This window comes from Cervus canadensis, chromosome 24 (genome assembly GCF_019320065.1).
Source record: "Cervus canadensis isolate Bull #8, Minnesota chromosome 24, ASM1932006v1, whole genome shotgun sequence".
NCBI classification, from domain to species: domain Eukaryota; kingdom Metazoa; phylum Chordata; class Mammalia; order Artiodactyla; family Cervidae; genus Cervus; species Cervus canadensis.
Window position 1 is genome coordinate 45,205,617 of NC_057409.1, and position 144,179 is coordinate 45,349,795.

General features: G+C 41.2%; 2 long non-coding RNA genes across 7 annotated transcripts; one reads left to right on the top strand and one right to left on the bottom strand.

The window, feature by feature from the left end:
- Positions 1-584: 584 nt before the first annotated feature.
- Positions 585-15,007, bottom strand: LOC122426723. 6 transcript variants are annotated; one of them, XR_006265225.1, is made up of 5 exons: positions 14,851-15,007; positions 7,879-10,696; positions 3,969-4,036; positions 3,178-3,326; positions 585-1,362 (listed from the first exon to the last, which is right to left on the bottom strand). It is a non-coding gene; the product is annotated as an uncharacterized LOC122426723 (long non-coding RNA). The 6 variants fall into 6 exon arrangements; XR_006265227.1 differs by having other exon boundaries at positions 7,879-8,081; positions 14,851-15,001; XR_006265223.1 differs by having other exon boundaries at positions 7,879-8,140; positions 14,851-15,001.
- On the top strand, positions 8,103-87,405 carry LOC122426724. The gene is made up of 4 exons (XR_006265228.1): positions 8,103-8,197; positions 10,795-10,855; positions 42,877-43,000; positions 84,647-87,405. It is a non-coding gene; the product is annotated as an uncharacterized LOC122426724 (long non-coding RNA).
- Positions 87,406-144,179: the final 56,774 nt, after the last annotated feature.

Consider the following 144,179-nt stretch of genomic DNA (forward strand, 5'->3'; position numbering starts at 1 on the left):
ACTTAAAAACAAAAACAAAAACCAAGCAAGATCCCATTATCTTAAAGACACTGAAAATATATCTTCTAATTTAGGCGTGAATCACAGTCCAGATGAAATCCCAGTGTTGTTCTGAAAATTTTAACCCAATTGTTTTGTAAATATAACTAAGCTGATGGTCACCATCAGCTGCAAGACAAAATTTTAAGTATGCAGTGTTTTGTCCATTCTACACTCCTCTTTTCTTTATCCGTTATTACCTTGTTTTCTATAAGTCTTTCTAGCTATTAAAAATTGAGTTCAGGAAAAACTTTCACGATGAGATGATAACGAGTGGGTAGTTAGACTTCCACATAGTATGTACACTTTGTTGCTGTTCAGTTGCCAAGACGTGTCCAACTCTTTGTGACCCCATAGACTGCAGCACGCCAGGCTTCCCTGTCCCTCACCATCTCCTGGAATTTGCCCAAGTTCATGTCGATTGAATTGGTGATGCCATCCAACCACTTCATCCTCTGTTGCTCTCTTCTCCGTCTGCCTTCAATCTTTCCCAGCATCAGGGTCTTTTCCAATGAACCAGCTGTTCACATCAGGTGGCCAAAGTATTGGAGCTTCTGCTTCAGCATCAGTCCTTCCGAATAGTATTCAGAGTTTATTTCATTTAAGATTGTTAACTGGTTTGATCTCCTTGCTGTCCAAGGGACTCTTAAGAGTCTTTAGCTGGATGCAAAGAAGTAAATCTCCATCAAGGATATACAATGTCAGGAAAGCAGGAGGAGGGAAGTAGGGGGACAGTGATCCTTTCTCACCATCTGGCTGACTCAAGGGACTGACAGATACCCAGCCAGCACTGTCCACATGTGTGGGTGGGGATGACGATGGTGGTAAGGGTGGGGTGAAGCTGCAATCATCATATAAGCCAGTCTTTAAAGAGGAGTCTCCCAGTCCTTCTGGGATGGAACACCAAGTCATCCGCCACAGGTATTTTAGATAAAGAAAAGTGGAGTTGAGAACTTCCCAACTCCGCTTCCTATTTCCAGGCTAGATCTGCCTTTATTTATTTATTTATTTTTGGTCATACATTGATATGAATCAGCCATAGAGTTACACATATTCCCCATCCCGATCCTAGATCTGCCTTTATACCTACCATAATGTAGCACAATTTGGCTCATTTGTTTTTTCCTTAGAGTAGAAAAGAATGTGTCTGTCCATGGATGTCAGAGAAAAAGATGCTGAGAGACAGAGGATGAAGACAGATGGCATATAGTTATAAACATGGACTCTACAATCAGTCGTCTGGGTTCAAATCTTAACTCTTCAGTTATTAGTTGTGTGAGTTTGAGCAACTTATTTAACTTTTCTGTGCTTTAGGTTCTTCATCTGTAAAACGGAAAAAAAAACCACTAGTACTGGTGTCATATTGCTGTGAATTTTTTATGTAAAGTAGTTAGAACATTGCCTGGCACTTATGAAGCCTTGTATAAGCAATAATAATAATAGTTTTAAAATTATAATATTAGTAGGGACATCTTAGATTCCAGACCTCAACATTTCAGTCACTCTTTCTCTTAGATGCCCCATGCCCCCAGCCCCAGTCTCCTTCTGCTGTATTCCCCTGGTGGAACCCCAACACCGGGGGACCCCAGCCGCCCCACCACTGACACTGCAGCCAGGGGTGCTGCTTAGATGCATGCTTAGATGTCTCTCTGATGCCGTAAATTTAACAAGCCAAAGAAGAACAGATCAACTTTTCTCCAAAACCCGCTTTCTTTCTTTCTCTCTACACACCCTCCCTACTTTTCTCTCTCTCTTTTTCTCCAGATCAGAATTTACTATCTCAAGAAATAACACCACCATTCACCCACTGCCCAATTCAGAAATTTGGGGAGTTTACCTTTAAATCCTCCATCTCCTTCTTTCTTTGCTTATTGATTACCTTTTATCTTCCTCCCGTCTCGTAGAGGTTTCTTGAATCCATTCACTTCTCTCCACGTCTTTCTGTTCTACCTGGCCTTTCTTTCTCACCTGAACTATGGTGCTGCCTTATCCTTGGGCGTCCCTTCTATGTGCTATACTCTGACCTTGAGGTCTTTGAATGGTCAAACTTAATCATGGGACTCTTGCTTAAAATCATTCATTAACTTTTCATTGCCTTTAGAATGAGTATAAACTCCCCTGCAAGGCCTTCCAGGCCCCGGCCCCTCACAGCCTCTCTAGCCTCCTGTCACCACTTTCCCCTTGACCCCTGTTATTCAAGTGTGTAGACTCTCTTGGACTCTGCAGAGATGCCTTGTTCATGCTCATCTCTGGGCTTCCCTGGATGCTGTTCCTTCTGCCTTGACCACTTTCCTTTACCCTATTTTTTCTGACAGATAATTTTTTATCCTTGAAGAGTCTAACCACTAGACCATCTCCCACCCCCCTCACGTCTATACCAACTTTTAGAACAGGGTCTGCTATATGAGAAGTACTCAAAAACCATTGATTGCATAAGAAATGAATAAACAAACAAAAATTCTGGTACTACATCTTTTCAATTGTCTCTGCTGTCTCACAGCTTATCAGAAACTCCGTCTATTCCCTTATCTCAAAATTCAGCTTCTCTATCAACTCCCCACAATTTTCTACACTTTTAAATTTAATTGACTAGTTGGAGTTGGGTAACAGTCACTCTAAAAGGCATAGTTTCCAATTTATCTTAACCACACCAGACCCACTTCATCACTAGATTCCTTTGTGGTGCCTACAGTACCTGTAAGCATCTAGTTCGCAACACCTGGAATGGATTTGCTCCCCAGCAATAGATTCTCCAAGCAAGAAGAAACTCAATCTCAGTCATGCCTGTAGAGTTTCCCAAAGCGTGCCGGAAGGCATAGGATGTCTGTGCTGGACATCCAGCAGAGACCAGAGAATGTTGTCAGCACCACCATCATTGCTTTGCCCAGTGTGGGTCCCCTGCTGTCTGGGCGTGTGCTGCCATGCTGGGGGGTGGGCAGGCTAGGCTCAGAGATGTTGCCTCACAGGGTTTCTTTCCATGGAACTGAAGACTTGGTGATAGAGACCCTAAGTCATAGCACTTAAATTTCCAGTTTCCATAAGCAGCCCATAGCCATCCCGCCATCCAGCCATCACTCTGTTCTGGGTCCTACATATAAGTAGGGTGCATCTCTGCCTCTTAAGGAGCTCTCAACTTACCATCTTCTTTCAGTTCTAAGTTGCCTCCTGGGGTTGCTCCAGGCCAGCATTCCAAACCCGAACACCAGCCCAAACTCTGGCATCATCTGGTTTCACCCCTTTCATTCCTGCCAGGAACACAAAGGATGCTTACTGCCCCCTTGGAAGGTCTGTAAGGGAAACCCAAGACTTTCAGAGACACAGTAACGGCATTGTGCTAGCTTGTATTTTACTTTTTCCTGATGAACCCATCATAGCAAAACAGTAACAAAATAATACACCCATCAGCATTTTTCTCAACATCTCACCCTGTTATATCAGTTATTTCCATTTCCTTGTATTATCTTCCCCACAGAACTGCCAGTTGCTCAAGGATTAGATTTCTTTTATTCATCATTTTTATCTCTAATCCTTAGCACAGGTTCTGCCATATAATATTTGCTCAAGAAATATTATTTCAATAAATGAATGAATTATAGGTCAGTCTTCTGAGTCTCTGAGTCATGTAAGTGGTCAATATTTAGGGGACTACAAACCCTAAAGCAGTTATCTTCAAAGACCACTTTTTCAAGAATAGACCAGCTCTGTAGAAATCTGAGAATCTATGGAGACAAGCAGTTCAATTTATCCCATTCAAAGTAAATCCCCCCTTCAAACATTTATTGGTGATAACTAGAGATTCCATTTCTGAGTAATTATTTCTCTTTCAGTGAGTCAAGGTCGGGATATTTTCAAAGCTATAATCCGGACTTAGCCACACCGATTTCTGTCATTTAAGATTATCCTTGAAATAGTGAATGCACGTTTCTTACCCTGGGGTTGAAATTCATTTGAAAGTCTAGACATTCTTTGTTTGCTCCGGATGAAAGTTCACATTTCTCTGTAACACAAGTTACATGAACAGGTAAATTAAAACAAGTTTTGCACTGTGATTTCCCATTAATCATGGTTATCAATTCATGAATTCCTGATAAGCCTGTTTGGTTAAATCTGATCTTTCACCTCCATGTTTAGAAGTTGAATTAAGGATAATTGCATGCATTATGCCACTTGTGACAGTATTTGAGCTGATTAGCTCCTGGAGGGCTGATTAGGTGAAGCTATAGTAGTATAAAAGTGTGCATTATAATAGGCTATGTAGATGAGCTCGTAGTGATATTGTATATGACACGAAACTAAAAGAACATATTTTTATTCAGATTAGAGACACTCTTAATTGTGCTCCATAAGCATCAAGGTGCATGACAGTCTCTGAGTGACTATGTAAATTCAGCCCCACATTTTTATCAACTGCCCATCATGACTCCTTTGCTCTCTGCTAAAGAAAAAAGAAAGCATAAACAGAAAGTTTTGGCAGGTGGGATAAAATGCACAACAAAGAACATAGCCCAAATTGCTTTCCCTGCGAATCCCCACAACTAGAGATACACTTCTAATGCTGAGCCTGTTTATTTTAATAAAGATCTTAAGAGAACCCCTAGACCATCCCACATCATGTAAAGCTTCTTGTCTCATTTTCTGGCAACACCTCCCACTCCCACACACTTTCCTTCTTATTAGCTTTTGAAGCACAATGAGATCTCACTCAGCTCTGGTGTTGCAGTTTGCTTCATGCTTTTCCTTTTGACCTGTTCATCATTGATAATTTAATCATGGTTGCTTCTGGCAGCCTCCGTGTGTGTATCCTCCTTCATTTCTGCATGTGGCAATTACCTGATGTAATCTGGGCTTCTAATTTTCCTAGAGAGCATAAAGCGTCAGGAGTAGCTACTCTGAAAAGTAATAAAACAAACACAAATATTCCCCACCCCACCTGCTCTTGACAAGCCTTCCATTTGAACGCATATTTAAAAATGTCTCATCTTCAGCTGAGGAAATAAAGCAAAAATGTGATGTTTGGGTGTAGTGGTGGCTGAGGCCTTTTGAGTTATCTCAACCTAGCCAACTCAGGCCATTTAGAGAGGATAAGATTTTCTTGGAAAACCACTGGGAACTTTCAACAAAAAATTACCAAATCTGTCAGAAAGGTGACCTGTTAGAAATATTAACTGAGCTTTCTCTTTTTGACCACATTTACTTATTTTTAAAGTTTTTTCCCCCCTAAATATATATATTTTATAACTTGTATATTTTCTTATACTATAAGTGAAAACATTCTAAAAATAGTAAAACACTCACTTGGGAAGCAGTTTTTAAAATGTAGTTGCCAGGTGACTCTCAAAAGTGGCTATTTGATTTTTCTGCGAGGATCACTCATGGGCTGAGGGTATGATGAAGGTCGAGAGATGTGTAACGCAGGCTAGCCTGACCCTTGGTTTGGCTCATATTAATAGTGGGACATCCAGTTCATTGCAGTACCCTTGTGACCTCAGCTTTTCCATCAATAAAACAACAATGACATATACCACCTATATAAAATAGAATAATGGCCCTTCCAAAGTTGTTCATGCTCTAATCCCAGAAACCTGTGTACTTACTCTTGGAGACAATGGGGAATTTACCGATGTGGCTAAGGATATGAACCTGGAGATGGAGAGGATATCCTGGATTAGCTAGGCAGATTCAATCTAATCACAGAAGTCCTTAAAAGCAGAGAATCTTTCCTGGATGGGTTACAGATGAGTTGGAAGAAGAAGGAAGGATTCAGACCATTATTTTGAAGATGGAAGAGAGAGGCCAGGAGCCAAGGAATGTGGGTGGCCCCTTGAAGCAGGGAATGGCCGCTAGCTGACAGCCAGCAGGAAGACAGGGATCTCAATCTCCATTTCTGAGCTTCTGTTGCTGAGTTCTGCCATCACACCAATAAGCAAGGAAATAGTTTCTCCCTGAGAAACTCCAGAAAGAATGCAGCCTGCTGACACCTAGATTCTAACTCAGTAAAACCCTTGTTGGACTTCTGACCCACAGAACTGTAAGTGGAAACATTTGTGTGTTTAAACCACTAAATGTGGGGTATTTGTTACAGCAGCAATTAGAAACTAACACATCATGTGATGGGGGATTAGGAAGGTCTTAATCTTTAAAAAATTTTTTTCTTCTCCAGACTATTTCCCAGAGAGGGAATATCCTGAGGTTGCTCATTTAGCTATCCCCTGCCTTCTGAAGAGCATTCTGGGTCGGTTTGATTTTGGGATCTGGTGAAGGGCTTCCCAGGTGACTCAGAGGTTTCAAAGAACCCGCTTGCCAGAGCAGGAGCTGCAGGAGACTTGGGTTCAATCTCTGAGTTGGGAAGATCCCCTGGAGGAGGAAATGGCAACCCTCCCTAGTATTCTGGCTGGTATAATCCCATGCACAGAGGAGCCTGGCAGGCTACAGTCCATGGGGTCACAAAGAGTCAGACTCAACTGAATGACTGAGCACAAGGAGGAAGTGAGTGAGAGGAGAGGAAAGAGGGAGGCTTAATAGGGACCAAAGTCTCAGAGGAGGTTTTTGATCAAAAGACTGTTAGGAAGAAAAGAAACACTAAGTTCCCTATGGAGTTAGGTAGGCTAAGTCTCAGTAAGTGCCTGGGGCATGTGGGAATGTGCTGGGAGGAAGAGACCTTGTCTAGGGAGTGACAGGCCCAGGTCTATCAGTCTGAAAAAGGAGAGAGGCAGGAGGGAAGAAGAAAGAGGGAGAGAGAGAGAGAGACATAAAGAGAGAGAATTTTCTGGGGTTGACAGCAGAGGCTGCCAGGAGATATAGCACTTTTAAGAGCTGTTAAGGATTTTGGTCATTGTTTAGTTGCTAAGTCATGTCCGACTCTTTTGACACCCCATGGACTGTAGCCCATCACACTTCTATGTCCATGGGATTTTCCAAGCAAGAATACTGGAGTGGGTTGCCATTTCCTCCTCCAGGGGATCTTCCCAACCCAGGTAATGAACCCAGGTCTCCTGCATTGCAGGCAGATTCTTTACCGTCTGAGTCACCAGGTGACCTTGGTACATAGTAATACGCTTTTAATAAATAGCAGTTCCTGTTATGATTAGGGAAACTGGAGGATATTATTGTAATAGCTTAACCCAGGATATGAAAGAGGACAAGTGGATGACAGTTGGTAAGACTTAATAGCAATTTTCTTTGGAATTGTTGACATAAATAAATGCATGAGCCCTTGATTATACATTTTCCAACAAATTCAGTTAATTGTGGTTTCATTTCTCAAACTGTTCTCAACTCCAGGACCTGCACAAGTGAAAAATAATTAGCATAAAATGCAGAGTAAATGAAAGTAATATAGAATCCAAGTGCTAGCTCCTCAGCATGCTACAATCATAAATAATGTCTTTGCTTGGAATCACACTTTCTGTCTTGATTTTTTCCCCCTATTTATGAGAATTCAGATTAAAGCTGGGCTTTAACACAGACCTTGGTCAAAACTGAGAGGTGTTAAAAATTGGTATTTGTCATTTTTTCCCTCTAGTGTGATACTCAATCAACTATCCAAGGCCTGTCTTCAGGCTGTGGTTCCTGCTTGGAGTGTTGACTGCTCCTATGGCACTCTCCCCATCTGTCGCTCCTCTTTTCAGGGCCTGAGAGAATCATCAGTTGAAGTCTGTTTAACAAGACTGTTTCCTCTGAACATTGCCTGCACAGAGACTGTCAGCTTTTGACTGAGTTTTTTTCACTTGTTCACTGCTTACATGATATAGCAGTTAGCTATAGCCACAGTTCTGCTGTGTAACAAACAACTTCAAAACCTCGAGGGCTTACAACAAAAATCATTATTCTTACACTCACATAACTCTGCAGATGACTTGGGGTTCAGATGCTCTAGACGAGGAGGCTCTGCTTCAGGCTGAAAGTCTGTTGGTCTCAGCTCCAGGCTGTGGTTGACTCCATATGTATCTCATCCTCCTTGGACTAGTGACAACCCAGGGAATGTTCTTCTCCTCAGGAACAGTTGGTGTGCAAGCCAAACCACATGTGCAGATTTCAAGTCTCTGCTCACAAACACTCAGTAACCAAAGCAAATCACGGAGCTGTGCCCAGTATCGACAGGCTGAAGAAGAACACACCACTCCCACTGGGTGAACACCGGAAAGTGATGTGGCCAGAGGTAAGTGTGCATTAGGTTAAACCCTGTGAAACTGCTATTTGATCACTTTTCACTTAACCAAAAAAGCCAATTATATATAGTTTGATCTTATACTATTATTATCTAAGGAAGGGAAGAACTGGAACTTTGATCCAGTCTACCACAGATGGCTATTAAATAGACTTTTATGGTTAACTTACTGATCTTCAACAATGAAGCTTTTAGTCTTTCACATTAAGTATGAGGTTAGCTTTAGTTTTTCATAGATGATATCCTTTATCAGTTTGAGGAAGTTCCTGTCCATTTAGTTTGTTGAGTGTTTTGATCATGAAGGGAAGTTTTGGTGTCTTTAAGGTTACTTTATGTATTCTGATAAATGAGTGATGTGTCAGGGTTCAGTTCTTGCCTCTTCAGTAACAATATTGGGAATATGTCTTGCCTAAAATAGCTCTCCTATCTGTTGTAGTTAAACTACTCAATTCTAAAATATACCTATGAACCCTGACACTTTTTAACTTTTAGAAAACATTCAGAGTAGGGTGAATGTACACAGACTAAAAATTTCATTAACTGTAAGCCAGCCTGCTCATGGCAAACTATACTTCTTTCCATCAAAAGCCCCTAACCTGAAACAGGTTTACTATTCTACAATTTCCCCATTTTAATTAATTCTCTTTAAATCTAATGTCAACTGAGGAAATTTTAAATGAGTTCATTAGTCCAAATACTCAACATCTTTTCCTCCCAGCAACTGAAATAAGAACTTAAAAATAAAGTTCTTTTGAAAAAATAGTTTATACAAACAACAGAATCCATGCACTGTGCATTTTAAATGTTTTGACTGAGTCTGAATCACAATAGCGAAATGAGAAAAATGTCCTTATAAACCTAACATCCTTCACCCCATTGTCTTTCATCTTCTAATTTAGCATCTGCTGTCTACTTTACTTATGCTTCTCTGTGGTCTGTTCTTGGGTTAAGTATTTCACAGAATCTGTCTCCTGACTCCTAATCCCCAATGATGGAAAATGAACCTTCTGCAATTGAGAAAATAAACAGAACAGCAGATACCTTATTGTGGTGAATTTTAACTTTGAGGATCAGAGACCCTTTTTTAAAGAAACGTGAGGATTCTATGGATCCTCTCCCGGAAAAAATGCAGACACATGCAAGGAAATAATAAAAAAAAATGGTATGCAATTTCAGTAAGTCTTCAGATGTGTACAGAGAATATAAAAATCCAATAAGTCTTTGAGTCTGTCAGTGCAGTTAAATAAGCAAGTGTACTAGAGAAATTCCAAAGAAGTAGGAAATAAGAGTGTTTTTTCACATTTGACTCATTTTTATATCTGGTTTAGTCTCTGTTCCCAACCACTCATCACTCTGGACGTCCCTGATGCTTCAGAGACCTTAGTCTATTGCAGGCAAATCCTAGACGCGCTTCTGCCTCATAATGCAGCAGGCAAGCGGTTAATGCTCTGGCGGATTGGAGAGAAATACAGACAGGGAAACAATATTTCATTTTGCCTAGGATCTCTTTTTTATTGAATTCCTTGCCCCTTTGTTCCTTTCTCTCCCAGCTAAGAGCTTCCTGTATTGTCTTGAGGATGGGAAAACACAAGTTGGGGGAAGGAGGAGGCTAATTTTTCAGTGAGGCTCTTCAATGCCTGTGACATGACAGATGGATTTGGAGGTTCATATAATCACTTTTTCCTTAATCATGCTGGCTACCACATGGTGCATAGACACAATTGGAAATGAAGGCTCACCCAGGAGGGATGTTTTCAGAGTACCTTATCTGTGCACAAGCTATGGAAAGTACAGACAGTTGCAGAGCTATGGAGCAGCCTTGCATGCTTGGTATAGAGCCCTATTCTAAAACAGTGCATGGATGTGCACACTCACACACACACACACACACACACACACACACAGATCCCCCTTCTAGTCAAGCGATTGTCTTATAAAGATTCACTCTAAGAGAAAACATATCTTGATCTGAAAGATGCTGCAAAGAAAAGAAGACTCATGCCATCCATCAATCTCTGGCAACTGGCATTCAGCTCTCAGATAGACTCCTCTCTTTTAATTTTTAAATCACCTTATCAATCAAAGCACCGTATTGTTCTCAGTCTCATTTGAGCTGTTCTGAGTTGATCCTATCTACTTGTCTCCTACTTGCTTCTTGGATTTGCTCCTATTGTCTGTGTTTTATAGAAATCATTCAGAGGCTTCTGAGACACACGCTTAAAAGAAGGTGTTCATTTTTCCTTAGTTAATAAATACACGAATTTCCTTGGGAAACTGTGTTGGCCCAGTGAAGTTCACACTATCAATCTCTAACTCTGGGTCACTGTAAGAAAAGGGCGAGGCGCTAGCAGTGAACCACGGCAAAAGCGCAGAGTTCACGTTGACGCTGCAACAAACAAAACCTAGAGGCGGTTCGCAGAGCCTTGGTGCGGGTGTTTCAGAGAATGTCCTGGGAAATAAAGCTTTATGGTGGCTCTGCCGTCATAAATCCTAGAGGAAATTAAACAGAGGAATACGCAACTTTTTAGTAAAACATCTCAACCTGGTTCTGATCCCAGGTGATCCACTTCCCATCCCCTTCATTTCAGAGTTTTCCTGAGCTGGGCTGTATAGCTCTGGTCCCAGTCTACTTTGAAGAAAAACAAGGCGGTGAGTATAATTATTCTCTTTTGTGACATTAGACCGTAAACCCTGTACTACTGGTGGAATGGAGCGTTTTTTCCTCTTTTGCTTTTAGAGTAACTGTCTTTCTTTCTGACACTTTTGAGGGCAAGCGAAGAGGGAAAGTTATTGGTGCTTTCTTTTTTCATCTAAAACTGTTTTATTTGAGGTGATATTTTGATTACCTTTTATGGGCTGCATTGTCGTTTCTAATCAGAAGCCAGATATCCACACTGTAGTAAAATCCTTGCCACATTTAGGAAAGCAAGAGAAAGGCAAGGGAAATAAGCAATTCGCAGGAAGAGCGGGGTTGACATACTGGATGCAGCATTGTGAAATTTGGAGCATTCCTGCAAGCCACGAAATGATACTCCAGACACCTGAATCCGTTAACCTGCCACACTGGTTGTCAAACTCACTCTCGGGAAGCAGCTATATAGAAAGATAGTATTTACTGTCTAGAAATTACACTTACTCAGGGACTTCCCTGGTGGTCCACTGGTTGAGACTTCACCTTCCAATGCAAGGGGATGAGGGTTTGATCCCTGGTTGGGGAACTAAGATCCCACATGCCTCGGGGCCAAAAAACCAAAACATAAAACAGAAGCCATATTGTAACAAATTAAAATAAGACTTTAAATAAATAAATAAAAAGAAATGACACTTGTTCAAAAAGGAACTAAGGCATTCCTAATGCCATGTGTGTTATTACATCTTATTTTCTGTTACAGGACTCAGAAAAATATAGAAAACATTATATTTAAAAATTAAATATACTTAATATTTAACTATTAAGTATTATATTGAAAAGGCTATTTAATTTGCTTATGTCAATTCAATATGTATCTAGACTCTATTAGGCCATTGTAGGTAGTTGTTAAGGAGAATGTCATGGTTAAAAAACATAACTCTTGCTCTCAAGGAGCTTAAACTGTACTTTAATGTAAGAATTACAATAACTTGCTATGGAAATGTCACCTAGTCCAGTGGTTTTCTCTCTGTTCACTGTCCAAAATTCCAACGGGGGAAAGACTGAACTATAAATAAGCGGCTATAGAAACTGTTCAGATGGACGGTGACCATTCCTCAGATCTTCCTCTTCTGAGCTGCCGTTCTTGCCCCTCGGTCTGTACAGACAGATCCGGCAGCTGCAGTGACACTTGTAGGTCTTGCCGTTCTTGAATATGTGTACTTGAAGACTGAATGAAAAACGCTGAGTGTCAGGCTGGAATGAATGACTTCTAATATCATGAGGCTACTTGCCAACTGCATAGGCACCACAGGGAAAGACTTGCTTTCCCACCATCCCTACGGCCTGTGTGTGTGTGTATGTGAAAGTCACTCAGTTGTGTTTGACTTTTTGCAACCCCATGGACTGTAGCCTGGCAAGCTAATCTGTCCATAGAATTCTCCAGGCAAGAACACTGGAGTGGGTACCCCTTCCCTTCTCCAGATGATCTTCCGAACCCGGGGATCGAACCCAGGACTCCTGTATTTCAGGCAGACTTTTCACCGTCTGAGCCATGGTTGAGGCCCCATGCCAGTCTCCATGCCTCAGCATGAGGCCTAGAGAAAGTCCTTTGAAATGTTTTTATTTTTTTTTCTCTACTCTTTCCAAGAGTCAATCTTAGCACTTCTGTAATTCAACACTACCAGTCGTCCTGTGTTTACAGGGACAAGCCTCACAAGGGCTCAAACCCAGCAGCATGAAATATGATTTCCCCAGTGTCCTCTGGCAGCTGGGGGTATGGTAACATTACACTCATCATGGGATGACCTGCTGACTACTTTTAAAAACATTCATCAGCGCCTAGTTCAATGCCTGGCATGGAACGGCAGATTTCAGTGCACTTTGTCCCATTTAATTCTCATCTCAACCCAGGGATGTGGGTGAAGCAATACCGCCATTTTATGGATGGGGGTGAGAGTACTGAGTTCCAAGGAAAATGGATGACTTGGCCACATGGACACTTAAATCCAGATCTTCAGAGCCATTTAAAAAATTTATATAAAGCTCAACTTTGTCTACCATTTATAACCCAAGAATAAAATTGAGCCTGAATTATGAAAAATCAATCACACACATTTGAACCCATAACAGGAAGGGAGCCAGGGTTGCACTTTCCCCTCAAGTTTACTAAACAATGTATATGTGTGTGTGTGTGTGTGTGTGTATAAAACTCATCTAGTTTAGCCTGAACATTGTAATATAACATTTCAGCATTTTCCATTAAAACCAAGAAATACCACATATCCAAGTAAACTAAAGAACACTGTAATTGCTCATGTTACAGAAATGTCATTGGATATGTTAGCAAAGAGGCTTGTCATTCTATATGCCATAAATATTATTGTTTGAGAGGGTAAAATGCACAGTTTTAAGATTCCTAATCAGTGTTTTTAAGCACTTCTATTGGCTTTTCATGATTACAGTTTCACTGGGTATTTTGGTTGTTCCTTTCAACTATCAAAGAAACCTCCACATTTGTATTTCTCTAGGGACATCCTGCCAGCTCTCTGAGCTCCAGAGTTCCTGATTTCTGCATGTCCTTCCCTATAATGTGCTCTCCTGGTGGCTCAGATGGTGAAGAATCTGCCTGCAATGCAGGAGACTTGGGTTCGATCCCTAGGTTGGGAAGATCCCCTGGAGGAGGACATGGCAACCCACTCCAGTATTCTTGCCTGGAGAATTCCATGGAGAGATGAGCCTGGTGGGCTACAGTCCATGGGGTCACAAAGAGTCAGACACGACTGAGTGACTAACACTTTCATATTTCCCCTATAATGTACATGTATGTCCCCAGAAAGGAGTTTCCTCTAAATAATGTCCCTGGTCTTTCCCCTAGGCCCCCTTTCACTTTTTCACATGAGAGGAGGGGTAGTCATGTGATTGAGTTTTCAAGGAATTAATATCTATTGGTTACGCTCCCCTAACGTGAACTATTAAAACACTACAAACACTGAAGTATCCTTCTCTCTCTGCCATGAAGGGAGGCAGAAGTTCTAACTAGATGGTTTGCTCTGCAAACCGAAGCTCTCCCTTTGGGAGGGAGTATCTGAAAACCCAACTTGGCCACCAGATTAAAGACATGTTCTCCAGTTGGTTTTACGTATAATAAAACTAACATTGAATCTTAATTTCTTAAGGCTTGGCTCTCAGTTGACTGGAAGAAGAAGATGTTATTTATTATCTCCCAATCCAGCAAAGTATTTTTTAATATACAGAAGTGGGAGCTGCTAGGTTTTCTTAAGGCTTAGACTCAGAACAGCATTTTTGCCACAGGCTATTGGTGAAGCAAACAGATTCAAGATGAGAGGGACTGGAGTTTTCACACAAGGGCATGAAGACTGGGAGGCATGGTTCACTGAAAGTCTCTTTCAGAGAACAGCTACTTCATGCAGACTTTAGTTTCTGTGCAGCATAGGACTAGAGCCTCTTTTTCAAAACTCTTGGAGTCAGATATTTTTCATAATTCAGATTCTCTTAGATTTTCTGTATGTGTGTGTATGTGTTAGTTGCTCAGTCATGTCTGACTCTTTGCGACCCCATGGACTGTAGCCTGCCAAGCTCCTCTGTCCATGGAATTCTCCAGGCAAGAATACTGGAGTGGGTTGCCATGCCCTCCTCCAGGGGATTTTCCCGACCTAGGAATTGAGACTGGGTCTCCTGCATTGCAGGCAGATTCTTTACCATTTGAGCCACCAGGGAAGCCCCTCTTAGATTCTAGAGAACTATGATATATACACTGTGTATTATATCACCTGCCCAACAGAGTTTAGAGTCACACTCCATAATCAAGTACCTTAATAATTCTATATTAAAAAAATATGAGTCAAATGGAGTAACAGCAGAATACAGATAGCCTCATAGAAGGTCAGATCAAGTTTTGGCATTTTTCAGAGATTTCAAATTGTGAGTAAAATATTATGAACTGTATTTTGAGTCAAAACAAGCTTTTAAAGGTAAAATAAATTTCTCCTACCTTGGGCATATACCTGCTGTCAGTTCAGGTCCTCTGGGAAGCAGACATCAGAGCAGAATTAAAAGTGTGAGCCGTCTGGGGAGAAATGTCTGTTGAAAGTTACAGGAGAGAGGGAACCAGAGCAGGCAGGGAGGGCCTTCAGACCAAGAGGCAGGTCTGATCTCCATTTAAGGGGGGTGGGGGGGGAGGCTAAGCAGGAAGATCCTCAGCAGCAGAGCAGCTCCATCCAATGGGGAGCTCTATCCACAGCAAAGGTTGCCTCTTTGAGTCCTCTTGTGTCGGCTGTTATAGCCAGACCTAGTCTCCTTGCCCTGGTCAGTCAGTGGCTGGGAGCTGACTGGGAAGGGAGGCTGGCATCATGCATCCCTGGAGGCAGTCAGTCAGCTCCTGGCCTTGGGCAGTTTCTCTCTAGAAGGGAGAGCTGAACTCCTTCCTCCGTGGCGGCCATCATCCTTCCTCCTTGGCTTCCACAGACTTAGTCCCTCTGGTTCTTAGTTTCCAGCTAACACAGCGCTCTTCAGGGATGCATCCTCCATGTAACTGGGAGTTCAACTCCCATCTCAGGACTATCCCATTAGTCCATCAGCCACACGGTATTGCTTCTACACCCACTGCCAAGCCTATCCAAACAGAAGCAATTGTATAAGGCCTCCTTCCTTGGCTTTCCTTTGATGTGAGTGGACAGTAATTTACAGCACAACTCAAGAAGGGACGTCTCTGAGAGAAGTCCCCCAAGGGCCTAGAAGGACTGTGGGTTTGTGAGTGTCTTGGGGTGGGGTGAAGTGGGGGCCAGGAAGATGACACAGTGCTTGGCAAACATGTGGAGTGACTTTCAGATCAGTGACTCTTTCTTGTGGATTTTAGGGCCCTGTCCCATCTCTCCATCCCTCAGCAACCCCCTGCTGCACACGTAGCAGTGGAGTGAGGAATACGTGAACAGTAACACTAACACCAGTTAATCACCTAGCCCTTCATAGTGCCAATCCCATGACATGCACAACTATGGTCCCCATCCCTGCTATTGTGCTCCCTGGAGACAATCAGCTTGAGGCTAATCCAGTATATCTTACAGAGCAGGGACCCCAGAGGAAACATGCCCTAAATCCCCGGCTAGTGACAGGATCGGGACCAACTTCCAGCCCAGCCCTTTTTCCATGACCCCGCTCTGCCCTTTCCCTCCTCATATTAGCAAATTCACTTCCACTTTAGACCTAAGGTGCTAATGGCAGAGCTGTTATTTTAGCAGCGTGTGAAAGGTCCAAGGGTAACAAAAAATTAAAGTCACACTTCTCTTTAAATAATTATTTCAAAGACCCCTTTAAAAATACATTGGATTTTCCTGCCAGATTAAAGTCCTGGGGAGTCTTCCAAAGATTTCTTGGCTGGCCAGTGAGCATTCTGCACCCTCCCAGCTCCACACTTCTCTCACTAACTGTTATGAAATCTTCTAAGGCACTCATGCAGCACATGGCTAGGAGTTGAGAAGAGTGCAAAAGAGATCTCAGAAATAACACTCACCAGATCTCTGACCAGTTTTTCCTGAGATGTGGGTAGATAAGTAAGCTCTACGAATGGCTGGCCATCCAGAGTGGACAAACTGGCATAACTGCTCTGAGTGTGCTTTTGTAGAGTTTAATGTGATAATCCAATAAAACTTAGAGCAAAGTTAATCTGACACATACAGCGGTGTACATAATAGTTATTGTCCTACATGGTAATTAGGCATAAATGAAAGCAGCTCCCATAAATGCCTATAATTAGATTTGGAATCCCTCCATGGGTGGAGGAAACAGAGAATTTAGAAAATGCTATTGCATGCTTAATATACTACAATGTTTTTTCTTAAAGAAAATTGCCTTCAGCTAGTTGCTCTGATGCCCATTTTGTGACAGAGTTCTGAATCTTTCAGTGCATGATGGTTATTTTTTTTTTTTTCCTCTCTCAGCTGCTTCTCTAGGATTAGAGAGATAAGGAGGAAGGGACTGAAATGCACCATACGGCTCCTTGGAAGCTGAGCATATAGTTCTACTATCACAAGAGAAGGATTTTCAGAATGGGTGAAGGGAAAACGCTTTGAGTATAGAAGAAAATGACTAAAATGAGAATTCTTTTTGAACAGTTGAGTCAAATTTCTAGTTTTCATCTTTGTTTGGTTCGTCTCCTAACAGATGCTGATCAGTGTTAGTGTTGAGTTCTTGATGCTGTGGACCTCTCAGTCCCTACAGCCATGACCACACAGTGGGAGACCGCGGTCCCCCTTTTTAGTTGGTGAGCACCTGCCTCATGCAGCACAGGCTTGGGGCAGGAGGTAAGGGTCGATCAGGCAAGGTCCCTGTTCTCCAGGAGTCTGCATCCTAGGTGAGGAACAAGCCCTGTAAAGAGAAGGCTCTGACATACATATGAAGTCACAGCGGAGTCTGCGGGGGCACAGGACAGAGATTGGAAGACCTCTGCAAACAAGGCGGCACTGCAATGGAACTTGGCGACAGGGTTTTCAGTACAGAAAAGGACAGGAGGGCCTCCCTCCCAGGCTGAGGGGGCGCAGAGAGATGGAGGCTGTGCAGGAAATAATGGGGAGCTGCTGTGGGGGAAGTTGTGGGAAATGAAGCTGGGTAGAAACAGCTCGGAAGGGCCCTGGACATCCGAGAAAGGGCTTGGACTTCCCTGTAAAGGCAACAGGAAACAGGGCATGCATCCCACACTAATGGCCTGGGGCTGGGCTCCCAGAGTTGGGCCCATGGGCTAACATCTTGGAACAGCCCCTTCTGTGGGATCCGTGCAAGAGTCCAGCTGCTCCTCGCTCTCCATCCTCTCCTTTCCACCTGTTCCTCACTCGAACTAGTGTGGCCAGCTGCAGTGGGGAGGAGGAGTCAGTGCAAACAACCTTCCATGCCAGCACCTCATCCTTCACACCACTGGTTCCCAGGCCAGAATCTCCAGCAGCTGCCACTACTTCCCCGGGGAGCCCAGACAGTTGTCGCTTTTGGCATGTGGAGCTGGTAGAGATTTGCTATTCCTCTGACTCAGGCTTACCCAGCTCTCTGGCTTCCTTGGGAAAAACTCAAGCAGACTTAGGGACTGACTTTCTTTATGTCTTTAGTTGTGGATGATATTTTCTGGGAAGATTCTGGTCTTTTTCCACAGATAGTTGTGGTTTTGGCGAGCTCCTGAGAGGAGGAAGACTCATGGTCTTTCTCCTCCACCATCTTGGCTGGTCTCTCAGGAGCTAATTTCGAGCAAGTCTGAGCTCAGAATCAGAGAGACATCCCAGCCTAGCAAGTGAACCCTAATCCCCACCTGCACCCCAGATGCTTGAGATCCTTCTTAGAATAGTCAAAGCCTTCCACAGTCAGGAGCCTGGGGGAAACATTATCCACTATAAATGAGTTTCAGTCTCACCAAATTGTTTCTTTTCATGTAATATGGAGGAACAATGAGAATTTTAAAAGCACAGGGCAGTGAAGTTGAAGGAAGAGACAATTCCCGATAAATGCCAGGCACCGTGATAGGTAACTTACATACATTATGTAAACTGATTCTCACCACAAGCCCAGTGTGATGGGTGTTACTGTTCCATCTTGGAAAAGAAATTAATGCTCAGAAATTTTAGGTAACTTGTTTAAGTGAGGCTTGGGATCCCAGAGTTGTCTACCTAGATGACCCTGGGAGAGAAAAGGAGAGGCTGTATGGGCCAATTTCTATGCTATGTAGGCAGTGAGAGACAGGTTGTCCCAAGGGCTTGGGGGCACTGGTGGCCTGATTTAAAGGAGCTTGCATTTCAGTTGGGCATGAAATCCTAGAAGTTAATGACATCTGGCATTTTAGCTTAAGCACAAAACTGTCAAGGACTAATCACAGAATCTTAGAACTAGAGGATTTGTCTTACAAATGATCTTATCCAATCCTTGTTTCACTGATAGGGAAACCAAGGCCAAAAGAATGGAAACAATTTGCTAGGATTAGCTCATTTGTGAAAGAGCTGTGATGAGAGCCTCAGTCCTTACCAGCTGAGTGGAATATTCACTGCCTCCGCAATAGACAATCTCCCTAATTGTGCCATGCGATTTTTATGCCGTGTTTCTGCTTCCACTGGTAAAGCCACTGATAGACCCAGGTCTGGCTGGGGTGCCTGGTAGGGGAGATGGTGGATTTTGAGTGCCTCTGGCAAGGTCAGGACAGGGCGAAAAACAGGAGCAAGGAATAACAGTTTTTTCCCCCCTAAGTTTTAGTCCTGCCCATAAAATTTATGACAAATTAATGCCCTCTAGAAATAGTGGTAACTCTCCTCTGAAAAGTATTTAACATTAACAGAATAATTTTGACATCAAACCAAGTTCAATAAAAAGGACTTTTGTCTAAATTCGTAATATCTTTGAGGTCTAATGACCAAATTCAGGTATTCCAAGGCAGTCATGGGATATGTGCTGAGACCAATACATTATGTATATCATTAAATTTAATATTCATGTAAATTATCTATAATCGTGGAACAGGGAAAGTTGTTTTCCCGACTGCCAATTGTCCCATGTTGTTTCTCTCTACCCCTGGGGAAATTTCTCAGAATAAGACATAAAACTCACTCATTCTAAAGTGTAAATAGCTAACAATGCTTAAAGTAATTTTCTCCCAGGAGTATTTTCATTTTAACATTTAAGTCAGATAAATTATGCTTTATTGGAGAAACAACAGGCTTTATTTCAAGGTGGAAGAGAACCTTCTAGATTTAGTAGAACGTTCTTGGTGCTTCTGAAATCACACTATACCAGTGATCCTTTAGTCTTTTAGCCAGAAGAGTCCTTTCTGCTTGCAAAAATAGTAGCTTCTGATTAGTTAATGTAAATTAAATGTCTAGAGTTTGCCTAATGCTGTAAATAGATAATAATAATGGGTTAAAACCAGGCATTTAAAGAATCACTTTACATAATGAAATTATTTTCATCCTCCCAAATCCCTGTGAGGTAGGTATTATTATCATCTTGATTTTATAGATAACCGATTCAAGTTTATAGAGGTGAAGTAAGCTGCTAAGGAAGTTTTGGTGTTCCCATTTCACAGCTGAGAAGACTGAGGCTCTTAATTACTCTTTGCTCCCTTGCTCCTAGATTTTCTAACAGAAAAGAGTATCTACTTCCTTTTATTTTATATTGTTTTGAGATTCTGCATTCTTTGTTATGTTTAGTAACAGGCTAAATCATTACAACTGAAATGAATATAAGTAAGTCCAGTTTGGCACACGTTCCAAGACCAAATCAATAAGGGCAGTATTCCATGAGGTTCATTTGTGAACCTATGTGACTACATTTTTTCTTAAACGGACATGGAAATCATGATGATTATAATCTTTTGAAAAATTCACGGTTGAAACAGATCCAACTTAATTGTGAGATTTGCTTTATGAGGTTCTGTGTACAAGTCATCAAATAAAAGAAAGAACAGAAGGTCACAGATTTCACATCCGTGCAAGCATATGGATCAGTGTTTAAAACATACACAGAGAGACATTTCCACACATCTGGTTTGATCCAGAAAAAATCAGGAAACTCAAAGTTAAAATACAAACCCTTTTCATTTGCATACTGTCTAAAGAAATATCACGGAATGTTATGGAAACACAATTCTAAGCATGGTCATGGGACAGACAGTTCAGTTACAAGTTAAATGAATAGCAGGGCCTAAAGGCTGTGAGTGGTAATTAAGACCTAGGGTCTGACTCTCCCTCTACGTCCATGTCGTCCCTCTTTATACAGCACAGATGACTGGAGTGGGGTAATCACAGAGACTCAGGCTGCACACTTGTAAGAGAGACAATAGCTTTTTTGCACAATTTTCAGAAAGAAATGAAAAATTATAATTTAATGTGGTTTTGTGCTAGAATCCTGACATTTTTTACCCTGATGAACCACATGTGAGGATTTCTTTACGGCCACAAGGTGTTGAGAACTCTTAGGAAAAAAGTATCAACAAGGCTTCAATTTAGGCTTATTATCTGGCATATTGTAGGCATTCAATAAAATTTATGGAACCACCCATTTCACAAGCCAGTAACTTCACAAATATATACTGAGTTTCCAACATGTCCCAGGGACTGTTCTAGGCTCATGGGATACAGCAGAAACAAAATGGAAAAATATTTTCTCTGATGTATTGAGGACCACATTCTAGTAAGCAGTACATAAATAAATACATAGACTATTTAGTGTGTTGAATGGTGATGTGTTCTGGTAGGCTGGACAATGGATCCCATAGATGTCCACATCCTAATTTCTGAAACCTATAAATAGCTACCCTATGGGGCTACATGATAGCTCAGCTAGTAAAGAGTCCGCCTGCAATGCTGGAGACTTGGGTTTGATCCCTGGGTTGGGAAGATCCCCTGGTGAAGGGAATGGCAACCCACTCCAATATCCTTGCCTGGAGAATCCCATGGACAGAGGAGCCTGGCAGACTGCAGTCCACGGGGTCCCAAAGAGTCGGACACGACTGAGCAACTTAGCACATGCACAGACCTGTGACTATGGTGAAAGGGAGACTGTGTTACTTCTCAGACTGGATCATAGAAGGTGACACAGCCTCTCTCTGGGATACCCACTCTTGGAACTCAGTCAGCATACAAAAAGGAAGCCCGATCAGCCACATGGCCACACCATTCACAGGTTGTTCTGAATGAGGTACCAGCTAACAGGCAACACTGATTATCAGGCATGTGAGTGGTGAACCTTCAGCTCCCAGCTGTTCTGTCACCCTCAGACTTGAAGACCCCAGTCACCGTGGACAGAGAAAAGCCATCACCACTGTGCTCATTCTGAATTCCTGAATTCAGAATTCCGCAGAATCTTTGAGCATAATTAAACAGTGGCTGTTTTAACCACCAAGTTTTGAGGTTGCTTGTTATGCTATAAAAGTAACTGAAATAGAAGGCCACATTGAGAAAGTAACATTTAAGCAAAAGCCTAAAGGAAGTAAGTGAGCACGGACAACATCAGGTGGAAGATTATTCCAGGCAGGGGAAAAGGTCACTGTAAAGCCCCCTGCGGGAGAATGCCTGAAACAGGAGGGGCTGCTGAGGCTGAAGCAGGGTAGGGAAGGGGGACGTGGGGGAAGATGAGTTCTGATATGTGTTGGAGGAGTGCAGATTGTGTAGGTACTTGGAGGCCATTGAAGCCATTTGGGCCTTTCCTCTGACTGAAACGGGAAGCTGCTAGGAGGTTTTTGAAGAGATTGTAGAATGATGTGACTTACACTGACAAAAGATCATTCCAACTTCTGTGTTCAGCGTTGACTGTAGTGGGACAGGACAGAGGCATGCAGAGCAGTCAGAGGGTATTTTTCTAATTAAGGAGAGAGTCTTGGACCAGGATTTGGATAATAGAAATGGTAAGAAGTGGTTGTATTTGCATATATTTTGATGGAGTCACTTCCCTGTCGCTCAGATGGTAAAGAACCTGCCTACAGTGCAGGAGACCCAGGTTTGATCCCTGGGTCAGGAAGATCCCCTGGAGAAGGGAATGGCAGCTCATTCCACTATTCTTGCCTGGAGAATTTCCTGGACAGAGGAGCCTGGCAGGCTAAAGTCCACGGGGTTGCAAAGAGTTGGACACAATTAAGCAACTAACACACACACTCATGTTTTGACAGTAGAGTCAGTAGATATTTAAAATATATCTTGAAGGTAAAGATACTGTGATAGATCAGATATAATGGGTGAAGAAAAGAGAATGATTGCAAAGATTTACCTAAACAACTAGAAGAATAGAGTTATTTAAGAAATTGGAAAATGCTAAAAAAAAAAAAAAACCCTGAAAGGGAAAATTATGAGTTCAGTTTTGGACGTAATAGGTTGAAATTCCCGCTAGCCATCTAAAGGTGGGCTATTGATGGACAGGTTTGGCATCCAGAGGAGAAGTGTAGGCTAAAGACATTAATCCAAGTGTACCCAGCCTTGAGATTGGCTGAGCCCAGCAAGGTCATGACTGGAGAAAGAAAAGAGGTCCGAGGACTAAACTCTGGGGCACTCTGATTTTAGAGGTCAGAGAGATAAAGAGAGCCAGCATCAGAGACTGAAATAGAGCAGTCCAAGAGATAGGAGGAAGACCAGGAAAGAAGTGTGGTTTCCTGGAAGGCAGTTAAAAACTGTTTCAAGGAGGAGGGAGTAATCAGCAATGCAAATGATGAGATCAAACAAGATGAGATCTGAGAAGGGGCCATAAGCTTTTGCAATGTTGAAGTCACAGGAGACCTTCATGAGCCCTGTTCCAAGAAAGTGGTCATGGTAGAAAATGAATGAATGACTGAACGAATGAATGAGTATTGGTTAACAGGTTTCACATGGGCACTTTTCCTTTGAAAGAATCTGGGATATTTTTCTGCCAGAAAACAAGGGAAAAAAAGACAACACAAAACCCGAAAAGTACTCTGAGGTGGCCAAAAAAGCGTCAGTTGAGTGCATTCAGATGTTGTCAAGCTGAGCTCTAGACTCAATGATAGTCTAAGGGATCACAGTTGCCAGGAGGCTAGGTTATGATGAAAACTACAGTCTTAAGCAAGAACCAGTCATACCCTTTGTTTGTTTCCAGCAGGTCTCAACCTTCCTTCCAAAGTGAAGATAATTTAGTCTCCTGGTTAAGAGCACCCAGCCTCTGGATTCCATCTGCCTCTATTTAAACCTTGATTTCACTAGTTACTAGCTGAGTGGGTAGCTTACTTAAGTCTCAAATTCCTCCTGTGTGAGATGGGGCTATTAACAATATCCACCACATATGGTGATGTAAAGAATGGGTTATATCGAACATGAGCAGCCTGATTCATGGAAAAATTTCAGTGAATGTTAGCTGTTATTCCTGTTAATTAATATACAGGGAGAAGAGGAGGTTGTTGTACTGGCCCAGGGTAAATCAGTGCTACACAAACAAGTGTTTAACAAGCTCATCTTTATGAGAGTAAGATTAGCTGGTTTAGCTCTAATGGGTATTTTCTGTAATTGCAGGATTTTATAGTCTCTGGTAATACCAAACATCCTTTATTATACTAGAATTGAAACGGTAAACGGGGGGGGGCTGCCATTTGTAACCTTTGTATTTTACTCTCAGGATCAAAATACACAATAAGGAGCTTTATAAATGGAAAAGTATTATTCGGATAGGTCAGTGCTGGCTTATTGCCATGACATTGTGACTTTGATGTTGACCATTTGGAGTTCCACTGTCCCAGAATTTGACCACCCGTGCCCTTCCCCAACCCCATCATTAATACACACACCTACTCAGTATGAGATGTTTGACTAGTGAAACTTTTCAGAAAACTTCTATACTCCAAATGGAGTGAATGAAAAATGCTTGGGAAGGCTAGAAAGGAATACCCAGAACTGCAAAAACATTTCTTTAAAAATATACAAAGTCTGAGTTGTTTTCAAATTTAGTATCCCAACATGTCCACATGATGTGATGCTGGCCTTTCTGAAAGTATATATTGCTCTAATGAAAAAATGAAAAGGGAATGACAAATGCAGCAAATAGAGATCACAACTCAACTTCCACACATGGAAACAATTGTCCAAATTATGGCAAAATCTGGCAGTCTCACTTTGGCCTCATTATTCATCTGAGAACAAAATCATAGAGCACAGAAAAGTTATCCTTGTATGTAGGTTTTGCTGCTTTTACATCTCCAAATGACTTTTGCCTGCTATTGTATTTCTGTTAAAAGCTAAGCTCCCCGCTTCCACTCAAATCAGATTTCTGAGACCATAGAAAACCATGAGATCATAATCCCAATGATTCAAATAAACCCTCTGAATTCTTGCCTCAGTTTCTTCACTTTTTACAAGGAAGCCTCTGTAGCTGGGAGCTTCCCCAGTGGCTCAGCTTTAAAGAATCTGCCTGCAATGCAAGAGACACAGGAGATGCCAGTTTGGTCCCTGGGCCAGGGAAGATCCCCTGGAGGAGGACATGGCAACCCACTCCAGTATTCTTGTCTGGAGAATCCCACAGAGCCTGGCAGGCAGCAGGCCATGGAGCTGCGGAGTCAGATATGACTGGAGCGACGGAGCAGACATGCACATACTCTGTAGCTGAGAGAAAAAAAGTCAGAATGAATATGCAAGCAAGAATGAACAGTGTCTGCCAGCATCTCTAGCAGGAAAACTGTACAAACCCCAAGGTTCCAGCCTTGTTTCCGCATGTGGGAAACACTGAGCTCTAAGCCTTTGCAACTCAGTGTAGAAAATGGACTGGAAACCTGAGTATCACCGGGAAGCTTGTTAGAAATGCAGAGTTTCAGGTCCTACCCCAGAGCCTCTGAATCAGAACTTGCATTTTAACCATTTCCCCAAGTGACCTTGTCGTTTTGTTGTGAAGTCATACCCAGCTCTTTTGTGACCCCATGGACTGTAGCTCGCCAGGCTCCTCTGTCCATGTAATTTCCCAGGCAAGAATAATGGAGTGGGTTGCCATTCCCTTCTCCAGGGGATCTTTCTGACCCAGGAATTGAACCTGTGTCTCCTGCATTGGCAGGAGGGTTCATTACCACTGAGCCGCCAGGAAAGTCCCCCAAGTGATCTGCATGCATGTGAAAGTTTTAGAAGCAGTCTCTGAGAAACTCTCACCCCTTGAGGAGCTTCCAAACTGCTTGTTCAGCTTGGTGTGATCCTGCATTTGCAAAACCAACCTCAGAGCCATGCAGGTGACTGACAGCTTTGAGGACAAGGGTACAGCAAGTCCCATATCATTATGCGTAAATGTTCCTCCTTACCCATTAAAAAGGTTCAAAAAATACTGCGCTCCTATATTCTACATAATGACCTTCCAGATTTCATGGCACCAATCATCTTCTGAGAGACTTCTGTGCCTGCACATATTAAATTAAACCTACTCTTTCTGCAAACTGTCAGTCCTTTGCTGCTGACTTTTAAGCCATGCCCCCTAAATGAGGTTATTGGAGAAAATATATCAGGCGTAACATAGACAAACTATAGATAGGTACTTGAGGAAATAAGATTAAAGCACCTTGGAGAAACAGGCCTAATTATTAACTGGTATAGTTTCTGAGTTCATTGAAATTCTGATTTTTGAATGTTCTGACAGTGTAGGGAAGACAGTGAAGCACAAACCTGCCTTGAGACTGGATTCATACGCACACAGCTGTTGCCTTAACTATCGGGTCATGCGTATAGCAGCTTTGTTTTTCTTGCCTTCCAGGTGTTTTCTGAGGATGCATTAAGCAGAATTTCAATGAGGCGGAGGGCTTTACTCAGTGTATAAATTACACTTAAATCTTCTCAAAGCAAGTTCGAGCCAAATTGTCCTCCTCTGCTTATTTGAGTCTGTTACTAAGGATGCAATGGAAATGACACTTTTTAAGCCAGGCTCTCATAAATCAGGTGTTTCCACACTTCTTGAAGTGACAATAGAAAGCCAATTGGAAAACATAATAGCGAAAGACACTGCTCCCAAACTGTCGTCAGACTTTGGAGTGAGTATAATGTTTGACAGGAAAGACTGTGTGTGAACATTATTCATTGCAACCAAGAGCCATTCAAAGGCACCTTCGGAGCAAAGATTAATGAAAGAAAATTCTCAGGAAGTAACATAATATTGGAACCTCTTCCTCTCCCCCACCTGCTTCTCCTTTGGGGAGATCCAGATTTAGCTTGGGACAAGATTTACGATTCTGAAGGTGTGATGAAAGGCAAGTCATAGTTTACAATGCTGTTACCAGGTAAGGGTTTCACCTCTGGACGTATAGTTTGACATTTCTTAGCCCGATCTGGATGTCCCCTTGGTGTTTAGGCCCAAGTAGACAGCACTGATGAGTAAGTATCAGGTGTCCCAGCTACATAGGTAACCAACACCCCAATTTTAATCATCCTCAGTTTGATTTGAGTTTGATGCCCTGTGGGTGCCTATCTCAATCCATCAAACTGTCAAATGTCAGACCTACCTTCTTGACACTTCATTAATATTCTTTATCCAATAGAATTGATCATGGACTCTTTGAAGAGTCAGCCCAGAGTTATTGCTTAAGAAGAAAGCATGGAAGGAAGACTGATTTCATCTGTCAGTCTACACTCATAAGCAGCTTAGATTTTCCTCTGAAAACTGGAGAGCTTAAAAAAATCTTTCTAAATTCTGTGGCTGAGACACCACGTCCCTAGGCATTCGAGGGACCCATCTCCTTAAAAAAGTGGAATGGTGATCTGAGAATGGAAGGCTCCCCACTTTCATAACTGAAGGCTACCAGACTGCTCACTGAGAATGTGGGTCGTTTTCTAATCAAAAATGAAGATGATCAGCTGTTCGGTCACTTTTCAGAATTTAACCATATACTTAACTATGACCCAACCTAAAGAAGGCTGACATTGGGACTAAGTATACTAACTATTCATTCTTTGAAGTTTGTGGTTCCCAACATTTTTGAGCATTAGGATTCAGTCTTTAAAATAGACTATTTTTCAGATCAGTTTTAAGTTCACAGCAATTCTGAGCAGCAGGAACAGAGATTTCTTATATACCTCCACATGTGTATAGGGCTCCTCCATCATCAACATTCCCCACCAGAGTGGCTGCTATTGTTCAGTTGCTCAGTTGTGTCCAACTCTTTGCAACTGCATGGACTGCAGCACTCCAGGCTTCCCTATCCTTCACCATCTCCCAGAGTTTGCTCAAACTCATGTCCATTGAGTTGGTGATGCCATCCAACCATCTCATCCTCTGCAATCCCCTTCTCCTCCCACCTTCAATATTTCCCAGCATCAGGGTCTTCTCCAATGAGTCGGCTCTTCCCATCAGATGACCAAAGTATTGTAACTTCAGCTTCAGCATCCAAGCAGTCCTTCCAATGAATATTTCAGGGTTGATTTCCTTTAGGGTCAACTTTTTCGATCTCTTTGCTGTCCAAGGGACTCTCAAGAGTCTTCTCCAGCACCACAGTTTGAAGGCATCAATTCTTTGTGTACCAGAGTGGCACATTTGTTATATTTGATGAGCTTATATTAATACATCATTATTGTCCAAAGCCCATAGTTTAAATATGGTTCACTCGTGGTATTGTACATTCTGTGGGTTCAAACAAGTTTAAAATGACATATATCCACCACTATACCATCACACAGAGAGGATTCCTTTTTAAAATAATATTTTGTTTTTAAAAAACTTTTATTTAAAAATGTTTTTAAATGCAGAAAATTTACAAGAAGAAAATAAAGAACCAGTTACCCAGATTTGTTTTTATGAATATTTTTGCTCAGTTTGTCATTTGTTCTCTTTCTTGCTATTTCTTAATATTACATTTTTGTGAACCACTTGAAGATAAACTATATATATTACAATCCTTAATCCTTTAATATTTAGTGGCCATTTCATAGTAATAGTGGAGATTCTCTTACATAACCACAATACAATGATGAACTTCAGTAAATTAATGTTAACATGGAACAACAGACTGATTCCAAATAGGAAAAGGAATACGTCAAGGCTGTATATTGTCACCCTGCTTATTTAATTTATATACAGAGTACATCATGAGAAACGCTGGGCTGGAGAAGGCACAAGCTGGAATCAAGATTGCCGGGAGAAATATCAAAAACCTCAGATATGCAGATGACACCACCCTTATGGCAGAAAGTGAAGAGGAACTAAAAAGCCTCTTGATGAAAGTGAAAGAGGAGAGTGAAAAAGTTGGCTTAAAGCTCAACATTCAGAAAACTAAGATCATGGCATCTGGTCCCATCACTTCATGGCAAATAGATGGGGAAACAGTGGAAACAGTGTCAGACTTTATTTTTCTGGGCTCCAAAACCACTGCAGATGGTGATTGCTGCCATGAAATTAAATGTTGCTCCTTGGAAGGAAAAGTTATGACTAACCTAGACAGCATATTAAAAGCAGAGACATTACTTTGCCAACAAAGGTCATCTAGTCAAGGCTATGGTTTTTCCAGTGGTCATGTATGGATGTGAGAGTTGGACTATAAGAAAGCAAGCCGAAGAATTGATGCCTTTTGAACTGTGGTGTTGGAGAAGACTCTTGAGAGTCCCTTGGACTGCAAGGAGATCCAACCAGTCCATCCTAAAGGAGATCAGTCCTGAGTGTTCATTGGAAGGACTGATGCTGAAGCTGAAACTCCAATACTTTGGCCACCTGATGTGAAGAGCTGACTCATTGGAAAAGACCCTGATGATGGGAAAGATTGAAGATGGGAAGAGAAGGGGCCAAAGGAGGATGAGGTGGTTGGATGGCATTATCGACTCGATGGACATGGGTTTGGATAGACTCAGGGAGTTGGTGATGGGCAGGGAGGCCTGGTGTGCTGCAGTCCATGGGTCGCAAAGAGTCAGACACGACTGAGTGACTGAACTGAACTGAATTGAATACAATATTTTTATCTAATCTATATCCATATTCAAGTTTTACCTACATCCATATTCAATTGACCCAGTAATGTCATTTATAGCACATTTCCTCCTTCCTGTAGAGGGTCCAGAGTAGGGTCAGGTATGGCATTTAGTTGTCATGTTCCTTTAGCCTCCTTTGATTTGGGACATTTCACAGCTTTCTATTTTATGATGTTAATATTTTAAAAAAATAGAATATCTCCTCCATTTTTCATAGAATGTTCTTTATTTTGAGTTGCCTAATTAGATTCAGGCTATGCATTCTTGGCTGAATGGGAATACTATGTATATGATATGGTGTTTGGATATTTTTTTTTAAGTAGAAAGATAATTTGCTGACTCCTACATGATCTGAATTTTTCTTTTATTTACTTGACCCACGGACAGGACTTAGTGTGCACTTTGAAATTTCCATGTGTTAGTGGCCCGTTGAGTGTTGAACCCTCTGTACTTTGCTTATTATTAATTCAGAAAAAAAATAGAAAATGATATATCCAGATCATGTTATCTTAGTTCCTAATGTTGGCTTTTTTAGAGGTTGATGCAGGAAATATTTGAGGAACGACTTTGAAAATTTTGCACAGCTATAATTGACAACATTATCCACCATGATGTCAACCCCTCCCCTTAATAGGATCTGCTTCGGCTGCTGCTAAGTCGCTTCAGTTGTGTCCAACCCTGTGCGACCCCATAGACGGCAGCCCACCAGGTTCCCCCATCCCTGGGATTCTCCAGGCAAGAACACTGGAGTGGGGTGCCATTGCCTTCTCTGTAATAGGATCTAGTGATATTTATTTCTGGTGTAAAGCTTACCTTTATAAGATAATTAATTCCTTTTATTGAATAATTAGGAAGTAAAAGTCTCAATGAAATTTTTCTATTCTCTTCAGTTTTTTAGAAAGTTCAGGGCTGAATTTATTAAATATTCTAATTCAACTAGAATATATATAATTTTCCAAAGTGCTTTTGAATTTTTAAAATTTTACATTGAATTGCCCTGCCATCAATATGATTCAGTATCTTAGGACTCGTGTCTTGATAAGAAGACTGTGGGCTGAATTTCAGTCTTGTCGGTGACTCTCCTTTGGCACCTTCTTAGGGTGCAGCCCGAGTCATGACCACATTCCCTTCTGAATCTCTGGGACTGTCTTCCACCTCTCGGGTCCTCAGTCTCAGGATAGTTCTTGGCCTCAGTCTGCAAAGAGTACTCACTCTCACACTTCCTGCCACCAGGCCAGAGACGTGGATTTAGGCTTCTCTTCCCGGAGGCCTGCTCTCCCAACGCCTGTCATAGAGCTGAGCTGCCGCCTTCACCAGTCAGGGCAGGTCTCCTAGGTCACCACCCCTGCCCGGCTCACCTCTGGCTGCCTCTTGTTCCCTTTGTTGTCTGCTCAGTCGCTCAGTCGTGTCTGACTCTTTGCAGCCCCATGGACTGTAGCCCGCCAGGCTCCTCTGTCTATGGAATTTTCCAGGCAAGAATACTAGAGTGGGTTGCCATTTCTTACTCAAGCGCATCTTCCCCATCCAGGGATCGAACCGAGGTCTCTTGAATTGGCAGACAGATCCCTTACCACTAGGGCCACCTGGGAAACCTCTGTTCCCTTTGTTAATTCACACAAACTCATGCACACATTTATGGGTTGTGATTCCTTCCATATTGTGACTTTGTTGATTACAGGGGCCAGAACAACAGGGGCTGAGGCAAAATTCTCCCCTTGTTGCTTGAGCAGCAGGGTAATGTACTAGGGTATTAGCTTGGATTTTGTTTCTGCTTCAAAAATATTCAGCAAGAATGAGGACCGTTTGTGTTTTAGTCTCTCTGTTTTCCTGTCCCTCTCTTTCCTAGAAGGGGTCAAGGCCTTTTGTACTTCTTGCCTCCCGGGTATTTGAAGAGCTGAAAGCAGACAGTGCTTGAAACAACCTTTCTTTCTGGCCTTCCTGAAAGTCTTGAGAATACTAAGCAAGAATGTCCCCTGATGGGGAAGAGACTGGAGAGGAGGAGGTCAGAAAATGTCAGAGAGAGGATGAACATAAAGCCAGAAAGGGTCCACGGTCTCTTTTTTATTTTCCGGGAGGAGGTGGCAAGTTCCTTAAGGGGCATGTCCTCTGTGCTTAAGGAGACTGGACCCCAGGGACTGGAGCTCCAGTTTCTGTAGAATATTTCATCCAAACCTGCCTGGTATGGAGTAGCAAAATCTTTGACTTGATTTTTTTTTTTTACATTGTACTTTTAAAATTATCATAGAGCAAAATTAACTTTTATCTTTTGGTGTATAGTTTTTTTTGTTTCAGGGTTTTTTTTTTTTTTTTTTTAGTTGCAGAGTGTAAACAAACTCTTAGTTGTGGCATGTGGGATCTAGCTCCTTGACCAGGGATCAAACCCAGCCCCCCTGCATTAGGAGCTCAGAGTCTTAGCCACTGGACCAGATAAGGTTTCTGAGCCAGATTTAATATGATTTTTTAAAAAAGTAAAGTGACAGTTCTTGCAAACCCAGTTGTAATGGAAATTCTCACCCACTTTATGTGTCTGATAGGTATCTGAAATCCACATATCCATAATTTTGTGCATCTTGCCTTGTGGTATATCCTGTGCCCAATTGCATTAGTATCTCTTGATTATAAAAACTCAGCAAAGTGCTTCAAAAGGATAATTTGAAGCACATAACCGCTAACACAGCTACACACCTGAGTTCTGACTGGACACAAAAATACTTTGGACTTAGAACAATGGAGAAAAACTGTAAACTAAGCAAATAAAGACACTGGAGTCTAGACCTAGGTGTTAATTAGTCAGTGTTGAGTGAATTAAAGGCTACTTATCAATTGCTGACTGATACAGACAAAAAGTCTCAAAGGTGCTAGAACTGAAAGAATCCAAGTAGTTTCTGTTAGTAAGCCAGATGCCTTTCTTTGCTCGGCCCCCTGACTATAAATGTTCTCTAAAGCTTTAGTTTCAAGGATTAACTCTCACCATCCTCCCTTGGGGCTCTGAGAGGCTTCAGTGTGGGAACACATGTGTCACAATCCCTATTTCCCAATTCAGAAGACTCTTTATCTTATAATAAAGAATTTGTCTGGCCTTTGTCCCAGATTCCTAGTGTGGAGCTTTTAAAACCCTTGGAATTTGCAGCATGTTAGACTGTCTTTGTTTTTCCCGAACCCCTTGGATTACATTTGAGTTTATACCAATGAGGTTACTCATGGTGAGTCCCTAGGTAGCTTCAGGATGGAAGCTGGTCACCTGGAAGACTCATCACATGTTTAGAGGTTGGAACTTTAAACCGGTCCAACCTGGAGGTGGTGAGAGAGGGAAGCTTGTGACTAGGTTAAATCACACGGCCAGTGGTTCAATCAGTCATGGCTATGTAGTGATGTTGAAAACAGTTCTTTTGCCCCTTCCTGTTTGCAATATCTGTTCCCTTCTAACCTTAAAAAAACCTAATTATAGGAATGTGATCACTAAGCAATTGAAACTAACTCCTGATTTGTGCTCTCCTGAATGCACACCACACCATATCTAACCTGTTGATATTTTCCTCAATAAAAAGAAGTAAGAATGAAGAACTAAGCAGTTGAAAATGTGACTAGCTCTCAACCCCCAACAGTCCCCTTAGCGATCCTGCAAGCAGATCACGCAGGCAAGATAACATCTGAAGAGTGTCAGTTAGTCGGCACTCAATGGAGAATAATGCATCATCCAGCCACCTGCCTTGAAGATTCTCTGAGTTTCTCCCCCCATCCATTTTCCCCTTTAAAAACTGTCATGGCTGAGCAGAATCTCAGTTGGTCTCTGGACATGAATCCACTATCTCCCCAGATTGCCAACTTCTCTGATGAAAGCACTTTTCCTTTTTACTGACACTTGCCTCTCGAATTATTGGCTAATGAGCGGCAAACAGGCGAACCTGGGTTTGGTAACAACAGACCAATAAAAACTGTGGACTGGAAGCTTCCTGGAGCTTCTGGCTGGTGAAGACATCAATATGCCAGGAGGGTTACATGTCTTGATTCCATGGAAAGGTGGTACAGACTTCTGCCTTCGGGAGCCTCCCTACCTTGTCCTAGATGTTTTCCTGTGGCTGCTCAGATTTGTGCTCTTTATAATAACACTGTGATCATAACACTTTTCCGAATTTTATCAATCATTTTAGTGAATTATTGAACCCAAAGAGGGTCCTGGGAACCCAGGTGTCCCCACCCCCCCGCCAGATTTGCCGCTGATTGGTCAGAAGTTCTGGGGCCCTGGGGACCCCATTTGTGGCTGGCACCTGAAGTGGGGCAGTCTTGGCGCCTGCGCTAACTCCAGGTGGTTCGTGCAGAAATGAATTGCAATACACCAGTGGGGCTTGAAACAGAGCGCCCTCCATCAGTCCTGTGGGCAGGTCCCTGGCTATCGTCCCCGAATCACAGCCCCTGTCCTTCCTCTCCTGCCACAACAGACCCTGCCAGGCTGTTCTCACAGGGCCTTGCAACACCCTTAAGGTCTGAGCCAGACACTGCTTTCTCTGATGCTCTGGTAAAAGAAGTGCCCCAGCCACTCCATGGGCCCCTCAGGGAAATGCAAATGAGACCTGACCACCCCCGCTTTTCTCCCTTCCCGTGGCCTTTTATTTCAGACGCAGGGGGAGGGCTTCCTCCATCAGGCTCGTGATCTGCTCTTTTGCTGTTAATGCCTCCACAGAATTCGCTGCTGCTTTCCCCTTATTCTTCTGGCCTTTAGAAAAAAAGAAAGAGTGCTGAATGCCAGTGTCTCCAAGTGGATGCTTGCGTGGCTCTTCAGAAAGAACATGCATAGAGCCAGTGAGTCTCGGCTCCGAGTGCTGCCCGGGCGCGTCTGTATTCACCAGAGAAAAGCCAGTGGCTTTGTGAGGGGAGTTCGCTAACCCCGTGTTCCCTCCTCCGCTCCTCAATGGGCGCTTCCCCTCGCCCTTTGGCAGTGTTTCCAAGGCAAAGTGACACAAACACCACATTCTTCAAGAGGAGGAGGCGGGATGATCAATGAAAACTCCCTAATAAGTTGCATGCACTCTGAGAAGTGCTGTCAGGCTTAAAGGTCACATATTTCCGAGGTACGAAAAACACAGATTCCAGTGGAAGCCTCATGCATAAGCAAAGCTTCTCATTGCATTCAAAAGTAATGTAAACGGCTGGAAAACTTATCTCTGTGATAAAGGCTGCACCTCTTTATGTATGTTAAACCTAAGGAAAGTGCTTGAGATCCTTCCTGGCATTTGCCTTGCGGAGCTCTTGTGGCCTAATGGGCCATGACACGCTTTGAGCTCCGAGAAGAGTGTGACGCAAGTGTAAATGTATTTTTATTGCCATTAGGGATGGTGATGGGGGGGGGGGTGTTGAGGGAGGGGGGATTAAATGCTAAAGATAAAAATCTAGAAGGGAAATGTAAAACCAGGTCCATGAAGTTCCATGCTTCGATTAAATTAAAAGACCATATAATGCTACATTCTAATCCTGTGTGCATAAATTAACATAAAAACAAAATGACATAAAACTGCCAGCATCAGCAGGAAATTGAGGAGCTATTAGTCATCAGCCCCTGCAAGCCTCTCTCATTATTATTCAGTGCCTAGGAACTTGACGACTCAACCCACAGTGCTCAGCAGTCTTTGTTGGTAAAAGTGCTTCCTCAAAGCGGATCCTCTCCCAGGCCCTCCTTCTACCCATTGACCCAGGTTCCCCGCTTCCAACTCAGCCTGCACTGGGCCGGGGTCTTCCTGGCCGGTTCCCTGCAGCAGCTGCAGATCCTCTCCAGGCCTTAGAGGTTCTCCAGGATTCTGAGAGCTCTAGTAATTAGCTGATCCTTGACTGATAAAGAGGCCAGTCCTGATCTGTACAAGGCCAAGCGCCTGGCTCCCAATGCCAGGTGTGACAGAGGTTTAACCCTGCAGTTCCTGATGCAACTCTTCACAGGCACAGTCTCTGCTTTGCCTACCAACTCCTAGAAGGGTTTTTCTTTTTTTTCCCCAGAAAACCAGGGCAGCCGCAGTCCCTGGACCCTGTGATGAGTTTGGTAGGCGTGTTTGAGGTTTACTGTTGTCACTGTGGTCTCAATAGCGTAGCTAAGCCCTTCACAAATAGCCAGCCTCCTGAAAGGAAATCCCAGCTCTCCCATTAGACACCTACTAATGCTGGAAGAAAACAACCAATGAGCCCTTTGCTGGAAGTACGAGTAGCCATTGCAGACTAAGGTAGCGATTTTCCAACCAGCACGTAGCTCCATAGCAGGAGTTGCGACCTGAATCAATACTACGTCCACTCCAGGCATGGAGATGCACCCCAGCATGTCTGGCGAGCCACTGGGCAGACCTGAGCAACACCTGTTTTCATGAGGACTGAGCTGCCTCCTGAAGAGATTTCTGCTTAAGGAGTTATCTGAATCCGACTCATAGCGCCTTGCAAAACAGGGGAGGTGTGATTTGAAGATGGCGAGGAAATACTGCTTTGGAACCCCTTGAATGGATTTAATACCAAATGGAGAAAGACACCCCCAGAGACTCTGCTGTCAATTCCAATGCAGTGTGGGGCTCCAGAGCTCTGGTGTGTTGTCGGACGGCAAAGGAGAAGAGCACGTTGGGGCTGAGCTTCCATCTGCACATGTGTGACAGAGCATGGAGGCTCACAGAATTGTTTAAGGAGCATCTTAGGAGACCAAGGAGCCATGTGAGCAGGTGTTCTTATTGTTGTTCAGCAGCTAAGTCGTGCCTGACTCTTTTGCGACCCCATGGACTGGAGCCCGCCAGGCTCCTCTGTCCATGGGATTTCCCAGGCAAGCACACTGGAGTGGGGTGCCATTTCCTTCTCCAGGGGATCTTCCTTTCCCAGGGATCAAACCTGTGTCTCCTGCATTGGCGGGCGCGTTCTTTACCACTGAGCCACCAAGGAAGCCCATGTGAACACTTGTGTGACTCAGGAGATCTGGCTTGTTTGGTGGCCATAGTTTGGTGGCGCATGAGGAGTCTGGAGCTGACAAGGGTGTAATTAACACGCTTGGTTTTACCTGTGAATTCTTTCAACACATCATTATTGAGCACCTGCTATGCCTGGCACTGTAGTAACTTCTGAAATTACATGTCTCCAAATCAAGTGGTAATAAAGAGATATTAATAACTCACTCTAATGATGATTATGATAATAATGAGCAAGAAGACCATGCTGACAACTATTCATTGTGCATTAGTTATGTGCCATGCACTGTGCTAGGTGTTTAATATATATTATCACAATTTTTCAATGGCCCTAAAGAGAGTACTTACTAAATCCATTTTAAAGATGAGGAAAATTGAGGCAGATCATGGGGCTAGTAGATGTCAGAAGTGAAAGCGAAAGTCGCTCAGTCCTGTCTAACTCTTTGGGACCCCATGGACTATACAGTCCATGGGATTCTCCAGGCCAGAATCCTAGAGTGGGTAGCCTTTCCCTTCTCCAGGGGATCTTCCCAACCCAGGGATTGAACCGGGGTCTCCTACATTGCAGGCAGATTCTTTACCAGCTGAGCCACAAGGGAAGTCCGAAGATGTCAGAGGTGGAATTCAAACGTGTATCTTTAGGATTCCATAATCTAAAGTCTTTCTGTCACACGTTGTTGTTGTTTAGTTGCGAAGTCGTGTCAGATTCTTTTGTAATCATGGATTGTGGTCCACCAGGCTCCTATGTCCATGGGATTTTCCAGGCAAGAATACTGGAAGGGATTGCCATTTCTTCCTCCAGGAGATCTTCCTGATCCACAGATGGAATCCACATATCCCGCACTGGTAGGTGAATTCTTTATCACTGAGCCATCAGGGAAGCCTTTCTGTCACATGATAGGAAGTTTAATAGAAAACCATCTAAAGTGCCATGGAAGAAGGAAAGGAGAAATGAATGACTTGATGCTAACAATTGAATAGCATGCTTCAGATCAGATAGGCATTTTCAGTATTCAGTTATCCAATACATGGGGACAAGGAATGAAAGATTTTGCATATGAGTGTGTACCTTATTATAGTCCCTCATAACTTTTCTAGAAAGAAAGGAAGCAGAAACTTAAGGTATCAGAATATTGAGCTTTACTTAGCTGCCCAAAGGAGAGATTCTTCCAGAGTAGTGGTGGTCAAGAAATGCCCGAGACTCCATCTTGTTATTCTGGGGCAGAACAGGGGGCCCTTGACAACTGAGCTGTCACCAGAAGAGTGAACACTGTATTTCAATACACATTCACAGAATTTAATCTTGCCAATAAGAGGTAAACAAGTTTATCACTTATAGGAATGCCCTACTTAAAAAAAAAAAAAAAAAAAAGAAGGCAGTTATTTAGTTGCATAATAGGACCCTCCAAGTTGTGAAGTTCCTTGCATAAGTTTGTGTTTTTAAGATTGCCAAGATTAATATGAAAAACTTTTTCGAAAGGGTGCTAGAGTAAAGAGAAACTGAAAGTTAAAATGTTAGAAGTTAATTAAAGTTCAATCTGGATAGACAATAGAACATCTTTGCCCAGATACTCTAAGCCAATAGGAGAATGACTCAGTTTATACACAACCTTTCAGGAACACATTTATTTTATCATGTGCGGCACATCTGTGCAAGCAACGCACTGACTCAATCCTGTCAGGAGAAAAATAAAATGTTCCTCTACTAATATGCAGTACTTTATTATTTCCCCATAGATAAGATAAACTCAGTCAGTGACCTGAAAGTAAGAGGTATAAAATAGTCCACTTAAAATCCGAGATTGTGAAGAAAATGTGCCATCATACTAAATCAACTACTCAGTAACATCCAATCCTAAAGAAAGACAAGGCGTTCTCTGACACTTGTTTATTGTTACAATGATGTACTGGGGATGAACTAGGCTTCCAAATTATTTGCTCTCCAAGAAACAAAACTCTATCCCTCGAATGCTTATTATCAGAACGCTCTAGACAAATACATGAAATGCATGCAATTTCATGTAATTTTGTGTAGGCAAATCAGCGGAATTTGATGCTGTCATTTTTCCCAGGCAAAGCTGATATCATTACCATATGACTACAGCCAGCAAACGGTTCTACAGTTATCTCATATCCTCACAGAATCTTTTCCCCCAAATGTCAATGTCGTTCAAATGCCTTCCATATGAACAACATTCAAAGGAACAGTTCTGTAATACTGCCACCCACCCACTCCCACTCCAAAAAAAAAAAAATCATGCTTACAAGAGAAGTACGAGGGGTTTTTTGGCAAGAACTTAAAGCTATCTGATTTAAGTGTTTAATTCTAGGATGTTGAGCAGAGCAGAGCACTTGAGCTGTGAGAGGCAGCCATGAGTTTTTATTGTAGACCCGACTCTACCATTAATTCACATTTGATTATACATCATACCTAAAAGTCCCATTTCTCAGCACAACTGCAGTCTCCAACAAAAGCTCAGTGAGGGGTCCATTCTTTCCCCCTCAGTACACATCCTCAGCTCCTATCCATGTTAATGTCACATATGATAGTAGCAATATTCAAAATTCAAAAGATAGCCATTGTCACTTTCAGAGCTTTTCCAATACAAAATATTAATTTTATACAAAATATGGTTTGGGGGCAAAATAGAAAAAAAGATTCACATTAATAATTTTCTTCCTAAACAGATAAACAAAAATGTATTCCATTATAATTTCAGTAACTTCTAAGTCCAGTTCCTCTTATAGGTACATTTGTTTTTTATATCTTTATAAAGTGATAGAATCAACTTATTTAAACACCTCTTGTCTTAGTCACTTTGGGCTGCTATAAAGAAAGACCATAGACTGAGCGGTTTATCCACAACAGAAATTTGTTTCTCACAGTTCTGAGGGCTGAAAGTCCACCATCAGGGTGCCAGCCTGTTTGGGTCTTTGCAAGAGCCCTCTTCTGTATTGCAGCCGGAATCCTGTTGCGTCCTCACCTGGCAGGAAGAGGGTGACAGGGAGCTCTCCTATGTCTTCTTATCAGGGCATGAATTATATTCATCAGATCCACCCCCATGAACTAATTACCTCCCGTGGACCCCATCTCCAACACCATCAAACTGGGGATTACATTTCACCATATAAATTTGGGGGTGGGGGCACAAGCGCACTTCTCTAGAGACAAGCCCCATGGACCCCAATGTGTTATAGGGCAGCTGGGTTCCATACAATCAATCTGCTAGACTGTAAAGTCAGTGGAGGCAGGGCCCACGTCTGTCTCATCTAACACGAGTTATTTAGTAGACCCTCTGAGATTTGTCTGCCTCAGATTCACCCTCTGGACAGGGCATGTGTGCATGCATGTGTATGCATGTGCGCTCATGCACTATTGTAGGGAGGGTGTGAGGTGGGTGTGGAGAAACCAGGGTGTTCTAGCCCTATTTTTCCCTGTCCGGCCAGGGCAATATCTTCTGCAATGATTGAGTCTCCTCCACGGCTCCAGCCCTGTCAACCATGACCCCACTCTGCTTCCAGCTTCCCCAGCACCCTCTGCCCCTGAATTCCTGGGATGCCACCTCCTCCAGCTGCCCCTGAGGTCGAGGAGTGTTAGTGATTGCCCTTGTTATAATTCTCTGGGGCGCCTCACCAATCCCTGTTGGGGTGAGCTCAGGAATTCAAAGTATACTCCAAGAGAACCACTTGAGTTTTCTAAATTTTATAGACAGAAGTCCGGGAAACATGCATGGGAATGGATATTAAGAATGTGAGATAATGGAGGAAGGGACATAAAGTCGGACTGGGCTGGACTTACTGATATTTGCTCACTAAGCCCAAGAAGGCAATGGCACCCCACTCCAGTACTCTTGCCTGGAGAATCCCAAGGATGGAGGAGCCTGGTGGGCTGCAGTCCATGGGGTCGCTAAGAGTCAGACACGACTGAGCGACTTCACTTTCACTTTTCACTTGCATGCACTGGAGAAGGAAACGGCAACCCACTCCAGTGTTCTTGCCTGGAGAATCCCAGGGACGGCAGAGCCTGGGGGGCTGCCGACTATGGGGTCACACAGAGTCGGACGCGACTGAAGTGACTTAGCAGCAGCGGCTCACCAAGCAGGGATTCTGCATTTAATGTGCAGCTTGAAGAGTTAGAATGGACCATAATAGTTTGGTGAAGGTTTGAGTCACCGCACCAGGTAAAGAAGCTTGTCAAGCTGAGGTGCTTGCTGAAGACAGAAAGAATACAGAATGGATAGTGGGGGAAAAGTAGTTATAAATATCAGCTGTAACCACATAACCAACAGAAAAATGAGGACTGTAATTTCATATGATTGTCATGAATATTTCCTCTGTATTTTGTTATGACTGTGTGTGTGTGTATTTGTCTTTCTTTTTCCCTTTAATATAACATAAGATGCACTGACTATAGCATAGTATTTAAATACTGTTAATTTTACATCATCGTATTGGTTTATCAAGGAGAAGAGTAAATATCACTCAAGATTTTTACCTCCTCTTTGGGGAAGGGACCAATGCCCTTTTAGTTATACACAAGACAGTTTTGTGTTAAGTAGAACCTTAACATTGTCCTTATTTGGAGCTTGACTATGATTTAAGAAGATGTTTATCTTTGCCTGCTTCCCTCATAGCTCAGTTGGTAAAGAGTTCACCTACAATGCAGGAGACCCCGGTTCAATTCCTGGGTCCGGAAGATCCCCTAGAGAAGGGATAGGCTACCCACTCCAGTACTCTTGAGCTTCCATTGTGGCTCAGTTGGTAAAGAATCCACCTGCGATGCCAGGAGACCTGGATTTGAGAAGATCCCCTGGGTTGAGAAGATCTCCTGGAGAAGGGAAAGGCTACCCACTCCAATATTCTAGCCTGGAGAATTCCATGCACTGTTTAGTCATGGGGTCGCAAAGAGTCAGACTAGACTGAGTGACTTTCACTTTCACCTATCTTTGCCGGCTCGACAAGGAATACACTTGTAGTGGTTGACTTTATGTGTTAACTGCACTGAGCCACGCAATGCCCAGATATCTGGCTAAACATTATTTCTGGGTATGTGTGTGTTTCGAGAGGGCTTAGCATTTGAGTTGGTCATCTAGGAGAGCAGACTGTTCTCTCCAATGTAGGTGTGCCTCACCTAATCCTTTGAGGACCTGAATGGAACAAAAGAAAAAAAGGGAAATGGAGAATTTTCTCCCTCTCCCCCTCTCTTGAGTTGGGACATGAGTCTCCTGCCCTTGGACTGGGACTTACACTATTAACTGTTCTCAGGCTTTCAGACTTGAAAATTAACCATCCATTCTCCTAAAGATTGGACTTTGCACTTGGACTGGAACTATACCATCCAAGCTTTCCTAGGTCTCCAACTTGCAGACAAATATAATGGGACTTCTCAGCCTCCGTGTATAAATGTACTATTTGTTTTTCTCCACCTGATTTGTATACTTTCTGGTTCAGAAATTCTGGAAAAATCTGAGTTTCAAAACGTCATCCAGGTGACTGATGCAAGCCAAGTTTGAGAACCACTGCCCTATAGGACTCAGGACCCTTATCCCAGGGCTGGAGAACTCTGAGCCCCAGCTCCATCAGTGCATTTGCAGGAGGCTTAAGTGTTCCCTAAATGAGACCATCCAACTTCTTATCTACATCAATTAATAAGGCAAGTAAAACACTATACCATATTGATGGAGCTCATTAAGTAAGAGTTCTCCTTTACTAACGCCAATTAATTCTTCCCAATTATCAGCTGAACTTCAATTGAATAGCTTTTCATTTTGACTTGAAATTATCCTTTTCAGACAAGCTAATTTAACAATGCTGACAATATTCAGAACCTTCACCTAGATTAATGTGTATTCTCACAACTTAAATCCATGATTTAAAGTAGAAATGATGAGGTTGCTTTCCATGCATTTAATATGTATTTATAGAGCCCCTTACGCTACTGTAGACTTTGTGTCTGTAGCAGTGAACAAATAGATGTGATCCCTGTCCTCATGGCATTTATCAAACTCCTGGACTTGTTAGGCTTCATCAGGTTACAAGGAACAGAAATAGGTTTCTTGAGATAAAAATCAGCTTTTTAATTACACTAGGGGTTTATTGTAAAGATGCCGGAAAAGTTTAGGAAATTCAGAAAAAATAAATGGACATGGGGACAGTCTCAATGAGAAATTAAACAACGGTACCTCATCTTTCAGAATCTACTATGCTAGATGCAGAAGTTGTATAAAGGTAACTGAAATAGCAGTTTTCCGGGTTAAAAAACTGAGGTTGTCTTCCCCCGGTACCCATTATTGATGGTGGATTTTACTGAGATGCTGGCCTCCAGCCCAACCATCTTTAGACAGGAAGTCAGTGTCAAATGACACTCATCATGACTCCTCTGGGAGACAGAGCTGCCTTGGAGCTGAGGGCAGAACAAGTTAAAATCTTTTTTAACTGCAAGTGCTAGCCTAGTCCAACATTATCTAAAACCAGGACTTCTCTTGGAACTTTTCATTTGGATTTATCGTCTTGCTTGATATGGAGAATACACCTGTGTATAGTTTGAGATTTAGGTATCAACTCAGAGTGAACAAGAGTGAAGGATGGATAGGATAGAATTTGAGGAGAGAAAATGTTGACATTTTGGAGATTGGCTGGCATGAATAGCTCCGTTAGACAGATTTTTTTTTTTTTTCACATTGTACATCTGGCATATTTTTCTTTCTGTATTTGCAGCACTGACCCAATGTAACACGGTCTTGCAGATCAGCTAAAGGACCGATCAGCGCAGAGAAACATATTACAGATATATCCACTCAAATGAAAGGATGTGGAAATAAACTTGATGTACAGAAAGAAGGTAATTCTGAATACCCTCATTTCAGTGTTTGCTCTAGGGGAGGCTGGGAATCTTCTAGAGACCGAGTAAGCTAGAAGGGCTTTTGGTGAAGAATTTTCTGAGTCACGAGAGGGGTATGCACAAGGCTCACACTGGCTTATTTGGAAGCATCATTGGACAGCTGCTTTTTATTCCATAGCTCCACACAATGCTCTCTTTGCCATGAATTTCATGGAACTTTAGATGAAATCCTACAGCAATTCATAGTCTGTGCACCGCAGGTTACCATGACATGCTTCCTCCCGTACTCAGGCACCACACCCCCGCCCTGAGGGTCTTCTACTCTTGTTACACCAAAGCTCTGTTATTAGGAAAAGGAGTAGCAGCTGTGGAAGTCAGACCTTAATTAAAATGAAGTCATATAAAGCTAGCTAACATGTACTGTCGCCCTCATTCTCGTTTGTTGTGTAAAGCTGTTTTATCTTGAGATCAGTCCTTTATCATAATCATTTCCTGTTTCTGAGATGGAATTTCCACCCTGAGCTGTTTATAATGATGTTTTCCCTCCTCGACCTACCAGTCAACATCACAGTATGATAACCTTTTCAGAAATAAGCATTCAATAGAGGGAAATATTTTACATATTTCCAAAAGTATCTTAAGGGCCCACTAATATCACTGAGTCTATTCTATACAATGCTTAAAACAGGAAGCTGAGTATAGAGTTACTACAATTGCTACAATTTTTGTCCCAGTGGTCAGAGCTTTCTGGTAAACAGAATGTGTGTCATTGTCCCAGTAATCAAGAAAAAAGAATCTAAGTGCCTCAAGATCCAATTTCAGCAAATTCCAATTCTCACTCTCCAAAGTGAAAGAAAACATCGCTATTGATTTCTGACATACGCAACTGGATCAAAAGAGCTTGCCGTTTTTGTTTAAGGTCCTTCTCTGTCTCTTCCTTTTATTATTATGCTCTCCTTCGCTTTACTTGCCTTTGATTGGCTGCTTATTGAATGAACTCACCCAGACATCTTTTGTTCTGGGTGAATTTTTCCCCTGTAGAATTTTCGGGCTGTAAGGAACTGTAATCAGATCATCCGATGATATGTGGGTGAAGTCTGAATTGGCTGTGACACCGTCCAGATGTTCTCATGAGTTCTTGGCACCCAGTGTGACTTTGTGGCCAGAGCCATGGTTTGGACTCATTGCTTCAATTATTGATGGGCTGGAAACTGTCTTCAGTGATACTGCAGCTGGCAACCTCTTCACCAAATGCAGGAAAAACTGTGGGAACTAAATTGTGGTATGTTGCCATTTCATGGTGGATACAGCATTGGGAGAATTCATATTTGTTACAATTTCACAAAGCCTGAGTGATATCTCCTAGGTATTCATTCTTTCATTTAAAAAACATACATAATTCACATACTAAAAAATTCCCTTTTAAAATATACAAGTCAGTGGTCTTAAGTTTATGTGCAAAGTAATATAACCTAAAGTGAAAGTGAACGTCATTCAGTCATGTCAACTCTTTGCAACCCCGTGGACTGTAGCTTGCCAGGCTCCTCTGTCCATGGAATTCTCCAAGCAAGGATACTGGAGTGGGTTGCCGTTCCCTTCTCCAGCGGATCTTCCCAACCTAGGAATCGAACTGGCGTCTCCTGCATTGCAGGTGGATTCTTTACCAGCTGAGCTACCAGAGAAGCCCATATAAGCTAAACCACTATCTAATTTCAGATATTTTCATCACTCCAATAAGAAACACACACCCATTGGCAGTCATTCCCTTCTCCTTACTTCAAAACTCTTTACCACCGTTTATCTACTTTCTGTTTCTATTGATTTGCCTATTCTGAACATATCTTATACATGGAATCATACTGTGTTCCTTTTATTTGTGGATTCTTCCACTTACCATAATTTTTTCAAGGCTCATCCACATTGTAGCATGTATCAGCACTTCATTCATTTTTATGGCTGAATAATATTTGACTCTGTTTATATACCACATTTTCTTTATCCATTCATCAATTGATGGACATGTGAATTGTTAAAGCTTTTTAACTATTGTGAGCATGAATATTCATGTCCAAGTTTTAGGTGGATTTATGTTTATAATTTATACTCAGTTTCCTTGAGTATATGTCTAGGAGTGGAATTGTTTGGTCATATGATAACTCTGTATTTGATGTTTTAGGGAATTACTAAGCTATTTCCTAAAATGACTGCACCAGGTACTTCCCTGGAGGTCCAGTGGTTTTGATTCCATGCTTCCAATGCAGGGGGCATACTCTGATTCCTGGTTGGGGAACTAAGATCCCACATACTGTGTGATGCAGGTAAAAAAAAAAAAGTCAAAATGGCCACACCATTTTACATTTCTACCAGCAATTTATAACACTTTCAATTTCTCCACATCCTTGTCAACACTTGCTATTGTCTGTCTTTTTGATGGTTCAGTTCAGTTCAGCTCAATCGTTCAGTCATGTCTGACTCTTTACAACCTCATGGACTGTAGCACGCCAGGCCTCCCTGTCCATCACCAACTCCTGGAGTTTACTCAAACTCATGTCTTTTGAGTTGGTGATGCCATCCAACATTTCATCCTCTGTCGTCCCCTTCTCCTCCTGCCTTCAATCTTTCCCAGCATCAGGGTCTTTTCAAATGAGTCAGCTCTCCGCATCAGGTGGCCAAAGTATTGGAGTTTCAGCTTCAGCATCAGTCCTTCCAATGAACACCCAGGACTGATCTCCTTGAGGATGGACTGGTTGGATCTCCTTGCAGTCCAAGGGACTCTCAAGAGTCTTCAACACCACAGTTCAAAAGCATCTATTCTTTGGCACTCAGCTTTCTTTATAGTCCAACTCTCACATCCATACATGACTACTGGAAAAACCATAGCTTTGACTAGACTGACCTTTGTTGGCAAAGTGATATCTCTGCTTTTTAATATGCTGTCTAGATTGGTCATAACTTTTCTTCTAAGGAATAAGTGTCTTTTAATTTCATGGCTTCAGTCACCATCTGCGGTGATTTTGGAGCCCCCCAAAATAAAGTCTCTCACTATTTCCATTGTTTCCCCATCTATTTGCCATGAAGTGATGGGACCAGATGCCATAATCTTAGTTTTCTGAATGTTGAGCTTTAAGCCAACTTTTTCACTCTCCTCTTTCACTTTCATCAAGAGGCTCCTTAGTTCTTCTCTGCTTTCTGCCATAAGGGTGATGTCATCTGCATATCTGATGTTATTGATTGTTCTTCCAGCAATCTTGATTCCAGCTTGTGCTTCTTCCAGCCCAGCGTTTCTCATGATGTACTCTGCATATAAGTTAAATAAGCAGGGTGACAACATACAGCCTTGACGTACTCCTTTCCCTATTTTGATGGTAGTCATTCTAAGTGGGAAGTAAGTAGCATTTCATTTGTCTTTGATTTATGTTTCCTTAATAATTAATAACTGTTTAGCATCTTCTCATGTGGTTACTGGCCATTTCTTTTTTGGAGAAATGTCCATTTATATCCTTTGTCTTTTTCCATTGGGACAGTTTTCTTTTTCTTTTTAAGTTGTGCATGATACGTGCTAAGTCACTTCAGTCGTGTCCGACTCCTAGTGGATTCTTTACCCCTAGTGCCAACTGGGAAGCCCCTTTTAAGTCACAGAATTCTTTAAGTATCCTAGATCTGTAGATGAGTTCAAGATACCTTGTGTGTGTGTATACTCAGTCGTGACTAACTCTTTTCTACCCTACAGACTGTAGCTCACCAGGCTCCTCTGTCTATAGAATTTTCCAGGCAAGAATACTGGAGTGGGTTGCTGGGCCCTCTTCCACGGGGTCTGACTGACCCAGGGATGGAACCAGTGCTTCTTTCATCCCCTGCATTGGCAGGCAGATTATTTACCATTGTGCCACCTGGGAAGCCCGTCAAGGTACGTTAGCAGATATGCAATGTTCAACTATTTTTTCCCATTTTGTGAATTATTTTTTCACTTTCCTAATTATCCTTTAAAACACAAAAATTCAAAAGTTTGATAAAGTCAAGTTTACGTATAGTTTCTTTTGTTGCTTGTGACATTTGCTTATTTTTACCAACTTTTTGAAGTCCCTACTGATCCAAAATACAAAGATAAGATACCATTTCTGCCTTCCTATCAATTAGACTCTTGCATGAAAAAAGTTGACATGTGAACAGGCACACTGGGGAGTCTCGTTCTCCAGACTGAAAAGCCCATTTAGATGCCAGCATCGTTCTCAGCAGTGCTTTAAGGAAGTGGAGTGAGGGAGAGGAAATGCCACGGGACACGGTCATCCGCAGTCTTGGGGTCCGGTCCTTCTTGGGTGTTAATTTTTTACTGGCCTTAGGCAAGAGCCTATGGCCTCCATGTATTAGCCTCTAGAGGTGGCTGATCTTACTGTGTCCTCTAACACAGAAGTCTAGAATTCCATATCAGAAAGGAGATTACCTTTTAGTATCTTTATGATGAAGAGTCATTTCTTTCCTTTTTCTTCTTTATTTCTCAGGTGATCTATAACTCATGCAGTCATGAACACATGTTTTAAGTGTGCAACTCAATACATTTTTATACATGCATGGACCCTTGTAATAACCACTCATATCAAAATACAGAGCGTTTCCTTTATCCCTCACGCCTCTGCTCAGTTAATAGCTGCCCAGAGGTAAACCACTATTCTGACTTCTATAAGCATAGAGTAATTTTGTCTGTTTTTGAACTTCATTTAAATGGACCCATATAGGATGTGCTGTGTCTAGATTTATTTTTCATGATAATATCTTGAGATTCATTCATGTTGTGGCATGTATCTGTAGGCTTTGTTTTATACTAAGTAGTATTCCATTATATGAATATATTACAATTCATTATTCTGCTGAAGAACATTTGGGTTGTTGAGCTTTTAGCTGTTATAAGTAAAGTGCATGGCTTCCAGTGAACACATTCTCACATTTTTTCCCCTTGAGCATGCACCTATGAGTGGAATTGTTTATTTGTAGGGTAGACATATGTTTAGCTTTGGACATATGTACTGCCAAATATTTTCCAAAGTGATTCTGTCAATTTACCTTCTTATAAATGATGTATGAGAGTTCCAGTTGCTCCATATCCTTTTCAAAAGCTATTATTGTCAGTGATTTTAATTTCAGCCTTTCTAAAGTACGTGAGATGGCCTCCTCATTGTGTGGATTTGACTTTTAATTCTGTGATACAAATTATAATGAACTTTTCTCATGCTTATTGGCTACTTGGATATTCTTTTGGGACGGGCGACAACATATGCCTGTTCAACCCATTTTAAATTGAATGTTTGGTTTGTTTAATGAATTTGTGGAAGTTTTTTATATATTCAGGATGTGATTCTTGTCATTTATATATATATATATATATTCATTTTTATTAATTGTGTAAAATAAAAGATCCCCTGGAGGAGGAAATGGCAATGCACTCCAATATTGCCTGGAGAATCCCATGGACAGAGGTGCCAAAAGGAGGGTTAGTGTGTGCAATGTAAAGAGTCAGACACTACTGAGTGGCTGAGCACTCATGTAGAATTATATATTATGCAACACTTGTGTACAAATGTATGTAATTAGCTGTTGTTGTTTAGTCACTAAGTTGTATCTGACTCTTTTGTGACCCCATGGACTGTAGCTTGCCAGGCTTCTCTCTCTATGGGATATTTTAGACAAGAATACTGGAATGAGTTGCCTTCTCCTTCTTCAGGGTCTCTTTCCAACACAGGGATTGAACCAGAATCTCCTGCATTGGTAGGCAAATCCTTTTACCACTGAGCCACCAGGGAAGCCCCCGTATAATAATATATGTATATTAATATAACATATATTACTGTTATGTGGTTTTATATATTACAGATATCATGAATAGTAGTTACTAATTTTACTAAAGTGCAGTTTATCATTTCTTGCTTTAATCATTCGTGTTTTTTTTTTGTGTGTGCCCTGTTTGAGAAATCTTTTCCAAAATTCATAGAGATATTTCTCCTATGTTTCTTCCAAAAGCCTGATTATTTTAGTTTACACATTTAGCTTTATAATCCACCTTGAATTAATTTTAGCACAAACTGTGAAGTAGAGGTTCAAGTTTACTTTTTTCCATGTGGATATTCAATTTCTCCAGCACCGTTTACTCAAATGACCTTTGTTTCTTCACAGAATTACCGCATTGCCTTTGTCCTTAATCACGTCACTGTATGTGTGTGAATTTATGTCTGAACTCTCTATTCTGTTCCATTAACCCATTTGTCTATCTTTGTACCAATACCATCATGTCTTAATTACTGTAGCTTTAGAGTAAGTCTTGAAATCTAGGAATATAAGTATTCCAACTTTTTCTTCTTCAAATTGTCTTGTCTTTACTAGGCTTTATGCATTTCCATATATATTTTTGATTCAATTTCTCAGTTTACACTCACATATACATTCACATACATAAACCGATGAGATTTTGGCTGTAACTGCATTGAGTCTATAGATCAGTTCAGAGGAGAACTGATATCTCAACACACTTGAGTTGGCCAAACCATAAACTTGGAATATCTTGCCATTTATTTGTCTTTATTTTTTCTTCTTAATCCTTTGTAGTTCTTTGCAACAACTGGAAAATGAAATAAATATATAATTTACAATAGCATCAGAAGATCCAATACCTGTGATTTATTATATGAGCCAGCTCAGCAGACACTGCTCTCGCAATCCACTTCTATATGGGAGGATTTGTGGACCTCACCTGTCAATACATCATGTGTAAATATGTTAATTTTTGATTACTTTATTGATAAACATTAATTCTGATTCATATTTGACCTTCTTCAAGGGTATTGACACTGTATGTAAATCTGGCTGAAAAGTGCATGTCTTTTCAGAAAAATTCAAGAAAGGTAGGAAATAATGAAACTGTGGCTTTGTTTATGATTTTTTTTCTTCTAGGAATTTGAATCTCTCCCTATTGGATTCTGAGCCCCTTTACTTTTTTAAATAGTTGATTAATATTGACAAACTTCTGGGGTATTGTTGTTTATTATTATTCATGTATTACTTGTTATATTACTTGTAATAATACTACTTTTCAAAGAAGTCTTACAATTATTATTTCATTCAATAGTTAAAACAATGTCTATTTTACAGGTGATGAAACTGAGAGGTTAAGCTCTTGTCCAAGCTCATCCATCTGGTTAGTGAAATATCTAGAACTCACAGCCAGTTCTCCTGGTGGCAGTAGAGCTGTCACTGCTTCTAGCAACACTATTCTTTTTTTTCTGTTCCCAAAATAGAGCACTGAGTAGAGAGATAATTGCCTCAGTACTATGCTTCACTTTAAAATCCAGAGCCTAATTTAGTACTGACTATACAAGTACAGAAAATTAGATCTTGAAAGGAAACTATTCTGTTATGAAGGAGCCCAATTTCTTCTTATTGGTATAAATTAATGAGATAAAACTACTTTAAAACTACTTTAAGATGCAGTGGAAAGCAGAGTAACTTTGACATTCCTTTTTATACTTAAAATGCAACAAAAATCCAGCGCTGACAAAGTCTTAGTGAAACTAGTCCATTCACACCCAGCAGCCTTCATGTCCATTGCTATTGTCTTCATGGAACATGTAATGGCAGTAAAAACCCAAAGAACCCTATATTCATTCACATCTTTTAGTCCAATGAGCTCATCCCAGTGAATTTATCCTAAAGACAGAATGCCCTTGATACTGATTTTTCAAAGTCAAAACAGAGTTCTTTATTAAAATATTATAATTAACTGCAATTGCTGGACATTAACAAATGTGTGTTCACAGAGCAATCCATGTATAGGTTCAAGTGCCTTTCTTCTGCAGACTTTAAAAATGATTTCCTTGTGTAACAGATACTGGCTTTACTTCCTAAACTCAAAACTGAGTGCAGTGGGGCTCCATTTTCAGACTGTGTTCACAGGATGGACCCGTAGGAAGTGGTATAGCTTCATGTGCCTGGAAGCCCTGTGGATGGACATGCTGCTCCTCTCCTTCATCAGTCAAATATGTCTAATTTTCTGCTTCCTCTGTTCTACTGCCCTCTTTAAAGGTGGCTGTTCTATGTTGTACATTTATAAATAAATATAAATATATTTATATAAGTATAAATATATTTATAAATAAATATACAACATAGAACAGCTCTCCAGCGTCTCCTTGTGCAAAGAGAGGAAAGTGAAAGTGAAGGGCTCAGTCGTGTCCAACTCTTTGAGATCCCATGGACTGTAGCCTACCAGGCTCCTCCATCCATGGGATTTTCCAGGCAAGAGAACTGGAGTGGGTTGGCATTTCCTTCTCCAGAGGATCTGCCCAACCCAGGGATCGAACCTGGATCTCCTGCATTGTAGGCAGATGCTTTACCGTCTGCGCCACCAGCGAAGTGCAAAGAGAGGAGGAAAACCTTCACGTGTTATCCAGAGCATGTTGAGAACCCCACTCACTAACCAACCTGTGGAGTTGACTGTGGACTTTCAGCACCGCAGAGAAAAGGCAGAATAACAATGAAAGGCCTTCACTTATTATAGACTTGGCTTGACTTATAGAAATGTCTTACAGAAATGAAAATGACATCAAAGAGTAAGTTGCAAAAAATTAGAGCTGACTCAAGTTTCAGATATTTTCCTGTTATCAGATGAGGTAGCCATGTTAGAATTCCTCCCTGCCCCCCAATCCTGAATACAAGCTGAGTGCATTTACATCCGTTTAAACAAATAACTTGGATTGCCCTAACTCCTCAGGGCTGGACACATGAGTGCAAATAGCTTAAAAGGGGACCATCTGTGGCTTTCAGGTTATTCGTTACTGATATGCATTTTTCATGGTTTTTCAGTCTCAAAGTGGTGTTTTAGTTTTCTCTTCCACAGACTGCTAGTATTTCTCCGCCGTCCACCTCCTTTTTTCAATCCCACTCTTGGAATTTAGTCTTACTGGGAGGATTAAGAAAAGAAAAACATAACTCTGTGCTGAGCTCATTTTACCATATGTTACATTATAGCTAGAAGCCAGAGAGCTTTTGAAAGGCTCAACCTGAATTCTATCCTACTACAGAATAAGGCAAAAAGAGCCAGAGGTGAGAGACCTGAACACCACAGGTTCTAAGCCTTAATCAATCATATTTTGCTCTCTGGAGTAACCAGTTTTTGTTTCATTCCAGTCTAAGTTGACTCTCAAGGGGCACAGTTGTTCCATACACTTTAAGAGAAACCCATTGTTTCCCAAGGGCTTAATAACCACAGTGTGGCAAGAAATCTTTTAAGGTATTATACGGCCCTTTTTAAAGCATTTGCCTCCATTTCTGAGGTAATGAAAGGGATATGAAAAGGATTTTTCTCAAGGAACAAGATCTGAAAGAAGTACGTAGCTTGCTTAAGATTTTGTGCCTCAAGACCTTTCTGTAGGCATAGAATTTTCATGGTATATTCTGAGCCCCAGAATGTTGCTACCATATGTTTATAGTTTGTGGATAACCTATGAGAAGAGACGATGGCTTTAAGGAATTTTTCTGTATCAACTTGGCCTTGAATGGGAAGCAAAAGAGGGAAAAGAATCCAGCACTTTGGAACATGCTTTGTTTGCTATAGAATTATGCAGTAATATGATTTTGCTGTTGCTTAGGGAACCAAGAAAAATCTAGAAGTCTGAAATGGGATACATTTAAATGGGAACTGAATTTGGCAATAAGGAGTTCATGATCTGAGCCACAGTCAGCTCCTTGTCTTGTTTTTGCTGACTGTATAGAGCTTCTCCATCTTTGGCTGCAAAGAATATAATCAATCTGATTTCAGTGTTGACCATCTGGTGACATCCATGTGTTGAGTCTCCTCTTGTGTTGTCGGAAGAGGGTGCTTGCTATGACCAGTGCGTTCTCTTGACAGAACTCTATTAGCCTTTGTCCTGCTTCATTCTGTACTCCAAGGCCAAATTTGCCTGTTACTCCAGGTGTTTCCTGACTTCCTACTTTTGCATTCCAGTTCCCTGTAATGAAAAGGACATCTTTTTTGGGTGTTAGTTCTAGAAGGTCTTGTAGGACTTCATAGAACCATTCAACTTGAGCTTCTTCAGCATTACTGGTTGGGGCATAGACTTGGATTACCGTGATATTGAATGGTTTGCCTTGGAAATGAACAGATCATTCTGTTGTTTTTGAGATTGCATCCAAGTACTGCATTTCAGACTCTTTTGTTGACTATGATGACTACTCCATTTCTTCTAAGGGATTCCTGCCCACAGTAGTAGATATAATGGTCATCTGAGTTAAATTCACCCATTCCAGTGCATCTTAGTTTGCTGATTCCTAGAATGTCGACATTCACTCTTGCCATCTCCTGTTTGACCACTTCCAATTTGCCTTGATTCATGGACCTGACATTCTAGGTTCCTGTGCAATATTGCTCTTTACAGCATCGGACCTTGCTTCTATCACCAGTCACATCCACAACTGGGTATTGTTTTTGCTTTGGCTCCATCCCTTCATTCTTTCTGGATTTATTTCTCCACTGATCTCCAGGTAGCATATTGGGCACCTACCTACCTTGGGTGTAGGTAGTATCCTACCATTTTGCCTTTTCATACTGTTCATGGCGTTGTCAAGGCAAGAATTCTGAAGTGGTTTACCATTCCCTTCTCCAGTGGACCACTTTCTGCCAGACCTCTCCACCATGACTGGCCATCTTGTGTGGCCCCACATGGCATGGCTTAGTTTCATTGAGTTAGACAAGACTGTGATCCTGTGATCCTGTGATCAGATTGGCTAGTTTTCTGTGATTATGGTTACAATGTGTCTGTCCTCTGATGCCCTCTCGCATCAGAGGACACCTACCGTCTTACTTGGATTTCTGTACCTTGGACGTGGGGTGTCTCTTCACGGCTGCTCCAGCAAAGCGCAGCCGCTGCTCCTTACCTTGGACGAGGGGTGTCTCCTCATGGCCGCCCCTCCTGACCTTGAACGTGGAGTAGCTCCTCTCGGCCCTCCTGCGCCCATGCAGCCAAGCTCCAACCAGTCCATCCTAAAGGAGATCACTCCTGGGTGTTCACTGGAAGGACTGATGTTGAAGCTGAAACTCTAATACTTTGGCCACCTCATGTGAAGAGTTGACTCATTGGGAAAGACCCTGATGCTGGGAAGGATTGAGGGTGGGAGGAGAAGGGGACAACAAAGGGTGAGATGGTTGGATGGCATCACCGACTCAATGGGCATGGGTTTGGGTGGACTCCAGGAGTTGGTGATGGACAGGGAGGCCTGGCATGCTGCGATTCGTGGGGTCACAAAGAGTCGGACACGACTGAGCAACTGAACTGAACTAAATAGGAACTTGTTCTGTCACTCTATTTTGTCATCAGTATGACTTAAGTGTGCACAGAGTGCTGAGCACTGAACAAAATACATAAAGCTTGTTCTATCTCTCCTCAAACACTTGTTCAGAGAAAGGTAGTTTAGCAGAAATCTGTATGTATACATAGTTCATGTAGAATAAACACTCAAAGACGTAGTTTCAGGAAATGTATACGTGTGGAGGAAGGTTATACATGAGTTTTGTAGAGATGAAAAATGTGGATTCCAGGGATAATGCCAAAAATCATCAGCCCTTTTCATTGGCCCCCTATGAATCCATCCAGGGTAGATTTAGGAAGAAGACGAACACAGCAAAGAAGAGAAAGAGAACGTGAGAGCTGAAACAATTGCTAAGTATTCCCCAGATGGTGCAATTTGACAACTCATTGTTAGGATTAGGCCTGTATTTGTTTGGTTTGCCAAATTCAAATTTGGAATTTGAATACCTTTCAGCTGGGAAGAACTCCAGGGTTCATGACAGTTTCCAGCCCATATGATGGTCTTACACCTGGAGAACTTCATGTCTATTCCTGATCTCCAAAGGTATTTAGTGACCTCCTAAAGAGCTCCATTTTGCAATGAGGGAGTCAAGGAATATGTGAGTTGAGAGTCAAGCTTACTAAGACCACATAGCTAGCTGTGGCTGAGTTAGTGACAGAACCTATGTTCCCTAACTCCCAGCTCAAAATAACCACAGCTGCCGGCTGTTTTGAGCTGGGCTGTGTGCTAAGAGCTTTCTGCACAGTATTTTATTTAATTCTCACAACAGCCTTAGGAGGTAGGTCTTGATTATTATCTCCATTAGACAGGCAAAGTGAAATTTGGGATCATGAAGGAAGATACCTAGGTCACTCAATAGTGAAGTCTGTTATCAAAGCCTTTAACTTCTATCTCTTCTGCTCCAAATTTCTTCAGCCAGGTGTTCAGGACAAGGCCCTAGGTGGCTTAGTTGCTGGTTTTCAGAGGATGGTTTTGAAGAGGCCAGATTAAGCAAAATAAGCTTATGGACAGAATCATTTCGGCTTTCTTTTCATATAGAAAGAAAGATGAAATATTTGCTCAAATCAGAAAAATCCAGTAACATTGCTATTTTTCTTCAGATCAACCGTAGGAGCTTAAAATACCTGAAATCTGGCTGAAATTTTAAGTAGATTATAAACTTAAATGGATACATTTACTATGACTTAAAACAACAATCCTTTCAATTTGTTAGTATAACCTCTACTCTGATTTGGATTGCAAGTAAGAGTTCTAGGTTGGGTTTTTTTTTGTTTGTTTTTTTTTTTAACTTCTTCACAAATAACAAATGTTGGAGAGGATGTGAGAAAAGGGAACCCTTGTACACTGCCAGTGGGAATGTAAATTTGGGTGCAGACACTGAAAAATGGTATGGAAGTTTCTCAAAAAACAAAGAACTACCATACATGTGTACATGCTAAATCGTTTCAGTCGTGCCCAACTCTTTGTGATCCTATATAAGAATAGCCTGTCAGGCTCCTCTGTCCATGGGACTCTCTAGGCAAGAATACTGGAGTGGGTTGCCATGCCTTCCTCCAGAGGATTTTCCCAACTCAGGGATGGAACTTGTGTCTCTTAAGTCTCCTGTATTGACCGGTGGGTTCTTTACCACTGGTGCTGCTCCGGAAGCCTATAGAACTACCATATGACTCATGGGTATATATCCAAAAATACCCTAAAACCCCTAATTTGAAAAATTTATGCACTTCAATGTTCATAGCAGCACTATTTATAATAATCAAGATATGGAAGCGACTTAAGTGTTCATCAGCAGATAAATGGATAAAGAGATGCAGTGCATATGTACAATGGGATATTAGTCATAAAAAAGAAAGAAAATCTGCCATTTGCAGAAACATGGATGGGAACTTGGAGGGCATTATGTTAAGTGAAAGAAGTCAGACAGAGAAGCACAAATCCTGTATGATATCACTTATACGTGGAATCTAAAAAAAAAATTACAACAAACAAGTGAATTAAAAAAAAGCAGACTCACAGATGTAGAGAACAAACCAGTGGTTACCAGTGGGAGAGGAAAGGGTGGAGGGGTGGGAAATAGAGGGGTAGGGGGAAAAGGGTTATTATGGGATTATATGAAATCAAGTGTGTGAAACTTTTGAAAATTGTAAAGCACCATAGAATTTAAAGAATATTTCATTCAACATAAAAATTTTTAAAAATAAAAACGAATTCTATTTTTTTCCTCTTGAAATGACTTGGGACATTTGCTTGACTGGTGGGTTTGCCATGCTGTTATTTCTTTTTCTTTGATGACAGTATAAGCTTCTTTGGGATTTCAAAGAAAGGAAAGCAATGGAATCATTTCTGGAGTATTTCTTAAAAAGGTTTTTTTTGAATTTGTCATCAAGGGAATATATAAATGGTTCTTACTTTATGTAATTGTCGGGTCATTCCATCTTTTTTAGGGTGGTACTGAAACCATTTTCACAATGCAGTCTGAGACCTATGAGAAAGATGGTGTATAATCAGTGAACCCTTTTGTAAAACAAAGAATCATTTCAAAGCACGTCATCCACCAACATGCCTAGGTTACCCTGTGCAACATTAGCATGGTATATTTTCTTGAAACTCAGCACAACTGCAAAGAAATTTTAAATATTAAAATTTTTCCTAGATGATGGTATAACATATAAAACTTGTCCCAAATCTTGATGTTAGTGTATGATATCTGTAAGCAACTGAAGCAGTCAAAGAAATTGTACATTTAGGATTGTGTTCCCCGGGTTGATAGATGATAGCAAAGAAGTATTGATTTTCACTTGTCCATTCCTTTTTCATTCTTTATCACATGCTTCAAAATGGTCAACTCTGAGCCATTTACTCTTTCATGCTAAAAATTAGATTTTTGAAACACAGGAGAATCTCTCACTTTATCCGCTTTCCTCTGAGATTCAACAATGAAAGGCCAAAACCTTTGGCGAGCCACAAAATCCTTTGTTTCCTCAGTGTTTTGTGCAATGAAGAAAGCCTGTGAGGTTCACATCAGATAGAACAAGCTCGAATGAATTAGTTAGACTCACTCAAAACTTGGGGAGGGGGTTGAAATTTAGGAAGAATCCCACCTTTTTGTCATTTAGCGCTTAATATGTAGGTTAATGGTATTTCCTCCACGGTATCTCTGGGCTTATAGTGTGTATGTTAGTCACTCAGTCACGTCCCATTCTTTGCAACCCCATGGACTGTAGCCCTGTAGGCTCCTCTGTCCATGGAATTCTCCAGGCAAGAAGATGGAAATGGGTTTCCATTTCCTTCTCCAGGGGATCTTCTTGACCCAGGGATTGAATTCAGGTCCCCCACATTGTAGGCAGATTCTTTACCATCTGAGGTCTCACAAATATACAGAGTCACTTAAACTTGGGTCCAAGTTGCCTGACCCTGGACTAGTGCTTTGCATCTGTTTTCCCATGACTATAATAATCCTTCCTCCACCTGTATCTGGAAGCTGCCCGAACCATCAAATGGGAAAACATCACGAAAGGGCTCTTAACAACACAGCAGAAAAGGTGGGGAAGTGTGATTTTAAGTGATATGGATTCCACACACAACATATGGGGGATTCAGTTGCTTCTCTTTCATGACAACACATGGTATTGTCAAACTTAAAATTTTTTGCCAATGTGTTGAGCATGTGAAGCTATTTCCTTGTGCTTCTAGTTTGCATTTTCTGATTTCTAATTTCATTAAATATTACATAGTAATAAAATATTAAATAGCAATTATTCCAAACCTCTTTAGCCTTTCACTTGCTTGTCCTCAACCCCTAGGCTCCAGCCTCTACTCAAAGTTCCCAAACTGTGTACTTCCTCTAACCCTGGAACTTTGCACAAACTCCTCCCCTGAATCTGCCTTCCTCATGTTGGGCTCACTCTCTCTCAATAGGATCTCCTCTGGGCATTGTGTACCTGGCCCTTTGAGTCCCTTCTCTGGTGATTAACCCACATCACATTGTGTGGAATTGTTGATTTAGTTGTTTCTCCCATGCAAGGCTGTGAGCTCTCTGAGGGCAGGGGCCATGCCTCATTCTTCATTTTTCTCCAACTGGTAGCACAGGATCTAGTTTACCATCGGCACAGAATAATTATTTGTTGAATGTCACTACTTGAATGACCCATAGAATACTCAAAGAGTTCAAATTCTGAGTGGAACTGAAGTTGAATTTCAGCTTAAAGGAAAATGTACTATAAATTGTTGAACTGAAGAACCTAAGCTCTAAAATACTAAGTATATCTCCTTATCACTTTCTAGCACCACTGAAACATTAGCTACCTCAACTCCCCATTCACACTGAATTTTGAGCTGGGAGGGAACTTAGAGATCTCATGGTGAGCACATGTCATCTTACAAGTAAGGAACTAGAGGCCCAGAGATGCCAACATGAACACGGCTGCATGGTGAGATAATGCTGAGACTGCCAACGTCAATTCTTAAGTACATCTTTTTCAACTCAGAGTGGTTTATGCTAATGAAGGGAGAAAAGTGGTTTCAATCTGGAATAATGCAATGCACACGCAAAAGAATTCAGAGAGATTTGGCAAACTCTCTACATCTTGGTGTGGATACTACTGGTAAACCATGTGAAAACAGGAACATAAGTTGCCAGACCCTGAATTTCTAAGAGAACCTAGTTCTCTGCTAACAGTAGCCATTGTTCTGAAAACATTTGTCTGAAGGCTGGGCTGGGAGCCCTGGACCAGGCTGTCATAGGTTTTGGGAGTATTTCCGGGAGCCCTGGGCCATCAGAGGTTCCTGCCCATCTCCGGGGTCCACGGCTGTCACTGTCAAGAGCCAGAGAAAGGTACGGTGATGCTGGGGATGGACCATCCTGAACTCCCCTGGCCAAGGGGGGTGCCTGAACTAGGGCATCCTGGTGTCACGCTTCTGTGCGGGGAACCTCATGGCTCACTCTCAAAACACACTCACACACACACAATATTGCGATGACACAAAAGAAAAGACTACCCTGGCAGGATCCCGGGACCAGGGATGGACGACTCAGAATGCTACCTGTCAGCTTCTATGACATATCCATCCTTGTCACACAATTAGAGGATGTCAACCAGAAATAAGAAGTTTTCTAAATTATTTAACTGAGAAACTCAAGCACAGCTGAGCTCCGCAAATATGTTCCTTTATGGCCTTATTGAAATTCATATTGTTTCCAAAGAGATACTGTCCAGCCATTTTAACCTCAGGGAAAATGACTGGCAGTAATATTAGGGGGAAGCCTACCTAGAAAATGCCAGGGGCCCTTTGGTTGTAGTAGTATATCATGTTCCGTGTGCATTTAAACAGTGCAATAATCAAGATGCAGCTCTGGTTACCTGCTGGCACTTCAGCATTAGGTGGACTATTCTGCTAATTACTCCAATTGAGTAGTGCCTACTTGACTTTTTGAGTTCCTTGATTTAGAATGTTTTCATATGGAGTGCTTCCCCTGCAGTCTCTGCCTCTGTCCTGCATCAAGCCAAGAAATGTTGCAATGAGATATATTTTGCCCTGAGGGTACCAAAAAATTGGTATGGATACATTTTTTCCCCAGCAAACACCATTAAACTTGTTCATTCTTTGATTTGAGGTATCCTGTCCTAGGAAATGATCAGTAAAAACTGATAAGAACCAAAGAAATGTAGTAATAATATAATATTAAATAAGAGTAATGTTTTTTTACGATATATAAATAAGGATGGATACCAAAATGGCACTACATGAAGAAACAAAAAAACAAAATAATTGTATCTCCTAGGTTACATTTGGAGGTTTTAGGGTAGATCCAAATGATTAAGAGTTTCTTTTTCTCTTTTTTGGACACTTCACGTGACTTGACAGAAACAGCCCATCATGTAGTCACGGGCATAACACTCCTTGCCAATAGTATCCAATGGCTTTCTTTCCAGAAAAGTAAACAAGGACCTTTCTTTTTCATTTTAAGGCACTCTTTTGATATTACCATGATGGCGAAATCTTTCTTCCCCTGTTGACCTGACCTCAATGCTCTCAGTGTTGTCTTTCAACATGCATGCTCCTCTTCAAGCCCATTGGAATGTGGCCTGGAAAAAAGACATATGGGCCTGCATGAGGTTATAAAATCTGGCTTGAAAATCCACAGCTTCTTATAAAAACACTATTTTTTTAAATAAATGTACCATTTTAAGGAAGATGGTTACTTAGCAACCTGATTTAAATTATTATGAGAAATGGGAGGAAATTCTTCCATTAGGTCTGTTTTTACTTAGGTCAAAAAGTTGTGTGGTGTTTTTTTTTTTTTTTGGCCTGTATTGGTTTTGAATTTATTTTCCCTTCTTTCTTGTTAACACATGTATACCAGGTTCCAATTAAACACTGGGTGTGAGGCTAGGTGGAACTTGTGGGCAAAAAATTGAGGTGAATTATTCTGCAAACCGTGTCCTCGAGGAGCAAAGGTGCGCGTGTGTGTGTGTGTGTGTTTGGGAGCAGTAACCTGTTCAACTGGCTGAATTGGAAAGAGGGAATTTAATAGGAGTTTACAAGTCCAGGGCTGCCAGTGCCCATGAGCCTCAAGAGGGCTGAGGCCAGACTTTGAAGGACAGGGGAAACTTCTCTCTCCTGCACTCAGGTTTCAGGCCTCTCTGTTCAGTTGCTTCATCGTTCACTTTTTGTGGATTGATATTTTCTGATGCTCCATGGATATCATGGAAAAAGCTGCCAAAGTGCTCTCAATGTCTGTTTCTACTATGGTGGCAAAATGCTCATTAGCATAAAATTGCTTCAGTCATGTTAAAGTGTCCAACTTGGAGGCATTAATTACCTTCACAGTGTAATATAGCCACCATTTTTATTACTTAGATCTAAAACTTTGTTATCACCCCAAACAGAACCTCCATACCTATTAAGCAGTCACTGTCCATTCCCCTCTTCCCTGAACCCCTGGCAACCACAAATCTACATTCTGTCTGCATAGATTTGTCTATTCCGGATATTTTTTGCAGATGGAACCATATAATATGTGGCCTTTTGTCTGTGACTTCTTCACTTAGCATAATGTTGTCAGTGTTCATCCTTGCTGTAGTACTTCTTCATTCCTTTTTATAGTTGAATAACATTCCATTGTATGAATACACAGTACCACATTTTGTTTATCAATCTGCTGGTGGGTATTGAGATTATCTCCATTTTGACTATTATTAATATTGTTATAAACATTCTTGAACAAGTTTTTGTTTAAGCATTTGTTTTCGGATCTTTGGGATATGTACCCAGGAGTGGAACTGCTGGTTCATTTTGTCATTCTGTGTTTAAGGTTTTTAGGAACTACCAAACATTTTTTCCACAATAGCTGCATCATTTTATACTCCTATCAGCATTGTATGAGGGTTCCAATTGCTCCACAAATTTGCCATACTTGTTATTTTCTGTGTATTGATTATGGCCATATGAAGTAGTATTTCATTGTGGCTTTGATTTGTATTTCATTAGTGACCAGTGATATTTTAAGCCTCTACTTATATGTTTATTGGCAATTTTTATATTTTCTTTGGAGGAATGTCTATTCAAATCCTTTGCCCATTTAAAAATTGGGTTGCTAGTCTTTCTGTTGTTGTAAAAGTTTCTTATACATTATATATACTAAATCCTTGTAAGATATATGGCTTGCAACTAATTTCTTCCATTCTGTGGGTTGTCTTTTCACTCTCTGGATGATGTCCTTTGATTCTAAATATTTTTTTAAATTCAAGAACCTGCAGACACTTATTTGCTTCCCCAGGTCCCGATTCTGATAGCTGAGTAAAGAATGAATTTTGCCTAACTGGAGGTAGATGTCCAGTTAGTTACGGCTAGGAAGGTGGGTTCATGCCATACAAATAAGGCTGCTGGGTTCACCTCTGTTGCTGGTGGAGCTGGTTCTTATGGAAGGCACAGATACACAAATGCTTAGAGACAAAGGCATGACGACAAATAGCCAAGTTTCAGGGTTCATGGTAGAGATAAGGAAAGGTTCTGCAAAACCTCAAAACAGAGACACAGGGTTTCCAAAGAGGGGATTGAAAGAAAGCTTCCTAGAGGTGGCGTTTAATGGCCTAGATGGATAGAAAAGCTTGTTCACACTGGGATAGGGATAAAATGCATCAGTGCAGGCAAGAATCACAGTACGATTCAAGATATAAGTGGAGACCCACAGATTTGCTGGAGAACCGGGTTCAATGCACATTGTAGTTAAACTGAGCCCATGAGAGTGAGCGGCACTGCAAAGAGGAAACGGAAACAAGAAGTGAAGTGAGTCTAGGCAAGGATGGCGAGGTGTGGAAAGATGGTGATGAGGATAAGGGATGGAGTCGCAGAGGAGGCCTGTGCATCAAGTTCAATTTGGCCATGGGGACTTTTCTCTTGTATGAGGCTCATTTATGCCTTTCCTCCTCCAAGAACTCCTCCCACACCTCCCAAGCTCCATGAGCTCTTTTCCTTCTGAGCTCACAGAATTCCTTTCTTTAAGACTTCATGGGAAATAGATGGGGAAACAGTGGAAACAGTGTCAGACTTTATTTTTTTGGGCTCCAAAATCACTGCAGATGGTGATTGCAGCCATGAAATTAAAAGACGCTTACTCCTTGGAAGGAAAGTTATGACCAACCTAGGCAGCCTATTAAAAAGCAGAGACATTACTTTGCCAACAAAGGTCCATCTCGTCAAGGCTATGGTTTTTCCAGTAGTCATGTATGGATGTGAGAATTGGACTGTGAAGAAAGCTGAGTGTCAAGAAATTGATGCTTTTGAACTGTGGTGTTGGAAAAGACTCTTGAGAGTCCCTTGGACTGCAAGGAGATCCAACCAGTCCATCCTAAAGGCGATCAGTACTGGGTGTTCATTGGAAGGACTGATGCTGAAGCTGAAACTCCAATACTTTGGCCACCTCATGAGAAGAGTTGACTCATTGGAAAAGACCCTGATGCTGGGAGGGATTGGGGGCATGAGGAGAAGGGGACGACAGAGGATAAGATGGCTGGATGGCATCACCAACTCGATGGACATGAGTTTGAGTAAACTCTGGGAGTTGGTGATGGACAGGGAGGCCTGGCGTGCTGCGATTCATGGGGTCACAAAGAGTCAGACATGACTGAGCGACTGAACTGAATTGAATTGAACTGAATTGAACTGAAGAGTCACCTGGCAATTACTCATGTATTACTAATGCAGCTCTTGCTTTTCATTGCTATTCATTCTTCCATATTTATTCTTCTTTCTTGTCTCCACAGCTAGACTCTGGGCTCTTACAGGGTCCAAGGACATTTTTAGTTCCTGACATGCAATAAATGCTTAAAAATATTTGTTGATTCGGTGTGAATATAAAATTCTAATAAGATTGAAATAATTTCATAAGCTACTTACGGGTATGCTTCTTTAAGCTTTTTTGTTCTATGCCATTAATTTTTTCTCTATATAATCTTGCATGAAATAATTCTTGTGTCCGCATAGATGGGGCATGCTACTTATGGCATAATTTTTTCAATAAACCCATTCATTTGTTATCATTAATGATTTCTCCGCTAAGATTATGAAGAGACAGGAGAGACATGACAATACGTGTCAATGCTTTTTCAAAAGGAAAACAACATTTTCAATCTACAAGATCATTAGAGATATAATGATAAAAATAAAGCTTGAAACTTGAGATAATGTATCATCACTGCTCTGAGAGGTCTAAGATAACAAATTGGAAAATTTGTCTAAAAATAATTGCAGGAAAAAGATTGTTATTACCTGCTTTTGTGAGTGAAACAAAGGAAATTACTACTCTTCTTGAGGTAGATATAATTTGTGTGCATCTGGAAATTAATGATATTACAAGATATAATTGCAGAATGTCTTAATTTTACCATGTAATTATCTTCTTTCAGCAATGTAGTATATTCGCATGGTAAAAATTTAATATGTGGGGCTTAAAACAGACAAAAACTTGAGATTTTTTTTTTCACTTTTGGGAATATGAACAATCAAAGAGAGCAAAATAACACACAAAAGTTGTTCTTGTTGCCGAATAAAAAGCTCAAGAAAACAGAAATCAATCATTAAATGCCCCCAAAAAAAAATGCTGTTTTGCTTCAGCATTTATTTCTCCTAGTCATTTGCCATATATATGGCCATTGGGTTCAGTTGCTAGACTCCTTTAGAGAAATGATGAGGGAGGCAGAACACAGGAAATAAGGACAAAAAGAGAATTATGCCAAAGCCACAGCTCACCCACTGTGGTTACCCCTGACTTTAAATCTGTTCAGGAATTGTGAGCTATTACGGGCCTCCATTTCCTCTGTTTTGGGGTAGATGCCATTTCTTAAAGCACCTGAATCTTAAGTGTTAGGGAGCCTCTTAAGTTTCCAAAACATTATTATTGCAAATGAGCATTTTAGGGTTCAGAGGTAGTTACTAGAAAGAGCACCGGGCAAGGAGTCCAAAGATCAAAAGGCTACTTTGAGCACTTCAACTGAATAAAGCATTAAAATTTTAGTAAACCTCACTGAATCTCAGCTTCCTCACCATTGAAACGAGGGGGCTGTCTTCCATTAGGATGCAAGTAAGATTTATCTCAAGTGCTTTGCTTCCTGGAGCACTGTATTGAGAAGTATTCTGATGCTGTTTATGGGATGGATGGAGGAGGCTTGTGCAGGTCAGCATCACTGGCCTCAAGCACACAGGATGGTGAATAGCTGCATTCTTTCCAGGGACATGTCACTGAAACTCGGTGAGTTGGGGGCGTGTCTGAAAAGATTGACTCGTGTATCTGAAAAAGCTTATTTCTGACTCACAAGTCTACAGTTTACAGAGCTGAGGTGTGACTCTGTTTTGTGACCTCTGGGGTCCCTCATCATCTTCTTTTCGGATTGTGAGGTTGAGATGTTGGCTGCTGCTGTTGGCTGGAAGCCTGGAGTCACTGCACCTCATGGGAACATATGCTTCAGGGTATTTTAAATGTAATCCTCCTGCCTGCCCTGCTTTAGTAACTTAGTTCAACAAATTTCCTATGTGACAGGTACCCTGCTAAGAAGCTGTGGCTGCCCCGCAGCTCTCTGGGGATTCGTCCTCCACAAACCAACAGCCCCAAAGGGCTGCAGCATCGGTTCCAATGGCCGGAGGTGAAGGGCTCCCCATGGCGGTTTATCAGTAATCACCTCAGCCAGGCTCATGCGGGGTCACCGTCGGGAGGGGGCAGGGATTAAAAGATGGGCAATAAGCAATTATGCAGAACTCACGGTGGAAACGGAAAGAGAGTTGGGCCCCTCAGAGTCTAGAATTTAAAGGATAACGAAGTATGCTCAGGCTTCCGTCGTAGCTCAGTAGTAAAGAATCTGCCTTTCAAGCAGGGGGACATGGGTTTGATTCCTGGGTCATGAAGATCCCCCTGGAGAAGGAGATGGCAACCCACTCCAAGTAACCTTGCCTGGGAAATCCCATGGATGGAGGAGCCTGGTGGGCTACAGCCCACGGGGTCGCAAACAGTCAGACACAGCCTAGCAACTAAACCCACACAAACACACACACAGTATACCCAGGCTCTTCTGCACTTTTCTTGCTCAAATCTGCATAGGGTGAAGCCTGACAGCTCATCTCCGACTTGTACCCCGGTTGGTCGGCAGTGTTTCAGATGTAGAAAACCACTCAGTCCTTCCCAGCACATGTCTCTCTGTAAAAGATCACCTCCTCTGTACTGTAAAGATGAGTAAAAGATCACCTCCTCTGTACTGAGGCTGCCCTGGAAGCCCTCTTGTCCTTGTTCAGGGTGAGGAAGTTGCTTGCACCACGGGCAGCCGGGTCCTCAGGACTTTTCTGCACTGACCTCTCTCTATGCTCCTGGGGGCTGCTAGGGCTTTGGGTCCTGGGAAACCGGATCCTTACTGTCCCGTTTGACATGCCTGAGTCATACTCATCGCCAGCTGACAGGGCAGGACTGAGGAGGCTGCTTCCATGGAGGACTGGCCCGCATGAGTGGGAGCGGTGAAACTTTGAAGAAAGGGTCAGGTTTTGGAGACATTTTAAAGGAAGAGCCACTTGAGTTTGATGACTGATAATGTACTCCAAGCTTATGGGGTGGAGGGAGTCAAGAGTACCTGAGGACTGAGAAAATGTTGAGAATGGGCATGCGAACAAGACAAGAAAGCAGAAATGAAGGGAGCTAAAAATGAGAAAGGCTTGATTTGCTGTTATTTTTACACCAAATACACACACAGATTATATTTTAAATGGATTTGTGTGTGTGTGTTTTTTAAGCTCTTCATTTGAAAGTCAATTGTTGGAACATCTAAACATGCTCTCCCATCAAAACAGCACTAGAAGAGGTTCCTAGGCTAGCTCAAATACAGCCAGTGTGGAATCATAAAGGTGGAGAGGAACTTAGAGATCGTTCAGTATTAGAGCACTAAGGCAGAGAATACAGTCATTCAGAGACAGACTCAGAAATGACACCATATTTACTGACTAGGTAAGCCTATTTAATTTCACCAGGCTTCATTCTCTTTGTGTATCAGACAGACTAAAACCACCTCCCAGGCTTGTCATGAGGATTAAATGAGATGTTAATACTCAGTGTATAAAGGCTGAGTTGCTTCTTGTTCCCATCACCACATGGTGTTATATCAAGGAAGCCTTGATCTGGCATTGAAAAGGAATTGAGGCTTTCCTTGGTCACCCACAGGGCTAAGGGGTTCCATGCATTGGATTTCTGTAACCCCGGAAAGCCCTAGAGACAAGATTGTGAATATGAATGTGCCACTATTTCCTTTCCACCATCTTACAAATATAGCATAGGGGCTGGCGTGTGATGGATGCTCAACCAGAGGAATTATTATTCAGTCCAACCTCTCCTCTTCCTTTTACATATGTAAGCACTGAGGCCCAGAGAGGCAAAATGATGAGGCCAAAGGCCTCCTGTTAGACTGTGGCAAAACTGGAACTAGAAACCAGGTACTCAGAGTTCACAGAAAGGATTTCTTCCTACTATGTCAGGAAATAACTCACCACTTCTCCACTCTTTGTAGATAGGTGACTGTGAGGAAACTTTGGGAGCTCTAAGAGTCAATGCCAGAGAGAATCCCCTTTAGAGGGTATGGGGCTGCGGCTGGCTCTGGGCAGAGGAGAAGGGGTTGTTCTGGCAATACTGGCTGTCTGGGGGTGCAGACACCTCCAAGAAGGGGCAGTGTGTCTGCAGTGCCCTGGCCTATGGCGCTTAGGTTGGGCCAGGGCCAGGGAGGAGCTGCCCACGGAAGTACCAGCAAGGGGTTTGGTAGCAGAAACAGGAGGGAGGTAAAAAGGCTGTCCGTGTCATTTCTGTTGACTGGTTATTCCTGAGTAGAAGTTTTAGATGCAGGGAAATGCAATAGGGTTTACTGTGAAAAAGAGCATCACAATTTAGTTAATCCATACTATCGGGGCATTCCGGTTACAGAGAGGGTGAGGAGTCACATACTTGGTGGACTTTAACTGTGCAACAGACATGTTCATGGAATGCACATACTTTCTCCCACAGGTTGGTTAGAACAGCTGACGCCTCTGAGATGCAGGAGTTCAGTGGTTGTGTCCACAAAGACAGCAAGTGGCAGAGCCAAGGGATGACAGCAGAGCCAGGCTAAAGCCCCAGCCCCCCCCCCCCCACGCAGGCCCACAGCTGAGCCCCCACACATTTGGCCCTCATTGTGAAAATATGAAATTTATTGTTTGACTTTTCTGCTTCAGAGAGTTGACCATGCTTGCGTTGCTTCTCCATGACATTCTCTGTCATAGAATCACCGTCCCAGAGCGCAGTGGGGCTATATGAGGAGGTCGGTGTAAGACAAGTGTTTCCACAGCTGCCTAACATCTGAGAGTCTCCACTTGGAGAGAGGCCATGTGTCTTTGGGAGATGGGACGACGGTAGGGTGTGGATTGGAAAATATTTGGAATTCATTCTTTTACTTTCTCTCATGTATCAGGTGTCCTCACCAGTGAAGACCAACTGTCCTGGCTCTTAACTCTTACCCTCCCCACAAAAAGCTCCCAGTTTTATTCATTCAGTCAACAAATATTTATTATGCCCTTACGAGTGATGATAACATATGTCAAAGGCACTTAAAACATGCATTACTTTTGAGATGTTATTTTATTTCTATGAATTTTTAATAGGAAACAGTCATGGATTTGGTTATAAGGACATTTAGTTGCAATGTAAAAGATTTTAAAAGTTAAAGTGAAAAAGCACACCAATAAAACAGAATACTATACAATATATAGCATTATTAAATGAAAATGGCATATTGCTCATAATACTATATGAATATATGAGCATTACATTATGAATGTAATACATTTTATTTCTTAGAAGAGTTTTAGGTTCACAGCAAAATTGAGAAGTAAATACAGAGAGCTCCTATACACCCGTCTGCTCCCACACAGCAACCCCAGAGCCAACGTTCAGAACCATAAGGTACGTTTGTAAAAACCTATGAAACTACATGTCATATCACTATCTCCCGAAGTCCATAGTGTTCATTAGGGCTCACTCTTGGTGTTATATGGCCTCTGAATTTTAAACAACACATATTAAAATGACATGTGTCCACCATTGTAGGGTTTCCCTGGTGGCTCAGACGGTAAAGAATCTGCCTGCAATGCTGGATCCCTGGGTCTTCGGTCCTTCTCCTTTGTGATTTGCTGACTATCATTGGTGTTATGTTTGGATTCCTTTCTCTCTTTTGTGTGTGTATCTGTGGTAGAGGCTTTTTTTGTGTGTTTACCATGTGGTTTATATATAGTCATATATATATAAGTATGCATGTATATATATGAATTATTATAAGTTGCTGACTCTTAAGTTCAAATGCATTTTAACAATCCTGAACTTTTACTCCCCTCTTCATATTTACTGTTTTTGGTCTCTTATTTTACATGTATTTGTTGAGTGTATCCTTTAAGTACTTACTGTGGATATAGATGGTTTTACTACTTTTGTCTTTTAACCTTACTATGAGCTTTATAAATGGAGTCATCTCGGGAGCCCTGAGCTCCAGTCTCTACCTCCTGAATTCAGCAAGGCTGAATCTTCCTATGCCACAGTCTTGGAAGTGCCTCCAGGCAGACACCTGGTGACTGTGGGCTAATCTCATTTCACTCTCTTCACTTAGGGACAGTTACTTTTGTCCAACATCTGAAAATAGTAATTAATATATTTCACTTTGTTTGTAATGAAAGAGCTAATTTGATACTAATTACTTCATCATGGCTGAAGTGTTTTTAGTTTTTAATCATAAATGTGTTTCAAATTTTATTGAATGCATTTTTTCTTCTATCAAGACTATCTTGTCCTTTTCTTCAATTTGTTATGGTGGTGAATTACTTTAATAACTTTTCTAATGATATAACGTCTTCATATGCCAAGGACAAACCCAACTTAATAATAATAATTTTTTAATACTTGCTAGGTTTGTTTTGGCAATGGTTTGTTTAGGATGTTTGCACCTAAATTCAAGAATTCGAACAGTCTGTATGTTTTCTTTCTCATGCTGTCTTGGATTTTGTATCAAGATTTTGCTAATCTTTTAAAAGATATAGGCATTGTGTTAGTTTCTTATTGCTGCTTAATAATTTGCTACTATCTCTGTGCCTTAAAATGACATAAATTTATTATCTTACACTTCTGGAGGTGAGAAGTCCAAAATGAGTTTCACTGGGCCAAGATTAAGGTGTCAGTAAGGCCACAATCACTCCAGAGGCTAGGAGAGAATCAGTTTTATTGCCTTTTCCATCTTCTAGAGGCCACCTTCATTCTTTGACTCATGGTTCCCTTCCAGACAGCAATCACAACACTCTGAACTCCTCTGTCATCACAACTTTTCTCACTCTGACTTTTCTGCTTTCTTCTTTGATCTGTAAGGACACTGATGACTGCATGGGATTTACCTATACTATTGAGGAGAATCTCCCTATTGAAGACATTTAATTTACTCACGTCTGCAAATATTCACAAGTTTTGGGGGTTGTGATATGAATATTTGGGGGGGGATTATTCTGTCTAGCAAAATAGGAGAAAGTATTCTCAATTTTCTTTTCTTAGAAATATCTTATATAAGATTGGAATTATCTGTTCTTTGAATATCTGATAAAATTTACCAAATTATATGGTACATTTTTATGAGTGGCTTAAAAAAAATAGCCCAAAGTGTGTGTGTATGTGTGTGTTTTAAAATAACCACAATAATACTGTTACTAAGAGTAAGATTATTACTTTCCAATAGTTTTTGACCTTAGGATATTGCCCTCTACGGTATATGGATATATTCTATACCACCAAAATACTGGGTTTAAAAATCTCTTTAAATAATTTTTTATGTAATAATGCCACCAACAAGAGATATAGTTGGATCTTTTTGCTTTTTATATTTCATAATTTATTTTTCATTTTGATTTAATTTTGCTTTTTAATTATGTAAACATTTGCATGCTTCAAAACTATAAAACAAGGTTTATTCAGAGAAGCTTAGCTTCCAGAATATCCATTTCTTCTTGGCTGTCCAAATTCTCACTTTTTTCTTGCTAACCATATATTCTGGAGATAAGTTCATCACTATATGCAGAGCCCTCCCTAATGACTTTATAACTTCATTGTACTGATTGTTTACATGTACCATGGTTCTTGTTTTTGGACATTTGGGTTGTTTTTAGTCTTTGTCTAGTGCCAACAATGTTTCAATGAATAGCTTTATGCATAAGATAATTCATATTTTGTGAGTGTATTTTTAATATAGCTTTCTAGAACTGGGACTGCTGGTCCAAAGAGTAAATAGTTTCCTTGTGATTCACCATCTCCTCACAGAAAAACCTTTTGGTTTATTGCCAGTATGATAGGTTTGAAATGATACTTTTAATTTGTATCTCTAATATTATGAGTGAAACTGAGTGTCTTTCCCTATGTTTAAAGGCCATTAACATTTCTTTTTTAGTGAATTACCTAAAATAGATAAAATTGTGTTATCTATACTTTTCTAAGGGCTACGGGCATTTCTTCTTATTTTTTAGATGTAGCTATCCATCACTTTTGTGACATAAGTTAAAATATTTTAAAATTTGTTAATTATCTTTGACTTTGCTTAAGATGTGGCTTTTTTTTTGGTAGGTTTCATTTTGTCATGCAAAGTATCTTTGCTTTTTGTTTATATGAAATCAAATTTATTGTTTTTTTCCCCTTTTCCATTCTGATTTTTGTCATGTTTGGGAAAAGTTTTGTTCACTTCCAAGTTATAAAGAAATTTACACATATTTCCTCTAGTACTTTAATGGTTTTATCATTTAGACAAATATCTGATCCATGTGTTATTTATGTTAGCTTTAGTGTGAGAAATGGATCCAATTTTACATTTTTCAATATAGTTATTTAGTTGTCATAACACCTCTTATTAAGAATTCTGTATTTCTTCGCTGATTTTAGATGTTGTCTTTATCATACACTAAGCTTCCATTGTATTCAAGTCTATTGCATTTTCTCTCTGCTCAGTGATGCACTCATGGACTCATGAGCCAGTATTACACAGTTCTAAGCACAGAACCCTGTAGTCTATGTGGTGTTACATGCTTAGTGTTTAGCAGGGACCGCTCTCGGCTGTCATTGCCTTTCTTTCTGAGTGTTTTTCTGGCTCTTCTCTTTTCCTGTTCATCTTAACACATATTATAATCAACTGGCCCAGCTTCAGGAAAAAAATGAAAACCAAATAACCCATGGCATTAGTATTTTTACATGTAGTACATTAAATATAATTAAATGAAAAAATGGCATGTTCATGATGTTGAGTCTCTGTATCCAAGAATATGGTATATGTTGTTATTTTTATATCTACATTTCAATCTCTAAAGAATATTTTATAGATTTCCTCAAATATACTTTGGACACCTCTTGTTATCTATGCTTATAGTTAAAGTGCTGCACACAACATGTCATCAAATTTGGAAAGTTCAGCAGTGGCCACAAGACTGGAAAAGGTCAGTTTTCACTCCAATCCCAAAGAAGGGCAATGCCAAAACATTCAAACTACCGTACAATTGCCTCATTTCACATGCTAGCAAGGTTATGCTCAAAGTCCTCCAAGCTAGTATTCAGCAGTACATGAACCAAAAACTTCCAGATGTACAAATGGGGTTAGAAAATGCAGAATAACCGGAGATCAAATTGCCAACATTTGCTGGATCACAGAGAAAGCAAAGGAATTCCAGAAAAACATCTACTTCTGCTTCACTGACTACGCTAAAGCCTTTGACTGTGTGGATCACAACAAACTGGAAAATTCTTAAGGAGATAGGAATACCATACCACCTTACCTCTCTCCTGTGTAACCTGTATGCAGGTCAAGACAGAACTTTACAAGGAACAATGGACTGGTCAAAATTAGGAAAGGAATATGACAAGGCTGTATATTGTCACCCTGCTTATTTAACTTCTATGCAGGGTACATCATGCAAAATGCTGGGTTGGACGAAGCACAAACTGGAATCAAGATTACAGGTAGAAATATCAACAGCCTCATGTATGCAGATGATAGCACTCTAATAGCAGAAAGTTAAGAGGAATTAAAGAGCCTCTTGATGAGGGTGAAAGAGGAGAGTGGAAAATCTGGATTTAAACTCAACATTCAAAAAATGAAGATCATGGCATCCAGTTTCATCACTTCATGGCAGATAGAAGAGGAAAAATTTGAAATAGTGACAGGTTTTTTTTTCTTGGGCTCCAAAAATCACTGCTGATGGTGACTGAAGCCATGAAATTAAAAGATGCTCCTTGAAAGAAAAGCTATGACCAACCTAGACAGTGTATTCAAAAGCAGAAACATCACTTTGCTAAAAAGGGTCCGTATAGTCAAAGTTATGGTTTTTCCAGTAGTCATGTACAAATGTGAGAGTTGAATCATAAAGAAGGCTGAGCACTGAAGAATTGATGCTTTTGAAGTGTGGTGTTGGAGAAGACTCTTGAGAGTCCCTTGGACAGCAAGGAGATCAAACCAGTCAATCCTAAAGGAAATTAATCCTTAATATTCACTGGAAGGACTGATGCTAAAGATGAAGTTCCAATACTTTGGCCATCTGATGCAAAGAGCCAACTCATTGGAAAAGACTCTGTTGCTGGGAAAGATTGAAGGCAAAAGGGGAAGGGGTGGCAGAGGATGAGATGGTTGGATGGCATCAACAACTCAGTGGACATGAATTTGAGCAAACTCCAGGAGATGGCAAAGGCCAAGGAAGTCTCTCTTGCTGCAGTACATGGGGTGGCAAAGAGTCAAACACAATTTAGCGATTGAACAGCTGTACCAACAATGCTTCTAGTTGTTTTAATTTCATTTTATTTTGTCTTGCTACTATAAAATAGAGTCTTCTCTCTCATTATACTAAGTAGTCATTACTTATATATATATATATGTACATATATATATATATATAAGAGTATTGATTTCTGGATGTTGGTTTTTATAATTTGTGACTTTACTAAATTCTTATTGTTTATAATAGTTTTTCCATTGATTCTTTCAAGTTTTCTAGAGAGATAATCACATTGCCAACAGATAGAGTTTTAGCCTCCTTTCCAATCCTTATGCCATTAATTGTCTGATCACATTGTTTGTACATGTTATTTAATTTTATTCTTTTACATTACCTATGAATGTAGAGTCAAATGGCTTGTTACATAAATTTCCAAATGAGATTACAGATTTTAATTTAAAATATCTATCTTTATCTCACTTCTGTTAGGTAGAATACAGTCCTGCTCTTATCATTAGTATCAACATTTTCATGCCTACATTTTTAAAAAATAATAATTACAAATGTGATAAGCTATTACAGCACTACCTCAATCACTGCTAAGGAGACAATTAGGGCAAATGCCATGAATGTATCAATACTGGGCAGCAATTTTAGGTGCCCAGTATTGGTATATTAGTGGTCTTCTGTTTGATCTTGTGTGCAAAGGTAGATGCTCATGTAGGAAAGGAATTTAAGGATATTAAAAATAATACAGATAAGCGCAAATGATACAATAGTTAAAATTTTCAAAGGTTGAAAACTAGTTGCATCTTTTTTTACACCTGAAAGATTTTGGGGTAGCTCTCTCTTTAAGATGCAAATTTTAACAAACTGATAATGTAGATACCTTATTTTTTTCCCTAATTAAATGCTTCATATTTGGTACATGCTCATCTTGTCTCTTTAAGCCCTCTTTTTTCTCCCCATCCTAGAAGAGATAAGAGAGGGCAGCAAAAATATCTTTTTCTCTCAAAATACCAGTTCTCATTCTTCTACCTAATTTATTTTAATTCTTTAACTGGACTCTCTTATCAAGGTGAGATTTCCCATTAGCCTTCAGTTCTCCTACTTAAACAGAAGCTTTTGAAAATTATTGTTTCATTATAAAGCAAGGTATGCCTATAGTAAAAAACAATACAGATAGACATAATATTCTTCTGCAATTCTGTTATCCAAATAAAAATATTGCACTTTTATTTCTTTTTATAAAATATATTATTTTACAATGGTGAGTGAAAGTGGAAGTGTTAGTCGTTCAGTTGTGTCTGCCTCTTTGAAACCCCATGGACTTTAGCCTGCCAGGCACATTTGTCCATTGAATTCTCCAGAAAAGAATACTGGAGTGGGTAACCATTCCCTTCTCCAGGGGATCTTTCCGACCCATGAATTGAACCCCAAAGAGATGACTCATTGTAAAAGACCCTGATGCTGGGAAAGATTGAAGGCAGGAAGAGAAGGGGGTGACAGAGGATGAGATGGTTTTATGGCATCACTGACTCAACGGACATGAGTTTGAGCAAACTCTGGGAGATGGTGAAAGACAGGAAAGCCTGTTCATGGGGTCACAAAGAGTAGCACATGACTTAGCAACTGAACAACAACAATAAGAAAAAACTGCAAGAAATGAACACGTGAAAGGTAAACAATATGTTACTAAACAACCAATGGGTTACCTCAAAGAAAAAATTAAAAATATCTGGAGACAAATGAAAGCAAAAACACAATGATCTGAAATCTATGGGGGGTAGCAAAAGCAGTTCTGAGGGGGAAGTTTCTAATGATCCAAACCTACCTCACGAAACAAATAAGCAATCTTAAATAAACAATCTAACATTGCACCTACAGGAACCAGAAGAAGAACAAGCAAGTTAGTGGCAGGAAAGAAATCATAAAGATCGGAGTAGAGATAAATGAAATCAGTTCAGTTCAGTCGCTCAGTCGGTTCCAACTCTTTGCGACCCCATGAACTGCAGCACGCCAGGCCTCCCTGTCCATCACCAACTCCCGGAGTCAACTCAAACTCATGTCCATCGAGTCAGTGATGCCATCCAACCATCTCATCCTCTGTTTTCCCCTTCTCCTCCTGCCCCCAATCCCTCCCAGCATCAGGGTCTTTTCAAATGAGTCAGCTCTTCTCATGAGGTGGCCAAAGTATTGGAGTTTCAGCTTCAGCATCAGTCCTTCCAATGAACACCCAGGACTGATCTCCTTTAGGATGGACTGGTTGGATCTCCTTGCAGTCCAAGGGACTCTCAAGAGTCTTCTCCAACACCACAGTTCAAAAGCATCAATTTTTCGGCACTCAGCTTTCTTCACAGTCCAATTCTCACATCCATACATGACCACTGGAAAAACCATAGCCTTGACTAGACAGACCTTTGTTGGCAAAGTAATGTCTCTGCTTTTTAATATGCTGTCTAGGTTGGTCATAGCTTTCCTTCCAAGGAGTAAGTGTCTTTTAATTTCATGGCTGCAATCACCATCTGCAGCGATTTTGGAGCCCAGAAAAATAAAGTCTGACACTGTTTCCACTGTTTCCCCATCTATTTGCCATGAAGTGATGGGACCAGATGCCTTGGTCTTAGTTTTCTGAATGTTGAGCTTTAAAAAATGAAATAGAGACTAAAAAATAATGGAGAAGCTCAATGAAAAGGAAACGATATGAAGTTGAACTAATTAAGATTGTGTGATGTTGTCGAAAAAGCAGCCTAATAGATTGATGGAACCAATAGAGAGATCAGAAATAGACTCATGCTCATATAACTTAACTTTCACCAAGGTGCCAAAGCACCTTAACACCTTTAGGAAAGCAGTATCTTCTCAACAAGCAATGCAGGAATAACTGGGTACATACAAAAAACAGTTTTGACTTATAATTCACCCTATAGACAAAAATTAATTTGAAATGAGTCTTTTAAATTAAACATTAAAGCTAAAAAATTAAAGCTTCTAGAATACAGGGGAGAATTTATACACCTTAGAAATAAGGAAAGATTGCTTAGAACCTCTAGAAATCACTGACCCCTTGCCCCCAAAAAAGGATGAAATAGAGTAACTAAAGTATTCCACATTTCCAAAGACATTGTTAAAAAATGAATAGGCAAGCTACATACTGGGATATAATATACTCTCTCTCTCTCTCTCTCTCTCTATATATATATATATATATACATACATATATATAACAAATAAAAAATGCTCAACATCATAAGGGAGAAGGCAATGGCACCCCACTCCAGTACTCTTGCCTGGAAAATCCCATGGACGGAGGAGCCTGGTGGGCTGCAGTCCATGGGGTCGCGAAGAGTCGGACACGACTGAGAGACTTCCCTTTCACTTTTCACTTTCATGCATTGGAGAAGGAAATGGCAACCCACTCCAGTGTTCCTGCCTGGAGAATCCCAGGACAGGGGAGCCTGGTGGGCTGCCGTCTATGGGGTCGCGCAGAGTCAGACACGACTGAAGCGACTTAGCAGCAGCAGCAGCAACATCATAAATTAGGGAAAATCAAGTGAAAAGTACAATGATATCACTGCACATGTACTAGAAAGTCTGACATAAATAAGACTGATACCAAATGTTGATAAGAATTCAGGACAACTAGTATTTTTATACCTTTCTGGCAGGATTTTACAATATTACAGCCAATCTGGAAATTTGTCTGGAAGTTTCTTACTAAGTTAAACCTAAATCTGCTATGCTGTGCTGTTTCGCTTTTGTGACCCCATGGGCTGTAGCCCACCAGGCTCCTCTGTCCATGGAGATTGCCCAGGCAAGAATACTAGAGTGGGTTGCCACGTCCTCCTCCAGGGGATCTTCTCAACCCAAGGATCAAATCCAGGTCTCCCACATTGCAGGTGGATTCTTTACCATCTGAGCCACCAGGGAATGACCTAGAAATTCTACTTCTTGGTCGTTTTCTATCTTTATTGTATAGTCTTTTTAGCATCCATGTCCATTACATCCATTAAAAGAAACATGGAAAATATTTCTAATAAACATAATGGACACAAGTCATTAGGCAGAATACACAAAGACCTCCTATACATTTTTTAAAAAGACAACTCAAGAGAAAAGTAGTAAACAATAAAAACCGGCAGTGCTCAGAAGACCCTACTGAAAAGACTTTTCTACCTAACTGGTAATCAAGGAAAGGCAAATTAAAATCATAGAATTTTAAAAGCCTAAAATAGCTAATATCCAAGCACCTAGTTTTAAATCAATACCTGGTTTTAGAAATAATGTCAAAAATGGAACCTCACCTGCTGAAGGAGTGTGAGTTAGTACAACACCTTGGAGGATAATCTGGCAATATATAGGATCTCTGAAGTTAAGTATACCCTTTCATCCAACAGTTCTATTCTTAGGCACATACTCTTGAGAAAAACAATGCACGTGTGCCCAGCAACCTTTCACAGGAATGCTTATAATCAATTCAGTCAATTCAGTTCAGTCGCTCGGTGGTGTCTGACTCTTTGAGACCCCATGGACTGCAGCACCCCAGGCTTCCCTGTCCATCACCAGCTCCCAAAGCTTGCACAAATTTATGTCAATCAAGTTGGTGATGACATCCAACCATCTCATCCTCTGACGTCCCCTTCTCCTCCCACCTTCAATCTTTCCCAGCACCAGGGTCTTTTCCAATGAGTCAGTTCTTCATATCAGGTGACCAAAGTATTGGAGCATCTTCAGCATCAGTCCTTTCAATGAATACACAGGACTGATTTCCTTGAGGATTGATTGGTTTGATCTCCTTGCAGTCCAAAGGACTCTCAAGAGTCTTCTTCAACACCACAGTTCAAAAGTAGTAATTCTTCAGCATTCATCTTTCTTTATAGTCCAACTCTCACATCCACACATGACTACTGGAAAAACCACAGCCTTGACTAAACTGATCTTTGTCAGCAAAGTGATGTCTCTGCTTTTTAATATGCTGTCTAGGTTTGTCATAGCTTTTCTTCCAAAGAGAGAGCATCTTTTAATTTCATGGCTTCACTCACCATCTGCAGTGACTTTGAAGCCCAAGAAAATACAGTGTGTCAGTGTTCCCATTGTTTTCCCATCTATTTGCCATGAAGTGACAGGACCAGATGCCATGATCTTAGTTTTCTGAATGCTGAGTTTTAAGCCAACTCTTTCACTCTCTTTCTTCAAGAGGCTCTTTAGGTCTTCTTCTCTTTATGCTATAAGGGTGGTGTCATCTGCATATCTGAGGTTATTGATATTTCTTCCAGCAATCTTGATTCCAGCTTCTGCTTCTTCCAGCCCAGTGTTTCTCATGATGTACTCTGCATATAAGTTAAATAAGCAGGGTGACAATAGACAGCCTTGACGTACTCCTTTCTCTATTTGGAATCAATCTGCTGTTTGATGTCCAATTCTAACTGTTGCTTCTTGACCTGCATACAGATTTCTCAGGAGGCAGGTCAGATGGTATGGTATTCTCATCTCTTGAAGAATTTTCCACAGTTTGTTGTGAGTCACACAGTCAAAGGTTTTGGCATAGTCAATAAAGCAGAAGTAGATTTTTTCTGGAACTCTCTTGTATTTTTGATGATCCAATGATGTTGGCAATTTGGTCTCTGGTTCCTCTGCCTTTTCTAAATCCAGCTTGAACATCTGGAAGTTCACAGTTCACATACTGTTGAAGCCTAGCTTGGAGAATTTTGAACATTACTTTGTTAGTGTGTGAGATGAGTACAATTGTGTGGTAGTTTGAGCATTCTTTGGCATTGCCTTTCTTTGGGATTGGAATGAAAACTGACCTTTTCCAGTCCTGTGGCCACTGCTGAGTTTTCCAAATTTGCTGGCATGTTGAGTGCAGCACTTTCATAGCATCATCTTTTAGGATTTGAAATAGCTCAACTGGAATTCTGTCATCTCCACTAGCTTTGTTCGTAATGATGCTTCCTAAGGCCTACTTGACTTCGCATTCCAGGATGTCTGGTTCTAGGTGAGTGATCACACCATTGTGGCTATCTGGGTCATGAAGATCTTTTTTGTACAGTTCTTCTGTGTATTCTTGCCACCTCTTCTTAATATCTTTTGCTTCTGTTGGGTCCATACCATTTCTGTCCTTTATCGTGCCCATCTTTGCATGAAATAGTTCCTTGGTATCTCTAATTTTCTTGCAGAAATCTCTAGTCTTTCCCATTCTATTGTTTTCCTCTTTTTCTTTGTATTGATCACTGAGGAAGGCTTTCTTATCTCTCCTTGCTATTCTTTGGAACTCTGCATTCAGATGGGTATATCTTTCCTTTTCTCCTTTGCCTTTTGCTTCTCTTCTTTTCACAGCTATTTGTAAGGCCTCCTCATCCCCCCTCCTTGGGGATGGTCTTAATCATTACCTCCTGTACAATTCCATGAACCTCCATCCATAGTTTTTCAGGCACTCTGTCTACCAGATCTAATCCCTTGAATATGTTTGTCACTTCTACTGTGATAAAATGTAAGGGATTTGATTCAGGTCATACCTGAATTGTCTAGTGGTTTTCCCTACTTTCTTCAATTTAAGTTTGAATTTGGCAATAAGGAGTTCATTATCTGAGCCACAGTCAGCTCCTTGTCTTGTTTTTGCTGACTGTATAGAGATTCTCCATCTTTGGCTGCAAAGAATATAATCAGTCTGATTTTGATGTTGACCATCTGGTGATGTTCATGTGTAGACTCTTCTCTTGTGTTGTTGGAAGAGGGTGTTTGCTATGACCAGTGCATTCTCTTGGCAAAACTCTATTAGCCTTTGCCCTGCTTCATTCTGTACTCCAAGGCCAAATTTGCCTGTTACTCCAGGTGTCTCTTGACTTCCTACTTTTGCATTCCAGTTCCCTATAAAGAAAAGAACATCTTTTTTGGGTGTCAATTCTAGAAGGTTTTGTAGGTCTTCATAGAACTGTTCAACTTCATCTTCTTCAGCATTACTGGTTGGGGCATAGACTTGGATTACTGTGATATTGAGTGGTTTGCCTTGGAGACGGACAGAGATCATTCTGTTGTTTTTGAGACTGCACCGAAGTACTGCATTTTGGACTCTTTTGTTGACTATGAGAGCTACTCCATTTCTTTTAAGGGATTCTTGCCCACAGTAGTAGCTATAATGCCCATCTGAGTTAAATTCACCCATTCCAGTCCATTTGAGTTCACTGATTCCTAAAATGTGAATGTTAACTCGTGCCATCTCCAGTTTGACCAGTTCCAATTAACCTTAATTCATGGGCCTAACATTCCAGGTTCCTATGCAACATTGTTCTTTATAGCATCCTACTTTACTTCCATCACCAGTCACATCCACAACTAGGCATTGTTTTTCGTTGGTCTGTCTCTTCATTCTTTCTGGTGTTATTTCCCCCCTCTTCTCCCGTAGGATATTGGGCACCTACCAACCTGGGGAGTCCATCTTTCAGGGTCATATCTTTTTGCTTTTTCATACTGTTCATGGGGTTCTCAAGGCAAGAATACTGAAATGGTTTGCCATTGCCTTCTCCTATGTTTATAACAACAATGTTTACAATAGTAAAATATCCTAGAAACCCCTGAGTGTTCAATGATATTAAAATAAGTAATTCTGTCTGTTTACATCATGATGAAATAACCAGCAATGAAAATGAATGAGCTAAAACTACCTGCAGCAACGTGAATGAATCCTATAAACATAATACTAAGAAGGAACTTTTTTCTCCTTTATCACTGTGTAATGAAAAGCGTACATACTGGATCATGGCATTATGGGCTTCCCCTGTGGCTCAGTGGTAGAGAATCCATCCGCAGCACAGGAGATGCAGGAGACATGGTTCAATCCCTGGGCTGGGAAGATCTCCTGGAGGAAGGCGTGGCAACTCACTCCAGGATTCTTGCCTAGATAATCCCATGGACAGAGGAGCCTGGTGGTTTACAGTCCATAGGGTCACAAAGAATCAGACAGGACTGAAGTGACTGAGCATGAATGGCATTATGATGAGCTGAAACAGTACGTGCTATTTAGGGTGAGATAGGTTGGTATATATATATATAGAGAGAGAGAGAGAGAGATAGCAAGAGGAAGCAGAGCTTAGGAACTGGTAGCACAAGCTTGAGATCCCGGATCTGTGATTTGTGTCCTATCCTACCTATGTGAGTTGGTTGCTGTGTGACCCTGGGTGAGTTACCTGACTTCTCTGTGTCACAGTATTGCCATTTGTTAGATGAGAATAGCTGAGGTATCCAACTCATGGGAAGGTTGCTTGGATTAATGAGTCAATATTTGCAAAGTATTAAAAATTGTGCCTGTCAGACTGTCCATATCTGTTTTAAAACATACAAATCATAAACATTAAATTCTAGAGGGTGGTCAGTGGTGTGGGAGGATAGAGGCATCCGAGGGGCTTCAACTTCACTTTGAATATCTTATTTCTTAAGTTGGATGGCGTTCATACATTATTTTTTGATGGGTCAAAATATTTCAAAATTTTAAAAAGGATGCACAGGCTATTTCAATATATTGTCAAACTTTGAGGAAAAAGACAAGTTATAATGAGAGACTGATATTGTGAAGGATATCTGGAAAGAGAACCTCCCTTAAAATGTCTAAGTTTAATTAGTGCACCTACAATTTTGGTAACATTTTCTGGAAGCATCCCTAAACCTAGGGGAGAAAGCACTGGCCTTGGAGTCAGAAAACCTAAATTTTCTTCAAGCTTCTGCTGTTGATTCATTTTGAGTCTCTGGGCTGGTCTGTCTCCAGTGACATCCTTGTGCTTCATTTTATTTATCTTTAGAACGGATGTGTTGTCTTCCACCTCTTTCAAATGGCCAGAATGGAAGTTTCTTTCCTTATCTTCAGCACAGAAGGGAGAGTTAGAATTTCCTTCCCCACCCTCCCCCACTGCCTTTCACTAACTAGCAAAGAAGTTTATTTTATTTTAATGAAGTCTGTGAAAAATGATTCATGCTTGAAAGCAGCCTTTTCCCTTTACTTAACGACAGCTTCAGCTTCTGAGTGTAAGCTAAAATGGAGAAAAATCCCATGTGGTTTTCAGAATGTACATATGAGCATATGTGCTGTGCTTTCAAAAATTTCTTTGTTGGTGAGTCTATTGTGCACATAAGCAAAAGCAGTCTAGACCCTGAGAAGGGGAGAATCGCAAGAAAGCCATCTTCTAATTTCTCAATAGCTTGTTTCCAGATGGTTCACGTTAGAAAAAGACGGGACAACAACACAATCGTAACAACTGGCGCCCTTGTTACGTGTGGACTGCTGCATTTCTGAGAAGGCATGTGTAGCTGTTTTCTTCCTGCTATGCCCGATTTCAGATTCCCAGACTATCGTTTATCTGAAAGTAAAACAACGGCGAACAAAATGACTACTTACCCTTTCCCATGCCAATGGGAATTATATACTGGTAACCAGGGGGTCTGGCCTTGAAGGCCTATTTTAAAAATAAGAATGGGTCCCCCACCCAGCTGGTGTGCTAATGGATTAACTACTGCTTTTTTCTCTTATTGTAAAGCAGATGAAAATATCTGGCTTCAAAGTTTGTCTCGGCTCATCCCTTTCTCTGGTTCCTTACGCTCAGCAAGGTGGGCCCTAGATGTGTCTCTGGTTGACTGACAGTTCTGAGCTTCCCTCTAAAAAGAGGTTCAATAAAGCTCAGAGCTTATTTTGCCAAGCATGACTGCTCTTTCTTTTTAAGCCCACATACGCTTGAAAGGGGATTTAATCCTTGCATTTCTGATTGTTTACACTAAAGAGTTGTGTTGTGAGAGCGATTTGATGTCTGTGAGACTGTTTGAACATTTTAATAAAGCTTGTTGAGAGAAACATTTTCTCTCAAAACAGGAAGCTAGATTTTTGCCATGTGTAAATAAACATAAAATACCAGCGGGCTCAGGGCTCCAAACCTGGAGATTCTGAATGAAGCTTGCACTTAACCAATCAATGTGCTTTTCATCTTTATTTAAGAGTGAGCATGAAGTCCCTCGATGTGAATGCTCTTTATCCTTTTGCAGACATTTAACGTGTCTTTACATTAAAGTTGGGACCATGCCATTAAAGTCATGGCATCACATGAGACAGCTTTCAGGGTTAACTCCTCCAACATTCATTGAGCATCTCCAGGTGATGGGACACAGTGACACCAACATGAAGAACACTCAGTTTTGTATTCAAGGAGCCCATGGTCCACAGCCTGGTTCCAGAAACAGACTTTCACACAAATTATTGTCAAACAAGATGGTAAGTGTGAAGGCAGTGACGTGTTACAGATATTATGGGAGCCCAGAATTGGGGCTTTTGAGTCAGCTAGAATTAATTCAGGAGAGGCTGATCTTGGGTGCCCTCAGCCTTCAATGCCTTGGAGTGGGGCTTGGGTTCCCAGCCAGAGACTGAGGCTGGGTCACGGTGGTAAAAGCACCAAACCCTAGCCACTAGACCAGTGGTCAGTGACAAGGGTCCTGGCAGAAAAGAATTTCCAGAAAGACAGTAAGTAGTGAAGTAAGTCAAGTGTTTATCAAGAAGAAAAAGAGTACAGTATGTGTGGATAGACACGGGGCAGACTCAGAGGGAGAGTCCCTCCTCCTGGACCTCCAAAACATAGGTACACATGTACACATGTACACACATGCTCAGACACACACATGCACATGTACACACATGCACACATGTACACATCTACACACATACACATGTACGCACAGGCACATTGTGGCATTTCTAGACTGGAGTCCCCCTACCCTCTAGAATGACAAAATTGTTCTCATCTTTTAAGATTAAGGAGTCCAAGAGGAAGAAGGATAAAACATAAGCAGTTCAGCATTGCTAGAAGATTAAAACATAGGACAAATGAGCCCAGAAGGTAAATGGGACTCAGATCAAGTTGGTTAGCCTGGGGAGATTTGATACTGGGATGATAGATAATGTTTGCTTTTTAGATGGATCACTCCAGCTCCATGGATGATGGACTGGGCCCTGCTGGAAGACACAGGAATCATACTGTCCTTGTCCTTTAGGGTCACTTCAATCTTGGTCCTTCTGCAAAGGAACCAGCAGAAGACAGTGGTGTACCCAGAAGTATGGGGACCCTCTCTGGGAATCAAGCAAGATCCAAACACACTGGGAGAAGAGCCTGGAAGGAGACCCGGCCAGAGGAACATCTGCTCGAGCCCATTCCACTCCCTCCCTGAATGCTCCCTAGGTTTCCCACTATCTCCCCACCCCCAACCCCAGCCTCTCTGCTTCTGCACCTTTAACATTCAGAGTCGAGTGGAAAAGAAGCCTTTTTCTCATTCCTTTCAGCACAGCTGAGACAGGCAGTAATTTTCAGAAGGAACTTCATTTGAAATAGCACCACCACAGAAAACACGAAGGGAGAATGAAAGGGAAAACAACAAAGAAAGCAGAGAAAGCTGTAAAACAATTATGCTTACAAAATATAGATTTTGTGTCCAATGACAGCCAACGTTCCTGCCAGACCCACAAACCGTTTCTTCAGCTCTTTGCTCTCTCTTTCTCTCCCCTGCCCCTTGAGATCCTGAGCTCACAGATGTGGGGGAAACTGTGAACAGTCAATACTGCAAATGCACCCCCCCCACCGCCCCCCGCCGTGATGAGGGCTGCAGCCTCTCCAGGGAGTCAACATCTTCCAAAGAAACATTCCTCCCCAGAGACACCCTCTGACTCCTTGTGGGGATCCTGGTCCAATTAAAGCCCCTGGGCAGACTGAATAGAGGTCTGGTGTAAGTCTTGTCCCCACAGGGGGGAACACGAGATCCAGCATTCCAGACGTGTTTCTTGAATGATCCTCCCCTTCAACCTCCCTGTTCCCACCCAAATTCAGACCTTTGCTACCTCTTGTTCAAACAATTGTACTGGTCTGGTCTACAAATGCTCTGACATTTTCTCTTTTTGAAGTTTAGTTTGGACCTGATCATCTTTCTCCCACAGTCTACCAGATTAATTGAGAATTTTTCCAATTGATGATAAATGCCAATCCAACTCCTCAGCCAAATATTCCTTGTAAACATCCTATGCTTCTGTCAAGCCACAAGAACTAGACACAATATTTCTCAAATGTGCCCCTGCCTTTGTTCCCACATGTCCTTCCATGAAGTATTTCTTGTTTCTCCAATTCAATGGGTTGACAATCCAAACTATCCTTATAAAGTCCATCCTGGGGTGATTCACTTGGTGAACTCTTCATGTTTCTCTTGCACTTATGTTACTCTGATTTGTATCAGAAATAATTGGAGAAGGAAATGGCAACCCACTCCAGTACTCATGCCTGGAAAATTCCATGGACAGAGGAGCCTGGTAGGCTACAGCCCATAGGGTTGCAAAGAGTCAGATATGACTGAAGGACTTCCCTTTCCCTTTTCAGAAATAATATTTTACTCTCATTTACCTCACTCTCTTCCCCAGCTTGAACTATAGAGTCATTGAAGAAAGGAATAAAATACCTTAGGGGTCAGTGTGGAGAGCAAAAAAGAGACTCTGTAAATTGCTAGTATGGATACTGGCCCACGGTAAGCTCCCCACAAGTGTCATCAAGATTTGGAGTATGATTCTGGAGTCAAATGGAACTAGATTTGGACCTTGACTCCACCACTGACTTGGTAACCTTGAGAATTACTTACTCTCATGGAACTTCAGTTCTTTCATCTGTAAAAAGGGTTACTTACCATTGTTCCTTCCTCATGGGGTTGTAAGGGTAAATTAGATGACAGATTAAACTTGATCATAGATATAAAAATACTTAGCAATCTCTTAACAAAATTGTGCTATTATTATGGGACTTGAGAAAAGTGCTTTGTCTACAAAGTCCTTAGGGAAAATTTGGGTTGGCACTTCTGTGCCTCAGGTGCAAACACATCGTACACTTGTGAATCTGGATTCTGGGTGGGGGTCCCTGCTCTCCCTCACAGCCCTCCTCCCTCCTTGGGGTAGGCACCTCCTCTTCCCACCCTGTGCTCTGTGACTTTGTCCCAGATGGATCCTGCTGGTTCTCATGCTGGATGGTAGCTGGCCTGCTGGAAGACCCCATCATCATGTAGCCCTTCTCCAATGTGCTCACTATGGTTTTCTGGGGAGGATGAGGTGAAAGAGTATTAAGTTTTTTGGCCATTTTGAAGACACCGCCAGGGAAGCTATACTTCGGAACTTTGCATGTAAGGATGCTTGTGCACTTATCTATTTTAAACTTATTCGTTAGACTTAAATGGAAGACTGGTTAATATTGCTGATATGAGTAAAGGAAGGCTGTTTCCACTGTTAATGTGAGAGTATCCATACAACTGGATGCAACCAGGAAGACTCCAGAAACTGCCCTGCCCAGCTGCTTTGCAGGCTGGTCCTGATTTCCAGTCCTGGAACAGCAGACGCACACTGCTTGTGGATATTAACCAGCCATCCAATTGATAGTCTGAGTTTCCATCTTTATTCTGTGGCAAGTAGACACAATGCATTGCAGGAAGCCAAGCAATTATTTGCAAGTGGGTTATATGATATCATCTCCAGCACTTCAACCAAGCTGAAATCCAATTCCATCAGCTGGCTTGGATTTGGAGGGGAAATGAAAGTCACATTTTGGAAGAATGGGATGGATTCTGCGTGTTACAACTGATACTTCTGCAAAAAATATCCAACCAAACACACAAGAATTCAGTCATAGAGACATTCCCTGATATCCAGTCCTGTTTATCAATCCCCAAAAGTCACAGTTGAATCCATGGGTTTAGTAAACTTTTCATAAATTTGTAGTAAATTTTGATGACTCTTATACAGACTGTTTTCTCATTTGTTAATAGAGGTAATTTTATATCCCATGGTGCTGTTTTGAGATTAAATTAGATAATGCTGAAGTGAATTCCCAGGAAGCCAGTAAAGTTTAAGCTCTTCATTTGCATGGACTTCTTTCAAGATCTTGTACCTGGCTTCATATTTATAATTTGCATCTTTTTTCTTTAAGAAGATGCAAAGTCCCATAAGCCTCAAACTCCACAAACCTGCATCCGCTCCTATGCAGATGTAGGGTAGTTACTAGAATGGCGGGAAGTGGCTGATAACCTCAGGGGCCTGGTAGAAGACTTGGAAAAGGAGATGGGAGTCTCTGGAGATTTGTAACTTTATTAAAAGCTTTACGAAGTGCCAGAGCACCTGACTGTGAGCAAATTGCTAGGACTTGAAAGAGAGCTAGTAAAATATCCTCTAAAAAATTATGACTCGACCACGGCTTCAGCTGTTACCTCATTTAGTGGGAACTGTGTCCTAAGCAACTCGCCTTCTCATGGTGACCGGGGATGGGGGACGATACCCTGGGCCAGGTGCCTCTCAATTCACATCAGGCCAGTAGCCTGCAGGGCCAGTCACAGCTGATTCCACGGAGCCTCTGGGAGGACTGGGACAGACCCCGCTTGGCGTGCAGTGAGGGACGTGCTGCCTTTCAGCCACCAGCCTCCCCTTCAACAGTTTTCTTCAGGCAGACGCAAGGGGAATCACTTTCAATTCCCGGCCCCTCCCTCCTTCCTCCCCACCCCCCTATCCTTCTTATCCTCCTGTTTTTCTTCTTTTCCTTTCTCTCTTCCATTTCATGAATCATGATACAAATTTCAACCCAAGATAAAAACAGTACTTTATTTCACCCTTTCGGCTGTGATTAAGTTCTGTCCACAGCAAGGACATTGCCGTTTCCATGGGAACCAATACACTCTAAAGCCGAGAAGGATGACAGTGTAGAAAAGTAGAAAGAAGGCAAAGAGGTTTGCTCGAGTTGCTTTTCACCCGCCACGGAGGAAACAGAATTACGGAAGCCAGGGGCTGCCGAGGAATTTACGAGGTCACTAAATCATAGGCCCACTTCCAGAAGAGCCAGTGAAACAATTCTGGAGATAAGCGAATATCCTTTATTTAAAAAGAGCCAGAACAGATTCCACAGTCTTCTTTGCAAAGGCATTCAGTTGTTATTTTTTAAGGGCAATTATTCAGCAGCTGATGTGAGCAATGCCTGGGAGCCTGAGATGATTCCCTTGCATTGCCAGCTGCAGAGACCTTGCCTTGTGAACCTTCTTACCCAAAACTGTCGTGCCCCACTTTCCTACCTTCCATCCCTCTAAGCACGCTATCAAAGTACCCAGAACCCATCTGATTAAAGCAAAAATCTCTTCTCTCCCTCTTTACCACTTTTTCTAAAGAAGGAGAAGAGTTTATTATTCCAGTCTTCCTATCATTATTATAGACAACACTTACACTGGTTTTAAGCATATGAAGAATGTTAGAGAGGCATTAACATTCACTGTTGGGAGCGGATGTTAATGCCAGGACTTTAACAGAAAAAAAAATAAACAGAATAATTCTCTGGAAGGTGACAGGAATACGGGAGAGTCTAGTTCAAGGACTCTTCACCCTAATGTCTCAGGAACACTTAGCCCATGTCGGATTGGGCCACAGGAAGTGAAAGAGAGCTGGTGGTCAAGATTCAGTGAGTAACTATTCAGATCACTCAGGGAGGGGAGAGGGGAAAACATTCTGCCCTTGAACAATTCAGAGGGCCTGCTGTACTCAGTTATTGGGCTGTGAGCACAGAATGCTAAGAGGATGCCTGGCTAGCATCATTTTCCTGAATACTGAAGCCTCGCTGATGATAACTTTCAAGCTCTGGTTCTCCTGGTTCGAGGTTGTACCCGGCAGTGCCAAGGAGCTGACTACACACAGGGACCCACCGAGATGACCTCCCTTGGCTTGGCTCTTGGCTTGCCATTTGCCAGCCGTATGGTCTTGGGCAGAAGAAGTGCTTTGGTCCTCAATTTTCTTATTGAAAATAATATCTGCCTCAAACCTGTGATGAGCTGAGAAGTGCATAAACCATTTTGTGTGGTGCCTGACACATAGCCAATGAACGCTGCTCAATAAATAGTAGCTTTATTTATTACTCTGTCATTTTGCCCTCCTTGTGGAAGCTCCTTGAGGGAAGTGGCTCAGCTTCCTTGCTATTGACTCTGTTGCTTAAACTGGAAATTGAGGCACCCCTTCCAACCCACATAAACTGCTGCTGGGAATGAAAATTGGTGTAGCCACATATGCAAAGTATGGAGATTCCTCAAAAAATTAATAGAACTACCCTGTGATCCAGCAATTCCACTTCTGAGTCTTTATCTGAAGAATATGAAAACACTAATTCAAAAAGATAGATGTAGCCTTAGGTTCATCACGGTGTCGTTTGTTCTGTAGCAAAGATATGGAAACAAACTAAGTGCTCATTGGTAGATGAACAGACAAAGAAGATGTGGTGTATATATACAATGGAAGATTACTCAGCCATAAAACAGATGAAATCTTGCCATCCAACAACATGGATGGACCTTGAAGGTTTTAAAATTAAGTAAGTCAGAGAGAGACAAATACTATATGATTTTATTCATATGTGGAATATGAAAAACAAACAACAAAGAAATAAATGAACAAACCAAACTAAACAAAAACAAGTACATACCTATGGAAAACAGAATAGTGGTTACCAGAGGAGAAGGGGTGGGGAGGGTGATGGAGGAAAAGATGTTCATCTGGACGGTGTGAGAGGAAACTAGACTTCTGGTGGGTGGCACCTTGCTGTGTGAATTTGAATATAATGTTGCACACATGAAATGTAAAAATATTATAAACCAGTGCTACCTCAATACATTTAAAAAAAAAACCTCATACATACACACCCCTCATTCTTCCTGCTTTGACTTCTAGGGGAAACAAAGTGCAGCAAAGTGCCAACAGAACAATGCTGTTATTACTCACAATGACATGGCTCTTTAGAGCCAGTTTGTATTGAAACAGTATAGATCTTAGGGGCTCTGCAGTTCTCTAACACCAACTATTTAATGCTTGTCACAGAACTACTCATGATGCTGCAGAATGCAGCCTACAGCCCATGAATCTGCACTTCACTGGCTCTTTCAAAGGCTGTTTCTGTGCTTCATTGATGATGACCAAACATACAAGTCTTACTCAGAAAAATGTGAACAATAATTCATTTTCTAGTCATATAAAGCTTTCCTTTTGGAATTTTATAGCATAAGCATAGTACATCTCTCTCTGGTGATAATCGCTGTGTTTCTAGAATGTGATCTAGAATGCAGCCCTGAACATCATCACCAGACAGGGACAGAGGCATGCAGCTTCTGATCTGAGTGAGAAGAGCAGCCCTCTCCCTTCAAGAAATGCTGGCTACTCATTAAGACTGGTCCTGATGATCGAGGTGTCATCACAGTCATTGAAGGCAAGAGAGTGGATCCCTCAGAAGGGCCCATAAAGGACTCTGGAGCAACAGTCTCCAAAGCTCTTGGAACATAGGTGCAATCACCTGGGGAGGGGAGGGGAGGGGCTGTCTAACAGGCGACAGGGAGCCTGCAGAGAGGCTAAGGTGACTGTCCTAGGTGTCCACGGCAGAAACAGGCATGCAGCGTAAAGGACATCACTGCCACCTCTCCTCCGCGGGGTGCACTGGACCAGGGGGCGCCACGGTCAGAACACAGAGGCACAAGAGATGCAGCCCAAGCCTAAAGCGGAGCAGCAGGCCCTCCAGAGCTCAGAGCCCTAAGTCTCTCCTGTGTCCAACATCTGTAAGAGTCCCCCAAAGCAGCATGCAGGCACTCTTTCTGTGGCCCCACCCTGCACGATCCTGTAAAAGAAATACTTTTCCGTCCAGTGGCTGTGATCTGCTGGCTAAGGGGTCTTCCCAAAATCCCACTGCTCACGGACTGGGACAATTCTAGGGACAAGAATCACAAAACTGCCCAGGGCAGCCGAATGATTGCATTCAATGAGTTGGGAGAACCTGATGGGGATAGCCTCACAGTGCTCCATTGCAATGGTGCTGCCTCCTCCTAGCTGGTCCCCGGAATTAAGGCAGGCCTCTTCTGAGGAAGTGCCTGTTCTTCTGAGGCTTGAAGTGGAGTAGAAAAGACAGAGAAAGACAAGATCCTCTGTAACTCCCATTAGAGAGAACAGGAAGGTTAAAAGAAGCTGCCCCTGTAGTCAGGGGCAATGGTATTAAAGCATAATGGGTTGAATGGAAACTCCCAAAGGATGCCCCATAAGTCTCATCATGAAAGCCCTATAGTTATGAAAGAGAGACCATGATTTCCTTCAAAGATTATGAATTCTGGTTTCTCTACTAAGTCATATTAAAAATCAGTGAGCAATGAATTAAGCATTCAACAGAGCTTAGAGGTGCAAGAGTCATAGAAAGAAAAATCAGTGAGATACAAGGACTCAGTGGTCCAGCGTTTCTCTGGGAAGTAGATGCACAGAAATGGGGGACCAGAGCTGTGGAAACCGGCCTCCTCTCCTGTCTTTGTGGATTTTCCCCAGTTGACTAGGATTAAGGTTGACCAAACTGATCCCACCTACTTCAGCAGAGTAGATCTCAAGCATTTCTTTGCATGCCCACAGACACAGGATTTGCCTTTTAGATAACTCTCCAACAACTAATTAAAATCCTTTAGACAGAGTGATGAATGTTAGTCAAACCGAGGAGGGCACAGGAGCCTGTCTGGACTGATCATTTGATTTCATAACCCCTTGTGCACCAGAGGGGTCTCCATTCTTGAAACATACTCTGACTGGCACACTGGAGGATTTATGACATCTCCTAGAAAATAGAAGAACTCATAAGAAAAAGAAATGGTGCTAAATATTTAAATGGAAAACAAACAAGCAAGCAAAATTCTGGATTTGCTGATATTTAATATCTTCTCCAGGAAAATACTCCTCTAAAAAATTTTTTTTTATTTTGTACTGGAGTATAGCCAACTAATACTGTTTGTGATAGTTTTAGGTAAACAGCAAAGGGACTCAGCCATACATATATGTATCCATTCTACCCCAAACTCCTCTCCCATCCAGGCTGCCTTGGAACATTGAACAGAATTCCATGTGTTAGTAGGTCCTTGTTGGTTATTCATTTTATTTATTTATTTTTCCATTTATTTTTATTAGTTGGAGGCTAATTACTTTACAATATTGCAGTGGTTTTTGCCATACATTGACATTAATCAGCCGTGGATTTACATGTATTCCCCATCCCTATCCCTGGTTATTCATTTTAAATATATCAGGATGTATGAATCCTCTTTATCAATTGTTCAGGAAACATTGACATTAAAATGTGTCTATCGAGAGATTGTCAAAAGTTTTATTCTTGAACGTCTAGATTCTTTTTAAAGATTAAAACCTGCCTCTACTGGGTTAAAATGTAATGTGCTTTGAACTTGCTTTGGCTTTATTTTCTTTTTGAAAGATTCAGCAAATTGCCCATGTAACTCACCAACTGACTTTTTCTGATCCCTGTTGCCTTGTTGAACGTGGGAGGTAGAGGCATTTCATATCCCCGCATAATCGATATTATAAGGATGGAACAAATGTAATTTCTTTTTTATGTACTAACTGAATCATCCAACACATCTGTCTACAAACTGTATGCAAGTTGTATTCTTTGGTTTTTAGGATACTGGAATGAGTGAACATGCTATAAAGATCTGAAGATTTAAAAATTTTAGTACAGAAATAAGAAATAAAAGCTGAGGTTAGTATAAGGTGTGTATATCCTGACTGGTTCACTGCTAACAAGTACAATGCCTTTGTGAGACTCGGGAAAAAAGCTCCCTTCTTCCATTTGGGGGCATTTTCAGACTGGTACAAAGTCACACTGATCCCTTTGCCCAGGCACAACCAGCCCAGCCTTACATGGGCACCCTGACAACTCTCTATGACTCCTGAGCAACACCCCCAGCCCTGGTTCAGTTCTTTCTCTGTCCAAAACATTTGTGTCACATTTGAACATTAGAAAGTCTTTTTATTCTTGGGATCAGCTACCCTACATGACAGTACACTGCTCCACTGGAATTTCAGATTTAGAAGAGAGTATAAAATGACCTTGAAGATAGAGGCAGATTGTTAAGTGTTAATTTCTAAGGGTTTGAAGTGTAGAGGGCCAGAAATCAAGGAGACCAAGACAAGAAGTCTGCCTTGCTGATTTTCTTTTTTCATCTTCTGAGTGGTTAGTATTATGCTTTGAAAGAGTATAATTTAGGCTTGGCAGCAATCAGTTGCAGAACACCATTATGCTAACATTTCTAGAGGAAAAAAAAGTTCTAGGAACTTGCTCTTTAGAATTTCTCAAGAGTCGGTTGGAGCCTACACATGAGATTTAAAGCAAATCTAGTTGGTATGTATCTTTGCCTTCTTTTACTAACTCTATCACCCAAAATCGAGTATCCCAAGATTAACAACAGAAAAAGCTTAGAATAGACACTGACAGGCTGTAAACAGGACTTGGTGGAAAGATAAATCAGATGGCCTTGAGACTCTTGCATGTCTCATTTCTATGACACCACTGGATCCAGTAGCCTGTTCCTGTGTGTAAAAGGGAATTTTTAGTTTTGGTGGAAAAGCAACCAATGCTGTCCATTTCCATGGGCTGGGGTCCAGCCCTGGTCCATTTTAGCAGGACTTTGCCTCTGAGGCCAACCAAAGCACTCCGTGCCAGCCCAAGGCTGGTAGGTGCTCGGAAAGCTGGCCACCTAAGCTAACAGCCTCACAGAACACTCTCCTGGACACAGAACAGTAACCTGACTGAAAGGAGCAAAGTGCTGTCAAACATTTGCAGCCATTAAAACCAAAACATGCAGTTTCTTCACCAATTGACCACAGCTTAATTTTCTGAAACTAAAGATTCATGTTCATTCAACTCCTGGGTCAACGGTCACTCAATGTGTTGAAATAATGACATTACAAAAGCAACCCAGAAATATCCAGATTTAAAAAAAAAAAATCACTTTATTTCTCCTCATGAGATAGAAGGTGCATTTCTACTCCCTTTAAACTGGATACACGTGAAACCAGGCTCCCCAAAGAATGAAATATCATTAACAGGATTTACCCAAGAGCTACCCAAATAGAGAAACGGTGCGCGCAATGATCTGTTTCACGGAACGAAGCTGAATCAAACATCTGTTAGGTTTTCCTCCCCCTCCTTCTCCCCTCCCCGATGGTTAATGACATCTGAAGCACTTAAGCTTTGCACATTCCTTCACTAATTAAATTCCTGCAAAGCTGTCTCATGAATCAGGTGCTTTGTGGAGCAAGAACACAGACCCCGATTTTTTTGTCGCCAGCGCCTGCCACAATACAGGTAGGGGCCGAACACACACTCAGGCCCACTCAGGACCCTTTTCCAAAAGATCTTAAGGGTCCTGTTTTTCCCCAAAATTCTTCCTTTACTTTTTTATTACCTGTTCTGTCAAAGCTAAATGGATGAAAATAAATGAGGGATTAAGTGGCACAAAGATTCAAGAATGTGCAAATACTAATTTTTCAGGGGATAGGGACATTTCAGTAATCCAAGTGAAAGTAAAGAGAAAGGGAACTGCCTTTTTCCAAAGAGAAGGGCTGCTGTCTCAGATGCATCCATTCATTGGACAAATAAACATGCCTTCAGCACCCCCTATATGTCCTTGTCTACAGGTACTGAAGTTAAGGATGGGCTCAGTCCTACCCTCATGGAGCTTCCATTCTACATCTCAGAACTTAGGACCTTTGATCCAAAGCCAGAATGAACAGTAGGATCCTTCCATGATCAGGAGGTGCATGGTCATTATGGAGGCAGGGGCCTGTAGAAAGAAATTTCCAATTGATGATTACCTTGGATCCGGGACCTGGGGGACTGGATATACCTTAATCAAGACGGATTATTAAATATATACTATGTAACAATAACCTCAGATATGCAGATGACACCACCTTTATGGCAGAAAGTGAAGAAGAACTAAAGAGCCTCTTGATGAAAGTGAAAGAGGAGAGTAAAAAAGTTGGCTTAAAACTCAACATTCAGGAAACTAAGATCATGGCATCCAGTCCCATCACTTCATGGCAAATAGATGGGGAAACAATGGAAACAGTGAGAGACTTTATTTTGGGGGCTCCAAAATCACTGCAGATGGTGACTGAAGCCATGAAATTAAAAGATGCTCCTTGGAAGAAAAGCTATGACCAACCTGGACAGCATATTAAAAAGCAGAGACAGTACTTTGCCAACAAAGGTCTGTCTAGTCAAAGTTGTGGTTTTTCCAGTAGTCACATGTGGATGTGAGAGTTGGACTATAAAGCAAGCTGAGTGCTGAAGAATTGTTGTTTTTGAACTGTGGTGTTGGAGAAGACTCTTGAGAGTCCCTTGGACTGCAAGGAAATCCAACCAGTCCATCCTAAGGGGAATCGGTCCTGAATATTCATTGGAAGGACTGATGTTGAAGCTGAAACTCCAATACTTTGGCCACCTGATGTGAAGAACTGACTCATTGGAAAAGACCCTGATGCTGGGAAAGATTGAAGGCAGGAGGAGAAGGGGATGACAGAGAATGAGATGGTTGGATGGCATCACCAACGCGATGGACGTGAGTTTGAGTAGGCTCTGGGAGTTAGTAATGGACAGGGAAGACTGGTGTACTGCAGTTCATGGGGTTGCGAGGAGTTGGACACCACTGAGCAACTGAACGGAACTGAACAGAAGTAATGAAAGCTACGTCTTATTAAACGCCTATTATACACAGGGCACAGTGCTAAGCTCATCATATGAATTCCCTGAATTTTCATATCAGCTCTTTAAGGTAGTGATTTTCCCCTCATATTGCATTTGGGGAAACTAAGCTTTGGAGGGGTATCTCTAAAACTCTTTCTACTTTTATTTTTATTATTATTATTATGCTTGAAGATAGGATTGGCCCCCACAGCGATGAGGCAGTACAAAGCCATGCATGTATGACGACCAGAGAAGACTGTGCCAGCCCTCTGGAAAGTCTCAGCAGCGGAGGTTCAACAGGAGGGAACTGAAGCAAGTTCTGGATTGGGTGGAAAGTAGCCGGAGTGGAACTATGAACTCATTTAAATTAGGGGAAATTAGATAAATGGGGACACAAAGGCCTAATGACCAGAAACTGCTTCAGACTTCCTCCACCCTCCTGAAACCCTTTCTGCCGCAGGCTTGCTCTCTCCTTCTTCACAGAGAAAGCAGACACCATAAACCTCTCCAGAACAGAAGGTCTTGAACACACACCTTTACTGGCATCTGCCCGGTCCTCCTCTTTCTCTCCTATTACTTCACAGGAGCTCTCTTTTCCTCACTGAGACCAAGGCTCCCACCCATGTTCTGGGGCCATTAAGTAAACAACAACCCTCTGGGGTGGCTGCGTATTTATGACTAAAGAACCAGATGTGTTAGAGGAGGTAGCTGGCCTGAAAGGAGGGTGGCTTCTCTACTCTCTCACCTTATTGTTGTGACTTCAGCCGAGCAGAGCTGTCTACAAGTCCCTTCGTGCTCCATGCACCTTTATGCTCCTGTGGCTTTGACAAGGTTTTTCTCTCTGCCTAAAAAATACTTCTGCCTCTTGTCCACCTTGCTGACTTCTACTAATCTGTCAAAACTGAACTCAATGGGCACAATATAAGTTAGCATTAAGAAAACTTAAAATAAGAGTAGCTAAGATATATGGATTTTCATTTTCATATAAAGGGAATCCAGAGATAGGCAGTCCAGAGCTGTACGGTGGGTACTGTAATAATTAGGGACTCAGATTCAGGACTCAGGTTATTTCCATTGTTCTGCTCTTACATCCTTGGTCCTCGGATCCTATTCTCAAGTCTACCTAATGGTACAAAATGGCTGCTGGAGCTCCGGCTCACATGCCCATATTTCAGATGTGAAGGAAGGATGAGGGAAAGCAATGAGGACAAGTTCTAGCTGTCTGTTTTCCCTTTTAAGATCTCTTCTGAAAAACTGATCAAAATGTCCATTTACATCTCACTGGTCAGAATTTAGTTGCATGATCATTAGGGAGAGTAAGAAATGTAATCTCTATGGTGAGCATATTGCCACACTGAATAAAAATAGGCATTGGGTTAATAAGGAAGGGAGTGGATCGAGTAGGCAACCAGCCGTCTTTGCCTAAATTCCACATTCCTCTGTAAGCCTTCCAGAGCCACCTTCTTGTTCCTCCAGCTATGAGGCAAGTGTCTGTGTGCTTTTGCACCTAAGGCGTGCCTCTGCAGTAATACATATTACACCATGTTGTCATCATCTGGTTTGCTTGTTTCTCTCCTCTAGTAACTGTGAACTCTCCAATGACAGGTACCATCTCCATCATATCTGAATTTCCTAGCACAGGGCCTGCGAAATTAGTCCCTAAATAATTGATCACATTGCACCATATCGCTGAGTATCTCTTGGGTATGGATTTTCCATTCTTGTGTTTCTTTTTTGGAACATTGGTATTTTCACAAAGAAAACACTAAAAATATCTGGAAGGTTATTCCAAAGTGCTACAAGCTACCACTGTGACTGGTGCTGGTTTTAGAGCAAGGAGCACATGGTTTTGAAACCAAACTTAAAATAGTATTGAAATGCTGATTTCAGTTTTCACTCAAATAGGTCATTTATTTGGTATCTGTTACTAGGGAACCACCTGGAGTGTAGTGGGGGCGGGCCAGGACAGTCTGGGCAGGCTGCTAACAAGTGAAAAGGGCCAGAACATGAAATTTAAACCAATCTTCTTTTAAATTACACTTGCATTTTTTACAAATGCAAAAGGCTGAGGGATACGAATCAGATGGCTGCTAAGAATAAGATGGAAGCACGGTCTCCTAGCTCAAATGAAGTCACATTTTAATTATACGTCGAGCTCTGTCTTTTTGTGGGAAGAGGAAATAAAGAGAGAACATTTTAAATGAAATATTGAAAGCCAACACACAGGAAGTCATACTAATGTGACATGAAAGCTTTAAGAAGCATGGTATAAGATGCCGTCTAACACCACAGCGTCCTCAGGGACTTTCTATCCTTCTTGATCTTTATGTCCTTCTCGCAAGTCTGTTTCCTTCTTATGATTTTTGCTGTCATCAGCCTGCACAGGCCCTTAAAACAATCATTTGGAGGCATCACTACCCTCCTACCTAATACAGCCCCTGTCTCCTGTCCCTCCCACCTGCCCCACACCTCTCTCTGCCTCGTGTTGCGTCTTGGTCTCTTACTTGTCTATGAGTGAAAGTTCCTCAGTTCATTGTGCATCGCACACTGCATCTTACACTTCTTCCTATTCCTCCAGGTCCTGGCCCAGGCCTCAGCCCACGATCTGGGCTAAATATTTGTTGACTCACTGAACTTGGGAATGATGAATCCATTGGGCACAGCAGGCACAGACATATGACCCGCCCTCCCCCCCAACTTCTAGAGGGCTCTAAAAATGGTTTAATTTTCATTTCTTTTAAAGTAAGAAGAAAAAACTGACTGTAATAATGACTATATAATAATCAATTCAGCCTGGATTATATTCATCTGTTTACTAGCACAGTCATAAAATAGATTTTTTAAAATATATTTTTAAAATTCTGGAATCAGCCCATGAAGATAAAGGTGCTGAAAGTCATAAAGAGACCCTGGACTAATTTTTCAGAGCCCAAGTCAATCAAGGTCAAAGCAGGCACACAAAAAAAATGATTTTTGGTATACTTATTTTAGATGTGAATTTTCCTTGAACACTCTCCATTTCTCAGATTTTTATGCTGGTTCATCGCTGATCACTAGTCCAGAAAGTGTGAAGGCTTCTTCCTGGATTTGATAAATCGATGTATATGGAATGTGACATGTCACTGTGTTATTTTGTTCACACAATTGCCTCTTTGATGGCTCTGTATAAGGTGGAGGAGAGAAACTTCTCATGATATCTCTAAAATATACATACACCATGTTCAGTCTGTGTGTTTAAAGACAGAAAGTTCCCTTTCCAGTTTCTAAAACTCTAATTTCTGTGTGTCAGGGCCAAATGGAACGTGTTTTAGCCAGCTCTTGGATAAACACAGAAACGTAATCTTTCCTCTCTTAAAGCCGAGCCTGCTTCACACACTGCATCTGTGTGTCTAATGTTTATTTAAGCATGCAAGGATTAGGACTTAAAACTGGTTTGAAAGCACTGGTGGGTGTTTTTCTTAAAGCGCCTAACGATTTGAGAATTTACAATATTTTTAATCTTCACAATTAATTTTCCCTTCCAGGTAATTTATATTCAACTTGAGTTGGAAAGGAAATAATAACTGTGCTTTCTTTTCTATTTTTTTTTTTATAGAGGGGGCGGTGCACATGATATTCTGTAAAGCACTGATATTATCTTGCAATTAAGAGTTTCACTTCTTTTTACCTAAACACAATTATCACTAGCCCAAATAAAATCCAGAAGATAAGTTGACCTTTTCCTTTGTGCTATAAATTATAATCAAGGCCATCAGTTGCTGCTTTATTCCATTAATTAATTTGCTTTTTTCTGTCAAAATGTCACCTGTCCCTTTTTAACATTATAGCCAATTTACATAATTTGAAGCTACTTGTGCAGGTACTGAAATGGTCACTTTTGTATCTTCATGGACTCTCTGGGATTTTCTTCTCTATTCTTTGTGTTCTGTGTGTCTTCCTTCCCATGGTCCTAGAACTGCAGCATGAAGATGATGTTGGAATATCACCTGGCCTAGTCTTGTGGTTTTGGGTGAATGCCCTGTGGAAATTCATCTGAAATGAAGGGATGGCCCTTCTCCTTCTGAAGGTCAAGGGCTCCAACTTCACCACTTCCTTCCATGGCACTTTCTCATTTTAACTCCCTTGACCATCAAGATGAGCCCTCCCTTGGCTCAGCCAAGAATCTCTCCTGTCCTCCTCCTTCCCTGGCTTTCTTTGACTTCATCCTTCCAAGTGTGGAGAATAATTTCTCAGCATCTTGCTAAATAAAGACTTCTTAAAGCAGAAGTCCAGGTGAAGTCCTGCTTTAGCTTGCTCTTCTCTAGCCAATTTCTCGTCCTGCTGGACCCACTTTCTACCTTTAAAGAATGTTTAAATGGCATAGCCATACAATGGACTATTATTCAGCCATAAAAAGGAATAAAGTGCTGATGAAGCTATGCTAGGTGAAAAAAGCCACTAAAGGTTATATATTACATGAATCTATTTATGTAAAATGCCCAGAACATGTAAACCCATTGAGACAAGGGCTGGAGGCAAGGGGTAATGGGCAGGACTCCTTAATGGAGTATGAATTTTCCTTGAGGTGATTGAACTGTTGTAGAATTTGATGGTGGTGTTGATTGCATAACAGTATGAACATACTAAATGCCACTTAATGATCAAAATGAGGAATTTTATGTCATGCATATTTTAACACACACTCCACAATGCTTAAGCAGTTCTCTGAGGACCTTCCATTTTTACTTGCAGCTCCTTTTAAACATGGTGTTTAAAATGATAGACTTCTAAAATCCTGACTGGGCATTGCAATAAAAAGATTACATCTCAGGTGACCAGAGATAGAGTTCAATGGACAGAAGACATGGCCAAGAACAAGGCACTGCATTTCATTCATTTGTCAACCAGTATCCGTTCAGCACCTGCTCTGTGACATGTTCTAGATATCATACTGCAGGGGCTAGAGATATGACCATGTGGACATTTCAGATATAGCCCTTGTCCTCAGCAAACTGTGGTCCATCTACTCCCTTCTATGACTCTATGAGAGTAAAGAGTCTATTTATTTTCTGATCTTAATTTGGCAAACAAAAGCAGGGGATAATAATATTTCATCATATTCACCTTTACAATGCACAGGCTTATGCAAGGATTAAATAAGATAATGCACATGAACATAATTTGTATTTTTAAAGCATCACAAAAAATTAAGTATTAATATTATATTATTCTAGCTTAATGTCGACTTATTTCATAACAGTACTGTATTTCACTTAAGAAACTGGTGTGATTGTCTCTTTATAACATTCGTTGGTGTTAGGGGAGCAGGCTTCCCATTACAGATATACTATATGTCAATTGTAGGAAATTAAGCAAATCCAGAAAAGTACACTTTAATTGGCTGTTATCCTCCCCCCAGCTATATCCCCCACTAGCATTCATGGACAGAGGAGCCTGGTGGGCTACAGTCCATGGGGTCACAAAGAGTCAGACAAGACTGAGCACACACACGGCATATTAGCTTGTGTCCTTATTTGGTAATAGATCACTAGGTTAGAGCAAGGATGCTACTGGAGATAAGTTCTATCTCTAATGATTTAATGTTGGGAAGGCATCTCACATCTCCAAGCCTCAATTCCTCATCTGTAAAATGGAGGGAAAAGCTGGCTGAAAACTCAACACTCAAAAAACTAAGATCATGGCATCTGGTCCCATCACTTCATGGCAAATAGACAGGGGAAAAATGGAAACAGTGACAAATTTTATTTTCATGAGCTCCAAAATCATGTTGGACAGTGACTGCAGCCAGGAATTTGGAAGAAAAGCTATGACAAACCTAGACAGCATATTAAAAAGCAGAGACATCACTTTAGCCAACAAAGTTCTGAATAGTCAAAGATATGTTTTTTCCAGTAGTCATGTATGGATGTGAGAGTTGGACCACAAAGAAGACTGAGCACCAAAGAATTGATGCTTTTGAACTGTGGTGTTGGAGAAGACTCTTAAGAGTCCCTCGGACTGCAAGGAGATCAAACCAGTCAATTCTAAAGGAAATCAACCCTGACTATTCATTGGAAGGACCGATGCTGAAGCTGAAGCTATAATACATTTGGCCACCTGATGCGAAAAGCCTACTCATTGGAAAAGACCCTGATGCTGGGAAAGACTGAAGGCAGGAGGAGAAAGATGACAGAGTATGAGATGGGTGGATGACATCACCAACTCAATGGACATGAGTTTGAGCAAACTCTAGGAGATGGTGAAGGACAGGGAAGCCTGGTGTGTTGTAGTCCATGGGGTCGCAGAGAGTCGGACACAACTTCGTGACTAAACAAGACAACAGCTGTGAGGATCAAACGAGATATTCAGTGTACATCACTTGACAGAGTACTTAATGCACCGTACACACATGCACTGCTGTTTTAGTAGTTAGGTCGTGTCCGACTCTTGTGACCCCGTGGACTGTAGCCCGCCAGGTGCCTCTGTCCATGGGATCTCCTGGGCAAGAGTACTGGAGTGGGTTGCCGTTTTCTTCTCCAGGGGATCTTCCCAGTCCAGGGATCGAACTCACATCTCCTGCATTGGCAGGCAGATTCGTTACCACTGAACCACCTGGAAAGCCCACGCACATGCATATGTATATATAAATATATATGTACATATATATATATATATCATATGGATGTCATACACACACATGCACTCATAAATATAAAATTTACTGTTTGCTTATTAGTGAGGCAGGAATAAACACATCTATCTCAATCAGTGCCTTAGCTCATTAAGGAACTACTTAAATGAGACTCCCAAGTGTATTAGAGTGGAACTTTTGTGAAATAAAAATATTCAACCCCTTCAAAGAGCAGAAGATTTTAGAATCTGTGTACAGAGGTTTTCAGATTTTCTGCTGTTTATCATTCTTTTTTTCCCTGTAACAGGGTGAAATAATTCACATTTTAACAGATGACCCTCTGAGCTCCTTTTAGACAGAGCTGTTTGTTTTCAGCAAAATTCCTTGATGTGCATAGAAAATGACCTCTCTGGGGGTAGAGCTTGAAAGGACAGTGAAACACACCATCCAAACAAACTTTGTAAGAAATTAAAAGTTTCTTACAAAAGTTTCTTAAGAAAAAAAAAAAAAAAAAGAATGGGAGGGAGGGGCAGAGGAGAGGAATTTGGAGAGGAAAAGCTAGCAGGCGAGCAGAAAAAAGGAGAAAGGGAACGGGCAACAAGCAAGATTCTGGGTTCTGATAAAAAGTCGTGAATGAGAAACTTCCAGGGGTGGGGTTAAACAGACGGTGTTTAAAAACTTGAACTCCAAATAGTCTAAGCTTATGTGTGTACTGCTGAAAGATGAGCCCTATCCATTACTCTAAAACTTGGATAAAGTCTTCTATGCCTATAAATACCTTGAGTGAATGGATTAAGGGCAGAGGAAAGGGACTGAGCACCACATCCAGGCTGACGTGTAGCAAAGAAAACAATATACCCACAGATAATGAGATGTGAGATTAAGATTTTAAGATGAGCAGAAATTCAGAGCCAGAGCAAATCATGAGACTATGGTTTGGTCCCCCACCCTTGTCCCCCCAATAAATTCATGTCCACTAGGAATCTCAAAATGTACCGAAACAGGGTCTTTGTAGATGTAATTAGGGATTTCCAGATGAAATCCTCCTAGGTTTAGGGTGGGTCCTAAATCCAGTGAATGACTCTTTATAAGAAGAGAGGACAGAGAGGCACAGAAAAAAGAAAGTGACATAAAGATGGAGACCAAGATTGGAGTTATGCCCTTATAAACCAAGGGATGCCTGTGGCCAGAGAAAATCAGAGAGCCAAAAAAGGCTTCTTCCCTGGAGCCTTCAGAGGGAGCACGGCTCTGCCGACACCTTGATTTCAGACTTCTGGGCTCTGGAACTGTGAGATATAAATTTCTGATGTTTTAAGCCACCCAGTTGGTTGGAACTTTGTTACCACAGCCCTTAGAAAAGTAATACAGCTCTTGGAAACTTGCCAGAATCTTGGGGTAAGCATTGAACTTTCCACAGCACATGAACAACCTGAGGATGAAACTGAACTCATTTAATTTTCAAAGGGTAAGATGACTTGGGCTGTCATCTCACTTTATGCAGAAATAAAAGGAGATTTATCTTTTGATTAAAAACCATACCATGATCTTTCCAGTTATCATTCACAAATCTGATCATAACTTTCCCCTATCAAATAGGCTTTTTTATTGTTGTTTTCCATCACCTAGAACATATGCAGCCTAACTGTCTAGCCTCAACTTTTGGGAGTCCTATCTCTCACTTCTTGCATTTTAAGCTGCTAATTTATAAAGTAAAACTAAACTCTGAAAATGCCATGCTTGTTTGCTCCTCTCTGCCTTTCAACCTATGTTTACCCTGTTGGTCAAGAGTACCTGGTAAATGCTCATTTCAAGCCTCTGGGTCACTTAACTCCTCCAGTCTGATTTCTCCAGTGTATTCAAAATGATATACATGAGATATAGATAGATATAGATATGAATATGGATATAGGTGTCCACTGTGATAGATTTCAAATGGTGTTTTGTTTGTCCTTAAAACTGCTTTTCACCTTCTCAGAGGATGAGGATATCCCTCCTTGTGTCCCAGTGCTAGCACAGTACCACTATGTTAGGTGGTTTTATGTAGTAGCAAGAAAAGTGGCATTGAAGTCATAAGACACAGTTTGAATCCAGGCATCTCCATGGTTGCCCATGTGGCTGTGGCAGATGTTGGTAACAGAGTCAGTCCTCTAGCTTTCCTTCTAACAAAGTCCCCATTTTGTTCAGGGGTATGGCAGAGGTTCTTTTATCTCAAGGAAGGTGACCCCAGCTGCTATCCCAGGAGTGGAAATTATAACTCAGTTGTGGACAATGAGATGAAAGAGGAAGTCTGTGGGGTCTCCAGTATAATTTTGATGTTTCTAGTTCTTGCAGTTATATCAGTTTTTGCTTCATATATTGTGAAGCTCTGTTATTAGGTACATAAACACTAGGATTCTGATAGGTCTTCCTGATGAAGTGACAATTTCATCCTTATAAGATGATTCCTCTTTTTTCCTTGGTAATATTTTCTCTCTGAAATCTATTTTATCTGTTATTAATAGAGACCCTCCACTGTCTTTTGATTATTGTTAGCATTGTATATCTTTTCCGCACTTTTACTTTTAACTGTGTTTCTATGAAAGTATGTCTCTTACAGGCAGCATATAGCTGAGTCTTGCTTTTCTACCCAATTTGACTATCTCTGCCTTTTAACTGGAGTGTGTATTAGTAACCAACTGATATGTAACAAAATGCTGTTAAACTAAGCCTGTTAAAACAGCAAACATTTATCACCTCACAGTTTTGTGTGTTGGGAATGCAAGTGTAGCTTAGCTGGATGCCTCTGTCTCAGGGCTTCTAATATGGAAAGAAATTTATGATTCTGGATTTTATTAAAAGAATACTAATCAATCAGTCATTCTGCTTTATATTCTATATACTCTATACATGTCTAGTTTTGATTGTTCAGTAAAGTTAATTAGCTTGCAAGTCTACTATCAACCATATTGCTTTTGTCTTTCTCATAATCCTTACTTTTGACTCATTTTTTCACTCCACCCAAATAATTTTTCTGAAAATTGTAGATACAAGGTGCCCAGTAGCAGAACTCCCCTGCCCCAACCAAATATGTGGAGTTCTGCTCTGTAGAACTCACCCTTCTGCTACGACCCTTGCAACTGAAAAGGCAGATACCGCTTTCCTCTCCTGGTCAGCGGAGGTACGCTCCTGTGAACACGACTCCATCCCGTAGGCGCACCCACTGCTCTCTAACGTTGGACGGTGGAGAATTCTGATTGGGTGGAGGGGGCAGCAACCACGCCCACTATTCAGATACCGGGACGGCAGCGTCCGGGGCCCGGAAGCTGCCGAGCCCTCGGTGACACGTGGCAGCACTGGTCTCCCCTCCCTCGGCTGAGTTTGGCCATGATTCTCGCTGGCTATCCTTTCAGTGTTTCCGCCTAGTACACTGAATTATGGCCGCATCCCTCCCCCCTTTTTGTAACCTTCCTTGTCTGTATCTTCCTTATCCATATCTTCCTTTATATCTCATCTGGTTATAAATTCTTTCATAATAAGGATTCTTTGGTTCCAATCACCAGAAGCCTATTCTGGTTTATTAAGCAGGAAAATAAAGTTAGAAAGGTAGTAGTAACTCACAGAATTGAAGGGAAGGCTGAAAACCCAGATTGGGAAAAAGCAGACTGAGAAGGGCACAGCCATCAAGGTAGTCCTGGAGGCTGGCGGCAGCGATTCGTCTGTAGCCCCTAATTAGAGCTTAACTCACCAGGAGCCCAGTCTGGGGATGGATCAGTGCCAAGCATTTTATTTTCCAATCAGCTAACTCAAAATTGGTCTAACCTAGCTCATGAGCCTGTCCTCTTGCTTGGAGACAGCGACCTGTCTTGATTGATGGTCTTACCACAGGCCCACAGAAGGAGAAAGGGTATTTCACCGAAAGGGCATCAGGCTGCTGTTGTTCACAAAGGAGGAAAGTGATTCTAGGTAGCCAAAAAATATAAATAAACAACACATCATAAATGATTAAATGCACAGATACACAGCACTTTAAAAACATTGTATATATAATCTTGGGTATCTATTCTTTTGTTTCCAAAGAAGAAACTCTCTAAATCAAGTCTATTTTTATATGATTAAGAAATAAAAAAAACTTATTGAATGACCTTTGTAACAAGATGAATGGGCTCGTAAAGGGTGAACCATTACTTTCTCTACCCATGGGCCGGGAGGGACAAAAGTCAATGTCACATATACCTAGGGTCACTGTAAGATGCTGGGCATCCAAACGTGCTTTGTAAGGGCATGACATACTCTGAAGTGTGGGTCAGAGAGAAAAACAGAAACTCAGCAGACAGGTAAATACCATGCATTTATTTTGCTGTTTGCAATCTCAGGTAGCTTAGCAGAAATTAAATTTTGCAGTAACTCACCCGAGGCTGTAAAGGGATGATTAGTTTTTCAAGGATTCAGTAAATTTCCTTAAAGCCCTCTGGTTCATTTGGAAGAGAAAAAAAAAAAAAAGCCACAAGAATATTTTGACCACCGTCCTGAAGCTTGAAATCTGATTTAATACCCAAAGGTCACCTCACTGTTTTATTGGAGGGAACATTTCACTTGGTGTTAAGAAGAAGCTATTGGGTAAAATGAACTGCAATTGGGACAGCCCTGATTGTGATGGTCTGCTATTTGGGCTGTCTGTCCTCCACAATATTGTTTGTACTGTACTAAAGAGTTCTGGAATGAAACCTCATGACAGCTGTTTCCCTTGAGAGTTCTCTGGAAATAAGATAGACATCTCATGTGACTGTCCCAGCAAAATGCATTTAAAATAAATAAATACCCCATCTGTTGCCATCCATCCAAGTTCTCCAATCTCTTGAGCTTTCTCTGTGTCCTTTTCACACATGTGTACCGGCATGTCTGGGGGTTAAGGATATGCCTAGAGCACCCTGGCCCATCTCCCCTGACACAGTAGACCTTTCAAATCTCTTTTGTTGGATGTGAGGGCAATGCATCTCTTTTGTACTATGTTGAGCAAAGTTGTGAAAGATGTTGTTTAAGGGAAGTTACCAGTCCAGGATTTGGAGAGAAAGCTGCTGGGAGGAAGGGGGATTTTAAATTGGAGCATAGGGACCAGCGAGGTTCGCTGGCAAAAGGGCAATGGGGATGGAAAACGGGTGGACTTTATGGGGGCGGGGGTCCAGCTAGTGCTTGAAACTGGACATGAGACAGAACATGGCCCCTTCTGCAGTCTCCAAAGGTTCAGTGTGTGTGTGAACATAGTGAGTAGTATGTGTACGTGTGTGTGTACATGAGTGTATATTCATGAGTGTGTGCATATATGCATGAGTATATGTTTGAAGGTGTGTCTGGGGGTCTGGCAAAACGTCAAGCTAGAGAGATGAAAACCTGATTGGTATGAGTCTGGTAATGACTGTGATTTTAGTTCTTTATCCAGAAATTAATAAAATTTCCCACCCCACAGCACCCCTACTCAGTGGCCAAATGGAAGATTATAGCTTCAAAAAGTCTTCAAAAAGCAAAAGCCTTTTCAGGGAACACTTACCGGTCTCTTGTTAGCCCTTGTTTTAAAAATCAGACTTTAAAATCAGACCACCCACTCACTCATTTGAGTCTAAAATCTTGAGCCTCCTAGCAACTGAGCGCTGTAGTCGTGTGTACCTTCTCTCTGTGACAATGTGTTCCAGCCCCTCGCAGGCCTCACCCTCTTGAATTCTGCTCCCTTAAAAAGAATTATTTGGCTGCCCTGGGTCTTACTTGCAGCATGTGGGACCTAGTTCCCTGATCAGGGATCGAACCCCAGACCCCTGCTTTGGGAGTTCAGAGTCTTAGCCACTGGACCCCCAGGGAAGTCCCTCTGCTCCCTTCCTAACTGACTCCTACAGAACTGGCATAGGTAGTTTCCAACATGTGCTAATTTACCAAATTTTTTTGTAAGGTGGCTGCTCGTAACTTATAAATGTATACAACCATTGTATCTATCACTCTCAAAAAAATGTAGTTGTGACTTGATGTCTTTGATTAAATTTTTGAAGATCAGTGATCCTGAGAAGCAAGAAGATTTCCCACAGTTGTTACAGGCACTCTTACTGGTTGCCTTGCTTACAGGGAGAGTTATGAAATTTTCCTTTCCTACGCCTTATCTGGGTTGACACACAAGTGCAACATTTTCCTGAAGCAAGAGCGCAAGTCTTCAAGGGACACCTGGATGGAGGAGCCATGGTCTGGCCCATTTTATGTCCTCTCTGTGTTTCCTCCTTTTGTTCTTCACATATTTCTAATTTATGCTATCTTGCTATTTTTTATGTATCCTTTCAAAGCCCCTTAAATCCATTCTGAGACGAGCTAGAATATAAATTTTAAAAAATAAGTAGTATGAAAAAACATAAAATAAATCATGTACTATATATTTAAAAACAACACTGTTTTTTCAGCACTCTGAGGGATTTTAGTTCTTTTTATAGTTAAGGGGCTCGAGGCTGAGAAGGGAGGTACATGGCCCAGTCTCCAGAATATCAATCTTGTATTCTTTTGCTACATCACAGATTTGAAAAGATGATTTTCTTCTGGAATTTGGAAAAATATCTACAAGCATCCCTCAAGTAAGATACTATGGAAAAGAAAAGTTAAAGTGTTAGTCGTGTCTGACTCTTTGCGACCCCATGGGCTATAGCCCGCTAGGCTCCTCTGTCCATGGGATTCTCCAGGCAAGAACACTGGAAGAGGTAGCCATTCATTTCTCCAGGGGATCTTCCACACCCAGGCAGTGAGCCTGGGTCTCCTACATTGCAGGCAGATTCTTTATTGTCTGAGCCACCAGGGAAGCCCAATAAAAGAGAACGTTTCCCTTTATTCCAGTTTCACTCCACAAGAACCCAGGAGTTCTTCAGTCAACATCAACCCCAGACAAGAAAGGGGCTGCTATGTGCCAGTGGGCTCCCACGAGAGCAGGACCCCAGACCACAGCTGCAGTGGGGGAGCACCCCAGGCAGCCAACCCTTCTGTCAGGCAGGTTCAAGTTTCAAAAAAGAGACAGAGAGAAGAGTTTGGCTCCAAGTCTGGGAAGTTAAGTAACTCCTTCCAGGATTGCAGGGTGGCCAGGCAAGCAGTCACTGGGAGATGCATGTCCACGTGGATTCTGAAGTGGGGCAGTGCTTAGGGAACGAGGCTGTGACACCTACTAAGTAACTCTACCATGGGACAGGCAGGTTTGGAAATGACAGGGCAATCAGATAAAGAGTTCTATTTCATCCTGTGGGTTTCAGTTCAGTTCGGTCTCAGTCATGTCCAACTCTTTGTGACCCCAGGGACTGCAGCAAGCCAGGCTTCCCTGTCCATCACCTACTCCCGGAGCTTACTCAAACTTATCTCCATCAAGTCGGTAATGTCATCCAACCATCTTATCCTCTGCCATCCCCTTCTCCTCCTGCCTTCAATCTTTCCCAGCATCAAGCTCTTTTCCAATGAGTCAGTTCTTCAAATCAGGTGGCCAAAGTATTGGAGTTTCAGCTTCAGCATCAGTCCTTCCAATGAACACCCAGGACTGACTTCCTTTAGGATTGATTGGTTTGATCTCCTTGCAGTCTAAGGGACTCTCAAGAGTCTTGTCCAACACCACAGCTCAAAAGCATCAATTCTTCAGAGGTCAGCTTTCTTTATAGTCCAACTCTCCCATCCATACGTGACTACTGGGAAAACCATAACTTTGAGTAGATGGACCTTTGTTGGCAAAGTACTGTCTCTGCTTTGCAATATGCTGTCTAGGTTGGTCACAGCTTTTCTTCCAAGGAGCAAGCATCTTTTAATTTCATGGCTTCAGTCACCATCTGCAGTGATTTTGGAGCCCCCAAAATAAAGTCTCTCACTGTTTCCATTGTTTCCCCATCTATTTGCCATGAAGTAATGGGACCGGATGCCATGATCTTAGTTTCCTGAATGTTGAGTTTTAAGCCAACTTTTTCACTCTCCTCTTCCACTTTGATCAAGAGGCTCTTTAGTTCTTCACTTTCTGCCGTAAGGGTGATGTCATCTGCATATCTGACATTATTAATATTTCTCCCAGCATCTTGATTCCAGCTTGTGCTTCATCCAGCCTGGCATTTTGCATGATGTACTCTGCATATAGGTTAAACAAGCAGGGTGACAATATACAGTCTTGATGTACTCCTTTCCCGATTTGGAACCAGTCCGTTGTTCCATGTCCAGTTCTAATTGTTGTTTTTTGAGCTGCATACAGATTTCTCAGGATGCAGGTGAGGTGGTCTGGTATTCCCATCTCTTGAAGAATTTTCCATAGTTTGTTGTGATTCACACAGTCAAAGGTTTTGGCATAGTCAATAAAGCAGAAATAAATGTTTTTCTGGAACTCTCTTTTTTGATGATCCAATGGATGTTGGTAATTTGATCTCTGGTTCTCCTGCCTTTTTTAAATCCAGACTGAACATCTGGAAGTTCACAGTTCACATACTGTTGAAGCCTGGCTTGGAGAATTTTGAGCATGACTTTGCTAGCATGTGAGATGAGTGCAAGTGTGTGGTAGTTTGAACGTTCTTTGGCATTGCCTTTCTTCGGGACTGGAATGAAAACTGACATTTTCCAGTAGTGTGGCCACTGCTGAGTTTTCCAAATTTGCTGGCATATTGAGTGCAGCACTTTAACAGCATCAACTTTTAGGATTTGAAATAGCTCAGCTGGAATTCCATCACCTCCACTAACTTTGTAGTGATGCTTCCTAAGGCCCACTTGACTTCACATTTCAGGATGTCTGGCTCTGGGTGAATGATCACACCTAGGGTTTTTGAACTTCTGTCTTTCATTTTTAAAGGCAAAAAATGTTGTCATGGGCACTTGAGAATAGGTTCATTGATGACAGTTTGAAAACATTGATTTAGGTTGTACTTTCCCTGAGAATCAGTATCCGTCTTTGGGAGAGGGTGTGTGTGTGTGTGTGTGTGTACATGCCTTCATGTCACACCACATTGATTCCCTCCTATGCAGTGATTCCAGGACCAGAAGCTGGCTCATAATGATTCCATGCACTCACAGCCCTCTGCTAAGGATGTCACACGAGACCCAGAAGCACATGGAGATGACTTTGCACAGCCCTGCTTCCAGGGGTAAGAGCAGCAAGGCAGGTGCTATAAAAGAAACACCCCAGGGCTGGAGGAGTAAGGAAGTAGATGACTCCAAAGCAGAGTGCAGACAAAGCTTATTTCTTTCCTGAACATCCTAGAAAGAACTGACCTTAACAGAGAAGAAAACTAATCTTTGAGCCTCAGGAACACATCTCCTTTTAGGGTAAAAAACAAGAGAGGTAAAGACTGCGTGGTGAGTGAAGCAGGTGTACACTTTGGACAGCAGTGAGACAGGTTATGGTTCATCTTGCAGACGGCAGTGAGGGGTTTACTATCCTCATCTGAAGCCTCTTCATTGCTGGGAAGGCCAGTAGTAACCAGCACACAATCAAATGCTGCTCGATTCATTATTATTGATTTTGAAGTCACAGTGAAGAGGGTGCACCATGAACATCAGCTCTAACGGGGAGCAGTGGGCATCATAATGACTCCTCAGGCACCTGTAGAAAACAAAGAAGTCTTGATGCCTCCCCTCTGAATTAATAAAATAGTTGAGCAGTGTGACAAAGTAAACATCCTTTGGAGGAGCCACAAAGATGGATTTGTTTGTGGATTATTTGCCTTTATCATGTAGCTTGGCTTTACCAAACCTGGGGTATAGTGTTCCCACAAAGAGGAAACTGTTTACGATAGTGAAATGTCATTCTAGCACTTTGATGGTTTGAAAGACAAATTTATGTTACCCTGTCCTGCTCACACACTATCATAGTAGAGAAATTAGGCAATTATCCTTAGCACATTACAGTTCATGTCTTATGTTTAGCCAAATAACTGTCATTGGTTCATTCATTCATTCAGCGAATATTTATTAAATGCCTGCAATATGTGCCAGCTGCTACTTGAAGAAGTAGAGATTTAGTCATCAACAAGACAGACAAAGTCCCTGACTATGAAGTATTTGCTACACTGAAAACCAATGAGCTTTTTTAGTCTGATACACAACTGGCTGATTTATTCTCATCTTTACTCATGAAGATTTTTCACTTTTTGTAGTTTTTAAAACTCTTAAATAGAGAACAGTGGGTGAAGAGAAATGATCCTGGGCAAGGCTCAAAATAAATAAATAAATAAATAAAATAAATCCAAACCTAAAACCCGACAATAAAAAACACGATCCTATTGGCCAACTGTAGCTAGGAGCCTAATTCCTTTCATTCAAGACTGTACTCTTTCAAGGGGCAGTTCCCCAGCTAATCAAAATTTCAAAGGACACAGAAGACCATTTAATAGGATTGTACCTAAACCTGTTATAGATTAAATTCTCTGACTGTTTGACACCCTAGTAACTAGCCCAGATTTGTATTTACAAAAAAAGAGATGATAAAATTTCCCTTGTGATAGAAGAGAGAGAACAGAATATCCTGGCCCTCCCCCTTTCTTCAAAAAGAAAGGGGTTGGGAGGGGAACAAGTGCTAAGAAATAGAAATCCCAACACCAGGGTGCTGTTGGCAAAGTTCAAATGCACCAGGAAAGCACACAGAGAAATGTCCCTCTTGATACAAACCCTCTTCCCCCGCCCTTGTTTCCAGAGGCCCATGGCCAAGATCTAACATATCTCCTTGAACTGCAGAAACAATAAATATCCACCTCCAGGTGACACCAGTGTTTAAGCATGACAGAATTTGAAACAGAAAGCACTAAAAACTCTGCCTCCAGGTTGCAACTACTAATCTTACTGCACCTTCTGAGTGTGAGGACAATGGCAACTGACACTAGAAACCCACCAGCAGGAAAATTATGTGAAGAGGAAAAACACTAACACACATTTCCACCTGAAGATGGACGGTACTGGAGCAGAAATAGACTGGATAAAATGAGAAGTAAGCAATATTCTTTAAAACATGATGGATAATCCCTTTACATAAACATGTATTCACTCCCAAGCTAATTAACCATCAGACAAAGTCGTCGTTCTAATATCAAGAGACAAAGAGGTTCATAAATAGAAAACTATGTAAGCAAGAGTTTAAGCAAACAGCTATTCCCGATATCTATGAAAAGTCTTAAACTTGTTTCTGTATTGGACTTTTACCATCTGGGAAGACATTCTATGGCTAATAAAGTGGTTTTCTAAATGATTTTCTAATAAGGACAAGTCTCCTAGAAGGGTAGAGAGAAGTCTTAAGAGTTAATTCACTTTTAGCTGAGGTTGTTGATTCCTTCTAGATGGTTTATATATATACCAGTTTAGTATCTAATTCCCATTTGCAGCACTTTTAAACTTGACTTTATACTTATTATTATGAGACACTTTTAAGTCCATTTATTTACCACTCAATTGATTCTGTGAGCTACTACTAAAAGTATGGATTTTAAAATACAGTAGAACTGCCATTGAAAAGTGAGATGGAAGCTGGTGTTTAGGCATTCTGATGGGGAAAGAGGGCTACTCTCCACTCCGCCCTCGAGGGTACAAGACAACAGAATCCGTCACCTCAGAGGGTGCTCTGTCCCACTTGTACTGGTTAGTGTACGTACATTTCTACAAAGATATCTCTCATAGGAAAAATACTGGCATTTGACAGGTCATGTTTGCAATAGGCATTCATTATTATTTATAAGCATGGCTACATGCTCACACTTGCTTCATTTGACTTTCTCATAATTTTAACAAGACAAGCCCTAAAATATATTACTATGTACTTGGGAAAAATTTCCCCAAATCTGAGGTGTGACAAAAACACCCCTGTCCCAAGAAATTACTGTTGCTTCTTCTTTTATGAAGTGTTAACATCTTAGGTTCTGCTTCACTCAAACATTTTAGTTCTGCCAGTAATTAACCTCTCTAAACCTCAGTTTCATTAGCTGTAAAATGAGGATAATCATAGTCAGTCTATAGAGATTTTTTTAAGAATTACATGAGATTGGGCACATAAAGTGCCTTGGATAGCGCCTTGGAAAAATAGGGCTCAATACAGGTTAGGTGTTTGGTTCAGTTCAGTTGCTCAGTCGTGTCTGACTCTTTGCAACCCCATGGACTGCAGCATACCAGGCTTCCCTGTCCATCACCAACTGCCGAAACTTGCTCAAACTCATGTCCATTGAGTCAGTGATGCCATCCAACCATCTCATCCTCTGTCTTCCCCTTCTCCTTCTGCCTTCAATCTTTCCCAGCATCAGTGTCTTTTCCAATCAGGTTAGGTGTTATTATTACCATAGTTCATCAAATCAAATCTGTCAGTGACTGCAAGATGCACCATTATGGAGTATACCACTATGAAAGAAATAAAAACACTATCAGTTCAACTATAAAATTACAATGCAGTGCTTTTTCATTACTTAGAATTTTTATTTTACATTTATTGAGATAGTCTTTTTAGATGGAGACATAGGTTCTATTATAAGAACACTTATGCATGTGTAAAAAGGGAGATATGAGTTTAAAAATGGTTATTTCTAAGTTTCTTCATATTCTGAGTCTGACTCCCTGAATCTTTTTGTGACTCATGATTGCTGATGGCCATGTTTTCCCCACACAGTATCCTCAGAGCATCAAAGGGGCTACAGATGCTGGATCATCTTTCAAGCCACTGACACTTTTTCTACAAGTTTTCATGCTGGTGCTTCTTGGATCTCACTGAATGACAAGAAGAGGAGGTTTTCATTCATCAGCCAGAATGAATAGTTCTTTCTCAAATGACAATTGAATTGCTTGTTGACTAAAACATCAAGGAATTGCCTTCGTGTTGTCACACCATCAGTAATAACAATCCAGTTGACATATACACAGCAATGACACCCAAAATTGGTAAATCAGAATGGATTAAATACAGAATTTTCTCTGTTACCTCTTCCCTTTTCTCATATGAATAAAATAAGGTGTGTAAATACCTAGAGTCAAAATGACATTGAAACTTAGATATTTTCCTATAAAACTTAAGTATTGATTCTAACAGTGTCCACAAAGATCCAACATTTATTTGTTTATTCACTTACCAAACATTTATGGATTGTCTGCTCTATGGACACATATTAGATAAGGTATCAGAAATTCAGAGCGATTATCTTCATCACTAAGACCTAGCGATGGATGCAGCTCTTGGCAGTGAGAGAAAGCAAGCAGGTAAGCGCACAATGAATACGGTCATAAGAAATCCATGCGCAAGGTATACCGGAGGCACAGGGAGACCTTGATGGATCCTCCTTGGGCCAGAGTTGGGGGAAACACAAATAAGTTTCCAGACCAGCAAGGGAGGAAAGGGCATTGAGGCAAAAAGGGCTTTCCTCAAAGGAAAAGATGTGGCTTAAAATTTTTTCAATTTTATTTTCTATGTCCTGTCTGTGTTCCCTGCACTAAAAGGCTGAAAGCATCCATTTCTCTTTTTTCTCCTAGGCATTTGTAACTTTAGTCTATTCTAGTCTCGGATTATGTTCACTTTTGACCTGTAGGAACTTTTTACATATTATGAGCCTTAAGTTATTATAAATTATATATTTGGCAAGCATATTCTTCCATTCTGTCACTCATCTTTTAATTTTGTTAACAGCAACTTTTATATTCCAACAGTTTAACTATTTCCCCAGTCAGATCTGTCAATACTTTCCTTCACAGTTTTTGGGTTTTAGATTTGCTTGTGAAGGCCTTCTCTACACTAAGACATAGTCTAAAACTTCTCATATATTTTATGCCTTTTCTTTCATCTTAAGGTGTTTTTTTCACAACAAAGTCTAAAGCTAAAACTTATTTTTTAAATATTGCATGTGGTTAGTATAATATTTTCTCTGAAAATGCATATTGAATTTAAACCTACCCTTAGATTTTCTGTTAGCTTTTACCAGATCATTATTAACTTGGAAAATTCTAAGCATGCAGCTATTAATAATCCATGCCAACAAAGAAAAGTAGTGTCACAAATGAAATAAAACTACTCTTTTAGTTTTAAGTGTCAGAAATTTCCATCAAATTAACTTTGGTAAAACAGATTTTTTTTTTTTTTTGGCTTTCATAAAGCAGGAAAAGGCTGGGATGGGTCTGTCCTCCGGAATGGGTGGATCTGGGGGCTTAAAAGTCATAAAGACCACGTCTGCCAGTCGTTTCTGCTGCTCTCTTTGTGCTGATTTGGTTTTCTTCCTCCAATAGCAGACAGGTTTTTCCCATATGGTAGGAGAAATGGGTGCAAAGCATTCCAGACACACATTCCCCCCGTTCAGTAACCAGAGAGGGAAATCTGTTTCCCATCAGCTCTAATAAAAACCACATCTCAGGAAAGGAGTGTCATTATTCTATCCTTTAGACACTGGTTATTTCTTTCCCAGGCAATGACCCATCACCAGAGTCATCCCTGTGGCCAGGAGGAGTGAGTTCTGCGCTTTGAGTGAGCAGACCTGGGTCATGTTCCCAGCCCAGTGGCCAAAGCAGTAGGATCTGGTAGAAGAATGAGGCTGATCATGAACATAACTGCTAAGAGATTACTAACAGTCTGTCCCTCCAATTTGTGATTTGCTACAATACAAGCATCTACATCTCCCTATTCATTACAGTAGATTTTAAGACAAATTGTCTTTTTTTTTTTTTTTGACTATCTTCAGTTCAGTTCAGTCGCTCAGTCGTGTTTGACTCTTTGCGACCCCACGGACTGCAGCACACCAGGCCTCCCTGTCCATCACCAAATCCCAGAGTTTACCCAAACTCATGTCCATAGAGTTGGTGATGCCATGCAACCATCTCATCCTCTGCTGTCCCCTTCTCTTCCCGCCTTCAATCTTTCCCAGCATCAGGGTCTTTTCAAACGAGTCAGTTCTTCGCATCAGGTGGCCAAATCTTAGGCTCATATTAAAATTAATTTCCAGAACCTCAATATACAATAATTGATTTAAAACTTGAGTTTTCACTATTTGATCCTTAAGACAAGTTGTTTAACCTCACCTAGTTGAAGATTTTTTTCATCTGTAAAATGAGGCCTTTGGTTTTATGATGTAGAGAAAAGGAAGGAAGACAATGGAAAAGAGAGAAAGGCATCTGAGGTTCAATATTTGCCACAAATGATTCCTAAATCTACAAATACATAATAAGAGGTAATCGCAGCTCAGGGCATCATCTACTTCTATCCTGTGCACCCTTCTCTAATCTGTATGTGTTACTTAAGGAAAAGATAGAGCTCAGAATCAGAATTCTCTGTATATGAATCAGAAGCTCTTTCAGGAACAAGGAATAGAAATCCAAATCAAATTAGGTTAATGGAGGTAAAAAAAAAAAAAAAAAAAAAAAGAGGATTTGCCAGTTCCTACAACGCAATGGGGATAGCACAGCACCCAAGGAAAAGCTGCAGCAACCAGGGGCTCAGAAGCTGTAACACTGGAACTCAAAGCTACCAGTGTTCTGGGTCTGTTTTGTTCACTGCTTATCTCTGCTTCTCTTTGCATTTTCACTCACATTATTTTGTAATGGCTGCCAGAAACCTCAGGTTAGCAGCCATAGCCAAAGGGTGTCTTTCCATCCCAAGAAATGACTCTGGCGCTAACAGAGTTATGTGTACACAATTTGGGCCAGCCTCTGTTGGAATGGGAATTGGGCACACATTTATTCCTGTAGCCAGAGAGAAGGCAACTATTAACTGAAAAATGGGGTGGATAGGAAAGAGGGTTGCCAGACTTTGCAAATAAAAAGACGTTCTATATTGAATCTGGCAACCTTGGGTGGGAGAGTTTTCTAAAGAGGCAAAATTAATAATCACCACAGCTTTTTCCACTGTTTCCCTAAGAACTTCCCCTTGTGTCCTTTGCCGTTTTGATCATACCAGTGGGCAGATTCACGAGTAGACAGACAACGGCTGTCATTTCAGGAATTTGGTTCACTGCTAAGTGTGACGGCCTTTGCTATATTATTGAATCCTCCTTGAAAAATTCTTTCTTGGCTTTTCTTAAAGCTAAAGTGACTCTTCCAGAAGCATCTTGGTGACTGTGAGCTGTGCACTTGATCCAAGTCCCAGAGGTCCTGGCCGATCCTCTTGCAATCAGTTGGTAAACTACCCAAGAATTCCACGCATGGTCATTTCTAAATGAAGAATCCTTACCAACTATGTTTCTGGAGCATAAAGGAGAAGGAGGAGGAGGAAGAGGAGAAGGAAAAATGAAGAAGGAGAAGATTTGGGGAGCAATGCAAAAGAGCTTTGATTACTGAAGAGCCAGCGACCATCCCCCACAGAGGAGCAGAAAAAGTCAGACTGTGTTTTAGACAAACAACACATGGTTTGCAGACTGTGATGGAAGGACCAGACGGAAGTAGCCTGATGGGGAGCAGTCTCATTGGTCTCAATGAGTGGTTTGGGGAGACTAGTGGAAGCAGACATGGAAAGAACAGAGGGTAGAGGATACCTGTTTACACAGCTCAGAATGAAAAATCAGCGGCAATTAGTGGCTGGTATTTTCCATATTTAAATTCACTCCTGCTTTTAGCTTTAACCAATGACATATGGTCAGTTTCTCCCACTGTCAAGAACCTACAAGCAGCACACACGTCAACTTTGTAAAAGACCACATTCAATATTCACTGAAGATATTGTGTAATCTGCAAGTTCGTCATGTTCTCACCATTTTAATGATGTTTTTAAGGGAAAGTACTTCTCATATATCTGTCCTCTTAATGTTTATTTTTACTGAGGGAGTTTTATGCACAGGATGATTCTACCTTGGTGTCAGTTTAAGTGATTAAAAAAAAATATGCATGATCCACATTCATTATTTTAGTTTACATGACTCCCATTTTGACCTTACCTTCAAGATGAGGTAGAAAACTGTCAGGTCAGTTGTTAGCTGACCTCTTCCAGACCTGCCTCTCACTTGCACAGGTCAGCCAAACGGTCACAGGATGGGGCAGAACCTCTGATTCTCCACCTACAGGGGGAGGGCTCTAAGGCCAAGTGGTCCCTCAGCAGACTTCCAAATCTAGTAACATCAGATTCAGTAGCCGAGGAAATAATAACTGAGACAATGAAAAGATGATGACTTTTTGCTGAACATGAGCTCTTTTTAAGTAAGCAGCACTCTCATATGTGGATTAAAAATATAGGTCTTGGTGTAAATAGAACTGCCATATGACCCAGCAATCCCACTCCTGGGCATACACACCGAGGAAACCAGATCTGAAAGAGACACGTGCACCCCAATGTTCATCGCAGCACTGTTTATAATAGCCAGGATATGGAAGCAACCTAGATGCCCATCACCAGACGAATGGATAAGAAAGCTGTGGTACATATACACAATGGAATATTACTCAGCCATTAAAAAGAATACATTTGAATCAGTTCTAATGAGATGGATGAAACTGGAGCCCATTATATGGAGTGAAGTAAGCCAGAAAGATAAACACCAATACAGTATACTAATGCATATATATGGAATTTAGAAAGATGGTAAGGATAACCCTATATGCAAGACAGAAAAAGAGACACAGATGTATAGAACAGACTTTTGGACTCTATGCGAGAGGGTGAGGGTGGGATGATCTGAGAGAACAGCATCGAAACATGTATATTATCAAGTGTGAAACAGATCGCCAATCCAGGTTGGATGCATGAGACAAGTGCTCAGGGCTGGTGCACTGGGAAGACCCAGAGGGATGGGATGGAGAGGGAGGTGGGAGGGGGTTTCAGGATGGGGAACACATGTAAATCCATGGCTGATTCATGTCAATGTATGGCAGAAACCACTACAATATTGTAAAGTAATTAGCCTCCAACTAATAAAAATAAATGGAAAAAAAAAAAAAAAGAAAAAAATATATATATAGGTCTTGGAATCTAGCAGACCTGGGTTTAAATTCTGGTCCTGACATGTCGTATCTTCCTTAGTCCCCACTTTTCTGAGACAGAAAAAGAAATCCCTGCTCTGTGGTATCATTATGGGGCCTTTCCAGGTGGCCCAGTGGTAAAGAATCTGCTGGTCAATGCAGGAGGTGCAGGTTCGATCCCCAGGTAGGGAAGATCCCCTGGAGGAAGAAATGGCAACCCGCTCCAGTATTCTCGCCTGGAGAATCTCATGGATGGAGGAGCCTGGCGGGGTACAGTTCATGAGGTCACAAAGAGTAACACTGAGCAACACGGACACAACTGAGCACCTAAGCCCAGTGTCATCGTGAGGAATCCGTGAGAAGAAGAGGTGAAGGAGGCGCTCTACAGAGGGCCAAGAGCCTATGTGAATCCTCAATACCGGGGCTAGCACTGATATTGATGACATGGTGCATCCTCAGTGTTATTCCAACCACCCAACCATTTGTTCAATCATTCTGTTATTCATTCAAAAATACCATATCTTCCCAAGAATATTGGCATGGGTGTGCCAACAGACATGGCCTCTGACTGCAGAATTCCCTCCAAGCATTTTTATATTCTCACTTCCTGGCTCCCCACAACAGGTTCCAATTGCAAGAAGCATTTTGGAATGGTTATCATTATGGTATCTTTGAAAGTAACCAGCTCCTGGTTTTAATTAATCTTGGCCCCTCACTTTTTTTATGACAAGAAAAGTCAGTGAACTTGTGCTGCAGCATTTATTTCCAGAACTGATGTGTTTAGTCATTTGTGTGTGAAACTGCCAAAGGCAGGCTGGGTTACTGTCCCACGGAACATCTGCACTGTGTTTATCATCTTGGCGTTTGAGAACTCCGTCAATACGCGCAGACCCGTGACAACCTCAAGATTTTGTTTCCAAATGTGCCATCGATGAATAACGGCCCAAATGAGCACAATCATTCAGACAACAATTTGGGTGGAGAGTGAGGCTGGGAATTACAATGTGTTTCCAAGTGCTCTGGGGGTAAAAATCCGTTGCTATCATTACAAAACAATACAGTCTTTGGAAGCACAATAATGTGTAGGCTGGCTTTAGAATCAGACAACTTGCTTTTGTTTTGGAAGCACAGATTCAAGTCTAGCCTAGGATAATCACTGGCAGAAGCAGCTTTCTTGATGAAGTCAGTCCCCTGAAAGAATATGTGTCTGTATGACAGAGAGAGCCTTCTCCTGACCCCCACCCCAGAAGCAAAGACTGCAAGCCCCTCAACTGGACCCAAGGCTCTCTCAACCCAGAGCACAGTGCCTCAGCTCCACCGCTGGGAACTTGAGAAAAATTCAGCTTGTGCTGCCTCTGTTAGTGTCCCCAGTGGTTCTACCTCTTTCCCAATGACTCGACTTCTGTCTCCAGACGGTGTCTTCGGGGTGTGCAAAGGCACATGGGTGATTATTTTCAGCGGCCCCCCAGAGCTCGAGAAGCTCCTGCATAGAGGTTGACACCATGCCTGGTCACTTGGTCTGACTCGACTTAAAAAGGCGTCGGGCACAAATAGATTCTGGGAAATAAATCAACTTTAGGCCTTTTACTGCTGAAGGCTTAAAATAATTCCCAAAAAGGCTAATTATGTCTTTCTTTGCTCAGTAGTTGGGCTTAATAATAAGCACCAAGCATATGGCAGAGACTGGGCTGCATAACCCATCATAGCCTTCTGTTCGGCAATGAGGGCATTGGTCTGAAAGGAAACTATATACAGAAAGCTTATACATATTAATAGTTGTAGCATGTATTATTGCTAGAAACTATAAAGGCAAACCCGGGTTCTAAACATTTCTCTCAACTTACTCATAATCAAAGAAACATAATGTGAAATAACACTAACCATCTATTTTTCATCTATCAGATTAATAGAGATTCTTAAATGATTATAATATGAAGCTGGATTTGATGAAATAAGCACTTTTATATCTTATGGTGAGAATATAAATTGAGATAATCTTTCCAGACAGCAATCTGGCAAGAGATACAAGGGCTATAAAAACATTCATATATTTTGATACTATCATTTCATTCCCAGACATCTATCTCAAGGAAATAGTATAAACCATGGACAAAGATTTAAATATAAGAGTGTTCCTTGTAACACCATTTATAATAGCCAAATTGAAATGAAAAAAGAATGATTAAGCAAATTATGTACATCTACCACATTCTATGAGACATTATGCAGTCATAAAGAATCATGTTGACAAAATCATGTTCAAAGGCGGTGGGGGGGGTGTGAAAACAGGATACAGAACAATGGATACACCATGATCTTAACTATGCAAAATAAAACACCCAACACATATTAGAGATGAAATGGTGCTATTTTTAAAAATTCATCCATTTCTAAATTTCTGGATAGAAGCTGAAATATGTATTAGTTAGGGATTGGGAGGTTGGAGGGGAAGTGCCTAAGCCACTGTCCTTGGGGAAATTCTGAACCAGCAGAGTAATCCAGATCCACTTGCAGAAGATATTCTGTTTAGTATTACCGAAGCTTGCCTTCGCTGAGGGCTGTGGGCTCCTCCACACGTTCAAATAACAATATTTATGGAGCCCCCACTATGTGCCAAAGCACTGTGCTTGGTGAAGGGAAGACAGTGTTAAGCGGCAGAGACACAGTTCCTGCCCTCGCAGAGCTTACAGTTTGAGCAGTCATCATCATTCTGCTGTCTCCTGATATTTTTTTCTTAGTAGTAGTAGCAAGTCAGGGATTTGGGAAAGACATGTCCAGTGGGATATGTGTGGCTAACGGATGCTGGACACAGCAATACTCAGCTGTCAGTTTCCTCTCCCTCAATGAAGTTCCCTGGTGGGATCCTCAAGACATTTAAAGTCTGTTAAACACGACTGCCTTGGGTTAGCTGGGCTATAGGGAATAACAGGAGGGGCTGGTCCCCACACTTTGCAGCGAAGCAGGCATAAGTGGGCAGAAGAAGCCCAACAAAGCGCTCACCAGGGATGTGGAAAGAGAAGAACAGAGATGCTGCCAGTCCAGAGCAGGAGCCGAGGAGAGCAACGGCCAGATGCGTCAGTGGAACATACGGAGTATCTCTAGAACACATGAGACAGATGTAAACGCCTAGAAGGGGCTATCCCCAATGTATATAATACCGAGAGGTAAGTGGGGTTGTGGGCATATTCATTTTTTTCCATCAGTCCACCTGTACTATCATTACATGAATGAAATGTTATTTTTAAAACCTCATTCCTTGCCACCTTCATATCATTTGTGTTTCTACTACTCTATCTTCCTTCCTCATCTTCCATATCATTTTTCATTTTCTTCCTTCCCTTCTTTGCTGGCCCACAGATCACAAACCAATCTGCCCAGTCACAGCAATGAAGAGGAGGACTTTGATCTGAACCCAGGCACTCAGAATCCAGAGCATACACACAGCTAGCCCCATTACTGGGCAGCTTGGGAGAAGACACAGATGACCACAGTTACAGTTCTAATCCCAGGACCGCTTAGTATCTCAGCTTTTATATGAAATGGAGGGTACAGTTCCTGGGATCTTGAGCCCAAGTATCTGATAAGTGGTGGGACGTAAGTCCCAGCGTAGTGCCCTGGGGCACACACTGCACCCACCCATACCCTCACCAACAGTAGGCAGGCCATAGGACCCCACTACTTAGCCATGTGACCTCAGGTAAGTTGCTTAAGCTTTTTGACCTTCATTTCTCAATCTACAAAAAAGGGCAGTAATATCCACCTCAGTAAACAATGTTTATATATCTTATATATCCTTATGGTTGTACAGGAGGCATGAGTTTGATCCCTAGTCTGGGAAGATCCCCTGGGGAAGGAAATGGCAACTCACTTCAGTATTCTTGCCTAGAACTCCCCATGGACAGAGGAGCCTGGTGGGCTACATGGGGTGACCCAGGGGTCACAGAGAGTTGGACAGAGCTTAGCAACTGAACAACAATAATGTATCCTTGGCACAGTATCTAGACATAATTAGTTCTCAGTAATGCTAGCTATTTGTCCCTATCAGTCATTGGCAAACTTTTTATGTTGAGGACTCACTTGTCCTCATGTAACTTACCTTCTAGGGGTCAGCAATCTACAGCCTTTAGAGCAAATCTGGCCCACTGCCTATATTGTAAATAAAGTTTTATTGGAACACAGCCATGTTCATTTATTTACATATTTTCTAAAGGCTGCTTTCATGTGACAATAGCAGAACTGACTAGTTGCAACAGAAACTGTACTACCTGAAAAGCCCAAAATATTTATTCTTTGGTCCTTTACCAAAAAAGTTTGCCAACCTCCACTACAGACACACTAACTAGATGGGATAACAAAACAAATATACAAAATCGGCATTTTTTTGGTCAGGCTTTAGGTCTATATCTCTGTTTTGTTTACTTTATGGAAAGCTAAAATAAGGTTTATATTCTAGACAAAGAGCATAGCAAACACATAACATAAAAAATTTTAAATTGTCATCTTAAAAAAGTCACAAATACACAAAGTCATCTGGCAGGATGTGAAATGTTTAACAAATTCCCCACATCATCTGTCCTTTCATGTGTCACTTCAGCGTTGCTGCTGAAGGCTTCTTTCCCAGGCACTGATAGTCTTATCAGGGAGGCAATGATCTATGTTTCAGCCCCTTGGTTCATACGTTTGGGTATCATCTGCCTTGCCCTGAGATGAATCAAAATGAAACATTACAGGCATGAGAATAGGGAGGTTATGGCTTCCAGAATAAAACAGCAGCCTAGTGATCTATAGAATGTCTCCAAATGATATTAAATTAATCAGCCAAGGATTATTGTGTATTTTTCTGAACATCTGTGAGCTCTTTAGGGTGTTTGGATGGAGTTTCTATGATGAGATTGTAGCAGGGAGACCATGGTTACCGTCGCACGGACGGCATGTGGTGAGAGATTTCACATGGTCAACAAGGCTCAGCGTTCAGTGTCCAGCGGCTTCTCTGGGAATATGAGTATACACGCTTCCGAGGAAAGGAGGCTGTGTTCTGCAATCTGTTTAGAGAAGGCTCAGGTTGGGAGGAATGGAAAATCTGTTTCTCCTATTGTGCTCTTTCAGAATCAAACAGCAGCCAAAAATCCCAGAGGGTAAAAAAAAAAAGAGAGCTCTTTTTAGAAAGATAATTGAGGGGGAGGGAGAGCAGACCCAAAGTGTAGGGCAATCGTACATAGTTACCAAGAAAGTGAGGGATTCCTCCCAAATTAAATTTCACATTAGGTGACAAAGATTACAGATCTAAACTAACCAGGGACTTGAGGGAGTGTGTTTTGGAGGCAAAGAGATGGCTGTGGAGAAGTGGAAACAATTTAATGTAAAAAGCTGTTGTGTCTCGAGCATCCATCAAATTAATTGTGACAAAAATTACTTTTCAAGGAGGATACTTAACAGAAAGGCATCATATCAGGGTTTGGTTAGACAGTACTGCACAAAGAGAAAATAGTGAATCAGAGAAAGAATAGGGGCTTTGGACTGAGAGAGACCTCAGTTTGCAGCCCAGATTAGCCACTCACCCTTGTAGAAGCTCAAAGAAATTACTTTGCCTCTCGGAACCTCCCTCTCCTCTCTCTGCAGCCAACCTTGACTTACAGTCCACTCTAGAGAGAAAAGGGCAGTCCTCAGTCCCAGCCTCAGGCTGGCTGCACTCCCTCCAGCTTCAGGCTCATTTACATCCATATCTTTCACGCCTTTTTTCTTCCAGGGAATGGAGGTGTCTCCTCTGGTTCCCTTTAAAGCCACCTTGCTCCTGCCTTAGTTCCTCTCACCTCCTCTTGACCCCTAGTCTCTATATCTCTGGTCTGTACCTCTCTATCCACTCCTTAGTCGCACAAGCAAACATTTCACATCTCTCCCCTAAAACTCCTCAATTCTCCAATTACCTCCTAATTCAAAAGACACACTGGACTCCCACACTCATTCTCAATCCCAGTACCAGAAATTCTGATTCAATAGCTCCAGAGTAGGGCCTGAGGAATGTGTGGTTTGTAAAGATCCTCCAGGCCATTCACTTATTTCCTCCCACCTCCCACCGCAACCTGACTCCCAGATGAAAACCCATGCTTTGAACTTAGGCAGGAAGCCCAAGCCGGGCCTGGTCATTCACAAGACGCCTGTAGTCACAGCTGCATGCTTTTTCAGCTGCATTAGTTCTGTGCCCTGCTGGGAACCAGATGCCTCCACGAAAACTTAGCTCTACGAGGCACCTTCTGTTCTTCCAGAGGAGTCAAGCCAATTGTTTTTGGCTGAGCCAAATACAGAATTGAAAGGGCCCTTTGGGAGATCCTTTGCAGATTTCTATAGCAATTAAGTATTTTCATGTCTAACTTCCCACTCCAATGCTATTATGCACGGGCAATCTGCGTTTGCAGACTCTGACTCTCCAGTCCCAACAAAATCTCCACCAGGTACTTCTGGGAGTTCTCAGAGGTGACCCATTAGTGATTTCTGGTATTTTTGTTCTCTCTTCTTGCTCCACCCTCTCTCCTTTGGGTGCTGCTATAGTCATCAATCTCTCCTGAACCTGTTGGACCTGCCAAGGCTTCCCCACAATCTAGTGTTTCCATCCTGTCTTCAGGATGTCACTGCCTTCACTGGACACTGCCACCACTTTGGCAAGACCACTCATCCATCCAACAGGTTTCGCTGCCTCCTCCAGGAAATTGAAGGATTCCAGTGTTGATTCAAGGGGAGCTTGACTCCCAGGCTGCTGTTGAAGTAGGGAGAACTGTCTCTTTCTCCTCTTAGTATGAGATTCTCTTATATGCATATCAAAGCATTTACTTACATCATAAAACCAAAGACCTCATTTTACAGATGAAAAAAATCTTAACCCAGGTGAGGCTAAACACTTGTCTTAAGGATCAAATGGTGAAAACCCAAGTTTCAAATCAATTATTGTGTATTGAGGTTGTGGGAATTAATTTTAATGTGAGCCTGAGAAAATCAAAAGAGAGAAGGACAACTTGTATATCTAAAAATCTAAAGTAATCAGTAGGGAAATGCAAAGGCTTGTATGGCTTTTATGATTAATGATTGTAGCAAATCACAGATTAAATAGTCAGTAGTAACTCTGAGGCATTTTTGCCTTCAGAACCAACTGAAGCATCTCCACCAGCCATTCGGTAACAGGGAGGCCAGGCACCTCTTTGCTTTCCTTGGAGACCAACATTTGACCAGAGATAAGCCTTTCCCAAAGACCTGCTTAAGTTTCCAATTATATCCTGCATGAACATCAACCCCAACTTCGTTATCGCAGGATGACTGTTCTTCAGCCAAGCCCATGTGCCATTTCCATGCCTCACACTCATGTAGCAGCAGCGGACTTTGGACACACACTTGATTGCTTCTAATACAAACACTAGTAACTATTTTGGGAACCTGACAGTAGCTCGTCAAATGCTTTTCTAATGGCCTAATGTTACGGCCTTAGAAGAACGTATTAAGGGCCAGTGACCTCATTTGAATCTTTAATTACCTTCTACCTCTTTTATGGATATAAGCATGCAACTTCCTCATAGAACTATCATCATACGAATATGTTCATTAAGTCCAACAGCTGATCTTTACCACTGAGGCCCAGAACATTCAAGCACTAGTTCTCTGAATAGTTCATCAATTGAATTATCTGATTTATTTGACACTTTTCAAAACAATAAGCCCCAAGTTATGAGGTTTTCTCTTACTGCTTATGTTGAACTCTGCTGTTCCTCTGGTTATCCCATAACAGTGGACTCAAATTTTCATTTGGAGATATGAAATTCTGACTTGGTCACTTTCCAGAGATGGGGAACAGGAAGAAAAGGGAAGAGCCATATGACTGCTGATTATAAATTGAGACCTGTTTAATAAAAGCTGTATTCTGGCTTGATAAACTTTCTGCTAAATGTCTCTTAATAGAAAATGGTTCTGGGGTTTATTCTCAGGTGACAAGTTTACTTTCCAAAATCAGATTAAAAATTAGGTGGGCTATTTTGTATTTATTTTTTCTTTTGCTTATTTGAATTTTTAACATTTTCATAGAGAAGATACACTTCTTGTATAACAATAAAACTGTTGTAAAAAAGTGAGGAATACTGTGACCACTTCAGATGACCACGATGATGTCAACCCCATCAGGGGACTGTCTGGATGGAGTCGCTGCCCAGCCCCATCTGAGTGCATCCTGTGAGTGTCTCTACAGTTCACTAAAGCGAACTCTGCTGGCTTCCTATGGCAGTGTGAATTCAGCTTTAACACTCTCTCTGCTCCAAACATACACATGGATAAACACCTGGATAAAACACAGAGATACAGAAAAAAGAGTACCAAGAAATTCAGCTGACCTAAAAGGTGAGAGTAATATCTTTCTGGCCCAGTCATAGAAGAGAGATTTTTAAAACTTCTCTGTATTTTTAAAAAAATAGTGGGGGGTGGGGGGAAAATAGGTGAGGGAGATTAAGAAGTATAAACTTCCAGGTGCAAAATAAATGAGACATGTATAAAATGCACAGTGTGGGGAATATAGTCAATAAATGTATGATATCTTTGTATAGTAACATATTGTACCTAGACTTGCATAGTGATCATTTTGAAATGTATAGAAATATTGAATTACTCTGTTGTGTAACAGGAACTAACATAGTGTTGCAGGACAGTTATACTTTAAAAACAAGTAAACAAACTCATCTAAAGATCAAATCTGTGGTTACCAGAGGAAGAGGGTAGAGGGAGAGAGACTTGGATGAAGGCAGTCAAAAGCTACAAACTAAAACAAAAAAATTATGTTTTAAAATTTGAGATGACTGTAGATTTATGTGCTACTGTAAGAAATAATAGAGTGAGAGCTTACATACCCTTTACTCAGTTCCCCAGACAATACCTTCATAGCTATAGTGCAGTATCACAATCAGACCATTGACATTACTATAATCTACATATTTCAGGAGTTCTACATGCACTTATTTGTGTGTATATTTAATAAGATGCAATTTGATATTACATGTATAGATTCAAGTAATCACTTCCATTGTCCAAATAGAGAAGAGGTCCATCACCAGAAGGATCCCTCTACTGCCCTTTATGACCACAGGCACCATCCTGCCCACTCATCATTATCTCCTGGAGACCACTAATCTGTCCTCCATCTCTAAACTTTGGTCATTTCAAGACTGTCATATAAATGGAAAAATCATAGAGTACCTTTTTGATTTGGCTTTTCAAACTCTGTATAATTCTTTCAGGATCCATTCAAACCATTGCATGTATCAACTCCTTCTTATTACTAAGTAGTATTACATGGTATGGATGTACCACAGTTTATCTTTTCACTCATTGAAGGATCTTTGGATTATTTCTAGTGTTTGACTATTATAAATAAAGCTACTATGATTTATGTATATATTTTGTATAAATGTTGAGTTTTAATTTCTCTGGGATACATGCCCAGAATCTTTTTTCAATCTCCCATACTACATACAAACACAGTAGGATGGAATCATGTGTCTCATTGTTCTCACAGCTAGTCTGTGAGTCTGCTCTGGATGACTGATGATCATGTTAGAGATGGAGAAACTGAAATTATCAAAATGATCCACCAGATTACTCTGAGTGTGAACTTTGAAGTTTGAATTCTCTCTCATTAAGGCCTTGCTTGTTCTTTAAGGCAGCCCTTTTTATAAAAGAAGTTTTCTCCATACTTGAAACGTGATATTCTTCTGTTACCTCTGAGATTTTTCACCTTAGTTTAGGTACTTACATTTAAAATGCATGATTTCTGCACACATTTGGATGTCTCTGATTTTGAAAATGGATCCCTATCCCTTTCTCTTAACGACGAGAGCAGTCTAACCATCTCAGACAATGAGGAATGCATTAGCACCAACTGGGGAAGAGCAGGAAGTCTGTAAACCCGTCAGCAGAAGCTAGCTAGTAGCCAGAAATTCCTTCTCCCCATAAGCTGGAAAACAGCTGTCCTTGAAAATTGTCACTCCAAAGAAGGAATTACTTACACTCTTTTCTTTAACTCAAAAGATCAAGGCTTGGCTGAATAGAAGACCAAGTCATTTGTCTGTACATTCACAAAGCATAGATTTAGCACCCCTGACCTCCAACTGGCTCCAGCTTGAAAAAGCAAGACTGGAAACCAAGAACCATCAAACCCTAAGTTTCATTATAGCTCCCTTTGGCCATATCCTTTCATTCAAATGGGCCACTCACTGACTGAATTTTTGTCCATGTTTTTCCGTGTAAGAAGACAAAAAGACAAAGATTTAAACCTGCACTCAACAAAACCAAAAAGAAAAAATTCTAAATCCATCAATCCCAAAATGTGCATTTCAGAAGATAGGGAGCTGGTCTAATTTAACAGTATGCTAAACAGGTAAAATATTTTATCTTAGAATTAAACTCATTAGCAGTGAAACATGAAGCTTCTACAGTCTGCCTGGAAAAGACAAGAAGTGCTGTGTCTCTGTTGTGAGAGGCATGGATTCAGCTCAGAGTGGGCAGGGGTCCAAATGACCTGAATATGCCACTTTCAACAACTAATTCAGATTAAGTGAATTAAATCGACATCCACCTTTCCTGGATTTTGGGTTGGACTTACACATGAATCGCTGCTGCTGCTAGAATCAATGCTTGCTGGGCTTCCCTGGTGGCGCAGTGGTTAAGAATCCGCCTGCCAGTGCCAGAGATGCAGGTTCATTCCCTGGTCTGGGAAGATCCCACATGCTTCAGAGCAACTAAGTCTGTAAGCCGCAACTATTGAACATGTGCTCTAGAGCCCAGAAGCCGCAACTACTGAAGCCCACGTGCCCTAGAGCCTGTGCTCCACAACAAGAGAAGTCAGCCCAATGAGAAGCCCAAGCACTGTAGGGAAGAGTAGCCCCCCACTCACTGCGACTAGAGAAAATCTCACATAGCAACGAAGATCCAACACAACCAAAATAAAAATTATAAACAAAAAATTAATCCTTCTCAATGAGATGGGATTTCATGTAAAAAAAAAAAAAAATAATACCTAATACTGATCAGGTGCTAGCATAGGGTTAGCCTCACAGGGATTATTTCCTTGTATTTTCAAGATAATCCTATGCTTCTGACTGCTGACACGTGTTCAGTCATGTCCAACTGTTTGCAACTCCATGGACTGTAGCCTGCCAGGCTCCTCTGTCCATGGAATTTTTCCAGGCAAAAATATTGGAGTGGGTTGCCATTTCCTACTCCAGGGGATCTTCCCCATTCAAGGATTGAACCTGCATCCCTTGTGTCTCCTGCATTGGCAGATTCCTTACCACTATCACCGCCTGGGAAGGTAGATATTGTTATCCCTATTTGATAGCTTAGGAAACTGAGACTTAGAGAGTATAAGTGACTTGCTTATGATTTCATAGCTATTAAGTGATGAATCCAGGATTCAGATCTTTACCAAAGTTCAAATTCTAAACCAACAACCAGAGACTACCTAGTTTAGTAAGAGACCAAGCACAGATCTTCTAGACTCCAATTTCCATTTTTGAGTCACTACAAGATAAAGCAAGTGAACTATAAATAAATATATTTGAAATGAGCCCCCTATTAAAACTAAAACAATATTCAAAGGAGAGCAGAAAGGGAGATGGTATCTCGTGTGGATCTTATAGTCAGGACATAAAAGAAGACTGGATTGGCCTTGAGCAAAGAAAGGTAGCAAAAGTGACTGTAAAGAAAAATCAGCCAACCAAATGCTTTGAGAGTCACTTGACTGGTGTGGCTGAAAATAGCACGTGCTAGTCATGACCAACTAACAGAAAGATGGCCTGGATTTTGAATCCTCAAATCCTTACCTGAGAGGTGGACATGTGGAGGCTACATTCTAAATAAAGTTATATGTCTTATTACAATGATGGTTGGGACCCCAAAGCCCAAAGTGTTCTCTTGATGAGAGGGGATAGGCCACCATGAGCCTGGCTCCCAGTTGACCTTATAATAAAAGCCAAGCAGGAGACAGTCCTGGGCCTTCCCACTCCCTTTTATAAATGAGTCTTTCCTTGCTCCCTGCCAAAAGTGAGAGCTTGTAGATTTCACATCTCTCCTTGGAGTTTTCCCTTCAGTCCTAAGCATTACTTTCTAAATGAAGGGAAAGATGGACAAGAAAGTAGCCAAATTATGTCTTTGTCTTATTCCCAAGTGCATATCTCTTGGCTTGAGAAAGAAAGCTTTGTTCTTCTCTTCAGGTAAGTGTTTAATCATTCCCTATTAACCCTATGGGTGAAAAAGGGATTTAAATCATAGACTTATGGAGATGGCCAAATGCATGACACCCAATGTAGGGTAAGGGAGTTAGAGAAGGTGAGGTTCAGAAAAAGAATGAGACCAGCACTTTACAGGGACAGATCACCTTTAATGAGGCGAGAAGGGGCAGCAGTCAGATTAGTGAGCTGCTGCGCTAACCCAAGAAAAGAGTAAGTATATGTAGGCATATACGTGGAAAGCTACTGTCTTAAGGGGGCCTGTTCTTCTCCAAGGCTGTTTGGAGTAGTTATCTCTTAAATGGCTGGGGCAAGGAATTTTGGAGATTGGCCAGAGGACCAGCTGGGAGCTGGGCATAATCAGCCTTAACATCCATTTTTTTCTTTGGGTGAGAGAGTTCTTTGTTTTGCATAGAATGGTGGGGAGGACCTGGAGGGAAGTTTTAACTCCAGGCTATTTTGAGCCATGTAACTTTCCTTCACCTAACACCACACAGCATTTTATCAGTCATATATACTCCCTTGGACTGCAAGGAGATCCAACCAGTCAATTCTAAAAGAAATCAGTCCTGAATATTCATGGGAAGGACTGATGCTGAAGATGAAACTCCAATACTTTGGCCCCCTGATTCAAAGAACTGACTCATTGGAAAAGACCCTGATGCTGGGAAAGATTGAGGGAGGGAAGAGAAGTGGATGGCAGAGGATGAGATGGTTGGATGGCAACACCGACTTGATGGACATGAGTTTGTGTAAGCTCTGGGAGTTGGTGATGGACAGGGAAACCTGGCGTGCTGCAGTCTGTGGGGTCTCAAAGAGTCAGACATGACTGAGCAACTGGACTAAACTGATATACTCCCAGCCCAGGAGAGGAGGATACCACACACCACATAAGGTCATATGGGGACAGAGTGAACGATTTGGGGGGTATGGGAAGCTTCTTTAACAGTATTAAGAGAGTGACAGGCCCCTGATTTCCATGGGAGCATGTTATTGGCTTATTTGAATAATTTCATAGGCAGGAAGGGAACTACAACTTGCTACTCAGGGATGAGTGCCTCTGTGCCTCGTTCCCATGATAAGGCTAGAAGACCTTATCCATGGGAGGAGACCTGGGAGGGGAACTTGTGGTTAGCCCATTAGAGGCCCTCTTTGTTTCCCTCGGATGTCAAGACACATCTGTCAGGCCTTATACCACAATAGGACATGTTCTTAATGGAATAAACAAAAAACAGAGAAGGACTATGCAATTTTGGCTTGTGTATGTCCTTCCTTATTCAATTCACATGCCCTGGAAGTAAAGAACATGCCTGTCCCTCCCCATTTTTTCCCCTCCATGAAGCACTGGAAGACAATTTGTTGTTTTTGATGGAACACCTCAGTAACTGGACACCTGATCAGTGTTATTGTTTGAAGAAGTGTTTTTATTTGATCAAATGTTGGTGTTCAAGTTTTTATTGATTTACCAAATGGTTGTAGAAACTCTAAGTAGAAACCTATTTGGTAAATTAATTAAAAAAAACAAAAAAACTTGGACACCAACATTTGTTCAAATAAAAACACTTCTTCAAACAATAACTCTGATCAGGAATCCAGTTACTGAGGCTTGGTCTCTGTGGGGCCTCTGGGTCCTGGTACACACAGGGTTTTTTTTGAGCCCTCAAAACATCTCTGGTGGGTAGGGGGTTTGATTCTAAATATGATTTCGTCCCTCCTACCATCTTGTTAGGACTTCTCCTTTGCCCTCAGACATGGGGTATCTTTTTTGGTGAGATGCAAAATTCTCCTGTCAATGGCTGTTCAGCAGTGAGTGGAAATTTTGGAGTTCTCACAGGAGAAGATGAGTGCATGACTTTCTAGTCCACTATCTTTATCCTACCTATCCAGTCACAGAAACCTAACCAAACTGATCGCATGGATCACAGCCTTGTCTAACTCAGTGTAACTGTGAGTCATACCATGTAGGGCCACCCAAGACAGGTAATGGTGGAGACTTCTGACAAAACACGGTCCACTGGAGAAGGGAATGGCAAACCACATCAGTATTCTTGCCTTGAAAACCTCATGAACAGTACGAAAATGCAAAAAGATATGATACTGAAAGATGAACACCCTAGATTGGTAGGTGCACAATATGCTACTGAAGAAGAGTGGAGAAATAACTCCTGAAAGAATGAAGAGGCTGAGCCAAAGCAAAAACAACACTTTGGATGTGACAGGTGATGGAAGTAAAGTTCAATGTTGTAAGGAACAGTATTACATAGGAAGCTGGAACATGAGGTCCATGAATCAAGGTAAATTGCAACTGGTCAAACAGGAGATGGCAAGAATGGACATCCACATTTTAGGAATCAGTGAACTAAAATGGACCGGAATGGATAAATTTAATTCAGATGACTATTATATCTACTACCATGGGAAAGAATTCCTTAGAAGAAATGGAATAGCTTTCATAGTCAACAAAAGTGTCTGAAATGTAGTACTTGGATGCAATCTCAAAAAAGACAGCATGATCTCTGCTCATTTCCAAGGAAGCTATTCAGTATCACAGTAATCCAAGTCTATGCCCCAACCAGTAATGCGGAAGAAGCTGAAGTTGAAGTACTATGCTGACCTATAAGACCTTTTAGAACTAACACCAAAAAAAAAAAAAAAAAAGATGGCTTTTTCATCATAGGGGACTGGAATGCAAAAGTAGGAAGTCAAGAGATACCTGGAGCAGCAGGCAAGTTTGGCCTTGTAGTACAGAATGAAGCAGGGCAAAAGCTAACAAGGTTTTGCCAAGAGAACACACCAGTCATAGCAAACACCCTCTTCCAACAACACAAGAGAAGACTCTACACGTGGACATCACAGATAGTCAATAACTGAAATCACATTGATTATATTCTTTGCGGCTGAAGATGGAGAAGCTCTATAAACAGAAGAGAAGTCAGGAAAACAAGACCAGGAGGCAACTGTGTCTCAGATCATGAACTCATTATGCCAAATTCAGACTTAAATTGAAGAAAGTAGGGAAAACCACTGGATCACTCAGGTATGACCTAAATCAAATCCCTTACAATTATACAGTAGAAGTGAGAAATAGATTCAAGGGATTCGATTTGATAGACAGAGTTCCGGAAGAACCATGGATGGAGGTTTGTGACATTGTACAGGAGGCAGTGATCAAGACCATCCCCAAGAAAAAGAAATGCAAAAGGCAAAATGGTTGTCGGAGGAGGCCTTACAAATAGCTGAGAAAAGAAGAGAAGCGAAAGGCAAAGGAGAAAAGGAAAGATATACCCATCTGAAAGCAGAGTTCCAAAGAATAGCAAGGAGAGATAAGAAAGCCTTCCTCGGCGATCAATACAAAGAAATAGAGGAAAACAATAGAATGGGAAAGATTAGAGATCTCTTCAAGAAAATTAGAGATACCAAAGGAACATTCACGCAAAGATGGGCACAATAAAGGACTGAAACTATATGACCTAACAGAAGCAGAAGATATTGAAAAGAGGTGGCAAGAATACACGGAAGAACTATACAAAAAAGATCTTCCTGACCCAGATAACCATGATGGTGTGATCACTCACCTAGAGCCAGACATCCTGGAATGCGAGGTCAAGTGGGCCTTAGGAAGCATCACTAAGAACAGAGTTAGCAGAGATGATGGAATTCCAGTTGAGCTATTTCGAATCCTAAAAGATGATGGTGTGAAAGTGCTGCACTCAATATGCCAGCAAATTTGGAAAACTCAGCAGTGGCCATAAGACTAGAAAAGGCCAGTTTTCATTCCAATCACAAAGAAAGGCAATGCCAGAGAATGTTCACACTACTGCACAATTGCACTCATCTCACACGCTAACAAAGTCATGCTCAAAATTCTCCAAGCCAGGCTTCAAGAGCACATGAACTATGATGTTCAAGCTGGATTTAGAAAAGGCAGTGGAACCAGAGATTAAATTGCCAACATTCGTTGAATCATAGAAGAAGCAAGAGAGTTCCAAAAAAATATCTACTTCTGTTTTATTGATTATGCCAAAGACTTTGTGTGGATCACAACAAACTGTGGAAAATTCTGAAAGAGATGGGAATACCAGACCACCTTACCTGCATCCTGAGAAATCTGTATGCAGCTCAAGAAGCAACAGTTAGAACTGGACATGGGACAGACTGGTTCCAAATTGGGAAAGGAGTATGTCAAGACTGTATATTGTCACCCTGCTTGTTTAACCTATATGCAGAGTACATCATGCAAAATGCCAGGCTGGATGAAGCATAAGCTGGAATCAAGATTGCTGGGAGAAATATCAATCATGTCAGATATGCAGATGACACCACCCTTATGGCAGAAAGTGAAGAAGAACTAAAAAGCCTCTTGATGAAAGTGAAAGAGGAGAGTGAAAAAGCTGGTTTAAAGCTCAACATTCAGAAAACTAAGATCATGGCATCTGGTCCCATCACTTCATGGCAAATAGATGGGGAAACAATGGAAACAGTGAGAGACCATATTTTCTTGGGCTCCAAAATCACTGCAGATGGGGACTACAACCATGAAATTAAAAGACACTTGTTCCTTCAAAAACAGCCATGATCAACCTAGACAACATATTAAAAAGCAGAGACATTGCTGACAAATGTCCATTTAGTCAAAGCCATGATTTTTCCAGTAGTCATGTATGGATGTGAGAGTTGGACCATAAAGAAAGCTGAGCACCAAAGAATTGATGCTTTTGAACTGTGGTGTTGGAGAAGACTCTTGAGAGTCCCTTGGACTGCAAGGAAATCAAACCAGTCAATTCTAAAAGAAATCAGTCCTGAATATTCATTGGAATGAGTGATACTGAAGATCAAACTCCAACACTTTGGTTACCCGGTGCGAAGAGCTGACTCATTGGAAAAGACTCTGATGCTGGGAAAGATTGAAGGCAGGAGGAGAAGGGGATGACAGAGGATGAGATGGTTGGATCACATCACTGACTCGATGGACATGAGTTTGAGCAAGCTCCAGGAATTGGTGATGGACAGGGAAGCCTGGCATGCTGTAGTCCACGGGGTCGCAAAGAGGTGGACATGACTGAGCGACTGAATTGAACTGAAGTAGAGTTCAGTGACTGAACTGAACTTCAGTCACCAGCATAGTATTCATATTTCAGGAAGAGTCTGTCCAGCACATCCTGAGTCTTGGCTAAGGGATGGGGACACACTGACTAAACACTTTACCCAATTTGCAACATGTTAGGGACAATTTCTCAAAGGAAATCAAATGACTTCTCACCCTAAGAAAGGAAAAGGAATTCTGAGCAAGCACAATGAAACAAAAAGATATATTCATTTCTAGAGATATTTTATTACCTTATATGAATTAGAAATCAATGATTATCAAATGAAAGAGGTAAATCATACTTTAACTCATTTATTGCTCTTTGTGTTTTATCGTTTCTGCTGTGTATATACTTTCTCATTTCACCAAAATGAAGCATTTTCAATGCCTCAATAGCTGGTTGTAGAATAGACTTGTTATGGATTGCATTCAAATGGGTCAATCTGCCTTTAAGCCTTACCTCTTACTCCAACTGCAAGAATGGGTCTTTTTTATTTTTTTCACAAAGTAGTAGGTATAAGAATGGACCAGTGAAAACTCAGTATGTTGAGTGATCTAAAAACTACTTAATGAAAGCATTTTTTCTCTTTTTTCGGTTCTACCATGTGGCATCCAGGATCTTAGTTCCCAGACCAGGGATCAAATCCACACCTCTGCAGTGGAAGTATGAAATCTTAACCACTGGACCACCAGGGAAGTCCCTAGTGAAAGTATATTATGTGCACATTGCAGTGCTAGACTCCTGAGCAGTAAAAAGATATACACAACAAAAAGTAGAATTGCCTATACCTAAGGAGTTTACACGGAGAAGGCAATGGCACCCCACTCCAGTACTCTTTCCTGGAAAATCCCATGGACAAAGGAGCCTGGTGGGCTGCAGTCCATGGGGTCGCGAAGAGTCGGATATGACTGAGCGACTTCACTTTCACTTTTCACTTTCATGTATTGGAGAAGGCAATGGCAACCCACTCCAGTGTTCTTGCCTGGAGAATCCCAGGGACGGGGGAGCCTGGTGGGCTGCCGTCTATGGGGTGCACAGAGTCAGACACGACTGAAGTGACTTAGCAGCAGTAGCAGCAAGGAGTTTACAATGAGCATATGCACACACAATTAAGTGAAAGTTCACATAACAAATATGTAGCCCAGATGTCAGCGGAAATTCCACATTCCTTTCCTCTAAAGCTTCCTGAAGAATCCCAGAGGCTTGTGTACTCAAGCTCACTTTTGAATCTCAGTGTCTGCCACCCCTGGAATCTTACTTTCACTTGTATTTCTGCCCTACAATTGGTTCCTTTCTCTGTTCTGTACCAAATCAGAAACTTGCTCAGTCACTAAGTTGTGTCCGACTCTTTGTGACTTCATGAACTGCAGCAGGCCAGGCTTCCCTGTCTCCATCCTTCATTATAAAAAAGGGCATATTTGAGTATTGCAAATTTCACTCAAACTTTGGAGAAAAAAAGAAGACATATCACAGAAGAGCTAATAAGTTAAAAAGTATTCTATTTCTACATTCTTAATAGTCCTTGGGACTTTTCCAATAAGTAAGGGCCCCAGCAGCCTGCTATGTATTTTAGCTCTCTCTTCTCATCCTTTGTCAGTAATGTGGCCCGTATTACTATGCCAAGCAATTCGGCTCTCTTTAATTCAGCCCCAGTCCTCAGCTGACACATCCAAGCTGTTAAGACAATGGCTCATCTACTTCTTCATTGGAATATACAAGAGATAGACCAGAATAAATATTTTTTCTCCCAGGGATATTAATCTTGCCACCCATCACTGAGAGTTGGGAGTGGGAGCAGAAATGGTTATAATTAGTTTGGACTTTAAATAACATTTTCCTTTCTGTGACAATTGCTCTATGAAGGCCCATAAGTGAGAGACAGTTGAGACCCCAAGTGGTAAGGAAGGGTTTTGAGGGAAAGACTAAAAATTGAACTCATGACTATGACTTAAAAATGTAGCAATGAAGTTTAAACTGAAAACTTCATATTAAATTTTTCTTAAAGTGAAGTCGCTCAGCCGTGTCCAACTCTTTGCAACCTCATGGACTGTAGCCTACCAGGTTCCTCCATCCATGGGATTTTTCAGGCAAGAATACTGGAGAAGGTTGCCATTTCCTTCTCCAGGAGATCGTCTTGACCCAGGGATTGAACCCAGGTCTCCCGCATTGTAGGCAGGCGCTTTATCATTTGAGCCACCAGGGAAGTCATATATTATCTCTCTTTCCAAGTCCCATCAACATGTCATAAGTTAAATCAAAAGAAGAACAAACCTACTGCAGTGAGGAAAAACCAGGAGTAGTACCTTCAGGTAAGTAAAGAACTTCTAGAAGATATAAAGTGAATGGACTTCCCTGGCAGTCCAGTGGTTAAGACTGTGCTTCTATTGCAGGAGGTAAGGTTTTAATCCCTGGTTGGGGAACTAAGATCCCACATGCCACATGGCCAAAAAAAAAAAGGAAAAAGAAAATTTCTTAAACTGAATAAAATGTCAGCTTAAAAAAAATTAAAAGAAATTTTAAAACAAGCAAACAGAAAAGACACCCAAAGGTGAAGAACCTGCAACCCCAAGTATTTGAAAGAGAGGAATGCCCTCCATGAGAAGAAAAAAAGAGAGGAAAAAAAAATTTTTTTTAAGAGGAAGAGAAGAAGAAAAAGTAGATTTTCCAGAAGAATCTTGGAATCCTAAGATCGAAGACAGTAAGAAGTAAAGGAAGAAACTGGCGATGGGGTGGCAGGCTGGGTGAATAATTAGAGACTTACAGAACAGCTGCCCTAGTCTCCTACTCTCAGAGTGGCAGGCTCTGTTGCTTGACCTAGGATATAGTCTTCCACTGGCCAAATGAAAGAAAAATCTGATACAGAGCTTTTCCAAGGTAGTTGTTGGGACCAGAAAAGCAGGAAGCCCCCTAGATAATATATGATCACTATGCAATTCCCTTGGGAAAAGTAACAACTTGCACATCTTTCCCTCTGCTTCCTTTATGAGTTATCAAAGGAAAGGGGGTTATATTCAGAACCTATCACTGCCAGAGAAACAGGGGTTTTCATTCAGGCTGGGGAAATGCACCCCAGCTACCAATCCAGGTCATTCATAAATATGAATATACAGCCAACAACCACCAATCATTCGAAGGAAATGAGTAACATGAAAGATAGTAAACTCAGAGAGTGGAAGAACTAATTCCTAACGAAGCAGAGTTAATAGAAGAAACAAAAGAGAGTTAAGAGCATGTCATACCCAAAAGAAGAACAGATGGCTGTGAAAAAGAATCTATCAGAATCCTTGGAAATTAAAAATATGATCACCATAATAAACAACAGATGGCCCAAATAACGGAATTTACATAGTCAAAGACAGAGTTAGTAAATGAAAATATCTGGCCAATGAAATCTCTGAGTGTGCAGTAAAAAATAAGATGAAAATAGATACAAAATTAAGACAGGAAAGAGAGTTACAGGAGATGCAACATTCATCTAATTGGAGCTCTAAAAGGGAAGAAAGACCAAGAAAGAATAACCAAATAAGCAATTATGGACATACATGAAAAAATGCTCAACATCACTAACCATTAGAGAAATGCAAATCAAAACCACAGTGAGATACTTCACATCAGTTAGGATGGCTATTTTTAAAAACACAAAACAAAATGGAAACAACAAATGTTGGCAAGGATGTGGAGAAATTGGAACCCTCATGCATTGCTAGTAGAAATGTAAATGATACAGCTGCTGTGGAAAACAGTATGGTGGCTCCTCAAAAAAGTTAAATATAGAATTATATGCTCAAGAAATCCCTCTTTTAGATGTATATCCAAAAGAATTGAAGGCAAGAACTCTAACATATTATATACCAATATTCATAGCAGCATTACAATAGCCTAAAAGGTGGAAACAATCCAAATATCCATCAGTTTATGAATGGATAAACTAAATGTGGTATATTCACATAATACATTATTACTCAGCCTTACAAAGGAATAAAATCCTTATATATCTACAACATGGAAAAACCTTGTAAATCTGCTTAAATGAAACAAGCCAGAAACAAAAGGACAAAATGGTATGATTGCACTTATAGGAGGTATTATAGTAGTCAAATTTATAGAGCCAGAAAGTAAAATGGTGGCTACCAGGGGCTAGAGGAAGCAAGGAATAAAAAGATATTGTTGAATGGTTCCAGAGTTTCATTCTGGGATGATGAGAAAGGTCTGGAGATGGACAGCAGTGGTGGTTACACCATAATGTGAAGGTGCTTAAGACCTCTGGATTGTGCACTTTAAAAATAGTTTAAAAGGTATATTTTATGTTATGTACATTTTAACAGAATGAAAAAAGAAAGGAAAACAAATATATTACATATTGTATTTACATTTAAATAAATAATTTAGACATTTTAAAAAGAAAAAAATATGCAAAATTTCTTAAATAATTCATTGAGTGCTGAGCAGAAATAATTTTAAAAGAAACAGACATAGACACACCATGATCAATTTTCTGAACTCTAAGATTGAAAGACAATCCTAAAAAACCACAAGAAAGAAAAATGAAATTACCTACAAAAGATCAGGAATTATATTTGCATATTTTCTAAAGTATAAGGTGCTATTAATAGAAAACAATGGAGTGATGCCTTCAAAGTTTCAAAAGAAATTATTTTGAGCCTAGAATTCTTTCTTCATCAGAACTATCATTCACATATCCACAAAGGGAGGGTAAGTTTAGATGTTTAAGGTCTCAGTTTACAACTTAAGAATACTTTCTAGAACAATTATTGGAAGATAAGGTAAACGAAAAAACTGATTTTAAAAAAGAAGTGCAGTTCAAGGAAAAAAGACATGCTAGAAAGAGTTTTAATTAAAAAAACATAGTTACTGATATATGGCTCTAAAACACACTACAAAAAATACACACTACAATTTTTAAGAAAAGATAAGCATAATGTAAAATGATTGATAATAATTAGAATTTAAAATTCAGAGTAATTTGAATAAAACCTAGGAGAGGGAAAGAGATACAGAAATTAAGTGAAAAGATTTGCCTTGTCTTGAGGAAAGTGAGAGTTTAGATATGGATTAAATATCAATTTCAAGAGAGAATGTAAGTTTAAACATAGTTATTAAAAATCTAAGAATACTGAGACAATAAAAATAAGACTTAGAACTTTCAAATACCATAGCGGGGGAAAAAAAGGAAATCTTATTAGTAAAAGTGAAAAACAAGGACCCAAAACCACACAGGCAAAAGCAAAGCAAAACCATAAAACAAGCAAAACCAAAGACAAGAAAGTCTTTCAAATAGAAAATGCAACCCAAGAAGGCGAGAATAGGATGGATCGGTTGCTTGAACAAACATAGGAAGCACTTGCCTTTTCCTAGGGTCTGCTCTAAGTTGTTTACAAGTATTAACTGATGTAGTCAAACAATCAAGCATACAGTTAATTCCATAAATGTGAATGGATTAAAGTCCTTAATTAAAAGGCATTCTTGTGCCTTAAGTTGTGTTAAGGCAAGGGAGGGAGCGTGGAGAAGATGAAAGCAAGAGAGGAAACAATACCTTAAACAAAATTACTTAGAGTTTTAGAGATGAGAATCTAGGAAAATTCTACCAAAAGAAGACAAACAAACAAACAAAGTGGAAATGGCAATGTTATTATTAAACAAACGAAAATTCAACTTGAAAAGTAATAAATTAAAGAAAAAGAATTATCTTAAGATGGTAAGAGCTATCAACTATTAAAGGCCTTGGAAATAGCCACTTATGAGCCTCAGAATAATATCAAAACATACTAATCCAAAGCTATGAGGAATACCAGGATTTGAATTGATCCAGGGGGTTGAAAAGGGAGGGAGAGGTTTTGGTAAAAAGGAATTGCCCAGTGGTAGCTGGGCTGCCCTCTATGGGGTTGCACAGAGTCGGACACGACTGAAGTGACTTAGCAGCAGCAGCAGCTATAGCCAAGCATAGAAACAGCACCTCCGCTGAAACCAAGGGTCACTGGAGAAGGCAGAGGGAGAGGCAGAAGGCAGACTGGAAAGATAGAGCAGGCTGAATGCCAGGTGAAGCCTAGTTTTAACCTCCAGGAAAGGTGGAAAGAGGCAGAAGACAGAAGTGACGAACGGTGATCTTTTAGGAAGATGAGGCAGGCAGCAGTGTGCAGGGCTGGCTGGAGAAGAAACGAAGTGTTTGCAAAG